The sequence below is a fragment of the Polyodon spathula genome, chromosome 11 (assembly GCF_017654505.1).
Source record: "Polyodon spathula isolate WHYD16114869_AA chromosome 11, ASM1765450v1, whole genome shotgun sequence".
In the NCBI taxonomy this organism is placed as follows: domain Eukaryota; kingdom Metazoa; phylum Chordata; class Actinopteri; order Acipenseriformes; family Polyodontidae; genus Polyodon; species Polyodon spathula.
In genome coordinates this window covers 1,897,357-2,022,566 of record NC_054544.1, presented here as the reverse complement: position 1 = coordinate 2,022,566, position 125,210 = coordinate 1,897,357, and the positions used below count along the sequence as shown (strand labels likewise).

The 125,210-nt window shown below is 42.2% G+C and overlaps 3 protein-coding genes across 8 annotated transcripts in view; 2 read left to right on the top strand and 1 right to left on the bottom strand.

The window, feature by feature from the left end:
* The window catches only part of abca12 (ATP-binding cassette, sub-family A (ABC1), member 12), a 74,258-nt gene extending 45,645 nt beyond the window's left edge, over positions 1 to 28,613 (bottom strand). For 3 of the 4 annotated variants that reach the window (XM_041264839.1, XM_041264841.1, XM_041264840.1), the window contains exons 1-26: positions 28,466 to 28,609; positions 27,930 to 28,000; positions 26,987 to 27,080; positions 25,844 to 26,003; positions 23,201 to 23,337; positions 22,786 to 22,859; positions 22,381 to 22,560; positions 21,904 to 22,097; positions 21,250 to 21,368; positions 20,513 to 20,613; positions 19,638 to 19,796; positions 18,940 to 19,145; positions 18,094 to 18,224; positions 17,663 to 17,793; positions 16,790 to 16,960; positions 13,433 to 13,647; positions 12,341 to 12,477; positions 10,450 to 10,570; positions 9,381 to 10,127; positions 8,288 to 8,424; positions 6,417 to 6,537; positions 5,338 to 6,084; positions 4,235 to 4,371; positions 2,336 to 2,456; positions 1,267 to 2,013; positions 167 to 303 (exon numbers count right to left, since the gene is read on the bottom strand). In XM_041264839.1, coding sequence (XP_041120773.1) covers positions 167 to 303; positions 1,267 to 2,013; positions 2,336 to 2,456; positions 4,235 to 4,371; positions 5,338 to 6,084; positions 6,417 to 6,537; positions 8,288 to 8,424; positions 9,381 to 10,127; positions 10,450 to 10,570; positions 12,341 to 12,477; positions 13,433 to 13,647; positions 16,790 to 16,960; positions 17,663 to 17,793; positions 18,094 to 18,224; positions 18,940 to 19,145; positions 19,638 to 19,796; positions 20,513 to 20,613; positions 21,250 to 21,368; positions 21,904 to 22,097; positions 22,381 to 22,560; positions 22,786 to 22,859; positions 23,201 to 23,337; positions 25,844 to 26,003; positions 26,987 to 27,080; positions 27,930 to 27,998 — 5,293 coding nt within the window. In that variant the 5' untranslated portion in view covers positions 27,999 to 28,000; positions 28,466 to 28,609. Of the gene's footprint in view, positions 1 to 166; positions 304 to 1,266; positions 2,014 to 2,335; positions 2,457 to 4,234; positions 4,372 to 5,337; positions 6,085 to 6,416; positions 6,538 to 8,287; positions 8,425 to 9,380; positions 10,128 to 10,449; positions 10,571 to 12,340; positions 12,478 to 13,432; positions 13,648 to 16,789; positions 16,961 to 17,662; positions 17,794 to 18,093; positions 18,225 to 18,939; positions 19,146 to 19,637; positions 19,797 to 20,512; positions 20,614 to 21,249; positions 21,369 to 21,903; positions 22,098 to 22,380; positions 22,561 to 22,785; positions 22,860 to 23,200; positions 23,338 to 25,843; positions 26,004 to 26,986; positions 27,081 to 27,929; positions 28,001 to 28,465 lie in introns of all 4 variants that reach the window. The other variant, XM_041264842.1, reaches the window with a different exon arrangement.
* A 25,857-nt stretch (positions 28,614 to 54,470) lies between these two features.
* LOC121323526 (unconventional myosin-Ib-like) lies at positions 54,471 to 118,091 on the top strand. 3 transcript variants are annotated; one of them, XM_041264635.1, is made up of 33 exons: positions 54,471 to 54,714; positions 64,806 to 64,946; positions 68,755 to 68,870; positions 81,105 to 81,199; positions 86,129 to 86,233; positions 87,371 to 87,417; positions 88,321 to 88,384; positions 93,213 to 93,311; positions 93,666 to 93,769; positions 95,172 to 95,319; positions 96,939 to 97,057; positions 97,654 to 97,740; positions 97,845 to 97,910; positions 103,749 to 103,853; positions 105,380 to 105,442; positions 105,692 to 105,892; positions 106,242 to 106,468; positions 106,867 to 107,067; positions 107,847 to 107,940; positions 108,463 to 108,612; positions 109,471 to 109,539; positions 109,763 to 109,849; positions 110,376 to 110,462; positions 111,242 to 111,302; positions 111,473 to 111,497; positions 112,233 to 112,341; positions 113,617 to 113,691; positions 113,925 to 114,059; positions 114,373 to 114,479; positions 115,009 to 115,141; positions 115,607 to 115,762; positions 116,249 to 116,376; positions 116,706 to 118,091. In XM_041264635.1, the coding sequence occupies exons 2-33, from the start codon at positions 64,812 to 64,814 to the stop codon at positions 116,833 to 116,835; spliced, it is 3,528 nt and encodes a 1,175-aa protein (XP_041120569.1). In that variant the 5' UTR covers positions 54,471 to 54,714; positions 64,806 to 64,811; the 3' UTR covers positions 116,836 to 118,091. The 3 variants fall into 3 exon arrangements, with proteins under 3 accessions (XP_041120569.1, XP_041120567.1, XP_041120568.1); XM_041264633.1 differs by lacking the exons at positions 110,376 to 110,462; positions 111,242 to 111,302; positions 111,473 to 111,497 and having other exon boundaries at positions 54,473 to 54,714; positions 112,255 to 112,341; XM_041264634.1 differs by lacking the exons at positions 110,376 to 110,462; positions 111,242 to 111,302; positions 111,473 to 111,497; positions 112,233 to 112,341 and having other exon boundaries at positions 54,474 to 54,714.
* A 3,258-nt stretch (positions 118,092 to 121,349) lies between these two features.
* The window catches only part of pofut2 (protein O-fucosyltransferase 2), a 7,308-nt gene continuing 3,447 nt past the window's right edge, over positions 121,350 to 125,210 (top strand). The window contains 2 exon segments of the mRNA XM_041263659.1: positions 121,350 to 121,389; positions 125,189 to 125,210. The exon segment at positions 125,189 to 125,210 is cut by the window's right edge and continues 30 nt beyond it. Of these exon segments, the coding sequence (XP_041119593.1) occupies positions 121,350 to 121,389; positions 125,189 to 125,210 (62 nt within the window).

Here is a 125,210-nt window from a genome sequence, read left to right as displayed (position 1 = left end):
TCCAGTCTTTAATGAACTCCTATTTTTTAAAAGGTAAAACACATTTTGTAACATTAACAGGTTTGTGTTTCTGCTTTCCTAGAATAGTTAGACTGGATGACACTCATACTAAATATTGCCCGCAATGTAATTTTAATAATTGTTCAAGCAGTTATTGCTGACTTACAGTTGGGTGGTGCGGTGGTGTTCTGCTGACTGGAGTAAGCCATAATCCAGTATGCTGTGTCAAAGTATGGTTTCACTGTGGGCCACAGAACGCTGGCCTGCAGTTCAGAACCCAGCTGCTCAACTTCTTCCAGTGTCCTAGCAGGTGGAAGACAATTAAACCATGAGATAAAAAAAAAAAGAAGAGTACTAGGAGCATTGGGTGCCGCTTCATGCCACCTATTACACCCCTGGTCTATCCCTTATAAAAGTTTACCATGGTATTTTTATGCCTTTTTTTTTTTTTTTTGCTGTTTTCCCCCCATTGTACTTACTAGAATTGCCCTGGGGTGCCATGCTTCGCTATTACATTGCTTCCCGAGGCTTTCACTGTGCTTTATTAAATGCTATGCTTTTTACTATGGGACCCTTTTATAAGAGACACTATAAACCAATGTTTGAATAAATCCCACACTAAATACATCCCTGTAGAATTTTAATGGAACTGTGTTCAATTTTCTTTCTTTATGTAATTTTTTTTTTTTTTTTTTTTTTTTTTTTTTTTTTAACAATTACCTCAGGTGTGTGCTTATGGTACATTTCACCTTTAGAAATCCTACAAAAAAACTATTGCGTATTGTCATCTGCATCTTCCAATACAAACATTTGTCAAAGAATTGTAACAGATTATTTGCCGTTTGGAACCTGTTTAAATGCTCGTACCTGCAGCTAAGTTTATTACTAGTTTTATAATATGGATTTTTTTTAGGTTATTTCATTTGCTGCAACCTCTTTAACTTGAGTAAAAATCCTAAATAGTTAAAGACCTTAAGAACCACACTTAGAATCTGGAACACAAACAGAAGATGTGTAAACATGAGATAAGAGCAGAAAGTGGAAAGGTAGGCCTATGAAATTGTGGAACACTTGGAACATTAACAAAAAAAATCAGATTCTGTCCTAGGCATTAGATTTCATCACACTGGGAAAATAGTGTCCTAGCAAGGGACTAAACTCGATGGGCCAGATTGCCTGTTCCAGTTCGACACATTTCTAGTGTTCTTATGCACTTGTATATGATATCACATTAGCGAGCAGCTCGAGTGGGTTTCAGATACTGACCTCTCCTGCAGGATTGCAGTCCAGTTGGCTTCCATGGTGAGGTTCCTGTCCTTGGGGAAGCCTGACTCAATGGAGGAGAGGGCCAGCTGCATGGAGCCTTGCAGCACAGCAAACAAGTCAGTGACCACAGCTTCAGGCAGCTGCTCTGCAAGGGGAGCCGTGCTGTTCAGAAGGAGCTTTGCTACATCTAAAAGCAAGCTTGGAACGTCTTTGACGTTGCGCTCTCCTGGTTTGGAGGCTACAATCACAGTGTCCCAAAGCATTTCAAAAACACGGACAGCCATGTCAACATATGGGCGTTTTTCAGCAGGTAGGAGAAGCTGTATATAATCAATTAACTTGTCAAATGTCATCATCTGGCTTGACAGATTGAACAGAGTTTGATTGGCAGCCCCTTCTGACTCCAATGTGGAGAGGACTTTTATCCCTTCTTGTAATAATTTAAACACTTTCACTGCTGTTTCAACATCCTTTAACAGTGGATCCATGTAATATTTGGAATTGTTTTTACTCATGATTTCTAGTAGGGTCACAATGTCCTCAATAGAAACTGAGGCAGTGGAGATGTTGACCGGAGTTAAAGGGTCCACCAAGGCTGAAGCAAGGTCTAGCAGTTGTGTATAGTCTTGTCTGAATTGTTTTTTTAGGAATGGGTCTGTGCTGTTTAGAGGCAAAGTACTTAAGAGCCGCTCAACCACATGACTCCGGAAACTGTTCTGAGCAAATAATACTCCTGCCCGAAGCATCCTACAGTTAAAAAAAAAAAAACACAGCTGCATTAAGCAAATAGTCACCCGAAACAAACCGAGTAAAACAATTACATAATTAGTACATAGAAATTACATTTCTTAGAATAATAAATTAAGAGACTTTGGAGCAACCGCGGATCAGGTCAACTTGATTTTCTCTTGTATAATATCTTTAAAGGTTCCCCAGTTTACACAGCCTGTACTTGGATTATGAACTACTCTCCAGAAGCTACAGTGTCACCTCGGTCCAATGAACGGGACCACAGGCTGGACACGTAGCTCACACAAAGGAATGATCTTGATAGATATGATCTGGCTACCTCAGCAGTGATGTCTGATCTTTGGCCACTTCTTCAGAGAGTGCCACAGTCATTAGGACAAACTGCTTCCAGCTGAACACAGAGCTGCAATCCAGGGACATGGTTGAATTGATGAAAGTACCTAAAAAAGACACGAGGGATCTATAGTGAATATCAAAACAAGAACATGCAGCAAAATCTGTGTTTCTCAATAAAGCTATATGACTGTAGAGTAAGTAGTCGGGTTCAGAAAAATATAGCGTTCCACGTCCCCACGTGTTGCTAGAACTGTTTAAATAACACGAACTTACGAACAGAAAAGTAAGAATTGTAGTACCGGAGAAAAATGTGAATATTGAAATTTCAAGACAAAGTTTCGGAAAAGTTTTCCAGACGAGATCACTTCCTTTCATGTTTCCTAATACGGGTGTAACAGGTTTCTCGATTGTGTCCAATTGCTAACACATCACTACGCCCTGCCTGGGTCTTTTCGAAAAGCCAGAGCACTTGTTGGATTGCTTTTTATTTATTTATTTATTTATTTATTTATTTTAAATTGATTTACTTAATCTGTTTATATATAACGTGTTGTTGTGTAAACATTTACAATGTGTTGTCACTGACATTCTGAGTGTGAGATCTACTCTTAGCGGGTGTCGTTGTTGCTAATAGGGTCCCATGGGGATATAACTTATAATATCCAATTATAATGTCTGGGGTAATGCTATCAAATATATACAAAGACAAGTCTAGCAGGTTTATTGGATCATTTTATAAAAACATGTGAAGTGAAGTGTTTTAGGTGGTTGAAAAAATGATTTTAATTATTAATTCAGCGAAAATAATGATGTAAGCAGAAACATCAATTGAGAACGTTACAGAACGTAGAAAACAGGGTAATAAACAGGGGAGGAATCCATGTCATGATGTGATGCCCCTTCACTGATACACAGAACCCTAATGAAGGGATTGGCTTGGCATGGGAGGAATCTGTAATCTTTGCATCTTGCACACATATTTGCATGGCAAATTATCTTGTAAACTATGCAAGATCCAAAGTTATGTTTTGTTTTGGTTTTTTTTCCAGATGCAAGATGAATTACAAAGAGTGATATGAAATGAATATGAAAAGCAATCCTGTAAAAACTCTTGTGAGGAAAAGTCAACAAGTTTTTACAGTACATCACAAAACCATATTGACGTACGTGGCATGATATAATATTCACAGCACTGAGACATGTTGCTTATTGTTTAAAAGCAACACGTTTTAGAAACAGCAGCCATCAGCTTTTGAGAGCGTTACAATGATAAAGCTTTACAAAACCAGATTTTTTGCAGGCCTTTCTCCACTGTATTTTCTATTGCATGTTGTAGTTAAGTTAAATGTAAATGAGTCCTGGGGGTAAACACTGGGAGCGTTCACATAGTTCAACCTCTATTTTGTTTTTGTTTTTTTTTTATTTAAGAACCAGACACCCCTGATAAAAATTACAATCTTTTTACCCTGTAAGTGAAAAAGACACAAGTTCTTTGTAAGCCTTTACTTGATGCATTTGGAAGGGAATTGAATCTTCTTACAGACCAAAATTAAATGTGCAAGTAAGGTATGACATGGAAATAAATTATAGGACGTAACATTCATTCAACATTTTGGTATGGAGAGGAACACAGGAAAACATATATTATATATATATAATATATTATTATTTTTTTTTTTTATTTATTTATTGTTTTATTTTTTTTAAAGCTTTTACTCCAGTCTTTAATGAACTCCTATTTTTTAAAAGGTAAAACACATTTTGTAACATTAACAGGTTTGTGTTTCTGCTTTCCTAGAATAGTTAGACTGGATGACACTCATACTAAATATTGCCCGCAATGTAATTTTAATAATTGTTCAAGCAGTTATTGCTGACTTACAGTTGGGTGGTGCGGTGGTGTTCTGCTGACTGGAGTAAGCCATAATCCAGTATGCTGTGTCAAAGTATGGTTTCACTGTGGGCCACAGAACGCTGGCCTGCAGTTCAGAACCCAGCTGCTCAACTTCTTCCAGTGTCCTAGCAGGTGGAAGACAATTAAACCATGAGATAAAAAAAAAAAGAAGAGTACTAGGAGCATTGGGTGCCGCTTCATGCCACCTATTACACCCCTGGTCTATCCCTTATAAAAGTTTACCATGGTATTTTTATGCCTTTTTTTTTTTTTTTTTTTTGCTGTTTTCCCATTGTACTTACTAGAATTGCCCTGGTTTGCCATGCTTCGCTATTACATTGCTTCCCTATGCTTTCACTGTGCTTTATTAAATGCTGCTATGCTTTTACTATGGGACACTTTTATAAGAGACACTATAAACCAATGTTTGAATAAATCCCACACTAAATACATCCCTGTATATGTTAATGGAAATGTGTTCAATTTTCTTTCTTTATGTAATTTTTTTTTTTTTTTTTTTTTTTTTTTTTTTTTTTAACAATTACCTCAGGTGTGTGCTTATGGTACATTTCACCTTTAGAAATCCTACAAAAAAACTATTGCGTATTGTCATCTGCATCTTCCAATACAAACATTTGTCAAAGAATTGTAACAGATTATTTGCCGTTTGGAACCTGTTTAAATGCTCGTACCTGCAGCTAAGTTTATTACTAGTTTTATAATATGGATTTTTTTTAGGTTATTTCATTTGCTGCAACCTCTTTAACTTGAGTAAAAATCCTAAATAGTTAAAGACCTTAAGAACCACACTTAGAATCTGGAACACAAACAGAAGATGTGTAAACATGAGATAAGAGCAGAAAGTGGAAAGGTAGGCCTATGAAATTGTGGAACACTTGGAACATTAACAAAAAAAATCAGATTCTGTCCTAGGCATTAGATTTCATCACACTGGGAAAATAGTGTCCTAGCAAGGGACTAAACTCGATGGGCCAGATTGCCTGTTCCAGTTCGACACATTTCTAGTGTTCTTATGCACTTGTATATGATATCACATTAGCGAGCAGCTCGAGTGGGTTTCAGATACTGACCTCTCCTGCAGGATTGCAGTCCAGTTGGCTTCCATGGTGAGGTTCCTGTCCTTGGGGAAGCCTGACTCAATGGAGGAGAGGGCCAGCTGCATGGAGCCTTGCAGCACAGCAAACAAGTCAGTGACCACAGCTTCAGGCAGCTGCTCTGCAAGGGGAGCCGTGCTGTTCAGAAGGAGCTTTGCTACATCTAAAAGCAAGCTTGGAACGTCTTTGACGTTGCGCTCTCCTGGTTTGGAGGCTACAATCACAGTGTCCCAAAGCATTTCAAAAACACGGACAGCCATGTCAACGTATGGGCGTTTTTCAGCAGGTAGGAGAAGCTGTATATAATCAATTAACTTGTCAAATGTCATCATCTGGCTTGACAGATTGAACAGAGTTTGATTGGCAGCCCCTTCTGACTCCAATGTGGAGAGGACTTTTATCCCTTCTTGTAATAATTTAAACACTTTCACTGCTGTTTCAACATCCTTTAACAGTGGATCCATGTAATATTTGGAATTGTTTTTACTCATGATTTCTAGTAGGGTCACAATGTCCTCAATAGAAACTGAGGCAGTGGAGATGTTGACCGGAGTTAAAGGGTCCACCAAGGCTGAAGCAAGGTCTAGCAGTTGTGTATAGTCTTGTCTGAATTGTTTTTTTAGGAATGGGTCTGTGCTGTTTAGAGGCAAAGTACTTAAGAGCCGCTCAACCACATGACTCCGGAAACTGTTCTGAGCAAATAATACTCCTGCCCGAAGCATCCTACAGTTAAAAAAAAAAAAAAAAAAAAAAAACCAGCTGCATTAAGCAAATAGTCACCCGAAACAAACCGAGTAAAACAATTACATAATTAGTACATAGAAATTACATTTCTTAGACTAATAAATTAAGAGACTTTGGAGCAACCGCGGATCAGGTCAACTTGATTTTCTCTTGTATAATATCTTTAAAGGTTCCCCAGTTTACACAGCCTGTACTTGGATTATGAACTACTCTCCAGAAGCTACAGTGTCACCTCGGTCCAATGAACGGGACCACAGGCTGGACACGTAGCTCACACAAAGGAATGATCTTGATAGATATGATCTGGCTACCTCAGCAGTGATGTCTGATCTTTGGCCACTTCTTCAGAGAGTGCCACAGTCATTAGGACAAACTGCTTCCAGCTGAACACAGAGCTGCAATCCAGGGACATGGTTGAATTGATGAAAGTACCTAAAAAAGACACGAGGGATCTATAGTGAATATCAAAACAAGAACATGCAGCAAAATCTGTGTTTCTCAATAAAGCTATATGACTGTAGAGTAAGTAGTCGGGTTCAGAAAAATATAGCGTTCCACGTCCCCACGTGTTGCTAGAACTGTTTAAATAACATACTTGTAATGTTTCTTTTCATTGTTAACATCATGGCATCTTTTTACACTTATAACTTTAAAGTCTGTTTCAAAGCTCTTTTCAAAAGGTCTGCTCTAGTGCAAGGAAAGTACAAGGATTATTGCCCACATTGTCAAAGAGCTAACACAGCAGTAACGATCCATGATGCGGGACGGAACAGAAAAGCCAGAGCACTTGTTGGATTGCTTTATTTATTTATTTATTTATTTATTTTAAATTGATTTACTTAATCTGTTTATATATAACGTGTTGTTGTGTAAACATTTACAATGTGTTGTCACTGACATTCTGAGTGTGAGATCTACTCTTAGCGGGTGTCGTTGTTGCTAATAGGGTCCCATGGGGATATAACTTATAATATCCAATTATAATGTCTGGGGTAATGCTATCAAATATATACAAAGACAAGTCTAGCAGGTTTATTGGATCATTTTATAAAAACATGTGAAGTGAAGTGTTTTAGGTGGTTGAAAAAATGATTTTAATTATTAATTCAGCGAAAATAATGATGTAAGCAGAAACATCAATTGAGAACGTTACAGAACGTAGAAAACAGGGTAATAAACAGGGGAGGAATCCATGTCATGATGTGATGCCCCTTCACTGATACACAGAACCCTAATGAAGGGATTGGCTTGGCATGGGAGGAATCTGTAATCTTTGCATCTTGCACACATATTTGCATGGCAAATTATCTTGTAAACTATGCAAGATCCAAAGTTATGTTTTGTTTTGGTTTTTTTTCCAGATGCAAGATGAATTACAAAGAGTGATATGAAATGAATATGAAAAGCAATCCTGTAAAAACTCTTGTGAGGAAAAGTCAACAAGTTTTTACAGTACATCACAAAACCATATTGACGTACGTGGCATGATATAATATTCACAGCACTGAGACATGTTGCTTATTGTTTAAAAGCAACACGTTTTAGAAACAGCAGCCATCAGCTTTTGAGAGCGTTACAATGATAAAGCTTTACAAAACCAGATTTTTTGCAGGCCTTTCTCCACTGTATTTTCTATTGCATGTTGTAGTTAAGTTAAATGTAAATGAGTCCTGGGGGTAAACACTGGGAGCGTTCACATAGTTCAACCTCTATTTTGTTTTTGTTTTTTTTTTATTTAAGAACCAGACACCCCTGATAAAAATTACAATCTTTTTACCCTGTAAGTGAAAAAGACACAAGTTCTTTGTAAGCCTTTACTTGATGCATTTGGAAGGGAATTGAATCTTCTTACTGACCAAAATTAAATGTGCAAGTAAGGTATGACATGGAAATAAATTATAGGACGTAACATTCATTCAACATTTTGGTATGGAGAGGAACACAGGAAAACATATATATATATATATATATTTTTTTTTTATTTATTTATTGTTTTATTTTTTTTAAAGCTTTTACTCCAGTCTTTAATGAACTCCTATTTTTTAAAAGGTAAAACACATTTTGTAACATTAACAGGTTTGTGTTTCTGCTTTCCTAGAATAGTTAGACTGGATGACACTCATACTAAATATTGCCCGCAATGTAATTTTAATAATTGTTCAAGCAGTTATTGCTGACTTACAGTTGGGTGGTGCGGTGGTGTTCTGCTGACTGGAGTAAGCCATAATCCAGTATGCTGTGTCAAAGTATGGTTTCACTGTGGGCCACAGAACGCTGGCCTGCAGTTCAGAACCCAGCTGCTCAACTTCTTCCAGTGTCCTAGCAGGTGGAAGACAATTAAACCATGAGATAAAAAAAAAAAGAAGAGTACTAGGAGCATTGGGTGCCGCTTCATGCCACCTATTACACCCCTGGTCTATCCCTTATAAAAGTTTACCATGGTATTTTTATGCCTTTTTTTTTTTTTTTTTGCTGTTTTCCCATTGTACTTACTAGAATTGCCCTGGTTTGCCATGCTTCGCTATTACATTGCTTCCCTATGCTTTCACTGTGCTTTATTAAATGCTGCTATGCTTTTACTATGGGACACTTTTATAAGAGACACTATAAACCAATGTTTGAATAAATCCCACACTAAATACATCCCTGTATATGTTAATGGAAATGTGTTCAATTTTCTTTCTTTATGTTTATGTTTTTATTTTTTTTTTTTTTTTTTTAACAATTACCTCAGGTGTGTGCTTATGGTACATTTCACCTTTAGAAATCCTACAAAAAAACTATTGCGTATTGTCATCTGCATCTTCCAATACAAACATTTGTCAAAGAATTGTAACAGATTATTTGCCGTTTGGAACCTGTTTAAATGCTCGTACCTGCAGCTAAGTTTATTACTAGTTTTATAATATGGATTTTTTTTAGGTTATTTCATTTGCTGCAACCTCTTTAACTTGAGTAAAAATCCTAAATAGTTAAAGACCTTAAGAACCACACTTAGAATCTGGAACACAAACAGAAGATGTGTAAACATGAGATAAGAGCAGAAAGTGGAAAGGTAGGCCTATGAAATTGTGGAACACTTGGAACATTAACAAAAAAAATCAGATTCTGTCCTAGGCATTAGATTTCATCACACTGGGAAAATAGTGTCCTAGCAAGGGACTAAACTCGATGGGCCAGATTGCCTGTTCCAGTTCGACACATTTCTAGTGTTCTTATGCACTTGTATATGATATCACATTAGCGAGCAGCTCGAGTGGGTTTCAGATACTGACCTCTCCTGCAGGATTGCAGTCCAGTTGGCTTCCATGGTGAGGTTCCTGTCCTTGGGGAAGCCTGACTCAATGGAGGAGAGGGCCAGCTGCATGGAGCCTTGCAGCACAGCAAACAAGTCAGTGACCACAGCTTCAGGCAGCTGCTCTGCAAGGGGAGCCGTGCTGTTCAGAAGGAGCTTTGCTACATCTAAAAGCAAGCTTGGAACGTCTTTGACGTTGCGCTCTCCTGGTTTGGAGGCTACAATCACAGTGTCCCAAAGCATTTCAAAAACACGGACAGCCATGTCAACGTATGGGCGTTTTTCAGCAGGTAGGAGAAGCTGTATATAATCAATTAACTTGTCAAATGTCATCATCTGGCTTGACAGATTGAACAGAGTTTGATTGGCAGCCCCTTCTGACTCCAATGTGGAGAGGACTTTTATCCCTTCTTGTAATAATTTAAACACTTTCACTGCTGTTTCAACATCCTTTAACAGTGGATCCATGTAATATTTGGAATTGTTTTTACTCATGATTTCTAGTAGGGTCACAATGTCCTCAATAGAAACTGAGGCAGTGGAGATGTTGACCGGAGTTAAAGGGTCCACCAAGGCTGAAGCAAGGTCTAGCAGTTGTGTATAGTCTTGTCTGAATTGTTTTTTTAGGAATGGGTCTGTGCTGTTTAGAGGCAAAGTACTTAAGAGCCGCTCAACCACATGACTCCGGAAACTGTTCTGAGCAAATAATACTCCTGCCCGAAGCATCCTACAGTTAAAAAAAAAAAAACACAGCTGCATTAAGCAAATAGTCACCCGAAACAAACTGAGTAAAACAATTACATAATTAGTACATAGAAATTACATTTCTTAGACTAATAAATTAAGAGACTTTGGAGCAACCGCGGATCAGGTCAACTTGATTTTCTCTTGTATAATATCTTTAAAGGTTCCCCAGTTTACACAGCCTGTACTTGGATTATGAACTACTCTCCAGAAGCTACAGTGTCACCTCGGTCCAATGAACGGGACCACAGGCTGGACACGTAGCTCACACAAAGGAATGATCTTGATAGATATGATCTGGCTACCTCAGCAGTGATGTCTGATCTTTGGCCACTTCTTCAGAGAGTGCCACAGTCATTAGGACAAACTGCTTCCAGCTGAACACAGAGCTGCAATCCAGGGACATGGTTGAATTGATGAAAGTACCTAAAAAAGACACGAGGGATCTATAGTGAATATCAAAACAAGAACATGCAGCAAAATCTGTGTTTCTCAATAAAGCTATATGACTGTAGAGTAAGTAGTCGGGTTCAGAAAAATATAGCGTTCCACGTCCCCACGTGTTGCTACAACTGTTTAAATAACATACTTGTAATTTTTCTTTTCATTGTTAACATCCTGACAACTTTTTACACTTATAACTTTAAAGTCTGTTTCAAAGCTCTTTTCAAAAGGTCTGCTCTAGTGCAAGGAAAGTACAAGGATTATTGCCCACATTGTCAAAACAGGTAACACAGCAATAACGATCCATGATGTGGTACGGAACAGAAAAGCCAGAGCACTTGTTGGATTGCTTTATTTATTTATTTTTTTTTATTTATTTATTTATTTTAAATTGATTTACTTAATCTGTTTATATATAACGTGTTGTTGTGTAAACATTTACAATGTGTTGTCACTGACATTCTGAGTGTGAGATCTACTCTTAGCGGGTGTCGTTGTTGCTAATAGGGTCCCATGGGGATATAACTTATAATATCCAATTATAATGTCTGGGGTAATGCTATCAAATATATACAAAGACAAGTCTAGCAGGTTTATTGGATCATTTTATAAAAACATGTGAAGTGAAGTGTTTTAGGTGGTTGAAAAAATGATTTTAATTATTAATTCAGCGAAAATAATGATGTAAGCAGAAACATCAATTGAGAACGTTACAGAACGTAGAAAACAGGGTAATAAACAGGGGAGGAATCCATGTCATGATGTGATGCCCCTTCACTGATACACAGAACACTAATGAAGGGATTGGCTTGGCATGGGAGGAATCTGTAATCTTTGCATCTTGCACACATATTTGCATGGCAAATTATCTTGTAAACTATGCAAGATCCAAAGTTATGTTTTGTTTTGGTTTTTTTTCCAGATGCAAGATGAATTACAAAGAGTGATATGAAATGAATATGAAAAGCAATCCTGTAAAAACTCTTGTGAGGAAAAGTCAACAAGTTTTTACAGTACATCACAAAACCATATTGACGTACGTGGCATGATATAATATTCACAGCACTGAGACATGTTGCTTATTGTTTAAAAGCAACACGTTTTAGAAACAGCAGCCATCAGCTTTTGAGAGCGTTACAATGATAAAGCTTTACAAAACCAGATTTTTTGCAGGCCTTTCTCCACTGTATTTTCTATTGCATGTTGTAGTTAAGTTAAATGTAAATGAGTCCTGGGGGTAAACACTGGGAGCGTTCACATAGTTCAACCTCTATTTTGTTTTTGTTTTTTTTTTATTTAAGAACCAGACACCCCTGATAAAAATTACAATCTTTTTACCCTGTAAGTGAAAAAGACACAAGTTCTTTGTAAGCCTTTACTTGATGCATTTGGAAGGGAATTGAATCTTCTTACAGACCAAAATTAAATGTGCAAGTAAGGTATGACATGGAAATAAATTATAGGACGTAACATTCATTCAACATTTTGGTATGGAGAGGAACACAGGAAAACATATATTATATATATATATATATATATTTTTTTTTTTTATTTATTTATTGTTTTATTTTTTTTAAAGCTTTTACTCCAGTCTTTAATGAACTCCTATTTTTTAAAAGGTAAAACACATTTTGTAACATTAACAGGTTTGTGTTTCTGCTTTCCTAGAATAGTTAGACTGGATGACACTCATACTAAATATTGCCCGCAATGTAATTTTAATAATTGTTCAAGCAGTTATTGCTGACTTACAGTTGGGTGGTGCGGTGGTGTTCTGCTGACTGGAGTAAGCCATAATCCAGTATGCTGTGTCAAAGTATGGTTTCACTGTGGGCCACAGAACGCTGGCCTGCAGTTCAGAACCCAGCTGCTCAACTTCTTCCAGTGTCCTAGCAGGTGGAAGACAATTAAACCATGAGATAAAAAAAAAAAAAAAAAAGAGTACTAGGAGCATTGGGTGCCGCTTCATGCCACCTATTACACCCCTGGTCTATCCCTTATAAAAGTTTACCATGGTATTTTTATGCCTTTTTTTTTTTTTTTTTGCTGTTTTTCCCATTGTACTTACTAGAATTGCCCTGGTTTGCCATGCTTCGCTATTACATTGCTTCCCTATGCTTTCACTGTGCTTTATTACAATGCTGCTATGCTTTTACTATGGGACACTTTTATAAGAGACACTATAAACCAATGTTTGAATAAATCCCACACTAAATACATCCCTGTATATGTTAATGGAAATGTGTTCAATTTTTCTTTCTTTATGTAATTTTTTTTTTTTTTTTTTTTAACAATTACCTCAGGTGTGTGCTTATGGTACATTTCACCTTTAGAAATCCTACAAAAAAACTATTGCGTATTGTCATCTGCATCTTCCAATACAAACATTTGTCAAAGAATTGTAACAGATTATTTGCCGTTTGGAACCTGTTTAAATGCTCGTACCTGCAGCTAAGTTTATTACTAGTTTTATAATATGGATTTTTTTTAGGTTATTTCATTTGCTGCAACCTCTTTAACTTGAGTAAAAATCCTAAATAGTTAAAGACCTTAAGAACCACACTTAGAATCTGGAACACAAACAGAAGATGTGTAAACATGAGATAAGAGCAGAAAGTGGAAAGGTAGGCCTATGAAATTGTGGAACACTTGGAACATTAACAAAAAAAATCAGATTCTGTCCTAGGCATTAGATTTCATCACACTGGGAAAATAGTTTCCTAGCAAGGGACTAAACTCGATGGGCCAGATTGCCTGTTCCAGTTCGACACATTTCTAGTGTTCTTATGCACTTGTATATGATATCACATTAGCGAGCAGCTCGAGTGGGTTTCAGATACTGACCTCTCCTGCAGGATTGCAGTCCAGTTGGCGGTTATGGCTCTGGTGTTTCTAGCCCAGGCTCGCCAGTACTCCGAGCCCAGAATCTCAGTGACCCTGCCGATGACCTCAATGCACTTCAGATAGGATGTTTCCAGAGTTTCCCATGCAGAGAGGATCTGGGGAGCAGTCACCTCACGTGCTTGAGTTCCATTAATCACGTCAATCAGCATGTAGACCTACAGAACATAAAGAAAAGAGTCAGTCTCTGGCAATGTAATGAAGGAGATGCAGTACAGTATTGTAACAAAGGAGATGCAGTACAGTATTGTAACAAAGGAGATGCAGTACAGTATTGTAACAAAGGAGATGCAGTACAGTATTGTAACAAGGGAGATGCAGTACAGTATTGTAACGAATGGAATACAGTACAGTATTGTAACGAAGGAGATGCAGTACATTATTGTAAAGAAGGAGATACAGTACAGTATTGTAAAGAAGGAGATACAGTACAGTGTTGTAAGGAAGGAGATGCAGTACAGTATTGTAACGAATGGAATACAGTACAGTATTGTAACGAAGGAGATGCAGTACAGTATTATAATGAAGGAGATGCAGTACAGTATTATAATGAAGGAGATGCAGTACAGTATTATAATGAAGGAGATGCAGTACAGTATTATAATGAAGGAGATGCAGTAGCGTATTGTAATGGAGATGCAGTAGCGTATTGTAATGAAGGAGATGCAGTACAGTATTGTAATGGAGATGCAGTACAGTATTGTAATGAAGGAGACGCAGTACAGTATTGTAATGAAGAAGACGCAGTACAGTATTGTAATGAAGATGCAGTACAGTATTGTAATGGAGATGCAGTACAGTATTGTAATGAAGAGAGCAGTACAGTATTGTAATGAAGAGACGCAGTACAGTATTGTAATGGAGACGCAGTACAGTATTGTAATGGAGACGCAGTACAGTATTGTAATGGAGACGCAGTACAGTATTGTAATGGAGATGCAGTACAGTATTGTAATGAAGGAGACGCAGTACAGTATTGTAATGAAGGAGACGCAGTACAGTATTGTAATGAAGGAGACGCAGTACAGTATTGTAATGGAGACGCAGTACAGTATTGTAATGAAGAAGACGCAGTACAGTATTGTAATGAAGAAGACGCAGTACAGTATTGTAATGAAGGAGACGCAGTACAGTATTGTAATGAAGAAGACGCAGTACAGTATTGTAATGAAGAAGACGCAGTACAGTATTGTAATGAAGGAGACGCAGTACAGTATTGTAATGGAGAAGACGCAGTACAGTATTGTAATGGAGAAGACGCAGTACAGTATTGTAATGGAGGAGACGCAGTACAGTATTGTAATGGAGACGCAGTACAGTATTGTAATGGAGACGCAGTACAGTATTGTAATGAAGGAGACGCAGTACAGTATTGTAATGGAGATGCAGTACAGTATTGTAATGGAGATGCAGTACAGTATTGTAATGGAGATGCAGTACAGTGTTGTAATGGAGATGCAGTACAGTATTGTAATGGAGATGCAGTACAGTATTGTAATGGAGATGCAGTACAGTGTTGTAATGGAGATGCAGTACAGTGTTGTAATGGAGATGCAGTACAGTGTTGTAATGGAGATGCAGTACAGTATTGTAATGGAGACGCAGTACAGTATTGTAATGGAGACGCAGTACAGTATTGTAATGGAGATGCAGTACAGTGTTGTAATGGAGATGCAGTACAGTGTTGTAATGGAGATGCAGTACAGTGTTGTAATGGAGATGCAGTACAGTGTTGTAATGGAGACGCAGTACAGTATTGTAATGGAGATGCAGTACAGTATTGTAATGGAGATGCAGTACAGTGTTGTAATGGAGATGCAGTACAGTGTTGTAATGGAGATGCAGTACAGTGTTGTAATGGAGATGCAGTACAGTGTTGTAATGGAGATGCAGTACAGTGTTGTAATGGAGATGCAGTACAGTGTTGTAATGGAGATGCAGTACAGTGTTGTAATGGAGATGCAGTACAGTGTTGTAATGGAGATGCAGTACAGTGTTGTAATGGAGATGCAGTACAGTATTGTAATGGAGATGCAGTACAGTATTGTAATGGAGATGCAGTACAGTATTGTAATGGAGATGCAGTACAGTGTTGTAATGGAGATGCAGTACAGTGTTGTAATGGAGATGCAGTACAGTGTTGTAATGAAGGAGATGCAGTACAGTATTGTAATGGAGATGCAGTACAGTGTTGTAATGGAGATGCAGTACAGTGTTGTAATGGAGATGCAGTACAGTGTTGTAATGGAGATGCAGTACAGTGTTGTAATGAAGGAGATGCAGTACAGCAGTGGTCGAGGGCTGTTCATCTATTTATTCAACTCTATCAACTGAAGCTGATATCTAAATCGCTACCACACGACAGGAAATGCACGGGTTCCTGCACAGCTACTGTACAGGGCAGCATAGAGTCCATCTATACAACAGTTTAGATGTAAGATCATGTGAGATCCTCTCTCACATTTTGGGCTATAACATTGCATTCTTATCCTGTTACTTATTGCAGCTTGGATTGAAGAGTGTTTGTTTATTGTTAATACAAGCACAGTACAGTAAAAAGAGAACTATGGTAAAAGCACAACTGAAAGGATCATTTCTGCACACGATGCAAACCTGGAATTGCACCGAGAAGCATGGTATGATCAAATACAGTTTGCTTTGTATTTAACTTTGTTCTTTTTTCAATAATAAATAATAAAGAATAGAAATTTCATCTACTATCTAGTGTTCTGGTGTTGCACCTCTATGTTCATCGGCCATAACCACAGTAAAACAGAACAAGTCATTGCAAAGGTATGTAGCTGAAAATCCTTTTACTAAAGCGCTTTGATTTTGGGCCAAAAAACTGGTTCCATTTTCAATTACATTCTTGGTGTGGGTTGCATTAGAGTATGTTAGGCAGTTGGCACCTCCTGTCTCTGGCAAGGTTGTTACACAAGTTTCTCGCAATAAAGTCTGCACGCTACTGTGAGTCGGCATGTTATAACACTGTAAAAGTCAAGGGGTTTGCAACTTGTTTCTCCTTCTCTAACAAAATAATAACAAATGAACAAACACAGCTATTCAATTCTCATTGTCGCAGGGATAAAAAAATGTAATCTGTTTAATACAGGACTTGTTTATCCATCCATAATTGAAACACATTTTTAAAAAAAAAGATACGGAAAGCACATTCAATCAGATGAATGCATTATTGTCTTAAGCTTTCAGAAGTTTGTTTACTCATAGAGTGAATGGCTTGATTACTTCTTCAGTGCAAATGCCTCCATGGAAACTCTTTTGTTTCCTCTGTTCACTTACTTTAGTGATGAGTGGGTCCATTGTTTTCTGAAGCATCATGACCAGGAGGGACTGATTCTGGTTGCATAACAAGGCAGGCCAGTCTTTCTGCACAAGGGTTACCTGGGTAATGAGGTCAGCCCACAGAGCAGTGACGTTGGAACAGACCACCTGCTGTTCTGACTGCAGCACCTTGAGGAACACATAATGACTCTGAGAAATGAACAGCCCCACTCACATGCATCGCCTGCCCTCCTCCAACAGGATTGCGAGGTGGGATCATTTACAGATAACAGTAGCTTAGCATTGGCAGATTGCATATGGAAAATATACGACTGCACTACTGAGAACACATTAAACCTCTCCTGCATAAGGACCTCAAATGTGGATGTTTAAAAAAAGGCTTTCAGTTACTTCAGGGTTAAAAATGTCTTTCACTCAGCAAGCTAACATCACATGAGCACAGTAGACAATAAGTCTTTTAGCCAGTTTAGACTCACTATGCCCATGCATGCCTATCTTTTTTATGTTATTTGGAGTTCACTGCAATGGCCTGGTTTTGGCATCCTCATATGAGGTCACTATGCAGGAAAGGGAACACAATGATCTCATAGGAGGATGCCAATTTTTTTTTTTGCATGTAACACCAAAAGATTTTTTTTCTTCTGGTGTAAATAGCAATAAAAATAAGTCTTGAAACATGGAAACATGGGGTCCATGGAAATGTGCACATGAAAGGGTTATTGGAGAAATCAAGCTGATAAAAACACAATGTCCAGATTACCAATACACTGTCATTCTACAAGTTATTAGGAGTGTTGTGTATATAACACACATGTAGAGCATGTCTGAATTTTTTGTTACAGAAGGTATACATAAAAATAAAACACTCACCTCCTGTATTGTTTCCAAGGTCGCATTTATGTTCTTTCCAACCCTGGCGTCAAAGAAAGTGTTGTTGCTTAGCAATGACTGAACCATACTCTGTACACTGATGGCAACTTCCTCTGCATGGCCCAGGATATCTGTACAAGAACAATAACAACAACACCACCACCACCACCACATTAATTAAACTGTAACAGAGAATCTGACAAGCAAAACACATATCAGGATATCCAGCTGGTTTACAATAAGTATTCTGTAAACGAAGGTGATGTAAAAACAGATCAAGTTCAATAAACTACCTTCCTGTTGGCATCTGACCCCAGCGTGCAGTGATCTGTATGTCATCTAGCAGCTAAACCGAAACTGCTTAAACTGAAGATATCCAGCAAGGTTCTCTATTCCGTTTCCTTGCAGTGCTAGGAGCCCGTGCCCCTCACCTGTCTGTGTCTTCAGGAGGTCAGTGACGAACTCCATTATCCCCACTCCCACCCCAAGCGCTCTCTGAACATAGGGCCAGCCTGGGATCTCTCTCAGGGTATGCAGCACTGCGGTCGTCAAGTCCACGAATCTGCATCAGACAACCAAGACACAATCCATAACATGTACTGCTTGCTTTGAACAGCCTGATAAAAGCGATGCAACAAATATAATGCGACGTCCCATGTTTTCCTTTGGTAATACTATGCATTTGCAATATTTTATCACGGTTTCAATGTTTTACACTGTGCTTTACCATTTCTCTTTGAGCTTTACAATGATTCTCTATGCATAATGGCTCTTTAACTATGCTTTATTACAGACTGTTCTACACAGGACACTTAAATTCAAACAATTATGATGATTCTTGTGTGAAAATGAATACGAAATAATTACGATGTGTACTATGATGCAAGGGAGCCCAATATTCAATAGATTTGTGCTTGTTTTTCTAGAGATCTGGTTGAATGTTATCATCATAATCATTGTCTATATATGACAAATATATATAAGAATATATACAGCATATAAACAGGGTGCACGGCCCAAACTTTATGACAATGTAAATGAAATCCAGTATGCGATAGGGTTTGTTGTTGTTTTATGTTATTGTAAGCCCTGGGGAAACAAGCTCCACAGAGCTCTCTAGATCAGGGGTGCCAAAAGCTGCCTCTTCCACTCCTGGTCTTTGTTCCAACTTTGTTCTAAATTGTTTAATTGAAGCAATTAACCCTTCGTCCACACCCACAGCAGATCACAGAGAATGTAGTAAAAGCAGATATTGCAGATGTGTGTTTGTTTCTCACGTTATTTCCCTTGTTGTCTGGTTCATGGACAGCAGGACGCTGTCGGTAATGGCCAGGACCCAGTCGTTGAACACCGTGCCGGCAGTGGTGAGGGTGGAGGTGATGTGTTCACTGCCCGGTAGGAAGAGACTCAGCAGGTTGTTCACGCTGAGAACAGCAAAGCGCACATCTGACCTGGAGACTCCTCGGCTCCAGACCAGAAAGATCTGCACAATGAAAGCAAGGGCAGCAGAGTATGTTAGCAGTCCAGAGTGGCAGTTTTCTAATGTGTCTTCCAAGTGTCTTAACCACAATGCAAAAGAGACGGGCTCGTCTGCATTCCTGGTTATACAGCTTTTAACCTCATCTCATCTGACTAACAAGGGACACAATCACACAATACTACCCGTTACAGAGGACGCAATCACACAACACTGCGTGTTACAGACGACGCAATCACACACCACTGCCCTTTACACAGGACACAATCACACAACACTGCCCGTTACAGAGGACGCAATCACATACCACTGCCCTTTACACAATCGCACAACACTGCCTGTTATAGAGGATACAATCGCAAAACACACTGCCCGTTACAGGGGACAAAATCACACACACACATATATATATATGGGATGATGAGAAACACCCTCAAATATAGAAATGTAAAATAAATAAATAAAATTCACACTGTACATGCCTGTACATCCTCATACCTGCTCTGCCACTTTGTTCCTGTCAATCCTCTTGAAAACAGGCAGCAGTCCGTTGTTTGCGCAAAGACTGTTCAGGCTGTCTTCTGTTGGGGCCCCAGATCCATTAAGACCCACGCAGATATAAGAATTGAAGGCACTGAAATCCACCAGAAGAAGTGCCTTAAAAAAAACACACTACCTTTGTTAACCATCAAGACCACTGACCAGGCTAGGAAGCATGGAGCAGCCTATAGAGTGAAATACCAGCATCTTAAACAATCAACAGAGGAGCATTCAACAATTAAAAACAACTAGAGTCCATCCTACTAAATTAGATCCACTGAACAAGCATTTGTGTGTCAAACAGCTTCTTCTCCTTTCCAAACTTTTCTTAAGTTCTTATACCCATCTGAATATCTTTACCGTTGACTTTTGCCTTGCAACATAAAGGGCACTGTTTACTTCTGATAACTAGGGAAGACACAACCCCGTAACTGAGGTTTCTATTAAAATCCAGCAACTTAAGAAGGGAATGACCAAAGCACTTCTCATATTATGCATTTTTCACTGTATTTAATGCATTATGCATTGATTTTTTTTTTTTTACTGTATATCGTGTGTTGTGCATTTCTCTGCATTTAAAGTATTATGGACTTTCTTGTTGTTACTGCATCTTGTAAAGCGCTTTGTGATGGTGCTCCACTATGAAAGGCACTATATAAAATAAAGATTGATTGATATAACATCTAAAAGGATACATCCCTTTCTAGTATAAAAACATCAAGTACCCACTCACAAGAGGGTTATCTTCTTACATATTCAATGCACCCTGTTGTTGTCCCTTAACTATATAGACAATATTAAAAGCAAACCATATCTGACAGAAAAGAACCAACCTTGTCTAATGGAACGACAACAGTGTCCAGCAGAGCTTGTTCTTTGCTGGTTGATATGTCAGGCTGTCCACTCAGAACATTCTGCAGGGAAATATTAACACCTGAAAATAAACATGCACATATATGTGATATAGGATGTATAATATATACATAGGGTGGCTACAAAGAAGACTTCAGAAGATGGTGCTTGTTTTGTTCCAAGCAGTAGGGGTCTGTGCTAGGATTGGTTTATTTAAAAATTGCAGAGCATATATTAAACAAAGGTTTTATACTGGAGTTCACCAAACTTGAAGCAGTATGCCAAGGTCACAGTACAGCAACATAGACTTATGCTATAGCACTTCTAGCTAATACAAACACAAACAGTTATAGTGGAGTTGCATCAGTTAATGCATGAGAATTGTAAGCATGGTACAGCATGGAACAGCACGGTAAAGCATGGGAGAGTGTTGGACAGCATGGTAAAGCGTTGGTCAGCATGATATAGCATGGGACAGAAAGAGACAGCAAGGGACAGTAAAGTAAAGCATGGGAAGCATGGTAAAGCATGGGACAGCATGGGTCAGCATGATATAGACATACAACATGGAACAGGAAGGGACAGGGTGGGAGAGCATGGTAAAGCATGGGGCAGCATGGTAAAGCATGGGACAGCATGAGATAGCGTGGGACAGCACTTATATAAATACTTACAGTAGTACACACAGAGAGTGTAAGTATGTAATAAAATGGTGTACCTCTTCCAGGCCAGTGGAGAATGTACTGTAGGACATGAATGGCTTCATCGATGGTGGGGGTCACATACTTCACCGGGATATTAGCCTGGGGGTATCCACTCTGTACAATCTGCAGTATGCTAAAGCAAGGGGTGGGGAGACATGTTCACGTTGTGGTGCAAATGAAAAGAACACAGCAAAGTGCAAAACTGACAGAGGAGAGAGAGAGACTCATCCGCTTGAACATTGTTTCTCTTACACATTAGATGCTTGTTAAACTTTACGAGACATAAAACTTTGCTATTGATAACAGTACACTTTGTCGGTACCGTTTCACTGAAATTATATAAATAACACACAGAACCGGTTTCTTTTTATTTATTTACTTCCAGGAATGAATGAATGAACTACTGTGGTCTAATTTTAGTATTGTGTTTCATTTCAGTGCATCTGTTAGTAACCTTTGCTGCAGTCTCTAATAAACTCATATGCAGTTTTTTTTTTTTTTTTTTTAATATGCAGAATAACATGAGACCATTAAAAAGACCTTGAATCACATTCCTGAGTGGTTTGTTTCCGGTCCTCTTTCTGAAACGTCCTCACTGAGAATAACATAGCCCTGTAGATCTTACGATTCAGTGTCTAATGCTATGGATGTCAGCCTGCTTCTCTCACCTGTTCATATTCTCCAGCAATTTGATCCCTAGCTGCACTTTCTCATCTAGACTCCCAGGAAGGAACAGATAGGGCAAGTCTAGCAGCATCTCCCAGACAACAGACTTGTTCTGGAAGTCTTTTATCACCCCCAGGACTATCATGCTTGTTTTTAAAACCTCCACTGAATTTTCCATCATAAACCTCGTGAACAACTGAGAATAATAACAAACAACAAGAAGTCAGTAGCAAGTAGCTAATTAACAGTATTTGTATCCTGCTAAATTATATTCAAATGAAACGGGTTGAATCATATCTTTTTAAGAGGCATGTCTTGTTTGGGAAAGTCACTGAAACAATTTCACAGTTGTAATTTGGTTATCCAAACAACCCTTGCTCCTAGTTCCCATATATACAGTAACTTGGAGTGAAAATAACTTATGGTCCTAATATTTCTATTTCTTGGTTAATGTTTAAACCAATAAAACATAACCCCACCTGATTCACTGTATAGAGGCATGCTTCTAGGAAAGGGACATTTGACAAACAGAACGTCATGTAACTGTCCCCCATAAAGTCCACAGTGCTGTTGCCAGTCTTTTTGACATAGGGGAGAGTGTAATTGCACAAAACCTTCTTCAGAAAATCAGCAGAGACCAGCATTTCATTTACCCCATCCTGCATTTCAAAACAAGAGGAGATCATTACAAACTCACTGAAAATAAATGAAAGACACTATTTTTAAACAAGGAAATTATTTTTTTTTTTTTATGTCTCTCGCTTTCAAAACTTAAGGCGGTTTAAATATTTACCATAATCTAAATCACTTTATCTGTTGAATATGACATATGATACATTTTCACTGGTAGACCCTGCATTGAATCTGTTACACATGACCAGTACCTGTTCCACCTGTACTGTCTGGTTGAGTGTGTTAATAATGGAGGTGACGTTTGCCAGGCTTTGGAAGTCAGCATCTGAAAGATGAAAGGAGTCTGTTACCAGAGCTGGCATGACTGCATGCTGTGCAGGGCAGGTTTGCACCCTAGCTTTAACACCACAGGTATTCCGCAGGGCTTCGCATGGCGCACCTGCACCATTGGCCTTCGTCCTGCAGGGGGTGGTACCCCGTCAACATTCACACACGAATGTCCTAATGGAGTGTTATCACAGCCGGATAACTGTTCTCTAAATTGTGACTCACTGTTTTGTACAGACTGCACACATTCATTGTGTTTACATGCAGCCTCAATACAGTTTAAATTCTGAATACTCAATACTTTCATTCAGAACAACGCATGTCAATAATGTAGCATACTTGTCATTGTGGTCCAGATGTGATGCATGCTAGCCAGCTGTGTCAGTAAATCCAAACTGCTCCTCTGCTCAGCCGATCGTCCCCCACCAATGCCCAGTTTGTCAAAAAACTCTCCATTTAAGGGAAAGCTGGCCATCCTGCAAAAATACCAAGAAAGCAAGGCAAGCGGTCACTGAGATGACAGACTGAAGGTCAGACACACCAACAACACCTACAGCTGCCTTGGAGGTAACATTACTAAGATCTGTGCACAACTGAGGCTAAGGAAAGAGCTAATTATTCTTTTTTATTATCAACACAATCTTACATAACTCATGTATTCAGTGCAGAACTCCTCACTAAAAGGGCAGCAGGAACTATAAATAGCCACTGAAACAACTTAATTCTACAAAGACTTTCAAATCATCAGCCAGATATAAGCTCCAGATTGGATGCTGCAGGTGGTATTTGTAAGGGACCTGCTTCAAGGATGTTGATACTGGGATTTTTTTTATTTTTATTTATTTTATTGCAAAACACACAGAACACCACCCACCCACCCCTCCCATCCATTTCACAGGGAACCTTGTTAGAATATCATTGAAGGGTTATGTAAGCAAGACAACTATAGAAAGTAGTAAAATAATAATAATAATAATATATACACACACATATTTGAGAAAAAGGAAGGCTGCTGTGTATCAAAATGATCAATAAGAAACAAGAAAAAAGAAAAGGATATTTTAGGTACTTAAAAAGGTAGAATAATTAATTACAAATCAATTATCAGGACATTTCGGACTGTGCTTCATCAGCCGAATGCAAAAAACCAGTACTTTAAGAAGCTGATAAAAAACAAACAAAGTATATCTATGCCAGCACACCCCAATACACATATACAGGAGGAACGTAACACACGTGTATATCAGCATACAGTATAAAAGAAGTAACAACAGAGAAAATATCCATATAAATAATGGTGATACAGTATATAGCTAAGTAGATGGGTATATTGGTTTATCCCTCCCGAGCCACGCAAGAGACAGAATGGTCCCATATTTCATTAAATTCACTGCGTTTATCCTGTATCCTGGCTGTGAGTCTCTCCATAGATGCATGACTAGACATTGTATTTAACCACTGAGAGACTGATATGTTTGTTCTATTTTTCCAGTTTAATAAAATTACTTTTTTTGCAATAGTGAGGGATATTAATAATAGTTATTTTCCTTTTCGAGGGGTTTTGAATTCTGATAGATCCCCAAATATACACTGAGCAGGGGAGAAAGGAATATCACAGCCCAGGATACAGAACAGAGAGCTCAGTACCTTTTTCCAGTAGTTCTCTATCATTGAGCAGTGCCATAGTGCATGGATATAATTGTCTATTTCATCTCCTTGACAGTATTGACATGATTGGGTAGTTAAGAGCCCCATTAAAAACAGCCTTCTATTGGTAAAATGCGCTCTGTGAAGAATTGTATATTGAATGAGATAGATTTTTGCATTCTTAGATTACGATCCCTGACCCATTTATCAATTGCTGCAACAATCCCCCCTTCACTGGATATCAGGAAGTGGTATATATTAGAGGCAAGTCGATTTACCTCTCTCTGTTTTAGGAGATATTGGGCTGGGCCAGAGGGGGTGGGGCAAGAGTTTTAGTTCAGAGGACAATTTTATTTTTAGGGAATGTCATAATTAAACATACTGAAAGTAGGCCCTTTTATGGAGGTTCAATTTTACTCAATCTCTCAAATGAGAGGAACTTCCCATCTTCAAAGAGATGGTCTAAATGGGTGATACCCTTTTGACTCCAATAGGTAAACTCAATGACTTCCCTGCTATGAGGAAGTCAGGATTGTGCCAAATGGGAGAATATTGAGATGGGTGCAGATTGGTCCCAGATACTGATATTTTGTAAGGAATCTGCTTTAAGGATGTTAATGCTGGTAGTTATCAGTAATGTAATATTGGTAGTTTAAATGGAAGAAACAGGAATATCAATTTCAACCAAGAGGAGATCCTCACCCAGTGTCATCATCCACATATTAAAACGGAAATGCCTTTTCTCTTTTTTACAAAAGGATCCTGACCATTGCTACTGCACACCCCTCATTTAACAGGCTAAAGACATGTAAGGTACTGTTGTGCAAACAGCTGCAAAGTTCTTTTGAAAAAAAAGTACTGCATACAGTAGCTTGCATATTCTTCTTGAGAGGGGAGTGATGATTGTAATGGGCCAAAATTCTCAGAAGATGGCTCTGCTAAAAGGGTGTGCTGATATTCGTACTGATACTCGTGATCGCCTTTAAGAAGTATTAATCAGCAGGTTTTAAATAAATCCATTCACTAAGAGAAGCTGTCCATCCCTCAATATGGAAGTCAATTGCCATTGATTGGTATTCAACTGTAACGGTGATGGAAGGACAGTGTACTATCAGATTGCCAGACATATTATTGGTAATAATAATATTATGCAATTGGTCCTTTTAATATATATATATATATATATATATATATATATATATATATATATATATATATATATATATATATATATATATGTTTTCAGTTTAATAGCCTGGTATTTAATGTGAGGAGAAAGAGTATAACTGCTGTCCTACTGTACTCCCTCCCTCACTCCCTTCTCACTTGTCTTACCAATTGGCATCTTCAGGGCTCCAGTTTAATCTTTCTGAGAACATCATCTTAGTCTGTGGCAGAAGCGATTTGTTCTTGCAAGAGCAGTCAGCGTCACACAAGAGCGTCTGCAGGAAGGGGAAGAAGCCGGCGCTGGGGAGGTTACGAGGGGCCACATAACCTGCAAAAAAACACAAAGGGCAATCCGTCACAGCGCCCTCTCAAACCACAACCCCCTGAACAGCACACAATCCGTCGCAGCGCCCTCTCAAACCACAACCCCCTGAACAGCACACAATCCGTCGCAGCGCCCTCTCAAACCACAACCCCCTGAACAGCACACAATCCGTCGCAGCGCCCTCTCAAACCACAACCCCCTGAACAGCACACAATCCGTCGCAGCGCCCTCTCAAACCACAACCCCCTGAACAGCACACAATCCATTACAGTGACCGATCAACCACAACCCTCTGAACAATATACAATCCATTACAGTGACCGATCAACCACAACCCTGAAAAATAAACAATGCTGAAAAATGTAAATAAGAGGCTTCAACAGAGTATGGCCTCTCGTTTGTAACCTTTCTTATGTTCTTATGTATGATAAACCTATACCAGTAACCATGTTAGAGAGAAGGACCCAAAAGAATCATATCCAGGTCATTTAAGAAGGTAATAAAATACAGTAAACATGTGTTCTAAAGTAAAACATCACCTGGATGTGCCCCACCCCCGTATCCATGTGTTATGAGAGCAAGGGTTGCTACCTGACAAGAAAATCAAATAAACCCACTTGTACTTGTGTATGCACAATACACACATTTATATTGATTTATTTTCATTTTTTAAATGTTTTCTTTCATGGTTTTCTTTTAGTGTTCATTATTATTATTATTATTATTATTATTATTATTATTATTATTATTATTATTATTATTAAGTAAACAGACTTCTGGTATCTTTAAAATATCATTGCTGCAGATTATTTCTACTGCTTAATAACTGTAACAACAACACAGGGTTGCTGTTGAATTTAACCCGTTCATTGCCCCGCAGGAACATTAACCTGCTAACCAGTGACACCCACAGAAAATCCACCCTGTGAAACTACTGCCACTAGTTTGCCACTGAGAATCACCCCTAATAAGAATCAGGTACTCACAGGCAGATTGTTTTTCAGGAGGGAACTTGGACCGGGTGATGGCTAGGATTATAAAGATTATTAGAGGCCAGATGATAAGTGCTAAAGACCAGACCTGCAATAGATAAGAAAAGGACAGATACAAGTCATGAGCACCTTCAGCTGGAACAGCATTGCACAATTCAGAATGCTGACTTAAATTGGAGCAGCATTACACAATTCAGACTCCTGTCTTCACCTGGAACAGCATTACACAATTCACAGACTGCTGTCTTCAACTGGAACAGCATTACACAATTCACAGACTGCTGTCTTCAACTGGAACAGCATTACACAATTCACAGACAGCTGTCCAAGTGGAACAGCATTACACAATTCAGACTCCTGTCTTCACCTGGAACAGCATTACACAATTCACAGACTGCTGTCTTCAACTGGAACAGCATTACACAATTCACAGACTGCTGTCCAAGTGGAACAGCATTACACAATTCACAGACTGCTGTCCAAGTGGAACAGCATTACACAATTCACAGACTGCTGTCCAAGTGGAACAGCATTACACAATTCACAGACTGCTGTCCAAGTGGGACAGCATTACACAATTCACAGACTGCTGTCCAAGTGGGACAGCATTACACAATTCACAGACTGCTGTCCAAGTGGGACAGCATTACACAATTCACAGACTGCTGTCCAAGTGGAACAGTCACAGGCTGTTAATGTAATAGTAATAGTACTTAATTAACAGGAATATCCCTAATAAATAACATCACAGACTGCTGTTGGAACAATAATCACAGACTGCTGTCCAATAATATAATAATAATAATAATAATAATAATAATAATAATAAATAATATAATAATAATAATAATAATAATAATAATAATATATTAATAATAAATATTATATATATATATATATATATATATATATATATATATATAATATATATATATACCGGATGTCTCCAAACACTCAGCCAGTTTTTCCACAGTAGCAGTCGCAACTGCTGTAGAAATGAAGCCATTTCTAAACGAAAATAAAGTAATAAATGCAATAAATAAAGACTGCAGTCCATTAAATTAAAAACAAGCAAATATCCCGTTACACGACAAAACCCCATCAACACAATAATTCACACAGGCTGTGTTTCCATTAACAGGTAAAACAGACAGTGTTAGAAATTAACTTATGCAATAACATATTATACTTTGATTTGGGATCCGCATCAAAAAAAAAACGATTTCGTTAAACAAAATGTCTTTTAAACTACTTCAGAACTGCAGTCGGAGAAACGGAAATTTCCGTGTAAATTATTTAAATTATGAACTAAAACAAACACAGCAATAACAACCACATTATTAAATATTTCGCACAGTATCCACTGAAACGATTACCTACCCGTTTCAGTATGCTATTGCACTGAAGTGATTTGAACATCGGTCTTTGATTACATGGAAATAATAATAATAACAAATACAAATATATCTTTACCTTGTTATTTCCCCAACGTATCCCGCTTATGTGCTTTTACCGTCCATCCTAAACACAGGCCAGGTGAATAGAATTGGAGTTAGCAGTGCACCTGTTTAATACCTGCTCCGCCCACACAGTGTTTGAGATTTAGGAAACAATGCGCTTACTGCAGGCGACGTGTCACGCAATGAGACAATCTGGAAATTTAGCAAGGGCTCGTTTCTGTATACCAGGAAGATACCGTATCAGGTTACTATGGCGTCGGTAACAGAATATAGGATAGAAGTAGCGTTTTATATAACGTTGCTCACACTACTTCACTGTTGTGAATTTACCTGGCGTTTAAAATAAGACCGAAGGACCACAGCAGTTTCCCTCAATCTGTAGCCTACCTCTTGCAGTATCTGTAAGCTGGCTCTGCAGGTGTAATGTTTTCTTTCTGATCCTGTTTCGGTAGATGCCATTACTGATTTTCCTGGTCTGTCATAATATTTAATATTTAGGTTTATTGTATTTTATATATTACATTATTCTTATTAAATAACGCTGTATTAAGCCTATGTGACACCGGGTTTCTATACTCTGAAAGTGTCGGCATTTCAGTGTTGTGGTAATCATTACCGAACACATTTTTTAGCATTTTGTTGGTAAATTGAGGCGATACACAGACAAAATCCGCTAAAATAAAGAAATTCGATGAGCACATATGCATCCATAAATCTGCCGGTAGAATCGATCAATTTAGGATTCAGTCAGTGAAACGAACACGCAGGTAATGTTCCTCCCTGTTAAAAGCAGACAAAAACTGATCGAATATTATCATGAACTACGAGGACACAACAGTTTCGTCAGGCTCTGGGGAAACATTTGTTTAAAAAGCGAAGTTGTATATTCGTCTTCTAACCATTAATCCTACATAAATACGTTTCTAAAATACGCTACAATTTCTGTCATTCCTTATTATTCATTGCGCACCTTTTCCCTCGTCCCCACTAGTGCAGTGATTCACAAAATATCTGACAGTAGGAAGAGTTGTCATTGGATTCCAAATCCTGAGGCACACATCATGCACTGTGTTTTTTTTAAATCTTGATATTGAGTCTACAGAGACACCACATGTGAGCGAACAAGCTACTGAATTTATACACTCGGTGAGTTGTATAACTAGTATGTCTCGTATACTGCATTGTGAATAGAGTGTTATTTAAAGCAACCCTATAGTTTATGTCTTGTATACTGTATTGTGAATAGAGTGTTATTTAAAGTAACCCTATAGTTTATGTTTTGTATACTGTATTGTGAATAGAATGTTATTTAAAGTAACCCTATAGTTTATGTCTTGTATACTGTATTGTGAATAGTCCTTTAGGTTTCATGTATTTTATTTTATTGTATTATTTTAGGCATGGGGGTACTATTTGCTAGCCTTCCTGTCCTGTTGAAACATGACATCAACTCCGATTCGACTGGAATATAGAAACACCTGATCAGAGCCGGAATTAACGCATAGGCAAACTAGTCATGTGCCTAGGGCCCGAACTTCAGGTGGGGGGCCCAGAACGGAAAGTGGAAGCCCATTCTGGTAAAGATTATTATTATATTTTCTTTTCTTCTGCCACCAAAATGGACCAAAGTCAAAAGACTAATTTTGAAGCCACTAAAACCATAAGAACCATTGCAGCTATTGTCCTCAAACTACACACATATATGTTGATGACGGTATGCAATTACACATATCACATTTTGGGGGTGACCGCACATGACGCGTAGCCGGCATTTTGGATTCTATGTTTTCACCTTAGAATGCAAAGATTAAACTGAAACTTTGCAACTCTATTTTTCTGTGGTAGAATGTTATATTCTTATATTTCAAGATGTTAGAGGCTTTTGGAATGCTGCGTCTGTGAAAATGAGGGTGATAGATCATGATTTGATGGCCATAGTGAGTTTTTCAAAAATGCGCCAATGTCTCGTTCTCTGACACAGTTTGACCAATTACTGTGAAACTCTGGAATCATAAAATTAGTAACACCCTTTATCATTGTTACTGTTGGCATGTTACTGCATAAAACAACACGGCTGCCACCAGCCAAACAATTTTCAGCTGTATTCAGTATGGATTTTTTTCAAGTATATAATAATGTGAAACTTGTGCTATATATGTGATTAGATTATAGGGTATTTATGTTTTCTAATTTTATTAAGTTGTCATCAATCCAAGATAGCCAACATTGACCAAACAAAATCTGGCGTCAAAAATGTTGCTCAAAATTTCACGAAACTTCATACATGGGTAAAAGCCTATGAGGTCATGAACCAATACAATATTTGTTGCAAAGTGCAGCAGAACGCAATGGCAGTGCTTTAGAACAGCGGGGCTCGGGCACAGAAATATTGGTTGTGCACGTCCAGCGATCTTTTTAAAAAACTGTGGAGATGCAGAATTCTATGGGGTAATGTTATAGAAATCTGCTTAACACCTGTCAGAACAGCTTTGAAAATTTGATTTTGGGATGCATGTCTCGGTTCGAATGTCAGTCAGTGAAGTTTTTCTAGTCAAATCTGTATATGTAAAAAAAAAAAAAAAAAAAAAAAAAAGGTTTTGGAGGTATCTATATAGAGGTATGTGTGTGTGTGTCAGTGTGTGTGTGTGTGTGTGTGTGTGTGTGTGTGTGTGTGTGTGTCAGTGTGTGTGTGTGTGCGTGTGTGTGTGTGTGTGTGTGTGTGTTCAGGGGTACTGGACATGCACGTTTATGCTTGCCTAGGGCCCAGTGATGGTTTAATCTGGCCCTGCAGTTGATAACTGATCGGAATAGCAGGTGATACCAGATGGAAAGACCTATCGCATTTGAAGATACGCATACAGGCCAACAGTCCCTATATGCTCAGGACAGTCCCGCTTTCCTAGCAAATGTCCCACATCCCGATGCATAGAAAGAAAGTCCCGATATTTACCCATAGGAAAAAAATAATTTATTCTGCACGGTAGAGTTAGTGGAAACCACACACTGTGCTCTTTGTGTAGATAACACGTCTGCTGATCACTCACTTTTACAAAGGGAAGAACGCTTCATTGTGTCTGTTTTTACTGTCATGATGGTCGTGTGGTGTTGAGTTGGAGGATACGTCTATTATATGTCCATCTCAGAAATCTTTCTCTCGCTCTCTCTCTGACCATTTCTTAATCACTGCTAATATTAATCTCCCTGCTCCTTCCTCCACTACTGAGGCTGTTGTTTCCTTCCGTCCAAATAATCTGCTGAATCCTCTGTAAATTTTCACAATCTGTCTCTGCATCCCCTCTAACTTGTACTCTCTGGTCCTCAGTTGATGATGTGGTGACCCTCTACAATGCCACCCTTACTCATATCATTGAAAATTACAGAAAATTAATACCGATCCACAAAAAGGGAAACAAAACTGAACCAGGTAACTACAGACCAGTAAGCCTGACTTCTATTATATGCAAACTTATGGAAACTATAATAAGATCCAAAATGGAAAATTACCTATATGGTAACAGGGTCCTGGGAGACAGTCAACATGGTTTTAGGAAAGGGAGATCGTGTTTAACTAACTTGCTTGATTTTTTTGAGGATGCAACATCGATAATGGATAATTGCAAAGCATATGACATGGTTTATTTAGAATTTCCAGAAAGCTTTTGACAAAGTCCCGCACAAAAGATTAATTCTCAAACTGAACGCAGTTGGGATTCAAGGAAACACATGTACATGGATTAGGGAGTGGTTAACATGTAGAAAACAGAAAGTAATGATTAGAGGGGGGGGGGGGGGGGGGGGGGGGGGGGGGGGGGGGGGGGGGGGGGGGGGGGGGGGGGGGGGGGGGGGGGGGGGGGGGGGGGGGGGGGGGGGGGGGGGGGGGGGGGGGGGGGGGGGGGGGGGGGGGGGGGGGGGGGGGGGGGGGGGGGGGGGGGGGGGGGGGGGGGGGGGGGGGGGGGGGGGGGGGGGGGGGGGGGGGGGGGGGGGGGGGGGGGGGGGGGGGGGGGGGGGGGGGGGGGGGGGGGGGGGGGGGGGGGGGGGGGGGGGGGGGGGGGGGGGGGGGGGGGGGGGGGGGGGGGGGGGGGGGGGGGGGGGGGGGGGGGGGGGGGGGGGGGGGGGGGGGGGGGGGGGGGGGGGGGGGGGGGGGGGGGGGGGGGGGGGGGGGGGGGGGGGGGGGGGGGGGGGGGGGGGGGGGGGGGGGGGGGGGGGGGGGGGGGGGGGGGGGGGGGGGGGGGGGGGGGGGGGGGGGGGGGGGGGGGGGGGGGGGGGGGGGGGGGGGGGGGGGGGGGGGGGGGGGGGGGGGGGGGGGGGGGGGGGGGGGGGGGGGGGGGGGGGGGGGGGGGGGGGGGGGGGGGGGGGGGGGGGGGGGGGGGGGGGGGGGGGGGGGGGGGGGGGGGGGGGGGGGGGGGGGGGGGGGGGGGGGGGGGGGGGGGGGGGGGGGGGGGGGGGGGGGGGGGGGGGGGGGGGGGGGGGGGGGGGGGGGGGGGGGGGGGGGGGGGGGGGGGGGGGGGGGGGGGGGGGGGGGGGGGGGGGGGGGGGGGGGGGGGGGGGGGGGGGGGGGGGGGGGGGGGGGGGGGGGGGGGGGGGGGGGGGGGGGGGGGGGGGGGGGGGGGGGGGGGGGGGGGGGGGGGGGGGGGGGGGGGGGGGGGGGGGGGGGGGGGGGGGGGGGGGGGGGGGGGGGGGGGGGGGGGGGGGGGGGGGGGGGGGGGGGGGGGGGGGGGGGGGGGGGGGGGGGGGGGGGGGGGGGGGGGGGGGGGGGGGGGGGGGGGGGGGGGGGGGGGGGACAGGTCCTGGGAGACAGTCAACATGGTTTTAGGGAAGGGAGATTAATTGTCTAACTGAACCTGCTTGGTTTTTTTGCTTTGTGTACATGTACGTAAGATAATGGGTAACATGCATATGACATGGTTTATTTATATTTACAGAAAGCTTTTGACAAAGTCCCTTACAAAAGATTAATTCTCAAACTGAACGCAGTTGTGATTCAAGGAAACACATGTACATGGGTTAGAGAGTGGTTAACATGTAGAAAACTGGAAGTACTGATTAGAGGAAGGGGGGGGGGGGGGGGGGGGGGGGGGGGGGGGGGGGGGGGGGGGGGGGGGGGGGGGGGGGGGGGGGGGGGGGGGGGGGGGGGGGGGGGGGGGGGGGGGGGGGGGGGGGGGGGGGGGGGGGGGGGGGGGGGGGGGGGGGGGGGGGGGGGGGGGGGGGGGGGGGGGGGGGGGGGGGGGGGGGGGGGGGGGGGGGGGGGGGGGGGGGGGGGGGGGGGGGGGGGGGGGGGGGGGGGGGGGGGGGGGGGGGGGGGGGGGGGGGGGGGGGGGGGGGGGGGGGGGGGGGGGGGGGGGGGGGGGGGGGGGGGGGGGGGGGGGGGGGGGGGGGGGGGGGGGGGGGGGGGGGGGGGGGGGGGGGGGGGGGGGGGGGGGGGGGGGGGGGGGGGGGGGGGGGGGGGGGGGGGGGGGGGGGGGGGGGGGGGGGGGGGGGGGGGGGGGGGGGGGGGGGGGGGGGGGGGGGGGGGGGGGGGGGGGGGGGGGGGGGGGGGGGGGGGGGGGGGGGGGTGAAACATCGATAATGGATAATTGAAAAGCCTATGACATGGTTTATTTAGACTTCCAAAAAGCCTTTGACAAAGTCCAGCATAAAAGATTAAATATCAAACTGAACGAAATAGGGATTCAAGGAAACACATGTACAAGGATTAGGGAGTGGTTAACATGTAGAAAAACAGAAAGTACTGATTAAAGAGGGGGGGGGGGGGGGGGGGGGGGGGGGGGGGGGGGGGGGGGGGGGGGGGGGGGGGGGGGGGGGGGGGGGGGGGGGGGGGGGGGGGGGGGGGGGGGGGGGGGGGGGGGGGGGGGGGGGGGGGGGGGGGGGGGGGGGGGGGGGGGGGGGGGGGGGGGGGGGGGGGGGGGGGGGGGGGGGGGGGGGGGGGGGGGGGGGGGGGGGGGGGGGGGGGGGGGGGGGGGGGGGGGGGGGGGGGGGGGGGGGGGGGGGGGGGGGGGGGGGGGGGGGGGGGGGGGGGGGGGGGGGGGGGGGGGGGGGGGGGGGGGGGGGGGGGGGGGGGGGGGGGGGGGGGGGGGGGGGGGGGGGGGGGGGGGGGGGGGGGGGGGGGGGGGGGGGGGGGGGGGGGGGGGGGGGGGGGGGGGGGGGGGGGGGGGGGGGGGGGGGGGGGGGGGGGGGGGGGGGGGGGGGGGGGGGGGGGGGGGGGGGGGGGGGGGGGGGGGGGGGGGGGGGGGGGGGGGGGGGGGGGGGGGGGGGAAACCTCAGAATGGAGTGTGGTAACCAGTGGTGTACCACAGGGATCAGTATTAGGTCCTCTGCTATTCCTAATCTACATTAATGATTTAGATTCTGGTATAGTAAGCAAACTTGTTAAATTTGCAGACGACACAAAAGTAGGAGGAGTGGCAAACACTGTTGTAGCAGCAAAGGTCATTCAAAATGATCTAGACAAGATTCAGAACTGGGCAGACACATGGCAAATGACATTTAATAGAGAAAAGTGTAAGGTACTGCACGCAGGAAATAAAAATGTACATTATAAATATCATATGGGAGATACTGAAATTGATATGGGAATACTGAAATTGGAGGAGTCTGAAAAAGACCTGGAGTTTTTGTTGACTCAGAAATGTCTTCATCTAGACAATGTGGGGAAGCTATAAAAAAGGCTAACAAGATGCTCGGATACATTGTGAAAAGTGTTGAATTTAAATCAAGGGAAGTAATGTTAAAACTGTACAATGCACTAGTAAGACCTCATCTTGAATATTGTGTGTAGTTCTGGTCACCTCACTATAAAAAAGATATTGCTGCTCTAGAAAGAGTGCAAAGAAGAGTGACCAGAATTATTCCGGGCTTAAAAGGCATATCATATGCAGACAGGCTAAAAGAATTGAATCTGTTCAGTCTTGAACAAAGAAGGCTACGTGGCGACCTAATTCAAGCATTCAAAATTCTAAAAGGTATTGACAGTGTCGACCCAAGGGACTTTTTCAGCCTGAAAAAAGAAACAAGGACCAGGGGTCACAAATGGAGATTAGACAAAGGGGCATTCAGAACAGAAAATAGGAGGCACTTTTTTACAGAGAGAATTGTGAGGGTCTGGAATCAACTCCCCAATAATGTTGTTGAAGCTGACACCCTGGGATCCTTCAAGAAGCTGCTTGATGAGATTCTGGGATCAATAAGCTACTAACAACCAAACAAGCAAGATGGGCCGAATGGCCTCCTCTCGTTTGTAAACTTTCTTATGTTCTTATGTTCTTATGACACTGTTGCCCCGCTTACAACCAGAACCATCAAGAAAGATTGAAACTGCCCATTGTACATCCTTGAACTTCGACTGCTTAAGTCTGCCTGCCGCAAGCTTGAGTGCAAGTGGAGATTGTTTGGACTAACAGTTGACAGAGAGATCTGGACTGACCATCTTGCTCACTACAGGCGTGTGCTTGCTGTGGCCAGGGTGAAATACTTCTCTGAAATCATAGCTATGGGACACGATAAACCCAATGTTCTCTTTAAAACCATTCACCAAATCCTACATGCAGCCACTGACAGATCCAATTCCTGTCTATCCTCTTATCTTACCTGTCATGATTTCTCCACTTTCAGAACAAAATCGACAACATCTATTCTACACTCTCTCACCACAAACCCAGTTTACTACTTGACCACCTTGACGCTCCTCCGGTTGCCCCTCCTGCCCTCTCCTCCTCTCCTCTCTCCATTGCTGATGTTTCCACCTTACTGTTGAATTCAACTACTGCCATGTGCTCCTGGACTCCTGGCCTACTAACCTTGTCTGTCTCTGCTTCTGATCTTGCTCCCTCCATTCTGCTCACTCTCAACCTGTCCCTGTACTCTGGCTCGGTTTCTGCTGCCCTTAAGCTTGCCCGAGTTACAGCAGTACTCAAAAAAACCCTCCCTTGACCCGGTTGACTTATTTAATTTCCGTCCCATCTCCAATCAACCTTTTACATCAGAAACTCTCGAAAGAGCTGTAACAAGTCAGCTAATGAAACAACTCATGGATAACAATCTGCTTCAATCTCTACAGTCTGGCTGCATCATTGTACTGAAACTCCTCTGCTTCGGACTGTGAATGATCTCCTGCTCAATACTGATGCTGGTGCTCCTCCTGTGCTTGTCCTCCTTAACCTAACAGTCGTTTTTTACACCATAGATCATGGCATTATTCTTGATCGCCTTCAAAAGTATGCTGGTATCTCTGGAACCTGTCTCTCCTGGATGTCCTATTACCTATCCAGACGCATGCAGTCTGTCTTCTATGATAGAAGCAGTGTCCCCCAAGGATCTGATCTTGGGTCCCTTCTCTTCAATACCTACATGCTTCCCTTGGGTCACCTCATCCGCCAACACAGCCTCGTGTTTCACTTCTATGCTGACGATATCCAGCTCTACTTAAAACTCGACCCTGGTAGCCCCTCTGCCATGGTCTGGCTCTTGGCTTGCATTCAAGGCATTGAGGCTTGGATGTCTGCCAATTTTCTTCAGCTGAGCACTAGCAAATCTGAACTCCTTCTGCATGGTCAAATTGTCCTTCTACCATCTTTGAAACATCTCCAAAGTCCATCCCTACTTTTCCCTCCCAGATGCGGAGATACTTTGTCATGCATTTGTCTCCTCTCAACTCAACTACTGCAGCTTTCTATATGGTGGTCTCCCGACATGCATCATAAACTGACTGCAGCTAGTTCAGAATGCCGCTGCCAGGATCTTTACCAGATGTAAAAAACGTGATCACATCATGCCTCATCTTGCCCAGCTGCACTGGCTACCTGTAAAGTTCAGGATTATTTTCAAAACTCTCCTGCTCACCTACAATGCCCTTCATCACACAGGTCCAGAGTACCTCCTCAACCTGCTGACCCGCTGTTTCCCTACCCACAAGCTGAGGTCCTCCGACTCTGGCCTGCTTGTTATCCCCAAGCAAAAGTGCAGCACACTTGGAGAACGTTTGTTTAGCTTCATGGCTCTAACTCTTTGGAACTCTCTCCCAATCAATCTTTATTTTATATAGCACCTTTCATAATGGACCACCATCACAAGCCACTTTACAAGATGCAGTAACAACAAGAAAATCCATAATACTTAAAATACAGAGAATCTCATAATACCTGATATACAGTGTATATATTGTGAGATAGCAGGGAGGGGGTTAAAATCCTTCCCTGCTAAAAACCTTGTGAGAATGCACATTTGGGTGTTATGGGGTTTCATTGTGTAATTGTTTTATTGTTTAGTAATCCCCTGCACCTGGTGGTAATTGTAAATTAGAGCCAGGTGCAGGGTATTTAAGAGAGGCAGCCAGTCTGTTTCAGGCTGCTTCTGAGAGAAGAGCCCGACTGTGTGAGTGAGCAGTCGTATTGAGGTATTGAGGTATTGAGGTATTGAGGTATTGAGGTATTGAGGTATTGAGGTATTGAGGTATTGAGGTATTGAGGTATTGAGGTATTGAGGTATTGAGGTATTGAGGTATTGAGTGAGGGTGTGTTTTTCAATGTTTGTGGCAGGTAAACGGTTTAGCCGTCCTGCGTGATAGTTAGGTTCTTGTTTATGTTTAGTGAGTGCTCCAAATAGGAGCTAGGTGTTTGTTTTGTGTTTATTTCATTTTGTGTTTATTAAAAGTGCGCGTGAGCGCTGTTTCAGTACAATCCTGTGTGTTGGGTCGTGCTTCAGAAGGGAGAAGAACCCGTGAGAGCCTCTGTGGCGAGCAAAAAGGTGATATATATATATATATATATATATATAAAAAGCATAATACATTAAATATAGAGGAAAGTGCATAATACATGAAATACTACATTTAATGCAGCGGAAAGTGCATAATACATGATAACATAATATGTGAAATAGTAGCAGCAACACAGCAGTTAATAGCAGATATCAAGCTTAAAAAGCATGGAAAGCAAGGGAGAATATCTGGGTCTTGAGAGTTCATTTAAAGCGAGTGAGGGGAGGAGCATCACGCACCAAAGCTGGGAGAGTTTCAAGGAATCTGAGGCATGAAGCTAAACAAGCAAATAATCCTGAACTTTACAGGTAGCCAGTGCAGCTGGGCAAGACGAGAGGGTGATGTGATCACGTTTATTACATCTGGTAAGGACCCTGGCAGCGACGTTGAGTGTGAGGTGTCTCTTCAAAGAACGATGACAAGTCATAGTTAAAGCGTTTGTTTATCACTGTGCTTAAAACAGCAGGCATCTGCCTCAGGTGTTCTTAGCCTTTACAGCATTAAAAAAAAAAAAAAACCCATTGCGTGTTGCTTTAAGGTGTGTTAGGAGCTAGTTTGTCCTGTTTTGCTATTCAAGAGTATCACCCGTTACGTGCTTTCTTTTCTCTTTTTTTTTTTTTTTTAATTGCTGATTGTTGAAGCATAACATGCGAATATGTTTTGTCCCATTGCCTAGGCCTAAAAGTTGAATAGAAAAGTGTGTTAAGGCTCGAAACTGAATAATCATTTTGCTGAATTTGTCCAAGCTGGTGGTGATTCATCTCACACCCTCAGTAGTTATTACAAGCATGTATCATGTTGGGTGCAGGGATGGGAGTGTTCCATCTATAGACTATATTTTCCGTTTTAAAAGTATTTTGGGAAATGTGTAGCAAGGGCGGGCGTTGGCAAGCGAATCTGATTTCCTAAGCAAAAACGAAGTTATTTTCAGCATTTTGCAACTTAAAGCGAAAAAGATGCATTTTATTTTCCTTACAGTATTTTACAATGTAATGTCATACTTCTATCAGAGCCGTAGATTTGGTTATTATGGCAACGGGGTCAAGCAAATACGGACTTCATGATTGGTGTTCAAGTTACATTGACCTAGCGAGTCAATGGCATTGGTATTGTTACAATTTACTAATGGTTTGAAGGTATCTGCGGTTTCAAAACGTAGTATTAAATATGTAAATAACAATACAAAAACTGTTATTTGAGGTTTGCCTCCCGTGTATACGATTTCTTGATTTAAAGGCAGCAAAATATGGAAATTGCACGTTCAATAGTATGTCAACATAATTTTAAAATGTTTACAAAACTTCAAAAATTCGCTGAATTTGTCACTAAAGGTTGTTTTTAAAAAAAAAAAAAAAAAAAAAAAAAAAAAAAAATCTGTTTTGGTCTGTGTTTTTTTTTTTTTTCCATGTTTGTTTCAATAGCCACTCGAGTTTCAATGTTTGAATGCTGTTTGACCTTTGACAATGCACAAATACTTCCAAGGTTAGCTCAAATATAGAAATAAATAGGAGCCATATTTAGCTAGAAACGAGGTGTTCTCAGCTCTGTAATAAGCTTTTCGTTTTGTTTGAAGGCAGCTGTGTTTTTGTTTTTTAATTATTTGCTTGACAGGCGCCTTATGCACGACGACTTAGAGGTAACAAGTTATTACATTAAGCTAAGAAACAAGCAATTCCGTCTTTTTTTTCTTTTAGTTTTTGTTTGTACTTTGTTTTGTAAAGTGAAACGGTTTGTGCAATTATTGTGCAAAGTGTGATTGTTTCTGTAGGCTGTGTATGCATATTGTACTTGTAGTGTATATATAGGTTTAGTGAAAATACTGCTAAAATATAAACTGAAAAAAAAAAATTCGCCTTGCTTCACTCGGCACCATACATTTTCAGTCTTGGCTCATATACAGTATACAAATATATAACAAAGATACAAATATCTGCTATCAATATCTGGATACTGAATAAAATTACAGTATACCATAATTCAAGAGACAGAATAAGTAAGGTGTCCATATGGCTCCGTGTTCAGCGGGACAGTTTTAGATGGTTCAGGTTTTTCAACTCGCAACATAATGCATTCTGGTAAATGTAGTAGACCTGCTTCTCTTAAACCTTTCATGCACAAATTATCTTTAAATGGTATACTTTTTTTAATCCTCTTGTATTATGCTTCCAATGGGGTTGATATATTTAAAAAAATTAAATGTAAATTCTATAGCGTGGTTAATTATTTATATGTCCTCATTTGAGGACACTGCGCTATTAAGGTTATACAAATACTTACATTCTAAGCGCAAAACACGCACACAATCAGTATTTTAATAACATTTATTTAATTACATAAACTATTTACATAAATGTCAGTGTGGCTGAGTAATTAATAAACTGAGCTACAGCCCACAGGCTCATGGGGTCAGATACCAGGTGCAGATACTACTGCCGCTAAAGCCCTGAGCAAGGAGGTACTTTACCCTAAAAATCGCTCCAGTAAAATATAGCCAACTGTATTAACAGGAACCAGAATCTATGCATAAAAATAACTAATTCCCAGGTGGGACACTGCTGCTGCTGCTGCTGTACTCTTGAAAAAAGGTACTTAACACCAAATTGCTGCGGTTTACTTGTGGAAATGCCCCGACGGGTACTCTGCATTTCCCACATCAGAACCAGGTCTTTTTTTTTGCATGCAGAGTCGTGACATCTGGTCTCTTTATCTTTTCTGACGAGTGAGTGCCAACTTCATGGTATCGCACTTCTCTCGCAACTGTCATGGCTGGTGCTCTTCTCTTTATTCTGGGGGTGGGCGGGTAGGTATGTTTTCAGAGGGGCGACCTCTTGTTCGCTTCTCTACATTGCCCATGTTGATCAGAGAATGCCCAATTGAAGCCTTGAAGTGAAGCACGTCAAGTGGTTTGGTTGAATCATTCCACCTGTGGATGACCCACAGGGGAGGGAATGGCGTGCGACTTTGATTTCACTAAACACAGTATTTCCTAATAAAGTGCCCAGCCAGTGTACAGCATCTCAAGGTGATTTACAAAAACGAGAAATATTTAAAATATATGTCGTTACCACATTTCCCTGACATTTTAACACATATTCACATTTTCGTGTGTAAACTAATTACCACTGAAACAAACGCGCATAGCTTCTAGGCTTCGTGTATTTCCACCCACTATCGCGCAATGTTCGCAAACGAGGTCACGTATGAATACGTTTGTTCCTCGTAATTAAAATGGAAGAAAAGACAAATAAAACTTTGAACACTCTCTATAATATTTACTACGGTTGATCAAAAATAGTAATACTAATAGTAATAGCTGATACACGTCCTGGAAAGCAATGTGGCATGTTAAACACAAGGGAGCGGAGACCTGCTTTCTGAGGTTGTTGAGTAAGCACAAAAAACAAGAACAGCAGAAATGATGCATTTGTGAACGAAGAAAAATACGATTTTGTATCTGTCCTCAAATGAGGACACTGTGCACGAAAGGAAAGAATGGTACCTGAGACAGGTAAAACGTACCAGAACGCATTAGGTTGTGAGTTGAAAAGCCTGAACTATCCCAAACCGTCCCCCTGAACACGTAGCCATATGGTCACCTTAAGAATAAGAACAAGCATTTAGTAAAACCAGGAAAACATAATCATTTTGCTGTAGAAAAAGAATGAAAGGTTAATTTCTGATGATGACAGTTATTGAATTTATAGCAAAATGTTTAGGGGTGACAGATGCTTATTTTTTTGTATATAGTTCTGGCAGTGTCATAATCAGCAGTGTAAGACTTTTCACCCACAACTAGTGGGTGAAAGGGGAGCCCATTTTTCCACTGTATAGAACCCACAAAGGTAAGACTGGCCCTGTGACTTCAGTCCCTGAACTGCTAAAGAGCTGTGCTTGAAAAACACACATGTCCTGAATGAAATCCTGCACAAAAAATAATGAAGGCAAGAAATAAACAAAGAACATACATGTATTCAACTAAAGAGAGGAAGAGCAGCAGTGCTAATGCAGCTCATTACTAAAAATATGGAAGACAAAACCTTGGTTAGCACTATCAAGCATGGTCCCTGAATGCACATGAAACAGGTTCGTCAACCTTTTGGAGTCTCTTTTCACTTGAACTTTTGAGAACTGTGTCCTTTTATTGATGGCAGTGTCTGTTTTCTTTTACATGGGAGTGGTCCAGATCTCATTGTAAACCATCTAAGCACCCTCCCTTACCTGACCATAGAGGCCTGGGCTCAGGGAAACAGTGTGCATGCAAATAAATGACTCAGGTTAGCTGCTTCTAGCTCTTTCCACTGTCCTAAACAAACATACATTTTAAACTGGAGCTAAATTGTGTAATACAATTTTAGGAACAAATAGTTCTTGGTTCATTACTGATCTGAACTTAAAACATAATAGCTGATACCTGCAATTAGGTTGCATGCCACTGTGTTGTAATCTAGTTTCAACAAACCTTATTTATATACCTAAAGAGCTTTCTGTTTGTGACAGTACCATCTAGTTTATGACTTTGCGTTTGATGTGAAGCTTGTGTGATGCTTGTGTCAGCTCAGATTACACAAAGCACTCCGTTTGAAAGTATTCTGATAATCAGTATACTTCATTTGCATCCTCTCCTTCACACACAAATTCATACATTTTAGTTTCCTAACAGCTGTATATTTTATACTCTTACTTTCAGCTGACCCAGAACATGCCACAGCACTGTAAATTACAGGCTACCAGAGCTTAGACAACTGGTGGTAGCGTTTCGTAATTTGGCAACATCAAACCAGAGCCAGATTTAGATTTGACACCGAATGTGATAATTCACAACTCCAGAATGAGTATTTGTGCTGTGTCAATGTAGTGTTATTGTCCCCTTTGTTTTGCTAGGCTGTCTCCTACCAGGGGATCCCTTGATAACATGCTATACCCTGTATGTACAGGTTGAAACACACAGCGTACCAATTCATACCTGGTTTGTGATGTCTTATCTCTTTGAACCCAGCCCGAATAGAAATGCTCTGCAAGTATGAGTCACGTGTCACGGGATTTTGTTTAAGCAACAAACACACCCCCTCCTACACTTCCAGGGTGTTCCATTAGCGATGCGTAAAAAATGATTGTCGTTTCCTTGTGTTTAGGGTACACACCCTTTCTTAAAGGTCATCTGACAGAACAGAGAGCTACAGTATAACATGTTCTGCCAAATTCATATTTTGATAGGTCTGTGTGCTTATACTAACTTAAAAAACAACATCCCGGCATGACTAGCCACTAAAGCTGTGTTACATGCAAACAGGCAAGACTGTACTGTAGCAGTAGGTTACTGTAGTAACATGAATTAAAAGAAGGTGAAAACAGTCCCCCCAACAGTCTTGTTTAACAGCCCTTTCAGAATTGCTGAGGGGGGAGAAGGTAGAAAAGTGTTTCCTAGGGTTGTTAGTGGATGATTGGATAATAGATTGGAAATAAGAACATTTAATAGAGGAGAGGAGAAGGATGAGAGGAGGGAGCGGTAGAGGTCTAGGGCAGCAGGGAGTTTGATTCTCTTCTATTTCTTTTCAGCAGAGCGCAGTTTGGTTCTTGCTGATTGGAGCACAGAGGAGAGCCAGGGTTGGGGAGGGGAGAGGCAGGAGGACAGTTGGGGTAGACGGGAGGGAGGAGAGGAGATAGTCGAGTTCATCGAAAGTGAGTGAGAGGGCCAGGGGGACGATAAAGTGCAATTAACAGGAGTCGACCAGGGAGAGGTTAGTTGGACAGCGTGAAATTCAAAGGTGTTAACAGAGAGTGAGGAGAGGTCAGAGGGGACTGAAAAGAGTAAGAAGGGAGAGTATGGACACGGAGTATTGGACATAACTTAGAGAGAACAGGGCAGCAGGAGTTACAGTGTTATCAGGAGAGAGCCAGGTTTCAGTGAGAGCAAGGAAATCGAGAGACAGGTGGGAGGCAAAAGCAGAGATGAAATCAGCTTTGTTAGCAGAAGAGTGACAGTTCCAGAGGGCGCCAGAGAGAGTGTGGCGGGGGAGAGTGGGGGAGGGGGGGCAGAGAGATGAGGTTAGAGAGGTTAGGGGAGCGGCGGCAGAGAGAGGATAGAGGACGGGAGTGAGAGGACAGAATAACAGGAATGTGAGAGACAGTCATAGAGGGACAGGTGAGACAGATAGGTACAGTAGTAGTGGGGGCAGGAGCGGTGAAGGGAGGGTCCACACCTGTCTAGTAGTTGGCGTCTTCCAGAGCGCTGCTAGGTTCAGATTTTCTCCAACAGCCTCTCCTCGCAGGTCTCTCCTCGCAGGTCTCTCCATGCTGGTCTCTCCTTGCAGGTCTCTCCTCGCAGGTCTCTCCTCGCAGGTTTCAACTGGCTGGACTCCCAGTTCTTTGGTAGAGAGGCTGTTCGGTTGGCTGCCGCTTCATGCTGGCACACAAATAGTCTAGCTGTCTATTATACTAAACTGCGCTAAAGACAATACTTAAGCAATACAATAGTTTCAATGAACTTCAATGGGATATCACAACTACAAAACGCTGCATGGAAATTAATCAAATTGCAAATCAGCCTCTATTCAATTTAACCACACTCACCTGGTACTATTCACAAACAGTAGATCACCTAATTAAAACAACACCACCTTTATAATGTTACTTAAATACAGCTAATGTTGAGAGTTGGAATGTGGTCTGTAGTAGCCACTGGGAGAGATTTGGAAAAGGTCCTCACTCTGACTACTACAGCTCAGACTACTCTTTGACGTGTGGCCCTTCGACAGCTGGTGCTTAGAACAGCTGGCATTCTAAGACACTGTTTGCCAATTTATTCTGTCCTGCATGTCTAGAGCTGGTCCAGTTTACACGCTATCTAATCAACCACACTCATAAATATGTATTTTATATGTGACCTGGGTTGCAAATCCTGTAAATACGACTCTGACCGGGATCATGTCAATTGGAATTGTTCTGTTTGTTATGCTTTTATTTGGTATACCTGTTTGTATGTTTTGAAGTGTTTTTGTCCTGTTTGTATGATTGAAGTGTTTTTGTCCTTGTAGCAGGGGGAGATCTGTACTGACTCTGCTGGCGTGTTCACGGTGCTGCAGGAAGAGGACGGCAGTCGTCCAACAACCGCCTGTGAGTCATGGCAGTGACACGGGGAGGTGGGAAAGTGGGTGTGTGGACTTTCCCCCTCTCTGAATGGCTGAGAGGCAGGTCTTGGGGGAGATTGTTAGCCGTATAAGTTAACGCTCTGTTGTTTCCTCAGGTCTGCCCTTTTAAACGCGCTGAGAGTGCGGAAGCGCTGGTCCACGACCGAGAACCAGTCGGAGAGAAAGAAACGGAGTTTCAGAGTGAGACAGTGAGGGCGGGGAACCCTTGGGCAGACCCCTGAATAGTATAGCTGAGCAGGCTAGTTAGCCGACAGCGTAGGACGGTGATCCGGGTCGCACGGGCAGCGGCTACTGGGATATCGCTGCAAAGTGCAGCACCTTTTCTTTGTAGTTTTGTTACTGTTTTATTTTCCCTTTTTCTTTTCGCCTTCTATTCTTGAATTATTGTTTGAAGCACCTGCGAGTGCGCTTGCACCCTGAACTGTTTTACCATTATTTGGTTTTCCCGTGGTTCTGTTTACCATAGTTGGTAAAAGCAGACCACGGACCAACAGCGCCCTCTGTGGGCCAAAAGAAATCATTGCGTCTTAATAAAACTGGGCACCTGTGCAGTGTTTTCAAGTTCACCTGTCTGTCTCCTGAGTCAGTGAATTACCCACCACCCTTCCACACGTGGTGTTTGAAGTGGGATTCACTGGCATTGCCCCAAGCAGTGCATATTCAGAAGGAGCAGACTAGCATGGATGCTACCCAGTTTGCTGCGATGATGGACCTCCTACGCCAGATGCTTGCCGCGGCAGTGCAGGGGGTGGCTAGACCTGCAGCTCCAGACCACTCCTTGCAGGGACCCACCAAAATGACGGACGAGGATCGACCTGATGCCTACTTGGAGGGACGGGTGCATATTAAATGTATTCATGGGGATGTCCGCTCCTATCCCAAGATCAATGTGTGTATGACTATTGGCCAGCAGGTGACGCAGGTGCAGGTAGGATTATGTCCTCGATTGCCGGTACCAGTAGTTCTGGGACGGGACTGTGAGCAAGAGCAAGAGAAAGAGGAAGTAATTGGAGAGATTTTTCCCTTTCGCGATCCAGAATGGTTTTGCCATAAATTTAAACCCCCGTAAAACTAAACGGGAGCGCCGGATCGCTAAGAATGAGGGCTGGCAATGGAGGGAGTCGGGGTGGTTGGTGAAGAGTCCGGGGGGGAGGTCGTGGAGCTAGTGCAGGGGTCTGGCTTGGCTGCCTCTGCTCAGGATCGACCTGACCCCGAGTTGGAAGCCATGGGAGCTGATTTCTTATCTCGCTCCCGTGACTTCCGACTCGAGCAAGGGCGTGACGACGTGCTGGGCAGGCTCTTTGACCAAGCAGCGGTGGTTAATGGTCAGGTGGTCAAGCCCAGATGCACCGCCACGTACTCCCACTTTGAAATTGATCGAGACCTGCTGTACCGTGTTGATAAATTACCCCAGACCGGTGAAGTGCGTCATCAGTTGCTCATTCCTCAGCCCTTTAAGGAGGATTTGTTGCAGTTGGCTCACGCTATTCCCCTGTCTGGTCATTTGGGAAGGAATAAAACTAAAGCAAGGCTTGTGTCACGGTTCTGCTGGCTGGGGCTGGATGGCAATGTCAAACGGTTTTGTGAGCGGTGTGGGGAATGTCAAAAGGCCAGCCCTAGAGCCGTTCCACGAGCCCCACTGGTGCCTTTGCCCCTAGTGGAAGCTCCGTTTGAGCGTATTGGGATGGACATAGTTGGGCCATTAGAGAGGAGCGTGGCAGGATACACCCACCTACTTGTCATTCTGGATTACGCTATGCGTTATCCAGAGGCTATTCCCCTCCGATCTATGTCTGCTAAGTCTGTTGCCAACGAGCTTGTAAAGGTTTTTTCCCGGGTGGGGATTCCCAAGGAGATACTAAGCGATCAAGGCACCAATTTTATGTCATGGCTAATCCACGGAACATGTAAGCTTTTGGGAATTAAGACCATTAGGACCTCGGTGTTTCATCCTCAGACCTACGGTCTGGTGGAACGCTTTAATAAGACCCTTAAGAGCATGTTGCGCAGGTTTATTCGTAGTGATTACGGGACCAGCTGATTCCTCCCTTTCTCTTTGCAATCAGAGAGGTACCCCAGGCTTCCACTGGGTTTTCACCATTCGAGCTGTTGTATGGGCAGAGACCCCGGGGCGTGCTCGATCTGGTCAGAGAGATGTGGGAGGAGTAGCAGGACAATTTGACCAATACCGTCTGGTATGTGTTGGACCTGCGCAAGCGTCTTGAGTCTGTTGGAAAATGGGCGCATGACAATTTGCAGCAGGCACAGCGCAGACAGGAGACACATTTCAGCCGGGGGATACGGTACTTCTCTTATTACCCAGTTCTGAGTTGAAACTCTTGGCTAAGTGACAAGGACCCTTTGAGGTTACACGCCAGGTTGGGAAGGTGGACTATGAGATCTGCCAGCCGGAGCGACGGAGAGAGAAACACATTTATCATATCAACCTCTTAAAGCCTTGGTTGCAACCAGAGGCATTGTTAGTGGCGCGTGCAGATGACGTCATGGACCTGGGACCTGATCTTTCTGTGTTGGCAAGAAAAGGATCGGTACAGATTGCTGAGAATCTGACACAAACACAGAAATGTCAGGCTGACGGTGTGGTGGCGGAGTTTCCTGACGTGTTCTCTTCTGTCCCGGGGCAGACTCGAGTAGCCCATCATCACATTGATATTGAGCCGGGGGCGCTAGTTCGCCAGAGGCCGTACCGTATACCTGAACGTAAAAGACAGGTAATAAAAGCGGAAATTGACGAAATGCTGAGACTGGGGGTAATAGAAGAGTCCCAAAGTGACTGGAACAGTCCGATCGTTTTAGTCGATAAGCCAGATGGGTCAACTTGATTTTGCATTGATTTTAGACGAATCAATGAGAAATCGAAATTTGACGCTTATCCGATGCCCCGGGTAGATGAGTTGCTGGAGCATCTAGGCACAGCTCATTTTATGACGACACTGGATTTAACGAAGGGGTACTGGCAGGTACCCCTGACTCCGGAATCTAGAGAGAGGACGCCGTTTTCGACTCCCTTCGGGTTGTACCGGCCAGCCCGGATTTTGGTAAGAGGGTCACCCTGCAGACGGATGCGTCAGAGACAGGTCTCGGGGCAGTGTTGTCTCAGGAGGTTCGGGGAAGCGAGCACCCGGTCCTGTACATCAGCAGGAAGCTCCTTCCCCGCGAGAAAAATTAAAGCACCATCGAGAAGGAGTGTCTCGCAGTAAAATGGGCAGTCGAGTCACTCCGGTACTACCTCTTGGGGCGACATTTCACCCTGGTTACAGATCATGCCCCCTTAGCATGGCTTCACCGGATGAAAGATAGCAATGCCAGAATCACACGGTGGTACTTGGCCTTGCAGCCCTATGCCTTCAGGGTAGTCCACCGAGCAGGAAAGCTGCATCAAAACGCAGACTTTTTCTCTCGGGAAGGCATGGGGGTGTAGGATTTTCGAATGAACAGGTGGTGTCATTCTGAGGGGAAGGATATGTAGCAGGAGGAGATCTGTGCTGACTCTGCTGGAGTGTTCACGGTGCTGCTAGAAGAGGGCGACAGTCGTCCAACAACTGCCTATGAGTCATGGCAGTGACACGGGGAGGTGGTAAAGTAGGTGTGTGGACTTTCCCCCTCTGAATGACTGAGAGACGAGTCTTGGAGAGATTGTTAGCCCTATAAGTTAACGCTCTGTTGTTTCCTCAGGTCTGCTCTTTTAAATGCGCCGAGAGTGTGGAAGCGCTGGTCCACGACCGAGAACCAGTCGGAGAGAAAGAAACGGAGTTTCAGAGCGAGACATTGAGGGCAGGGAACCCTTGGGCAGACCCCTGAATAGTATAGCTGAGCAGGCTAGTTAGCCGACAGCGTAGGACGGTGATCCGGGTCGCACGGGCAGGGGCGACCGGGATATCGCTGCAAAGTGCAGCACCTTTTCTTTGTAGTTTTGTTACTGTTTTATTTTCCTTTTTTCTTTTCACCTTCTATTCTTGAATTATTGTTTGAAGCACCTGCGAGTGCGCTTGCACCCTGAACTGTTTTACCATTATTTGGTATTCCCGTGGTTCTGTTTACCATAGTTGGTAAAGCAGACCATGGACCAACAGCGCCCTCTGCGGGCCAAAAGAAATCATTGCATCATAATAAAACTGGGCACCTGTGCGGTGTTTTCAAGTTCACCTGTCTGTCTCCTGAGTCAGTGAATTACCCACCACCCTTCCACAGTCCTGTTTGAATGATTTGTCTACTTATGCCATTGATTTTATAATGTTGTTTCCTGATGCCTTCTCCTGCCAGGGCCCCCTTGAAAATGAGATGAAGGGTTCTATCCTGGTTAAATACATACATGTGAAATTTGAAAAAAAAAAAGAATTTATTTATTCTAATGTGTCTGGAGTGACTTCCAATAGTGAACTATAAACAGCATGTTTTCCTTGGTGAGTATTGTTGATAACAGACTTAATAAACAGATAATAAAGTAGAAGCTACTGTACATAATCAGAATGTAAAAAGCCACCGAGGAATTCTGTGACATCACAAAGGATGAGTCCGCAGCCTGAGTGCTCTGTGATGTCACGGAACTCCAAGGTGGCTGTTTACAGTCTGAATTATGTACAGTGTAGCTTGTATTTTATTGTGCATAATGCCAGCACTAAAAAAAGAAACACACACAAATAAAATTAAACTGAACTTTTATTTACTTAAAATCACAAATCAAACAAAAAACTACTTTTTTATGATAATGAGTCGCTGTCAGAATCAACCATAGGAGCCGCTGTCAGAATCAACCATAGGAGTCGCTGTCAGAATCAACCATAATTCATAATATTTATAGTAGTGATTGCAGGCTAGTACTGACGTCAGTATTATCCTGTAATCAGATAATTGAGCGCAGGATTTTATAGGGAAATATCAGTTGCACTGGCATTATTGCAGTTTAATGCCACAGTCTGGATAAACTAAATCCCAGAAGAGTAGAAGAGCTATCATTATCATGAAGTCATTATGTTGCAGTATATGTGACCAGTGGAGGGCGACAGAGTACAGTATATATACTGACTGAGTCGGGGAGGAAAAGGAACGTAGTCCTTGTTTAAAATAGGATACAGGACTACATCCCCCACAATGCACTGGTTTGGAATTAGAATAGGGAGTGATTACACCTGGCTCTAAGGTAATGAGGGACACCTGCCTGTATTCAAGCAGGTAGGCATTTAAACAGGTCCAAAGCTATGCGTGAGCTATGTGTGTCTGTGTGAGAGGCACATAGGAAACGCATGTTTACAGACCCGGGGAAAAACGCAATGGTATTGGAAACTTTTGTAATGTGTGTAACTTGTCTTGTTGATAAGTGTTGTGTCCAGGACTTGGTAAACGGCTTAGCTGTCCGATTATTAGTTAGATCTTTCTGGAAGCGTATATATATATATATATATATATATATATATATATATATATATATATATATATATATATATATATATATATAAAGTCTACACCCCTTTTCAAATTGTTCATCTTTTGTTGTCTTATGGCCTGGAATTAAAATGCATTGAATTGTTTGTTTGTTTGTTTTTTTCGTTTATCTACACATCCTACCTCACAACTTCCAAGTGAAAAACATATTCTAGAAATTTGTAGAAAATTAATTAAAAATAAAAACTGAAATAGCTTGGCTGGATAAGTGTCCACACCCCTTGTAATAGCAATCCAAAATTAGCTCAGGTGCAACCAATCGCCTTCAAAATCACACACCAAGTGAAGTGGCCTCCACCTGTGTTAAATTGTAGTGATTCACATGATTTCAGGATAAATTCAGCAGTTCCTGTAGGTTCCCTCTGCTGAGTAGTGCATTTCAAAGCAAAGACTCAACCATAAGCACCAAGGCGCTTTCAAAAGAACTCCAGGACAAAGTTGTTAGAAGGCACAGATCAGGGGATGGGTATAAAAAATATCAAAGGGCTTGAATATCCCTTGGAGCACAGTCAAGACGATTATTAAGAAGTGGAAGGTGTATGGCACCACCAAGACCCTGCCTAGATCAGACCGTCCCTCCAAACTGGATGACCGAGCAAGAAGGAGACTGATCAGAGAGGCTACCAAGAGGCCAATGGCAACTTTGCAAGAGCTACAGGCTTTTACTGCTAAGACTGGTCAAAGTGTGCATGTGACAACAACATCCCAAGCACTCCACAAATCTGGTTTATATGATAGGGTGTCAAAAGGAAGCTATTACTCAAGTAAGCCCACCTTGAATCCTGTTTGAAGTATGCAAAAAAACACTGGTCTGATGTGGCAAAAAGTTTTGTGGTCTGATGAAACTAAAAAATGGGGAATTATTTATTTTAGCACACTGAGGCATTGTAATGGGCTCTGTTTATTACACATGCATTTAATTATATAAAGCAATAGATACATTCATTTTTGGGTTCAAATAAAATAGTGAAAACAAAAGTTCCTGAATTGAAATTGATTCATTTCAATGGGGGGGGGGGGGGGGGGGGGGGGGGGGGGGGGGGGGGGGGGAAGTGGGGAGGGGGGGGGGGGGGGGGGGTGGGGGGGGGGGGGGGGGGGGGGGGGCACTGCCAAAGTAATACACTGTATGTTCACAAAAACAAGGTTTGATTTTTGCAGGCGATGTTGTAGTAAAAGCACACAATGGGGTGCATATTTTATTTTATCTCTCAGAACAAACAGTGGTATATTTCACATCAGTGTGAGAAACACTTTACCCCACAGGTTGTTTTTTTTTTCCCCCTGCTTGTTGGAAACGGTGATTACAACATAAAAACAAATTATTCTAAACCCATAGTTTTGTATTTTATATTCTTATGTTCAACTGGTCCCGAATAATCCATAATACGTTATTTATTGTAGCGTGCACAGGGGAAGGCAGCAGCAGGACTGGTAGGTGTGTTAATCTGGTTACATTATAGATTATATATATATATATATATATATATATATATATATATATATATATATATATATATATATATATATATATATATATATATAATATATATATGTCCGTACTAAGCAACCAACATATGTACATGTCTAAGCAACACAACAGAGCGGTTGTACTGTGTACCCCTGTGACCCCAGTATGAGAATAGACTTTCTGGAACTGTTATTCACAAACAAACTAAAACTCAGGAATTCTGGAAAATACCTCAATAGTGTTTGCCTTAAGGAGATGGGAAAGTCAACCCTTATCAATGACAGTAACTCCATATGGTGGCAAGAGAACCGCTGGCAATGTTTGCAAACACAGTAAAACAGAAAAGGACATGGAAAACCAATGGAATTTGTAGCGTTTTAATGTGCAAAATCATGCCTTGGAATTGTCGTGCTGAAGAGTGCGGTGCATTTCACAATTTTTTTTTTTTTAATCAAGGAATCTGATCAAAGCTTTGTTCAAAGTTAGGGCCAAAGTACATATTACAAAAAATCAAAGGTGTTTCGTAGAACTCTTCAAGCTCATTGGCAGATGCACAAATGATATGAAAGCTGTACTCTATACACTCTTCCTGCATAGTCGCCAAAGCATGGCTGGACAATTGAAATCACCGCGTCGCAGACGCTAATGCCGGGTGTTTTGCAACCGTGCTGCACAGCTGAGCCTGGGGTTTGCCTGTTATGGGCTGAGAGAATGCTGCACCTCTTCCCCTTGTGATTCATGCAGTGGGCTACCCCCTGGGGGAGTGCGGGTCATCACTGATTTACGTCTGACATGAAAAGGAAGAACATACCAAATTTAACAGGCAAATGTGTAGCTTTCAGCCAGCGGAATCCAGATAGCATTGCTCATCCTTTTCAGTCAGGGATAGCAGTTCATGAACTCCTGTTTTTTGAAAGAGGTAAATAAACCATCTGTTAATTTGACAAAACTAAAACCAGACAAAGTGGTGGTGCATTTCAAGACCTCTTCATGTGTTGTGTATTCCACTGCGTAACAGTCATTTCATTTTTCTCCTTTCAAAAAAATTGGAGTTATTTTTAACTCTGTAGTTGCGAGGTCAGCACGTCTCTTATGTTGATGTCAGTGTAATTAATACTTCAGCCGCTAGGAGGAGATCCATTACAGCATCCCTGCTTTGGGATTATTGCCTCCTAGTCGATTATGTCATTGACTTTTAAAGATGTAACTGTAGCAAATAAGAACATGTTTTATATGATTATTCATTGTCTGTTACTGTAGTTTTTAGATAGATGACTACATATGAACTAACTGTTAACTCTAAATAAACAATATGTGTTCACTTGTTATTAAACTGTATAGACAAAATAGCTGCACTGTTTTTATTAGAAAGCTTTGCTGGTGTCCTTAACAGCATACACACTAGCTAGGGTGCTGTCTCAAACCTTGCGCCTCCCCTGGCGTGCGATGCAGTGACCTGAGACCTTGTCTCCTGACTACATTTCCGATCCACACAAGTGCCTTCGTGTTCCCTCAGCGCTTCATACTCCCCTGTATATGTGAACCCTTGCGTGTGATGAGACTGCCTGTCATCCATCAGAAATCACTCTCCATACGCATGATTACAATTACAATATTCATTAAGTGGAACCTGCATTTGTTTCAGCTCTTTTGCAATACAAATACAGTTTTATAATATAAAACGTGTTTCTTCTACCCCATGAAAAGAAGAATATTCACGTTAGGAAAAAATTGCTTGAGAGATTATTTGTTTTTCTCCAACTAAAATAAAATTCTTCTTCTTCTTCTTCTTCTTCTTCTTCTTCTTCTTCTTCTTCTTCTTCTTCTTCTTCTTCTTCTTCTTCTTAATAATAATAATAATAATAATAATAATAATAATAATAATAATAATAATAATAATAATACATTACAAATGTCCTGTATTTAATAAAAAGGATAATAATTATAAGAAATGTTTAGAATTACGTGATCAAATGTACAGGACTGTCTGGATTTGAATACCTAGTGATTGTCCCGTTTACGAGGAGTCTATGTTCAGGCGGTAAGTCCTCACGTTGACGCCGAGGGGCGCTGTTGCCTAAATGTTTCCAGAAGGACCAGCTCAGAGGAAGGATTTGGGAGCAGGGAGTGCAGGGTACGGGGGCGTGGATTCTCTGAAGGTGATGAGCACTGAGGGGCAGGCTGGTACTTTACCCAACCACTCCCTGCAAGTCCCGTCTCCCTCTCCAATCCATCACTTTCGAGGCATTGTCTCGGAGACTCGATCTGGATGAAATACACGCACAACGGCTTTAAATCAACGGGGCTGGCGGTCCAGTCCTTAACTCTCTCCCGAGTCCAGTGTTGTTAGCTCAGACATTCACACCGGGATATTACACGTTCTTTTTAACAGGAGGAGACCAAAAGCTGAAACCAAGCGGCAAGACTGAAAGGTAAACGTTCTCCCGGACCGGTTTTTGTGTTGGTTTCGTTTACTTTTGTTTTAGTTGTTGCACCGGTACTGGTCATTTTTGTGTTTCATTTGAAAGAGTAGTTGGGTATGTTTGTAGTGCTGGGCAGATGGTGCGGATTGCCTTTTGTTTAAATAAACCCTGATTTGAACAGTTTAGCTAGTGCGATTTAGCCACAAAGATTAAACTGATCAATTGTTTCGCCACAAGATGGGGAATGATAATGAGATTGAATGGACTGTGTTGCTTGTGTCCACAATGCAGTCAGTCAGTGCTACGCGAGTCTGTCTGTTTTGGGTAACTATTAAGTGTTTTGTAACATACTTTTCACCAACTAGTGTTGTAGTTTAAGTCTTTACATTGCCCTTGCTGGATAGTCCAGTTTTATTGTAGCTGTGCATTATGTTGTTAATTGTGCAATATTCATGGACTTTGGTCTGGAATTGTTACAGAACTACAATTGCGTTCGGCCGGTACTAGTATCGATTGAAGAAGGGAAAGGAAGCGTGCGGGCGGTTCCCTGACACATGGCATGTATAATATTGCTTTTACTGAACTGTTAAGGTTTGTTTATCCTCTTCGTGGATGCTGGTGATGATAATCGATATATACTACGATTGTTTATTTATGTTTTTGGATTTTTTTTTTTTTGTAAGTTATTTGGTTTTGCATGAACAGGCTATTGATTGTCTCATTTGATTTAACGGGACGATGTGATTGAAAACAGATGTAGGAAGGGTACAGTGAAGCGCGCACTAGTCCCATGCATTGGTTTTGGGTTGGTTTTTAACTGTTAACGCCAGTAGGGTTTAAAATGTGGCAGGACCAGTAAATTGTGCATGTGAGTTCGTGGACGCGTGTTGAGAAACTGCTAGGTGACCGCGATCACATGGGTCCCCAATGCGTGTACTAATGTGGGTAAGTTCGCCTCCCTCCCCTGATGTGTGTGTGTGTGTGTGTCTCTTTATTTTATATATATATATATATATATATAGTCGTAGCATCTGTGACCTGAACGGAAATCTGTGTTTTTCCTAACCTCCCCCCCAGCCCCCGTCACTTTTTAAAATAGTAACATGCTATATGTATTTAAGTGACGTAGCCACGTTTGCGAGTAAAGCACTCTAGTACCAATTCCCTGGTGGATTGTGCATCCTGGACGAGACCCCAAACTGAGTGCAGCCGAAACCACTTCAATTTGCTTTGTTCACGTCTATAAGTAATTGTGAGACTTTTGAAGAAAGTTTGCTCATTTGTACTGTTAAGAATATTAAACTTTCCATCGTATAATGACGGTGCTGCAGAGTATTATAAAAACAAAACGATTGTCTCCACAAACGTGCATTGTAATGTGGCTTGGTGTTTAACACAGGAAAGGACAAACATGTTTCTTGTGATTTATTTTAGAAATGTAGTTTGGTGTGTGTGTAGCTAGACAGAGCTTGGATATTCTACACTGTTTCGGTTCTCAAAGCGGCATAGGTCTGCAGGTTCCTGGAGAGCTGCTCCAGGACCCAAGGTTACACCATTCATTTATTCCGTCAGGGATTGATGACGCAAAGCAATGTAGGGTTGTTATACTTTACTTAACACTAATTGTCAGGTGGTCCTTATGAAGTAAGCAAATTCCAAATGCCTGTAACTGCTGTGCAATGGGTTTCTTTAACAAGCTGCCCTTTAACACAAGGGCCTTTGTATAAAACTAACTGGAATCGACTTCTTTGGGAGATGCTGTTAACATTCATTAATTGGATAAATGCTTTTCTTAAAGATTCACTTGCATTTTTATTTGATTTAGTACAGTACCACAGCTAAATGCATTTTTTGTTGGGACTGTGACAGCCCATTAGTTCAGTTTAACCTCGTGCTCCCTTCAGAGAGTAATGCCACTTGGCAGGTTGTCAAGTCAAAGCAAAGGCCTGCAGATTCAAACCAGGGGTTTTATATTTCACCTTTGTGAAAATATTTATTTGACTTCTTTTTTTTTTTTTCATTGCTGAGTGATTTAGTATTCTTGAAAGGCAGTGGAATGATGCTTCTAGCCAAAGCACACTGTCAGTTATTACCTCTCTTTTTGAAGAGCTAGCAGTAGTGTACCTTACCATCTTTTTGGCATCTCTTAGCATTACAGCAGTACCACAGCAACTAACAAAGTAAAGAAATAATTGCCCAAGCTGATATTTCCAACATGAGCGTTTGAGTTCACCAGCAGTACATGCCAGTATGTGTACAGCCCTACAGAGCCCAGCTCCCTTTTAAAGTTTGATCACCTTTCTTACAGAACGGTACTTGATGAGCCGTTCTTGCTGAGCCCATAATTAACAAGCAACCCTTTTCTTGCTGTTCAGGTTAGGCTGTATCTAATTACAAACAAGTACTCTGAATCAGTAATTGCATGTGACGTTGATGGTGTAGAAGGCTGGGTGTGTGTTTGTTTAGAGAAGCTTGCATGTATGCTTGCTCTGGAAATAGATCCACTGCTTCAGTCTGCTAGGCTGTCAGTCTGTGCCTTTACCCTGTACTGGCTCTGATGTGTTTTTAAAGGTTCTTGGTAAAATGTGACTGACGTCTTTTAAAGCTGTCCAGCATTAAATCAGTCTCTGGCTGTGCCCAGGAATATATGTCTGTCTACGTGGGGTCTGAATGCTTCTTTTCAGAATGTGTAGCCTGCAGAAGTTGAGGTATTGTACTACCTTCAAGGTAAAGAAGATTCTCATTCCAGTTTTCATTTCACTTGTATAATATCAATGAAAGGTAAAACTCAAGGTTGTTCAAGTGCGCATTCCTGATAAAAAGCTTTGATCTCTTTATAATAAATAACCTATGCAGTTAAAGCATACATAATTATGAATCACTCCATGTTTTTTCCACAACAGGGGACTTCAAGCAGGGAGCAAAGTGTTCTTATTTTAAGCAAAATTCCACTAATTTTAAATGTAATTATATAGCCAAATGTTATCCTACAATTAATGCTCAGTGTTTAGGGTTGCAGTTGGCGATAAAACGGTGTTTGTCATGCAAAGTGTTATGCAATACATGATCTCGAATAGCTACCACTGACACAAGAATACCGCTTCTTAGAAGATTGATATATTGATCTTTTTACTATTGTCATGTCTGTCACGCTATCAATAAAGGGTTCTCCATTAAGTAGGTATTTTGCATACTGTCTGCAAATGCCCATTAATAAAATTGGTATTGATCTACCATCATTGCCACAACATGGACTGACCTACTGAGACCCAGTCATTCTCTCTGGGTTTGGACCTCAGGTTCTTCAGCCCTGTGACTCCCTGAATTTCATATTGGCAGCCGACTCACTAGAAAGGTATTTGTCTAAAGTTACCCAAGCCATTGTGTTTCAATGGTTTACGCAATCATATGCAGTCTGGAGTAACAAGTGAACACTCCCAATTTCATAGCAGTTTGAGATGTTAACTTTGATCCTAACTGGTCACACCTGAGCTTAATAACCTCTTAGAATAGAGCTCAGCTGTGGAGCCAGCTATGGTTCAGACAGTTTGCAATGGGTGTACTAACTCAGGAGTGGTCAAAGTGGGCTCTTCCACTCCCAGTCTGTTCCAACCCTGTGCTAAATTGCTTAATTGAACCAATTAAACCTCCATCCAGACCCTGAAGTAGATCATGATCTAATCGTACCTGTTAAACCTGGAGAGGAATGGCCCTCCAGGTCCGTGATTGGACACCCTGCTATAACTGTTACTCTGATATATTATTTTTTTCTGGTATTTTGTAGTTGCAGAGTATAGGTGTGTATAGGAGGCTGGGTCTTTATATTGGTATATGGAGAATATCTCCATACATCTTCATGTAGAACAGGTCTTTACATTTAGATCGCAACGATATGTTACCAGATCAGAATAGCAGGTCTAACAAGCGTTTTTCTATGGACGTTTTGTTCCTGGAAGTGTAGAATAGTTTCAAGGCGTGCTTCGGGGGTGAAAGCACTTCATCATCCCACAGCACTGAGTTCACTTTGCATCCGTTAGAAAGACGCCACCTGAGCCGTAAATTGTATGCTGTGGAATGTTGGATCAGTTGGGGTCTGACTGTCTAACACAGAAAGTGAATTGAACTTTGTGTTGTGGATAAAGGTGCTTCACCTGGGTCACAGTGAAAATAAAGATCTATAGCCACAGGGACCTGTGAGAATGCTGTGCAAATGAGAACCCCAACAGACAAGCTTGTTTTCTCCTCTTAAACTGGTCCTGTTCTAAATGTTTTTCAGAAGTTGTGCGCTGGGTCTGCATTGCTGTTAGTTTGTTCCTACAGTGACGCACCGTGGCGTTTGTGAACATGTAGGATTAGTGGCCCTGGTTTTCTAGGTGTAGTGCAGCACTGTCACAGTGTCGGCTTGCTTTGACAGATTCTGTGCACACTGGAAACCCCCGAGGGCCTGCAGTAATGGAAGGTGTCAGGGAGGTAACCATGGCAACAATGGCTGGCCAGCTGTGCACCTAGCGCTGCCTATCTTGCAAGTTGACAGCGGTGCTATTGGGAGTGTCTCTGCTCAGCACCTACTGTATTGGTGTGATTGTATGCTTCTGAGAATTACATGGACTCCCATTATAGAAACTGCTGAATTGTATTTATTAATGAAGGTACAGTAATCATGGTTATGGATCACAGTTGATACTGTTTGTTGTGTTTACGGTAATATACGAGCACCCAAGACCTCAAACAGTCTGCAGGTGTCAGTGGGGAATAGAGTTATTATTTCTTTAAATCTCCACCCACCTGAAGAAGAGACTGTTGAGACCTTGAAAGCTAATGTAAATCTACACATAATCTATTAAACCGCATGAACTCCAAGTAGAGTTTCAACACTTTTGTAGTTTAAACTAAGTGCATACTTTCCTGTAAACCACTACAGAGTGTCAGTCATAAAACGTGCATAGCATGGCATTAAATTGTTTAAATGGTTCCTTGTAAATCAGGACTTTTGTATCTGCGCTGAGTTAGTGTTGAAATCTGTTCTTATAGTGAAAGAGCAAGTTTAATGCAAACTTCCATTCTGCCTGTAGATTGTAAGTTCCTGATGTGGAAAGCTTAGCCGAGCCAGTAGCAGGTCTCTGGATTGTCTGCTGAGTTGGATAGAGTCAGATGTGTAACCATGTTAAATATTAACTTGTTTGTGTAGAGCCAGGAAATTCATCATGAGCGCTTGCCTTCATTGTTTTCTGTTAAGTCCCTCCTAGTACTAACTGTATTTGTGCACACGGTTTCTAGAAATGCAAACTCTGTGCCACTGATCCCTTTCTGGGAACTTCAGTGCCAAATGCCTTGTACTGTACTGTCTTTAAGAAAAAAAGAGCCTGCAAATGGAGACAGAGTAAATTCAGTTAGGAAGCATTAAGTTATAAATAGTTAAGATAGTTTAAAAATGGATGGGCTTTTCCAGTCCATTATATTCCATTGCAAGACTGCGTTCTGAAAAGGTCTTTTGTTCAGTCCATGTTCAGCTGAGAGTGGGTTAAAATAATGTAAGCACTAGTTAAAACAAAGCCCTGCAATGGAAGAGTCAGGTTTACAGCAGCACGTGAGATCATTCAGAAATACTGCCCTCTGGTGAGGGGATGACAAGCATTTCTTCAGTTCCAAATCCTAACATTGTTACTGTCACTCCCTCTCAAATTTAAATCTGTTTTTTTCATCTTGATTTGTTCATGTGGTGTTAGTGTTCAGTTTTGAGTATCTGACAGTAAAAGATCAGTACGTTATTACAGTGAAGCCTCATTGGCTGTACACGTGATCATTGGCTCTGTATCTGCCGTTCACCAGTGATTTGAAAAATGTATGAGCAATCCGGGCAGTTTAGCAAGAGGTGTCCAAATGCTGTCATGCCTGGGGGTGAAATGCTGTCATCCTCGTGGGGGGGTTCGTTTACAGTGAGGAAGACTTTGGAAAATGTATGCTGTAAAAGATTGGGCTTGGCGCCAGAGATGAGGATTACAGAAATAATTTTCTACTCCAGTGCTTTCTAAACCTGTCCGTATCCAGGGGCCAATGTTAACAGCACCGGGCAAGCTGGGCTAGCAGGATGGGGAGGGGGTTAGAACTGACCAGTTGCCCCTGATGGGGAACAATGCAGATTTTGAAAAGACCCAGAGTAAAAATAAAGAGCGTTCCCATTTCTCAGAATGATTGGCAATGCGTTTGATCTCAACTAGAACCTGATGGAATCCTGCTCTCCTCATGTGACAGATTTATGGGGTAAGATTTTCTTTACTGGCTCCCCTTTCGAACTGTGAAAGTAAACTTGGATTTGATTCGCCCTCGAATACAACTGAGTGTTCCAGTTTGGGTTTGTAGATACCTTGCTTTGCGGTGGTCAGGGTACCAGAAGAAAAAAAAAAAAGGTAATGCAGGATATGGAGTAACATTTAATAGAACAGTTATTCACACAGGTTGGTTAGTGGCGGGGCGTGCGAGTTGGTTAGTGGCGGGGCGTGCGAGTTGATTAGTGTTGGGGCGTGCAGGTTGGTTAATGTCGGGGTGTGTATTAAATGGATGACACATTTCCTTGGTTACCTGACGGCATGAGAGCATGGTGTGTCATTAGAATTGAAGAACAGTGCATTGTACTCTGCCTGACTCTTGTGTAGCACTATAGCCAAAAAAGGCTTCATATACATCCTGGTTACATGCAAACTCTGCTCTGCTCTTGACATCTGCTCAGGAATGTGGAAATCAGGTTGTTGTTTTTTTATTTAATTTTTTTTTGGCAAGTCCCCACAATGAGAAATTAGTAAATGTCTCTATGTGCTACAGGATGTGCCTGCTGACCTCAATTGGAATGCAAACCACAATGACGTCATTGAGATGTGAGTGTTGTTTGAAGTGATGTAGCTATGTACACTCGCCCTCTTCACCCTTTTTTTTTGTTTTTTTTTAACATGATAGGAAGGGATATAGTAGGTCCCAGCATTAATGACTACATTTGATTATTTTCAGCTGCATCAGATTGTAATATAGTTAGGGAAAGTGACGTGCCAGTGTTTGGCCAACCTGACTAGATCCGACCTTTCAGTACGTTTTAAACCTTCTTTTGTGCGTCTCATTGCAAACACACACACTTGTACCTTAAATGGTTAAAAAGGTGAAGTTTGAGGTGTAGTGGATTAGGTATACAATTTATTTAAAAATGAGTCTCAAGTCGCCCACCCATATAAAACAAGATTTTATTTAAGAATAAAAAGTAATCTAATATTACAGAAATGAAAGGGGATTGGTTAGAGATAATATACAGTTCACTGATTTCTTAGTCAAATGATTATAACAACCACAATATTATTAGCATACATGGTTAATATACAAATATGGCTGATCACACAAAGTGTCTACTTTGCATTAGTATTTTCAATACTCGTTTCTCATTGCAATCAATCATATTTCATATCAAAATACACAAATTAATTAAACTTCCCATTCAGAACGGAATCCAACATTCCAATAGCTAATTTATTGAATTAGTTTTACTAATCTCAATTGATTATTTAATCAAATTAACCCAGAAATGGGGCAATGATCAAATTCTCTGCATTTGAGGCAACTCATTTGAGTTACACATTAACAAACAAAATACATTTCTTGCACACTCTAAAACAGGAAGTTATATTCTATTCCTAGAACAATTTATCCACTAACTTGACAACATTTGCTACAGTTAATTTCTGGAGTCATGACTTGTTTAATATTTGATTTGTTGAATACTTCTCAGACATACTCACAGTTTAACGAGAAAAAACATTAAATTGCAACTTTCTCAAAGTTTAAACAGTGTATAATACTTCAAGCAATAACCTCATTTGACTGCACTCTGAGCTGCAGAGGTCGAAGTCAAATTCGGTGGTCTTGGCTCTATTCCCGATATTATAATAACTTCTTGTGGTCTCATTATTATTATTATTATTATTATTATTATTATTATTATTATTATTATTATTGTTGCTGTTATGGTAATATAATGTTACTCCACAGTTCTGCAGTGCTCAATTTGAGCTCCTCGGTAGTGCTGAAGCTGACGCAGCGTCTCTTGGGTTTCTAATTTCTGCTGCTAAGTTTTCCAGCCTCTCTCTCCGTGACACTTTCCTAAAGTACAGGTCGGTGGGCTTAATGATTTATTATAGAGGACCATTTTGAGTAAACCTATATAACTATGGGAAATCTGCGAAAGTGGGGATGGGTGGTGGGATACAACTGTGATTGCTTCTCTCGTTATACCCCACGTTCTTTGTGTTAAGGCCCCACTTCATCAATGAAACTGGAGGTCCATACTAGAACTAAGCACTCAATCAGACATCGGTGTATGTATTTAGTCTGGGGTGGCGGAGCAGAGCGGCAATCACAAGCAGTGGAGCGGAATGGAAGAGTGAGCGGAGCGGAGGATATTATGAGCGGTGAGTGGAATTTTATGGCCGCTCCGCTCACGTTCTCTGGTGTGGAGCAGCATTGCAGACTCCTGTGGTTGCTGTGCAAACCCATAGCAGCGGCTGCTGCAGTACAGCAGAGTAGCAGTGTTTGTCGATGTGCATTGATGGAGCTATTCCCTGATTTTCATCTTGCAGTACTCTTTCTTGATCCATGCAGGGCACACATTTATGAAACCCAAAAACCAGTGGTTTTAATTTGATAAACTAAATCCAGGATTACTGTCTTCCGATACAATACAATGGCATGATGTTCCCATAGCAAGCGTCAGGCCAGTTGCAGAACAACCAAAGTACCGCATTGACATGCAAACAATAGGTAGTGATGTATGCAAAACATTTAGCCCACACTAAATCATATTTGGTAACATTAATTGAGGCCATAGAGAGGAGTTTGTAGACTGCTTCATTGAGTGCCTTTTATCTTGGAGGAGTAGCACCATTTTCTAGCAGTGCTGGCTCTAATGGACACATACTTAATCTAGTTTCTTATCATATACTCCCCTTCATCTGAACTCCCACTAGTCCTTGATGCGGTTCAGTTGAAATCTGTGAAATACAGTAAGGTTTTGAAAGATGAATAAGTTACTAATACACTAGGTGCTGTTCATGATATACCCCAAAGGCAAATAAAAACATAATTAAGCCAGTGATTTTTTTTTTTTTGTTGTCGCCGATCTTCATGCCAGCAAACCAGAGTGGATTTGAAACAGTAGTTCACCTCTGTATAACCCAAGTGCTGTTTCCTTCACCCCTTCCCTGCTCACAGAATCAAGTGTCTGAATCCCCAGGGTGTCGGAGCCTGATACTCAAGCAGGAGGTGCACAGTAATAACTGAGGTTTGCACCAATGCCCCTGTCTATCTGTTTCATGTTGTCTCAATGCAAGGGAATGTGGAATTGTATTCCCTTGGGTTTAGCAAATCTTGTTCTATACTCTTAAGTACATAATAAAACACAGCCCCCTTCTCTGTTTGTAGTAAGAAGTTTCTAGAGCAAAAAACTTTGAAAATGTGAGATGTAATTAAAGTAAATGTAATTACCAATGTGTTAGGCATTTCATCGTAAACAAAGCTCTCTTCCGAAAGCATCAGTGACATACTCCTCCACTATGACTGTAAGTTAGAGCTCATGGCAGCATCATGACCAAAGTCAACTGTATGCAATTTCTTCTAAAAAAAAATGTAAATTTGACATTTATGCAGACGGACGAATGTCTCCATATATGTCACTTGCTGTTACTCAGTAGCCCTTGCGTTTCTGAAGTTTCGTCACAATTGGATTTGCGTTATTTAAGCAGTGTGACATGCATACAGACAGATAGATCGCTTGCATACATACACCCTCAGATTCTGATAGCATGCAGCCAAAAATGTCCTTGGCAAATTTCACCACATTTCGCTGCTTTGTTTCATATTTTTGTTTTTCTTGCACAGTGTTAGACAATGGACAGGAGCTAAAGCAAACAGCTTCATTAACATTACGCTAAAGGCATGAGTTCGGTTTAGTCCAGAGTTTGTACATGACAGGAGGATTTATGCTAGTTTCTTAGTTTTGGTTATGATGTAAGTGTTTCTTTTGTGCTTAATGAATTGACCTTGGTTTTCATTGTTGTTTGTTTCAGGGAGATATGTCCAAGATGGAGGTGAAAACGTCACTTCTCGACAATATGATTGGGGTGGGGGACATGGTGTTACTGGAGCCCCTCGCTGAAGAGTCTTTCATAAAGAACCTGAGGAAACGGTTCGACCACAACGAGATATACGTGAGTTACACTTTTGCATTTGAAATGTTCCATGGATCAGGCTATAAATTTGGCACAGTTATTTTTGGTACTTTTTTTGTTTTTGTTTTTGCAAATTCACGTGCATGCCCTCCATGACAAAATTGTAGCCTTAGTCAGGGATCATGTAAATTAAGGGAAAAGTTTTTTTTTTTTTTTTTTTTAACAAAATTATGTAAAGCATTAGTAAGCAATCTGCTGAAAATATGAAATTGTCCAACATTGTGTTATAAAAGCTGTATGAAGTGTGCGCATAGATCTTGCAAGTGTGCTTCGTAGCACTGGTAACTAGAAGTAAAGCTGTCGGTAAACGACATGCAGTTGCTAATATCAGAATTCCTTCTAGCTGAAGGGTTGGGACGGCTAAGCCATTTTTCCAACAAAGTTGCTCTTTTATTTGAACCAGGCTGCGCAAAAGCCTTCACTGGTTTTCTTTTACCAGCTCCCTGGTGACTCCCTAATAGAGATTCCAGCTCCCTTTCAATAGGATGGGGCTTCTCCCACTTATCTTCAATCAGGAGCAGCCACAGTCTCACATGTTTTTGGCAGGTACAGGAATTAACCCGGTCCCTCCAACCACCACGAAAGCACCCCCACTATTTACAGACAGGGCTCTGCCCTGCTACAATATATTACTGTTAGTTCGATTTCCTTCATGGCAGTGATGTTCCGTTGAATGTCCCATTTTATTTACCTTATTTCCTTGAAACTAAAATGGAGGTAGAGGCACCGAGGGGGGGTTATACAAGACGTGCATGCTGCCATACAGCAGTTCAGTGGCTGATATGATAAGCACATAATCTTGCCTGTTGAAAAGAGAGAAAAAGCCTATTGCCGTCCTTCCCTATAGATTGTGCCACCCCTAGGCAACACTTGCAGATGAAGAAGTCAACAACATGCTTACTTTTATCTGCCTGTGAAAGAGGAGGCTTTATGTGAAGAATATCTTGATTTAGTGATACATAATAATGATAATAAATAATAAATAATAATAATAAATAATAAAAATAATAAAAATAATAATAATAAAAATAATAATAATAATAATAGTGTGGGATGCCAAGAGGCAATGTATTCTCTGTTGCACAATTCACATTCTCTCTGACTAGACAGAGGCATCAGAACAATTAGGGAAATGAATACAGATGCTTGATATCTTTTCAAAAGGTAATTGTTTAACATTGGTTACAAAGATGGATTTACATGTTAATTGGCACATACATCTGGGCTATTCCATGTCATGCACAAAATGTGTTGACTCGACATTTATGGCATCCTTGAAAAAGTGGTTTGTAACAAGGAGGTCAGACCAGTCTTGTTTTCTGAGATACCTACAGATAGTTGTTTTTTTTTGGTATCAGATGTTTTTATCAAACGCTTTGATTTGTGACTTTAAGCAATTTAAAGAAAACCGGTTGATTGCAGTCTTATCCTCTTGCTAGGTTGGATGTGCAGTATACTGGACACTGCTTCCCTGGGTTAGATCCAATGGAACCCTTGCTAGCAGTAAATCAACAAGGAACTCTGGGAGTCTTTCCACTAGTGCAGATTGCTAGCAGGTCACATGGGTAACCAAGTTTGAAAAGAAGCTGTTCAGCCAGTAGCTGGGAGCTAATGATGCAAGTCCTGCCGCAGTGTTTGTTTTGATAAAGCTTGGGGCTGGCCATTGAATCCTGGCAAGTTGCAAACATGTGCTGAAAACACAGACTGAAGCAGATAATGGTTCGCTTGAAATGATCAGAATGGGGAGCAGGATGTTGTGACAGGTCTCGTGACAGACAGGGAATTATCAACATGATGGAGCCGCTGTTGCTGGGGGACCACAGGCTGACAGTACAGGAGCTCATCAGAGACACCAGCAGAGCAGAAGACATGTGCGTTTGACTGCCGGCATGTCAACAGGGCTCCCATTTACTCCACGGTTTCCTTGTTTTGGTTTCTTTGACCCCCTCCTCAGTCTTGTTTCATGGCTGAGTGGGGTTTCCAATCCCCTGCTTCCTTGTCTGTATTTTTAACCCTTAAAGCTATTGAAAGATGGTAACACATATAAAAACATAGTAAAATATTATAATTGCAGCAATCTCATAAACATTATTGACACACTGACAGAGGAGGCAAGAACAGAAGTGCCTTGGGAACTCATCTTTGCTGATGATTTGGCACTGATGGCAGATTCAGAAGTAGAACTACAGGAGAAAGTGTTCAAATGGCAGATGAGTCTGGAAAAGGGTGGACTGAAAATGAATGCAGAAAAATCTGAAATAATGGTAATGGAGAGAAGAGGAGATACTATGACCAATGTTGAGGAGACAAATGGAGGAAAACTGAAACAGGTTGATGGCTTTAAATACCTTGGATCAGAACTGGTAAAGGGAGGAGAAACACTGGAGGCAGTAAAACAAAGAGTGAAAGATGGATGGAACAAGTGAAGAGAAATAACTGGAATAATCTGTGACAGGAAAATTCCCAGAAAGTTAAAGTGCAAAATGTACAAGACTGTGATTAGACCTGTACTACTATATGGAGCTGAATGCTGGGCAGTTGGAAAGAGGGAAGAGAACCTGATGAGAAGAACTGAAATGAGGATGTTGAGATGGATTCTGCAGATTTCAATGAAGGATAAGATCAGAAATGAAGAAATCCGTAGACGATGTAGGGTGGTGGATGTGGTTGAGAAGATGCGAGAGGTGAGGTTACGGCGGTATGGACATATCATGAGGAGGGACGTTGAGGAAGTATCAAAGAGGGTAATGGAATATGAAGTGGAAGGTAACAGGGGAAGAGGCAGGCCTAGAAAGAGATGGATAGATTGTGTGAGAAAAGATATGGAGGTATGTGAAGTGAGTGAGGAAGATGTGCTCGACAGAGACAAGTGGAGAAGAGCAACCAAAGCAGCTGACCCCAGGACAGTCTGGGACTAAGGCTGTGAAGAAGAAGAAGAAGAAGAAGAAGAAGAAGAAGAAGAAGAAGAAGCAGCAGCAGCAGCAATCTCATCTCAAACACTTAACGTTACGCAAAGTCTGAAAGCATGTTGTCTCTCTCGCTCTCTCTCTCTCTCTCTCTTTCTGTGAAACTCTTCCAGTAGTTTGAGAATAATGGGAGGCTATAACTGTGCTGCTGAGTGCCTCAACCTGTCCCAAAAACTATCAAATACAGCTTTTTTCTTCCCATTGGGATTCCAATATCTATCGATCCCAAAGCCGAGCTCTGATAACAGGATTCACACCGAAGTGCCCCCTGAATTCTTGACATTGTTGCATTAATTTAATTTCTTACAGGTCTTCACATTTGAGAAGTCCAGCCCTTTCACCAGGGCTCCTTCTTTCAGTGGCGCATTAATGTGAAGAAAATAGCAATTGGAGAGTTTCGCATTGTTCTTTCTCTTATGATGTTTGCTATAGGTAGGACGAGTTAATGAGTTATATTAGCATTTATGTATGTGATGAAAATGAATAACGGGTAGAAAAAGCATAAACTGCAGCGTTAGATCGTGAAGGTTGCTGTAACAGACAATTACTATTGCAAGCAAGGCTTTGAATGGTAGAAGCTATCATCTGTGCGCAGTGAACTGAAATCTTTTAAAATCTTAGTTGACAGTTAACCCAGAATAGAGGGTAGGAGACACTTTACACAGAGAGTTGTTGGTATGGTATGGGTTGATGCAGAATCATTGGTATCCTATGAGATCAACCAGTTCCTCTGCTGGCCTCCTCCTAGTTAGTCATTCTTCTTGTGTTGGAGTGTGTTTAAGGGAACTCTAACTAATCTGTCCTCCTCTCTGTCACCACAGACCTACATTGGCAGTGTGGTGATCTCCATCAACCCCTATAGAGCTCTGCCCATCTACACTCCAGATAAGGTGGAGGAGTACCGCAACAGGAACTTCTATGAGCTCAGCCCTCACATGTAAGTGCAACACACCTTGCATTGCTCGTCGGTTTTGTGTTTCTTGTTATTTTGGAGGGGTTCAGCATTCACAGCTGAATCATTTTGGAAAAGATAATGTGTGTAAAGCATAACGATGGATTACGATAATTGCGTCATGATTTTATTTTTACCAGTAGCTAATGGGCCAGTGCAATCTGAGACAATGGAAACAGTCCGAGCTCCAGGCTTCACTGCCTGTCCTTGGAGCTCGGAGTGCAGTTTCTGAAGAGTGACAATGAGAGCCGTTCTCAGTGACAGATGTGTCCAACTGTTTGTTTTGGCACTCTCTTTATAAAGAGGATGTTGGTGTTTTTCCTCTATTGTGTTCTTTTATTGGGAGCCAGGGAGCCAGCCCTGACGTCACTGTCCAAGCATGTTATTCTCCTGTTAAATTCTGGGATGCTGTCCGTCTCTTTTAAAAAGCAGGGGTCAATTCTCTGAGCTTTGTGGCGAACCGCAGCAGCTGCTGTTCTCGTTATTATAGCAGGGGCTCAGAGGGGTGGGTTTGTACGTGAGAGAGGAGTGGTGAAGGATGGGGGCATCAGCAGTTTGTGATGCAAGTCAATAGGGCATCTGTGCAACCACATTCAGTCAGTGGAATTGAACCTGATTTTACTTCATTGATACGCTGGATATATGATGTGCTTGTATAATAATGTACAGCATGAGCTGTCGCTTGACAAAGACCTATTGCAATGTTTACTGATGTCACACATGCAGATCAACAGTATCTGAACCTGTGTCCTATTACTCAGAAGAACAGTAGTGTTGTTTTTTCCCTGAATATTGATTGTACAATGCTTTGCCAGATTCAAGTGCAGTGTTGCTGGTTAAAGTTTATAACCCTGTTTTTGCTGCAGTTTATTACCCCTGTGTTGCCAAGGAAGCTTGCTGTAATAGCTGCCATTTAGTGGTTCCACCTGCTAGGAATTGGCGTACATCTTACAGGAGTGATGTGTTTAAGGGCCATGGGCTAACAATGAAGCATTTAAGCTGTTCAATTACATGAGTCTCATGTAAGCATTTATTTTACCTGGTATTTGTTTAATTATTCATAAGCGTATACTTGTATCCATACTTTGCATACATTTTAAACTTGACAGATGATATGTCATGGTTGTGTGCGTGTGTTAACCGTGCACCATATATTTTAAATGGCGAGCTAAAAACTTTAATTATAGCTTATCTTTTTGTAATCTGTTAATGTAAACATGGTTCTTAGTTTGTATTATTGGGTTAATGAGGTCATCCTCATTGATATGATTCAGAAAACATGTGCACTGTGTTAACTGGATTACATCGAAGCAGTAAATACACTACGTGCTTTGCTCTAAAGCCATTTTCATATCTGTGAGGTGAACAGATATGAAAGAGGAGAAGTTCAAGCAGATATTTAACTAGGTAAATGTGTACGCAGTGATCAAGGAAGAACATCCAAGCACAGTAATAACTACACGCGTTTCTTCAAAGCCGTTTCATGTATTAGTGATGCAGGTTATTGAGTTGAAGTTCAAATTTATATTTAACTATTGAAATATACAGAGAAAACCCCAGGCTTTAGTGATATTGCTATGGCTGTGTCAGAGCTTTAATACTGTTCTTGTCTAAGATCACAACCATATACCTAACACTGCAGCTGGCAGGGAACTGGCAATAGTAAGATGTTTTAAAATGATCTGTCAGGCATTCATTAGCTTCAGGTGTGTTTTTAGATATTTGAAAGTCATTATCAATGTACAATACAGCGGGCAATCACGAGGGTATCATCAATATGCAGTACAGCTGGCAGGTACGAGGGTGTTATATTATATGTATACATACATACATATATACACACATAACTGTTTGCTGTGCAGTAGTTTATACCTTAACATAATGGCTGATTAACTTTTACACAGAATAATTGTGTCCTCATTAACTGTGTTTTTGTGAATAATCAAGGTCCAGGCCTGTATATTTAAGTCTCTTCACAGCTCATGTCCACATGCACTGGAGGCACACTGGCTGCTTATTGAAACACAGCAGCAGGCTTGTATCTGACATCCCCTCTTGAAAACAAACACCAGGAACTGATTTCTTAACACAAGTCTCCTAAGGTCAAAGGTCAATGGTCATTTCGACGATGAGGGTGCAGTGCAGATAGTGATCTGCTGTTTGAGCTGGCCAGTCAGGATCTGGAAGAGATCTTGGCCCGAGTTTACAAACCTGGGGGCTGAAGGTAAAAAGTGTTGGACTTTGGGCATGTGTTTTTGAAGCCTGAAGGACACTTTTATTCGGTGCATTGTCAGAAAGGTTAGGAATTTAAACACTCTTTCAGGGTTGAGGTCAATTCCTGATTTTCAATTCCAATTCCTTCAACGGTACTGGAATTGATATTTTGGAGACATAATTGTTGGGCTTGTTCAACTGCCTTTAAATGCAATTAAAGCCATTTTAATGGACTAACTATGATTTTAAATTGAAGTAATTTGCCACTGAGAAGCGTGTTTTAACATAATGCAGCCAATTGCAATTTTGATCCATGATGTGTTGGAATTGGTGAAAAGGGAAGTGGAATTGGGAATGTGTTTTTAAAAGGAGTGGGGAGTGGAATTGGGAATGTGTTTTTAAAAGGAGTGGGGAGTGGAATTGACCACAACCCCGCATACATTCTTGTTTCACATCAGGGCGTTTTCAGTGCTTTCAGGCTGTGTTGCTCTATTTATAAAAGGGTTGTTTTGAATCCCTGTAATTTACTGTTTTTGTTTGGCACTTGCCATATAATTACATTTTTGTATCTATTTTTTCTCCTTGTGAAGCATTCGGAAATAACAAGGTTACATTGAAATTGCTGCTTTCGTTCTGGCTGCTTGCAATGGTCTGATGTGCAATGCATTCATTCAACCTAATAAGGAAGCACGAGACTCTCTCTAGTGAAAGTTCCAAGAAATTTTACTAATAAGAAGAAAGGTTCAATGCTGTAAATTACTTTAGCACCAAAAGTGATCACCCAGAGAAGGACACGACTTGTTTGTTATGACGTCATTCTTTCAGCTTGCTTGAGGGCCCTCAAGCTAGCTAGACCTCATGTTGTCGAGCGTGCCCACCCCCAGTCCAGTTCAGTCGATGCCAGCTCCTGATGTCGTGTGCCTGGGGCAATTGGTGGCTGGCTGTTTTAACATTGCCAGGCATGGAAGTAAAATTACTGGTGCAGTGTCAGAACTAGCAGCACTGTGCTGAAAGCCTTCTATTATGAAATCAGACAAGTAAAACAAGGGAGGGATGTGGCAGTTGCCTGAAGGTAGGTTGGACTGTGGAGGGGGGTTAGAGTTATGGTTAGGGTTAGGATTAGGATTAGTCTTTGTTGGTGATCCTGATACAAAAGTTCAGAATTTGTTTTTCCATTTAACAAGACTGGAGCAGCTGATCTCTACCCCCCCTTTGGTAGAAGCCACATGTGTTACACATTTATTGCCTTTCCCGTTTGTATCGTCGCTTAACATTTCAACCAATCGCAGCGTGTTGGTGTTTTTGCTGATGCATTACCGGTTCCAGAGGCAAGTCCAATTTAAACTGTAGCCAGACCAGATGAAAGCTGCCACAGCTATTAGACTGCTCACGCTGATGGTATTTTCAGTCAGCTTTTCTTACTTCTAGGTGGAAGTGCCGTTAGTGACTTCAGCTGCATCTGTAATTGACTTCTCCAGTCGTCCATCCGTCCGTACCCCCCCCACTCCCCCCCACTAAATTGTAAATTGATGTAATAAATTGAACGGGGGGGGGGGGAGGGGTATATACCCTCTTTATTGCAGGGTACATTGAACAGGGCACTTGCTGAAACATGTGTCCATCTGACTTTGTTTCTTATCATTTTTGCTTTTTTTTAGAATTCTGGTTGAGCCTTTTTGATGCTGTGGATGATTTGTTGCACAGCAATTAACTTTGTAGTTAACCTGCATGAAACCTTTTAAACGCCACACATTTTTTTTTTTTTTTTTTTGAACAGTCATCATAAAACACCCCCTATGCAATGACACTTTTTGCATTAGTTGCTATGGTAACCCATATTTTAAACTGAAAAAAATGAGTGCATAAATTGAGCATGATTCACACATTTTATCCTGCAGACCTGACACCTCTGACGTAGGACTAGGGGCGGATCTTTCCCAGGAGGTAGAGGGTGTGGCGCATTTGGTATTGTAAATTAGCAGGAAGCTACTTGCGTGAGAAAGACCAGGTATGCTCTAATCGAGATGGAATGCCTAGCCATCATAAAATAAAAAAAATGAACCTGAAGTTTCTGTGCGCCTCTGTGTGTGTGGGCCCCGCCGCACACATGCATTTTTTGTGAAATGTTCTAAAAACGTAGACCTCGCATGAGCCTCAGTTCTGCTGGGGACTACGCTATAGCATAATATGCGTATAGGCTAATCCTGCCCTGGGGAATTGTAAAAGTTTCCAGCTACATGATGTTGTGTTAGAAGAAAGTGAGAGAGGCATTGTTAACGTAGACATGATCTTTGTGCGTCATCCCAACTAGAGTCATGCCAATCAAAGCGTTACTCAGATAACACAGGTATATGGGAGAGGCTGCTGGAGGTGCCCTTGAGAGAAGATGAGACACAATCGTGAGATCTGGCGTCCAGGCGCTGGTTTACAGAAAATGTGTCTCAATTACTGTAGGTGCTGTGCAGGGAATGTGGGTCAAATAATCCTACCATATTAATAAAGCGTAATCAAAATTCAAATATATTTATCAGCAAACTACATAAAGGCAGCATTGTGGTTCAGATCAACTTGATAGAAGAAAGTTGTGTGAAACCAAAAGAATATGCCATTAGTGCACACAGTATTGCCAAACTGTGGTTGGGTAGTTAAATTCCTCCTCACTGTAATATCCTCTCATTTCTAAATATATGCATTTGATTTTTTTTATTTATTTTTTTTCAGTACTGTTCTGTGCTGTTGTTGATAGCTTGTACAAGTAAGCCACATTATTTACTTTATTTAAATGTTTTTGTCTGGTACAGATGTCGAGGTCAGCCTGTAGATAAAATTATTGTAAATACATGCCAAGTAGTTCAGTGTTTGGGGGTGGATTGGTCGAGACTCCTCGCTGTAGAAGGAACATCCTGAGCTCTGGAAAACTGCAGCACAGCTTCCAGTATCTGGAGGTTTTCGTAAGAGGATGTCTGCATCCTCTGTGATTATAAATTCACTTTGGGTCCATGCAGCTTGCCAGATCCAGAAAAAAAAAAAAAAAAAAAAAAAAAACTGAAATGGGATTTCCTGGAAGCATGATATTTGGCTAGAGTTAAAAGAAACTCCTGCTTTTTTTAAAAAGGTTAATTTCCAACCTGTTACTGTCCCGAGCTGGATGCACCGGTATGCTTGTGCGATCCCCAAATTGTGGAGTGGGTGAAAGAGAGGTCATCTTATAGGGTTAACCTAGCATCTTGATCAGAGTGGTTTTATTGCAAGTACTCAAATAGTGTTTTTGTTCTGAGTTTAGTTCCAGTTGCCAGCCATATATATATATGATATGCAATAACATGTATGAATGTCTCAAAAGATCGAGTGTCTTTATGTAAGCAAGCGCCATCTAGTGAACACCTACTCTACTCTATTGTCAGCAATACAAACTCGATCCACAGTAGTTCTCTAGATGGTGCTGGTGCTTATGAATGCAATGGAGATGGGGTAGATGTAAGGTTAATTAGTGAGGCGGTATGAAAGAATCTTAATGACTGCAATTTCAAAGCGATGTCACACACTGACACTTGGAATTTTTTGTTTTATTGAAATTATTGATTGAAAAGTGGAATAGTCACATGTCAGGATTTTGTAACCCGCTGTTGCCCTCTGTAAAACACAAAGCTTTTGATTCCATCAGAGGCATGACATTGTAAACCGTGAGCTGTGGAGAAATGCTGGCAGCCGGGATTGTCTTCCCAGTGCCCTCCGGCCAAGTTTAAATGAGCCTGAAATGTTCTGCTCCCTGTAGGAACCCCCCTCTCTGCTGGTAGTGGTGGTTCAGTCTGCTGAATAGCATTAAAGTAATAGTCCCCTAGTCAGTACCCTCAACTCTGATTTGCAATAAAACGGCTACGAAAATTGGTTACCCAAAAGTATTTGAAGGGACCTTTCTAAAAACACTTGTTAAGGGAACACTGCTTTTTTAAAAAATTTTTATAAACATTCTTGCATTTCAAATTAAGTCTTCAATCTGATTGGACGTTGCCTATATTTTAATGAGAAATTGTAGAATGAAGACCAGTTCCCTCCTTCCATTTGGAGAGCTGCTCTGGCAGTCGCAGCAGTAGGCTTGCCCTGACCTCTCATTGTGAAATCTCACGTGAACCTGGAACCAGGGAGGGACACTTTGTATTGGGTCAGTGCCTGTAGTGTGGAGAAGGTTAGATTGGAGAGGTCAAGGCTTTTTATTCAGGTCTGTTTACCAGAAGCCATGTGAATCATGTGCATTTACAGTAGAGTGTATGTATAAAAAGAGACCACTTGCTATTCCATTCATTCATTGAATTATTTGATTTCATCATGAATGATATACATTAGTGATAGAAACTCTGTTAAGCCATCTCAAAGAAAGCAAAGTTCTGAAACTTGAGTCCTGAACTCTTTTCTACTTCATACATTGTGAGCCTTTGCTAGCTGAGTCCCGTGGTCTAAAGTGTAACTACAGTAGAGACGGGACCCTGCTTTTAAAGCTCAGCTTCAGCCATGGCTCCACTAAGATTCCATCTCCACCGCAGCTTCAGGAGCTCTTAATAGACAGGCAGATAACTTCTCTTCAGTGCACTTTCCTAATCTGTCAGAGTCCTTGATCGACTGTTTGTTTAAATGTATTATTAATCTTAGCAGACTTCATTCCCTTCTGATAAGCAGTGGAATGTATAGGGTGCAGAAATGGATTGGATGCATTGTATTGAGCTGTAATGAGACACGCCTCAAACATTACCAACTTTGAACTTATCTAAATGGGTTTCTTCGGAGAACGGCAAAGTAGATGAGATTGTCTCCTCTTGGGTTCAGTCATGTACACGTTACGCTTTAATCTAGTCTATGCTTTATTGCATATGAATAGTGCAAAGTGTCACTTTTATTTCAGAAATCATAAATATCCATGTGACCAGGTTTACTTGGAAGGAGTGCCTCTGACTATCAAACCCAGAACACTGCTGAACCTCAGGCTTCTTCACCTTGGATTGCTATTTTCCCGTTTAGAATACTAGCCGCTTTACATGATCCTAAATAATATCCTGCTTCAATCTCTGTTCCCTGAGCAATTGGCATGCCTGAGATGTGCTGCTTATTTTATAGAACAGAAGGTAGGAAGCCCTTTTACACAGAGTTATAAGTGCATGGAATGGCCTACCACGTGACATAGTAGAATCTGAAACACTGGGAACACGGGAGTGCTTTTAAATTAGATGCACCAGTTGGGGAGACTGGTGTGCTAACAGGGGATTGGCCAAACAGCCTTTTCTCGTTCTCAAAACTTTTCTTATGTTCTTATATTAACTTTTGGTTGTTTTGTTGTGAATGACTATATTGATGTTTTAATTGGGGAATATGTAAGCCACTGACTACAAAACTATAAACGAGCTTTTCCCCCATGTCACTTCATGTACTGACATGATTGAATAAATGCATTGAAAACAATGCCGTCCCCCTAGAAGCAGATTTAGAAAAAACCCTGCCATTTAGAGAAGATAAAGCTGCGTTGAATGTTATGCAAGTTTATAACAGCAGTTGCAATTGAGTAGCGTTGCCTAATCTTTTAATAATAAAGTTGTGATGAGTATGAGGTCATGGAGGAGGAGATTGCTGTGGTGCACTGCAGCTGAAAAGATAAAACACTGTAGACTGTGGAGATCACCTTGTATACGAGATAGTCTCCACACCCCGGTGCACGCACCATGGGCAAGGCAGCTCTGCTTTAGGGGCACAGACCAACAGTTCCATCTTATGGGTAGAATGAAAAAGGTTTATAAAATGGTATTCTTTTACCTATGTGTCATTCAGGTTTCCAGTTCCTGTCATGTTTATGTTTGTCAGCACATCATTGAAACTTACTTTTTAAAAAGTTTAGGCACAGCTAAGTTCATAGCCACAAGTTATGCTGAATGACATTTCAACTAGACTTGGTCACTATTGGAAACAAGAATTAGAAACCAAATAACCGGAGTGACACGTGGGTAAGAGAGTCATGTGTTTAATCCATTCCCATTCAACCTTTTAAAGTAAAGTCATACAGATGCTCTGCATGAAACGGGGCTCAGAAAGGAACCCGCTGTAAAATAAATGCCGAGCTCAAGTCCAGTCAGGTGTGTGTTTAATTTGTTTTAATTGTTTCCCTTACTTTTTTAATCTTGATAAAATCTGTTTTTTTTTTTTTTTTTTTTTTAATATGTATTTGTACTGAATTTAATTGAGTGTTAATTTAGTTCACAATAGCTCACTTAGTCAAACGCAACAATATAACAATTGCTAAATTATTTTCCAAGACCATATCCAATTTTAACAAAGAGATTATGATCCTAAACTACAACCCTCCACGATTTGGTAAATGGTAAAACTTGGATTTGGTTCCTGAGGTTCCTAGTGCCGACCTACAGCAGTACTGGGAAATAATCCATTCCTGCACGGTCTAGAACGAGTCCCCCTCATCTGTTTCCTGTCATTTTACAATACAGAGGAAACAATGATTACAAAAAATAAACTGTTTTTGGCACTGTAACTAAACAATCCGTCTGGCCCTCGTGTCCCAGACCTAGCTAAAAGCTTGTTGGCCTTCTTGAGTGCTGCAGTGATTCTGTCTGTAGTCTGAATATGTAATTGCAAAGGGTTCGCAGTCAGACTGCTGAGGTCAAGCTTTCTGTTCTTAAAGTGCAAGACGTGCAGCCCTCCATGGAAGAGGGATTGTACCTCCTTTATTCAAAGCAAGCCCGTTGTTTAAGACATCCTGATCTTATTTTGAGCTCAAAAGAGGAAGCCGGCCCTGGTCAAAAAATAGAAAGTCCTTGGAGGGAATGCAAGCTGCACCAAGCAGAATTATTATAGAATGGAGAATGTCACGCACATATCCGGAGAGCAAGGTTAGCAGCAGCAGCAGGGCCTGGGGGCCTCCATCTGTTTCCTTGGATTGTAGGAACATGGGAGATCTTAGTGGGGACTTTCCTCCAAGTCTGTGTTCACTAGGCAGACGGTTAGCAGACTTCACTCTAGTGCACTCAGTTATGAATGTACAGTAGTGGAGACACTATTCAGGGATACTAAGATATTTAGTGAAGTTATCTGGCAACAAACTCCCTATCCCCAGTTGTGCTGCTTTCCTAGAAAAATTACAGTTATGCCCATGTGTTGCAGCTTTGATGTTCAATAACAGGCTTGCCTGATTTATGTAAAGCCGGCAGTGCTTGTGAGAGAGCGTACAGGGATGTATGCAGAGCGGCTCTTGCTCTCTGTGTACAGTGTATTGTGTTTGCTATTTCAAATGCACGCCCTGGAAGCTTTTTAAAATACAGAGTCCTTGTTTATAAAGTGCCCTTCCCTATGCAGAGTGGGAAGCAGAGCTGTTTAAATGGTCTTTATAAGGCATGTCTTGTAGTTTTAGATGCCTGCTCATTTCTGGAGATCCTGTACATGTACAAATCTGACTTCATGCACAGAAAATAACATTTGCTAATCTATCCTATATCTGTTTTCAAGTCAGGACGTGTGGGTTATAAAAGTGCAGAGCTTTGCTTAGTAGCCGTGCTAAGGGTTTAATTTCTGTAATGTTGTAAAAGCATGACAACACAAACTGCTCCACTACTAAGGGGAGAGCTGTTTTTAGACAGGGTGTGCCCAGACGAGAGGCACTGCCGGCCTTGTTTGAGATTGGACGCTTCTATTTTTGAGCATGCTCATGGTTATAATTGTGGCTTTGGAGCACTTGCCCCTCTAATTGGGTTCACATTGACTTGCACGTGCTCCACAGCCAATCCTGCAGAACGGTCGTTCACCTGCGCTGGCATGGCTGCTGTGCAGAGTTATCAGCCAACAGTCCTTCTCTACTGAGACACTCCCAGAAACAGAAAGAGCAGAGCATCTGCCTGAAGCAAGCCACAGCAAACACGAGCATGGAGACAGACAACTCCATCCTTATAGGCTGCTTTTTAGAGACCTCGAGAGACAATTGGTGGTTTGCACGCAGCACAGATCTGCTTGTTTTCTGATAGGCTGCGGTATAGGCATTTGTTCATGACCAATAAAGTTAAGCCATGATATTGTATAGTCATTTTTAGTTTTGCTTACAACTGGATACACAGGTCTGCTGCCACATACTTTATGAAAGAAACTGCATTGTATTCAAAATGGCATGACGTGTAGTTTTCATTCCGGTTTGTTTAATATTTTAACTCTTATGAAAAAGGGCACCACTGCTAAAACGAATGAATTAGTCAGTGACTGAATGATATAGGGGAAATCAAAGACTGGGGATGGGTGCCTGGTCTGCTGTTTTGAGTGGAGTTAAAGACCTTAAAGATCTCTAAGGGCTACAGTGTAGTTAGGTGTCACTTATTCATCTATGATTTTGTTTTTCTACAAGATTTTCTACTGAAGTAAAATAAATGGCAAAGCAATTGCAATATTAACTATTTCAATGCGTTTAAAAATAAAAGTAGATTTTGCTGGAAATGTTTATATACTGTAGATTATAGGCAATAACTAATTTGCAACAGGGTTATCCTCAATGACTGCTGTGTGTACTGTACATGCCCTCAGTGATCTGAACATAACGTAAAGTGAACCTGTACAATTGGGAATATATAATTTCCATAATGTGTACTAGAATATACTTGTGTGTACATATTCTCTCAATACTGAATCCTGTGTGTGGGGTGACTGCTTCTGTTTGATTTGTGAAGTCTGTTCCGGCCCAGGTAGAGCAGTCACACAGTGCCTTGTTTACACAGAGCTCCACACGCATGGTGAGTCTGGGGTGTAATTAAACCCTGTTTCAATGATCTGGAGCTGCGTATTGCACAGTGTTTATTAGTGGGGTGACAACCTACACTTTTTGTGTTTACCAGGACTGCCTGTTGTGTCTTGTGGTGTTTTTGTGACTTTGTTTTGCTGTAACTCATTTTAATAAATGTATGTTTTTGTTTAAAATGTGGTTAATCAAAGCTTGGCTTAGCAAAGTCAAGGATGATGTAACAAACTCACAGCAGCTCCTTTTCAGTTCAGAAAGAGGGGCTGATTATACACTGTGTGTGGCTAGAAACATTGTCTTTGGTTAGACAGTGCTTAGAATAGGTTTCGGTCCCTCTCTAAACCACTAGAACAAGATTTAATGAACAAAGGTGATTCAGTAAATCAAAACAGGCTTTAAAATGTTTAGTGAATATGGTGGCTGAATTTGCACTGAAATAAGCAATGAGCAAGAACACATGGCTTGCTTCTGATCCTGGAATAAGAAGGCTGTGAGCTGCATAGAAAATAAAGTGTGGGAACGCTCTGAAGGACAGTCCTTTTATACAGAACCAGTTACTGTTTAAGCTTCCTGGCTGCTTCTCACTGTTCTCGCAGTTTAGCCCCGCCAACGTTGGATATCACATCTCTTTTTGACTTATCCCTGTGTAAATATTTATAACCCAGGAAAGATATCCATGATCATTTTTATGAGCTCTTTGTGAAAGCTGCTTTCACTTGTGAAATGCAATCCTGCTGCGTTATCTCCGTGCACAGCTTTTTTTTGACTGTGAGCTGGCTCTTCACACCACTGCTGACTGTAGGTAATGTTGAAGAGCTGACTCCATGTGAGGCTTGCCACAGGACTGGGGTCAAACAGCTCTGTGGTTCACTCTTCTCACGTGGCTAACCCAAAACCACAAACCCAGGGCTCCCCTGCACCGGGCAGTTGAGCTGCTTTAGCTTTTAAAGATACAGCGATAGAAGGTTGTCTCCCCCGGATATCTAGGCGATGTTGTGTTATTGAGATCCATCTCTTCTAGATGAGCCCCAGTTTCTGAAGACGTTGTTCAGTTGGGTTATTTTCTTTTAAAGGAGTGGTTAAAAAAAATAAAACGCATCCAACACCGTACACAGTGCTTTAACCACAAAGAGTGATCCAAAATAAATAAATAATGCTTTTCATGCCAAAGATCAAAGCTGGAAGTGAATCTTTTCACTCTTTCATAACCAGGTCTTGCTTTTGCTGTTTTGCAGTTACGCCTTGGCAGATGAAGCCTACCGATCCTTACGGGACCAGGACAAGGACCAGTGTATCCTCATCACAGGGGAGAGTGGGGCCGGGAAAACAGGTAACACTGACTGACCTGCTTGTGTATCGCACTGCGGCACTCTCACAGGTAACACTGACTGACCTGCTTGTGTATCGCACTGCGGCGCTCTCACAGGTAACACTGACTGACCTGCTTGTGTATCGCACTGCGGCGCTCTCACAGGTAACACTGACTGACCTGCTAGTGTATCGCACTGCGGCGCTCTCACAGGTAACACTGACTGACCTGCTTGTGTATCGCACTGCGGCGCTCTCACAGGTAACACTGACTGACCTGCTTGTGTATCGCACTGCGGCGCTCTCACAGGTAACACTGACTGACCTGCTTGTGTATCGCACTGCGGCGCTCTCACAGGTAACACTGACTGACCTGCTTGTGTATCGCACTGCGGCGCTCTCACAGGTAACACTGACTGACCTGCTTGTGTATCGCACTGCGGCGCTCTCACAGGTAACACTGACTGACCTGCTTGTGTATCGCACTGCGGCGCTCTCACAGGTAACACTGACTGACCTGCTTGTGTATCGCACTGCGGCGCTCTCACAGGTAACACTGACTGACCTGCTTGTGTATCGCACTGCGGCGCTCTCACAGGTAACACTGACTGACCTGCTTGTGTATCGCACTGCGGCGCTCTCACAGGTAACACTGACTGACCTGCTTGTGTATCGCACTGCGGCGCTCTCACAGGTAACACTGACTGACCTGCTTGTGTATCGCACTGCGGCGCTCTCACAGGTAACACTGACTGACCTGCTTGTGTATCGCACTGCGGCGCTCTCACAGGTAACACTGACTGACCTGCTTGTGTATCGCACTGCGGCGCTCTCACAGGTAACACTGACTGACCTGCTAGTGTATCGCACTGCGGCGCTCTCACAGGTAACACTGACTGACCTGCTTGTGTATCGCACTGCGGCGCTCTCACAGGTAACACTGACTGACCTGCTTGTGTATCGCACTGCGGCGCTCTCACAGGTAACACTGACTGACCTGCTTGTGTATCGCACTGCGGCGCTCTCACAGGTAACACTGACTGACCTGCTTGTGTATCGCACTGCGGCGCTCTCACAGGTAACACTGACTGACCTGCTTGTGTATCGCACTGCGGCGCTCTCACAGGTAACACTGACTGACCTGCTTGTGTATCGCACTGCGGCGCTCTCACAGGTAACACTGACTGACCTGCTAGTGTATCGCACTGCAGCAGTCAAAGCAGTCTTTGTTGTATTTTATTGTCAGTTGTGAAGTAAAAAATATTATATTTAACACATGAGGAAAGCTTGAAACTTGTTTGCAGTAATAATTCCCCTTATCAGAGCAACACTGTATCATTGATATGTGATGCATGATGCATTACAATAAATAACAGGGCATTCCTCATCAAGCAGGTGCGCTGATAGGCTTTTTATGGGTTCTACTTTTTAAATGTAATTCTGTTATGATTTTAAACTGCATTGGAACTTGGTTTTAATATCGCTGCAACAAGATACTAAAAGACTATGATGAACAATTATCAGGTTGAAAATGTACGCCACTTATCAGGTTTACCCAGTATAGTGCGGCAGACGGACAGGCATGACCAGGGTATAAGGATCCTCATGTTTTGAATGAAGACCCTGAAAACCATGTTGTCCTGAGTGTAGGAGCTCTACATTAGTGAAATTACACTAACCAAATTATCCCATTGGTTATAACAAACCCAAAAATACTACTGTATTTTAAAACCAACTTACATTTTCTAAATAAATGCAGTATGCCAGCACGTGGAACTTGAATAAATATTTTTACATTACCGCTAAGAAACAATATTTTATTTTGAATTTGATGTGATTTCTATTGTCATACTCCCCATTCATTCATCCAAGCTGCTTGAATGATCTGCAAAGTGCTTCTCTGGGTCTCAGCTGACTTGCAAACTGGTGACATCACCACCAGGAAGTCTCTCTGTCTCTCTCTCTCACTTGCTCTCAATTCAAATGTTCTTTATTGGCATGACTGTATTACAAGTACAATATTGCCAAATAAATTTATAATACAACAAATAAACATTATTAAATATTGCATATCTATGAGCAGAACAGAACTGCCCCCTCCATCCCTCCAGCCCCATTGTCTGTACACAGCTCATGTGTTGCTCCAGGGTGTCTTCATACTGTCTCTTAGGCTGTGGCAGACAGATACATAAGAACATAAGAAAGTTTACAAACGAGAGGAGGCCATTCGGCCCATCTTGCTCGTTTGGTTGTTAGTAGCTTATTGATCCCAGAATCTCATCAAGCAGCTTCTTGAAGGATCCCAGGGTGTCCGCTTCAACAACATTACTGGGGAGTTGATTCCAGACCCTCACGATTCTCTGTGTAAAAAAGTGCCTCCTATTTTCTGTTCTGAATACCGCTCTGTCTAACCTCCATTTGTGACCCGTGGTCCTTGTTTCTTTTTTAAGGTGGAAAAAGTCCCTTTAATTAGTTACATATTTGGCTGCTAGATTTGCAGTCCGCTCCTCCTCACCCATAAGGATGGGTACTTTTAATACTTTTAATGTTGCCCAAGGAGGAGTTTAAAATTTGGTGTTTGGCTGTCAAATTTAGGAATATATTTCCCTGTATTTCTATGTATTTTGAGCATGATAACAGGAAGTGCGTCTCTGTTTCAACTTCCCCTAGTTCACAGTGATGGCACAGCCGTTCCTCTCTGGTAACCCAGGCTGTTTTATATCTGCCCTTTTCAATGGCCAGGCTGTGGTCACCGAGTCTTTGTTAGAATTTGTCTTCCTTTTGTTTTGTATTTTAAATTTTACAATATTCTGCTAATTTAATGTTTCTGTTTAGGGCATGAGAGCATACCAGTTTTTGTTAATTCTATTTCAATTTTCTAATTTTCAGTGTATTTGTTCAAGTTAAGGTCAATTTTTTGAATTATTGTTGATTTTATTTTCTTTTTTTCTGGTTTGAGTGAGGCTCGGTTCTGTGACCATCAGCTCCAGTTGGCCCAGGGGGTCCTTGTCTGGGGAGAACTGGTTGCTCAGTAGGGCCTTGTGTTTATAGGAGTCCTGGTCTGCATGTTTTAAGAGGAATCAGAACTCGGCTGCTCTCTTGTGAATAGGGATTAGAAGGGGGAACCTGCAGGATATTTTTGTAAAATTCCAATTGTAGGATTTATGTTGGGCTTTTGTCCCAGTTTTTGTATTTGGGGTTTACAAGGGGTCCCCACACTTCACTGCAGGATTGGCTGTATGACAGCGTTGAAAACTGAGCCAAATTTTTATTGATATTTTGGATTGTCAAATCTATTTTTTTTTTTTTTTGGTATAGAAAGCCTGACGTGCTTTTTCTTTTAATGCACTTATAGCCAGGTTGAAACTCCCTGAATCACTGATGGTCAGACCCAGGCAGTTGTAGTTGGTGCTGTGATCTAGTACGGTGTTGCCCAGAGTGAAGCGGTACCTGTTTCAATGAGATCTGGCTTTCTTCTGGAATACCATAACTCTGGTCTTGTCCAGGTTTACTGTCAGTGCCCATTCCTGACAGTGCTGCTGTAGCAGTGCCAGGCTCTGCTGCAGCCCCTGCTCTGTGGGTGACAGCAGGACCAGGTCACCTGTGTACGGCAGGAATTTAATCACTGTCATATAGAGTGAGGCCAGGGGCTGCGCACTGCTTAATATTGAACAGTGTTGGACTCAAGCTACAGCCCTGTCTGACTCCACACCCCTGCTGCCCATTTTCATACCACATTGATTCTCTCTCTCTCTCTCTCTCTCTCTCTCTCTCTCTCTCTCTCTCTCTCTCTCTCTCTCTCTCTCTCTCTCAGGCAGTAATTTGCTGCATCAGTAGCTCCTATTGCCAGCCCTATTCTCAAAAACAGTACTTCCTCTCTGACTCTCAATTCCCTTGATCAAAGCCAAACTATAAAAGCAAATATATTGACCGCCACAACCAGTGTTAGTTTCCTTCCTTTACAAGTCAGAGGAATCGTCAAATGGAACAGCCTTGTGCACAAACAAGTGCTTCTGCTTTGGGGTTAGAGGAGATGGACACTTTAAATAGATCAGCAAATGCATATTACAATGAAAAACTCAAGAGGGCCTGTTTGCCATTATTATTATTATTATTATTATTATTATCTATACCATTGTTTTCCTCTGTGAAAACAGTAAGCATACTTAAGGCCCGTTCCATACACACAAACTGAACGTGTGTTTTTTGTTGAATTTGCACCTTTTTAATGGTTTCCTAAATCCCTTGTGTTAAGTGACAACCCAGCATCATTTGCTGTGAAAGCCATTGAAAGTATGACCCATTATCACAAAACAGTATTATTTCTATCCTGGCCAGTCAGCTCTCTTGTCTTGCACTGCCTGCCAGTGCCAATAATTTCTGTTTCCTCCTTCATAAAACACAAGCCAAATAAGACCTACTTTTCTGACAACTTTGTGTTTTGTTCACGATTTAACATTCCAGCTAGTGGTGCCTGGTATGTTTTGCGGATGATGATTTAACAGTGAACAGGGAAAGTGTTTTTTCATGTTCTATATGTCGCTAAGTTCTACCTGATCTGATCCAGCAATGTTTGCTTGGACTCTGAGCAGTAGATGAGCTATGGACTAGGAACCTCAGTGTTTCCACCCTATAGTTAATACATCTAATAAGAATCAACATTTTATTGCATGCTACTTGGGGAGAATAGTCAAGGGCAGCACTGTGTTATATAACTCCATTTATAATCACTTTTGTTTTCCTTTTATTTTTGGAACGGCACCTTAATTTTTTGGCCACAGTTGTATGGGAAGTGACATATGGAATGGAACTCTCTGGAACTTGCTGTCTGCCCTGGTAACTTGTCTCCATAGTCTCCTCAATGAACAGTACATGGCTTCTTGTACACACAGAACAGCTTCTGAATGTATCAGCTGTGTATCATATGCAGTTGTGTGTTCTGTGTTCGCAGAGGCGAGTAAGCTGGTCATGTCCTATGTTGCTGCAGTGTGTGGGAAGGGAGCAGAGGTGAACCAAGTCAAGGAGCAGCTCCTCCAGTCAAACCCGGTGCTTGAGGGTAAGTACAGCCCTGTGTCTCCTTGTCTGATGAGCTGCATATATGTGCTCGGTTCAGTTAGTCTGAATGATCTAAATATCTTTTAATGTTGCATTATACAATTAAAAAGTTCTAGTTCCGTCATCTGACCGAAATTGCATGGAATGCACATTCCTTTTTATTTATTTCTTTGGTGCAGATGCATGGAGTGCCTGCTTCTCCCGTGTTGCTCAGCTTCCATTACTCGGATGATCAGCAAGGAGAGCCACGTTCTTCTCACATCTGTAACAGATTCAATGTGATTGTAATGAGCTGTGGGTTAGACGCTCTCTGAATGCCTGCTCACTTCCTGCAGTTAGCTGGGGACTCTGATGCGCTCCCTCGAGCTCTCATTATCCACATTCTCTGGGTTTATTTGTTGTTTTCAGCTACCCATGACTGGCACTGGCATGGAGTAGACTGTCGAGTGGCATGTGCTGTATAGGCTTTATAGGCTGTATGTTCTATGTAGGCTTTGTTTTCAGTACCTTCACAGAAAAATACTGGGAACACAAAGCTCCACTTGCTTAACACTAAAGAGTGGAGCAACAATGCTAAAGGATTTTGCAGTAACGTTACGTTGTAGTCTTGTATAGAGTGGTTCAGAAGTCATTTAGCAGGCTTGTGTGTGTGTGTGTGCCACAGTGAGGTGAACTCAAACTGGCTGTGCTACACGGTATAATGAAAGCCACATTTCTCTTGATGCATGTCTGTGAAATAGTCAATAGACGTGTGAAGCAGCCTTTATTATTGTTTGATTGTTTTGAGTTTGATTCTGAACTCCACCATACTATGCAACCATTAAGCGTCCAATTGGATGCGAGACCTGTCTGTACCTGCACAGGTAATGCAGACAGAGCTGTGTTGTCCTCTTATCTGGAGCCAAGTGAGCGTAATGCTGAGCCAGCTGACAGCCTTCACTCTGAATGTGCTCCGATTGCAATCGTGAAAGAATTCTCACAAATATCTCCCTTCAGTTCATGATGACCTTTTTTTCACCCCCCCATTATTTTTCTTTGATATACTATAATCTGGTCCCTTTGTTTTCTTTATTGAAAACGTCTGTTCTGTTACAGTGAGTTACTGTACCTAATTCCACGTTCTCTCCCCTGTTTTTAGCTTTTGGAAACGCTAAGACCGTGAGGAACGACAACTCGTCTCGCTTCGTAAGTACCTCACCCTCCTTCTGTTGTTGATTAATACGTCGCAGTTTCATTTTTGTTTAAAAGATATTTATACAGAGTAGGCACTACTTTGTGTAATTTCAACAGTAAAACATTTTTCCCTTTTGCAAACCAGTGATCATTTACTTCAGTGTCCATGGGAATGGTTGCTAGGGAGAAGCATTCATAGCAATAAAATCAGCAGCAATTGCAAAATACCTGTTGGTAGTTTTCCAACCAAAACACCTGTGAGCAACTGCATTGTTAGTAAAGCTGGTCTGTTCCAACTGTTTCTGAAGGAACTAAGAAAACTATCAAGCTAATTAAATGTCAGGAACCAAAAGGTACTGTACCATGATGCGAGACTCACAAGAAGTGACTCACGATCGTGCTGTCGTTATGTATGATAAACTTTATCTCCCTAATAAAAAGGGGTGGGGGGAGAGAAAGACGTGTTGACCTGAATAAACTCAGTTGAGCCCAGCTTTGTTGCTCAAAGCTGAGGGAACACAAAGACACTTTATGGCTTGGTACTTGATTTCAGGGGACTAGATTTCAGGCCACTACACAGCACACCAGGGAGACTTGGGATTTGATACAGCTAAGTTGCCTCAAACTAGGTATCCTGGAACCAGGTTTCAAGCCACTGTTCCTGAAAAAGTGGCATTGTGTTCCCTCGGCTGTAGCGTTTCGGTCTGCATGGTAAAGCTGTGGTTTCAAACGCGGGCAGTCTTGACTGTGTTTACAGGCTGCTGTATACTCTGCACTGTCTAGTTGCCCGTCGGGCAGATTGTATAGATGATGTATAAAATAAATGCACAGCTGAATTGTAATAAATGGCTGGATTGTAATACATAGAATGTATATAGTATTTATTTAAATTTTTGCTTTTTTTTTGTTTTGCAGGGAAAATACATGGATGTTGAATTTGATTTCAAAGGAGACCCACTGGGCGGAGTTATCAGCAACTGTGAGTAGCTGGATTTTCTTTGCTTGGTTTTATTGATGGCATGGATTTGGGGTAGACCTACAAGTGCCGTATAGTTCTAATCATGTGCTGTCCCTGTGCTGTATAGTTCTAATCGTGTGCTGTATAGTTCTAATCGTGTGCTGTCCCTGTGCCGTATAGTTCTAATCATGTGCTGTATAGTTCTAATCATGCGCTGTCCCTGTGCTGTATAGTTCTAATCATGTGCTGTCCCTGTGCCGTATAGTTCTAATCATGTGCTGTATAGTTCTAATCATGCGCTGTCCCTGTGCCGTATAGTTCTAATCATGCGCTGTCCCTGTGCCGTATAGTTCTAATCATGTGCTGTCCCTGTGCTGTATAGTTCTAATCATGTGCTGTCCCTGTGCTGTATAGTTCTAATCATGCGCTGTCCCTGTGCCGTATAGTTCTAATCATGTACTGTATAGTTCTAATCATGCGCTGTCCCTGTGCCGTATAGTTCTAATCATGCGCTGTCCCTGTGCTGTATAGTTCTAATCATGTACTGTATAGTTCTAATCATGTGCTGCCCCTGTGCTGTATAGTTCTAATCATGCGCTGCCCCTGTGCTGTATAGTTCTAATCATGCGCTGTCCCTGTGCTGTATAGTTCTAATCATGTACTGTATAGTTCTAATCATGTGCTGCCCCTGTGCTGTATAGTTCTAATCATGTGCTGCCCCTGTGCCGTATAGTTCTAATCATGTGCTGTCCCTGTGCTGTATAGTTCTAATCATGTGCTGTATAGTTCTAATCATGTGCTGCCCCTGTGCCGTATAGTTCTAATCATGTGCTGTCCCTGTGCTGTATAGTTCTAATCATGTACTGTATAGTTCTAATCATGTGCTGCCCCTGTGCTGTATAGTTCTAATCATGTGCTGCCCCTGTGCCGTATAGTTCTAATCATGTGCTGTCCCTGTGCTGTATAGTTCTAATCATGTGCTGTATAGTTCTAATCATGTGCTGCCCCTGTGCTGTATAGTTCTAATCATGTGCTGTCCCTGTGCTGTATAGTTCTAATCATGTGCTGTATAGTTCTAATCATGTGCTGCCCCTGTGCTGTATAGTTCTAATCATGTGCTGTCCCTGTGCCGTATAGTTCTAATCATGCGCTGTCCCTGTGCCGTATAGTTCTAATCATGTGCTGTATAGTTCTAATCATGCGCTGTCCCTGTGCCGTATAGTTCTAATCATGCGCTGTCCCTGTGCTGTATAGTTCTAATCATGTGCTGTCCCTGTGCCGTATAGTTCTAATCATGTACTGTATAGTTCTAATCATGTGCTGCCCCTGTGCCGTATAGTTCTAATCATGTGCGGTCCCTGTGCTGTATAGTTCTAATCACGTGCTGTCCCTGTGCTGTATAGTTATAATCATGCGCTGTCCCTGTGCTGTATAGTTCTAATCATGCGCTGTCCCTGTGCTCACAGAACTTTAAAGGCTGTGTTTTGGATTGCTGTTTTTACTGTTGGATTAAATAATGCTTTGAAAAATAAACTGCATGTTTTTATTTGAATTCAAATAAAAATCCTTTTAAACATTCCTTAAACTGGTTAGTTTATGCACATTAAAGGTCCCAATATTTCACTGGCATTTTATACATGCAGGTCAGCTAATCTGCAAACTTTGTACCCTTAATTGGGAAAACTTCTATGTCCTTGAACTATGCAACCTCTTAACAGCTGAACTGTTTTTATAGCCTCTTATCTCTGCAAGAACAAAACTTGGCTTTCACAATGGTTTGATCTATGAAACCCTTTGCATAAATAAATGAGTAGGCGAGGAGTGTGAGACTGCAGGCTGTCTCCCCAGTACAGTGTTCATCGTGTTGTCGAGAACACCTGAGACAGTATGGTGGGGTTTGCTGGGACTGTGAAATGTGGGATTTGCAGCAGCGTGCATGCAGTTCAGTACAATGTGACCCAGAGGCATTTGGAGACATACCTGTAGGGATGCTTCAGCATGTATCTTATCTGTTCAATAAGAAATTACTGGAGCACTTTTTTCTTCAGTGCTTTCCACCAGAGGTATTTAAATGCACCATTTGCAGAGAGGAAATATACATAACTTAATTAATGTATAAAGTGTTTGTGTAATCATTACGTGAGTTGATTTCAAGTTGAATTGATCCTCCCAGGCCAGCGGAACAATCCACTATGCTAATGGTCAAACATATTCATTCGGAAACACTGCATACGTACAGTACAGACTCCCTCGAAGGGCGAGGACTTCTCAGAACATTGACTATCTTTTTAAAAAATAAATAAATAAATAAACAAGCAAATCAATAAGTCCTCTTTCCTGGTTTTCTGCTGAAGGTTTTTTACCTTCAGTTTCAACAGCAGCCTTCAAGCGGCGACATGGGATAGAAAATGCTTTCAAGATTTATTGAGGTTTGTCACTTACAGAAGTGGATCACACTTCATTGTAATGCTAGTCCATCCCATTACAGCATGCTGTGGGTTTGGAAACCTTTTTCAAAAAGCAGTACAGAAAGTGTTTTCTCTGCTCCGGATGCCTGTCGCAGCTGCAATCTTTGTGTCTCTCCCTGTATGTACACTTTCCAGGGCTACAACATGACGTATAGCTGCCTGAAGGGCATTCCTGAGATATGAGAAACAGTCAAATGTACGCTAGGGAAATGAATTCAGTGGGTGATTGCAGGTGTAGTCCTGACACTGGGTGGTGTTGATCCAGGTCAAAATCTGAGCCGGAATGGATCTCTGAAGAAGAATGCTTGGTTTCCCTAAGAGAGTTTAACCAAAGCACCACTCGTCCACGTCTGTGTACAGGATTTAGTCCTGCTTTATTGAGCTGGAGCTTATTTTGTTTGTCAAGGGACCTCGTACCTTCAAAGGGTATCAAGCAAAGCAGTCCCTCTCCCCTTAGATCCTCTTAGATCCCCCCCCCCCCCCCCCCCCCGCCTTGGTTTTGTTCCTTCTGTTTTGTCTACAGAGGTTTCTGAGTAAATCTGCTTGCTGTCAAGGTTACAGGAATCTAGGCGTGGCATTGGAGGGCCAGTAGACAGATTCACATTGTTCTTAGTGGCGTAAAATTGACGTTCGGGGCTGCCAGTTTCTCAAAGTAGAAACAGGTTTCGGTTTTAGCCAATTCATTGCAGGCTCTGGGTCTTTTGAAAGCCTTCCATGGCGCCTTTGTTTGTTTATGTGTACATTTGATAGATCTTCACAGTTCTGTCACCAGCAAGAGTCAACCAGTGTCCATACAGAGCAGGATCTCATTCAGTGGTATATTAACAATTCAAAGAGATACTTGCACAGGGGAATCGTGACTTGCTTTGCATTTGGTAAACACAAATCAAGTGCCTCGGTCTTTTGCTGTAAAGTTATTTTGCAGGAGCGGGGCTAGAAGCTTGCTCTCGCGCACAAATTCATTTTTGGGCAGTGATGCACACGTGCAGCAATCGTGCCACTGTCATAGAGCTGCACAGAGAGGCTCATGAGAACCAATGCTGAGTCTAGGAGCCAGGAAATGCCATGGATACTTCTAGTAGTGTAGAACTAACATCTCTGCTGGTTGGAGTGGGCGAGGTCTGGTTAGTACAGTCGCCAGATGCGGCTTCCCTTGTGTTATAGGTGGGAGATGTGGCAGTGAGAGTCCAGGCAGGGAACTTGTTCTAGAAGCAGTTGGTTCAGATTAGGTCGCAAGAAGTTTAACTAACATAGGTATATTTTTTACTGGTTGACCATTTGCCCCTAGTAATACTACTGAAAATACCATGGTGTCAGCCCATTAATTTATAAACATTAGTAGACTGCGGCAACTATGCAAACACCCAGCAAAGGAGGTAAAGCAGCCAAATCACTACTAGTTATGGTAAAGCATGGTTAAAGGAAAACATGGCTTGCTGTTGCATCGTTATAAACATGGGGAAAGCAAATTTTAGGAGGGACAATTTGGAACAGATTCATTCTGTCTGTAGGGTGGTCTCCATGAGGGAAAAAAAAAGCTTGTCAAATAGCAGTTCTCAGAATATGCAATTAAGTGATCTTGTACATACAAAGTCTAATAAATAAAAGCTTCAGCATGCCTGTTTTTGAAGGCTTCTTGTGTTTCTGCAGTCTGAACAGCAAGTGAAAGCCTTGTAAAGGACTTGTTTAACTAACCTTTAGCTGCTAAAGCAGGAGTGCTGCCCACCTGTTGCAGTGCTCTGCAGTATTGATGAGCCCCATTGTGCAGCATTTTGCTCTGACATAGAATTCAAGAGAACAATGGCAGGAGGCGATGAGCCATGGTGAGGCTACAGGCTTTACCCGCAGCCCCTTGGGCTCTCTTCCAGACACTAAATACAAACAGTCTGTAGCCAGGTCCACCCTGAGCACCAGCACACAGCTACAACATGAGAATTCCATCTGGGATCGTGGAAGAATGTCAGATCCAGTCTTCCCCCTGAGCTGAAGCAGGTTTGGGAATGTATACATTTAGCCCATGGTGTCCATATCCCTTCTGTTCTTTGCTCCACCTGTACCCAAAATGAAGTAACTGAACTGAACTGAACTAGGTCTTTAACAGCTCATTATTAAATGATACCTACAAAATCCGGAGGACTGCAGGGCTCATGACTGGATTTGTGCAGCCTTAGTTTCTTCTTTTCAATTCCGCATTGATGTGTTTTTTTTGTTTTTTGTTTTTTTAAATTAGTGTGCTCTTTCAGTCTGTTCTGCTGAAGCGTTTGTCAAGCACTGGCAGAACAGGGATCAACACAATTGCAGTATGCAAGCATAGCCAAGTGCTTCCCTAGCAGCAGTAACTGGTAATGATCATAATACTTCAATGTGTTTCTCTTTCCCAGATCTTCTAGAGAAGTCCCGTGTCGTCAAACAGCCGAGAGGGGAGAGGAACTTCCACATCTTCTATCAGCTTCTGTCTGGGGCATCGGAGGACATGCTGAGTGAGTGCTTCTCTAGTTTTAAAAGACCACTTAATAAATAATACACCACCATTTATCTACAGTGTCGTTATTTTGTAGCTCCACTGCCGGGGTGGACGAGTTCATATTCTGAATAGATTTAAACAATTACTCTAATTAAGACAATCATGCACAATCAGACTCGAGACCAATTCCAGTCCTGCTCCTTATCCACACAATTAGAACCCAAAACTCATAAGAGAACAGGACATGTGATAGAATTCCTAATGGCGACACTTTTAAGAAATGGAATTGGGCCTCACTGCTGTCTATTTGCTGGGTTAGGCTATGCTGTGCTTCTGCATTGACCCTTGCTGGTGTGCTCCCCTCCCCCAGAGAAACTGAAGCTGGAGCGGGACTTCAGCAAGTACAACTACCTGAGCCTGGACTCTGCCACAGTGACCGGGGTGGATGACGCGGTCTGCTTCCGAACAGTGAAGGTGAGAATCTCATTTCCCGAGGCCCTGAGCCGCTCAGGAACGAAGGATGGGCCGAGCAGCGTTCATGACAACCCTTCCCCATGAGTAACTGCTGCACAGCTGCTCGCTCCTGAGGGTTATAAAACACGCTGGGCAGTACAAACCATAGAGGCAGTTCACAGTGCAATAGAGGAAGTCAAACAGACACTCGATACCACACAGATGCAGTACTGTGCATTCGTCTTGTTTCAAGACTTGTAACAAGCAACTTGTGGCGTTACTCGGTCAACGAATGTGAGAATTGTTAAATTATAAAAAAAAAAAGTTTGCTTTTAAATTTTGTGCCAAACTAATTCATAACTCTGTTAGAATGATCATATTTACAGAATTCTGTTCTCGCTGCGTAACATTTACCCATAAATCGTGTAGATCAGGGATGGCAAATCACGGCTCTGGATGGCTATTCCGTGGATGGATAAGTTGTTTAGTTGAACCAATTAACCCTCCGTCGAGACCCTGAAGTAGTTCATTAACTTATCTGTTAAACCTGGAGTGGAATGTCCCTCCAGGACCATGATTGTCCACCCCTGCTGTAGATATATAATTCAATGTTACGTCTCCTGCCTGATGCAGATCTAGGCTGTCTGAGACAAAGGGCAACTTTTATAAGGAGCAATTTGATACAAATAACGAAGTGTTTTTTCAGGGCATCTTATGAATCATATTGGTAGGTTCCCAAGGGACAATGTAGAGTACAATTATACACACATCATTCCAATATCCCAATATTCACTATATACATGCATTAATGAGTTGATAAGTTAGATGTTGTTAGCTTCTTAAAAGAAAATCTGTAAATCTGCCCCAATTTACACTTCACTAGGCCTGAACTGGGACACACTGCTTGAAGTTAACTTGAATAGAACATTTTAATGTTGCTGCCTCTTCACTGCACAAAACCACTTCATACTTGCAAAATCAGCCATGCTTTTGAAGTTTGTATAGAAAGTATTGACAAGGTTGAATAAATCAATGTCTGAGTGGCATTCTTGAAATATTCAGGCTGCGCACTTCTGTTCCCACACAAAGCTTTTATTCTGCACAAACAAGGCACTTTATGAAACGAACACAGAGTGTATATTCCACAGCTCCTGAAGGTTAAGAAGCTGTATTAGCATCCTGGATTGTCAGGGGCTGGAGCTGCAGTGAAGTGGCAGATTATTACACTGATTGGTGTAATTCAGAACCTCTTACGAGGGCAGCAGTTCAATATGGATCTGACAGGTCTGGTGTACAGTGTGCCTGGCATGTAAAGGTATCCCAGCCAGTTAGCAGCTATGGGACAGCAGCTGAGCTCTGATCTCGCGTGCGTGCGTGCGTGCGTCTCTCTTGGTTAACCCCAGCTGTCTCCCCCCGCCTGCAGAACGCCATGCAGATCGTTGGCTTCATGGACAACGAGACGCAGTCTGTGCTGGAGCTGGTGGGAGCTGTGCTCAAACTGGGGAACATCGAGTTCAAACCGGAGTCGCGAGTCAACGAGGTGGATGAGAGCCGCGTCAAGGATAAAAACGGTACCTGGCAAAATGAACCACGAGGAAAATAAACTACAGGGAAAACTCAGAAAGCAAGACTCAAGAGGCCACGCCTGGAGAATTAACACCATCAGTTATTGTTCCTTAGCCTGATAATTTTCCTTTTTTTAAGGCAGCTGAGCTTGCTCAATCATCACATATCTTATGAGAAATGCTGACTCCAACATACGCTGGAAATGCCCTTCTGCCCTTTGATTATGCATTGCTTATCTATACTCACTTCTGTGTATCAAAGTTGTGCCAGAAATTGTGCCTGAAAGTTGGTATATATTGGGGCATGCAATTATGCGTGATAATAACCTAGATTTTTTTTTTTTGTTTGTTTGTTTTGTTTTGTTGTTTTTTGTGTTTGTTTTGTTTGTAGCAGTCCAATGAGAGTGCATTGTGCGCACATAAAGGTGCTGATTTACCATTCTAAACACTGCTGCCATCTTCTGGGTGTTTTAGAACACTGCATCAATCAGAATTCAGAGAGCTTTTTGTTGGTGCTTGATCTATTTATCTTTTTACACTGTCCTGAAAGTTCAATGGTTTTCCGGCATTTCAAAACTTTTGATCTTAAGGAAACTGGAGAACTGCTCGCGGGATGGGGGGAGGAGCAAACGCTTGGTAATACATATTGTGTCCTTGCTGATTTCAGGGGTGCTTTATGGGATAAAACCCAATTTAGAACCACACTTTAACCCTGCCCCCTACTGTGCTGTGTGCAGGTTTTGTGTTTCAGGATGAATTTTATTTATATATATATATATATTTTATTAGTGGAGGAGGCCAGTGCTGCTCCAGCTGCTTCAACATTGCTGGCATTTTTTCTTAGTTTTGTCTTCCCCCCACAATGATGGCACCATACTATCAAAGCACGCAGGCATATTATGCAAGATAGGGGAGAGAGAAATAAATAACACCTCTCGCAGTAGTCCTGCACCCTGCCCTGGGTTTCAAAACTGCCTAGTTTCTGCAATCAGACCCCTGTTATATAACCTATTCCTCCCCCATAGCTTCAAGAACAACCCCCAACAGTAAACATGCAGAGAAGTTTTCACTCTAAGTGCAGAGCACGTTTCACTAATACTTTAAGGGGCGTTCTGAAATCCAGGACTAGAGTTACTAACCCTCTACCACTGGGACTCGCATGTATTTATGTCTGTATTGCACACTGAATAACTAAAAAAAAAACAAAGGTGTCTATTGTAACACCATGTTATATAGCAGGAAGAAGATCTGCTCCTCAGTAAGATGTTCGGTTGATTTCTTAAGGCTGAAGCAGATCTGCTCCTCAGTAAGGTGTTCGGTTGATTTCTTAGGGCTGAAGCAGATCTGCTCCTCAGTAAGATGTACGGTTGATTTCTTAAGGCTGAAGCAGATCTGCTCCTCAGTAAGATGTACGGTTGATTTCTTACAGAGCTGAAGCAGATCTGCTCCTCAGTAAGATGTTCGGTTGATTTCTTAGGGCTGAAGCAGATCTGCTCCTCAGTAAGATGTTCGGTTGATTTCTTAAGGCTGAAGCAGATCTGCTCCTCAGTAAGATGTTCGGTTGATTTCTTAGGGCTGAAGCAGATCTGCTCCTCAGTAAGATGTACGGTTGTGATTTCTTGCAGAGCTGAAGGAGATCTGTGAGCTGCTGGGGATTGAGCAGTCTGTCCTGGAGAGAGCGTTCAGTTTCCGCACTGTGGAGGCCAAGCAGGAGAAGGTGTCCACTACTCTCAATGTGGCCCAGGTAACGAGGAGAAGCACCCACCCCACCTCGATTTAGTTTTATTGCATGCTGGGATTCACATTTTCAAGTTTTACGCCCTGGTTAGTTTGTGCAAGTGACCTCGCACATTCTAGGTGCCATCCATAAAAATAACTCTGGGGAGGGAGCATAATTAACATATTTCTGTCTGCATGCGACCTGGACCCCTCAGCCTTGCCCTGTTTGGTTGTATTTCCAATGCGCATTAGAGATTAAGTGTAGAACTATCATCTTTTATTGTTTCATCTGAGGGACCTGCAACGTTCTTCCTGAAGGGGTTCCAACCCATTGTTTCAGGGATCAGTTCAATTAAAGAGAAACCTTGGAAATGTGCCTAAACTCTGGCTGTGTCGCCTAAGTTTGTAAACTCTAGGTTTGTAAACTCTGGCTTTGTCGCCTGGGTTTGTAAACTCTGGGTTTGTAAACTCTGGCTATGTCGCCTGGGTTTGTAATCTCTGGCTATGTCGCCTGGGTTTGTAATCTCTGGCTATGTCGCCTGGGTTTGTAAACTCTGGCTGTGTCACCTGGGTTTGTAAACTCTGGCTTTCTGGCTTTTTTATTTTTTATTTTTTTAACAGGCATATTATGCCCGAGATGCCTTGGCTAAGAACCTGTACAGCCGTCTCTTCACCTGGCTCGTAAACCGAATCAACGAAAGCATTAAGGTACCAGCTCTGCTGCATGACGTTCTCTCACAAACGTGGAAACCAATTCCGCAATGCTGGAACACTGTAGAATTACTAACACGGAAATTATCACCTTCCGACAGGCACAGACGAAAAAGAGAAAGAAGGTCATGGGGGTTCTGGACATTTATGGTTTTGAAATTTTCGAGGTAAGATAATTCTAACAAATATTACAATATTACAGAGATACCAGTAACAATATGAACAAACACTCTGGGCCTTAGATTAAGATTCTACTGCTATACACTGCATTACAATGAAGTGATGCCAAAAACGCCTCCAGAGAATTGTGTTCGTGTTAGATCCCTTCACTGTTCAGTGTTTCATAACTGCGCTGACAATCCCACAATGCTCTTCATTGCAGCAGTGGTTAAATTCCTAAAAAAACGATACTGTACTAGATGGTCGTTCACTTTCGCAAATTTTGAATACAGACTTGCTAATCCTGTTGATCAAGTATGTGTAGTAAACTGCTGAGAGGTCCCGGCAGGGCAGGGCAGTGTTTGTACTGTACACACTGGGCTCTGTCTGAAGTGTCATCTTGGTCTCTATAATCATAAAGGTAATTAGTTTTAGATTATTGTCTTTTACTAGTCAACAGTCCAAGCTGAAAAAAGACACTTGCAATGTGCACAATGTACAAACACAATGAAAGACACTTGCAATGTGCACAGTGTACAAACACAATAAAAATGTGTGGTTCGAACTTAGTCAGCAGCATAGATCTAAGAAAAGTGTAAGTTGTATTTGTGTGGTAATGTGGACTGAAAAAGAGGCATTGGCAGGAGGTTCTAAGAACGATCTTTGACACCAGAGAGAGACAATTTATCAAATTTCATATTCATACTATGATGGAAATAATTCCTCGTATTCGGAGTTGATATGTAAAAGAATTCTCCTATATATATATATATATATATACACGCACACGCACACACACAGTGCCTTGCAAAAGTATTCACACCCCTGACCAATTCTCTCATATTACCGAATTACAAATGGTACATTGAAATTTCGTTCTGTTTTGCTATTTTATTTTTAAACACTGAAACTCGGAATCAATTATTGTAAGGTGACATTGGTTTTATGTTGGGAAATATTTTTCAGAAAAATAAAAAACTGAAATATCTTGCTTGCATAAGTATTCAACCCCTGTGCTGTGGAAGCTCGCAGTTTGCACCGATGAAAGAAATTGGACTAATGAGGACACAATTACCTTACCATTGGCCTCCACCTGTGAACTATTAAAGTTGCTGTCACATTTTCTGGATAAAAACCCCACTGTTGAAGGATCACTGGTAAGGCTGTGAATCTGAAGAAAGACCAAAGAGCATTCTACATAAGATAGAGATAAAGTAATACAAATGCATAGATTAGGGAAAGGGTACAAAATAATATCCAAGTGTTTGGATATCCCAGTGAGAACAGTTCAGGAAGTGGAAGCTGCATCACACCACCCAGACACTGCCAAGAAAAGGCCGTCCCTCAAAACTCATCACTCAAACAAGAAGGAGACTTGTGAGAGAAGCCACAGAGAGGCCAACAATCGCATTGAAGGAGCTACAGAGTTCAGTGGCTGGGAGTGGAGTAATGGTGCACCACTCAACCATATCAAGAGTTCTGCATAACACTGGCCTGTATGGGAGGGTGGCAGGAAAGAAGCCGTTACTCAAAAACTACCATCTGAAAGCATGTCTGGAGTTTGCCAGAAAGCATGAGATTGACCCAGCTGCGATGTGGGAAAAGGTTTTGTGGTCAGATGAGACCAAGATAGAGCTTTTGGCCAAAACTCAAAGCGCTATGTGTGGCGCAAACCTAACACTGCCCATGCCTCAAGACACACCATCCCTACAGTGAAGTATGGTGGTGGCAGCATCATGCTGTGGGGATGCTTCTCATCAGCAGGGACTGGGCATCTTGTTACAATTGAAGGAAGAATGGATGGAGCAAAATACAGGAAAATACTGCAGGAGAATCTGCTTCAGTCTGCTAAAAAACTGAAGCTTGGGAGGAAATTCACCTTTCAGCAGGTCAATGATCCCAAGCACAAGGCCAAAGCAACATTGGAGTGGCTCAAGAACAAAAAGGTGAATGGCCTACAGTGGCCCAGTCAAAGTCCTGATCTCAATCCCATTGAGAATCTGTGGCACTATTTGAAAATTGCGGTCCACAAGCGTCGTCCAACCAACCTGAACAACCTGGAGCAAATCTGCCAAGAAGAATGGGCCAAAATCACTCTGACACTGTGCAAAGCTGGTACATACTTACCCCAAAAGACTTAAAGCTGTTATTGCAGCGATAGGTGGCTCTACCAGATATTAATGTGTGGGGGTTGAATACTTATGCAAGCAAGATATTTCAGTTTTATTTTTCTTAAATATTTCCCCAACATTGACAACAATGTCATCTTACAATAATTGATTTTCAGTTTAAGTGTTTTCAAAAAAATATATTGAACAGAACAAAATTTCAATGTACCATTTGTAATTCAGTAATATGAGAGAATTGGTCAGGGGTCTGAATACTTTTGCAAGGCACTGTGTGTGTGTGTGTGTGTTTGTGTTTTGTGTTTGTGTATATATATATATATATATATATATATATATATATATATATATATATATATATATATATATATATATATATATATTATAATTATACACATACATATTAGTGTTTGGTGTCTTTTCTTTCCCTGTCTGCCTGTGTGCTCTTGTTTGTGATAGATTGTGTATGTCTATAGATGGATAGACTGCTTTTACTGTGAAGCACATTATTTTATCTGCAGTAGGGAAACAGAGATGACAGGCAGACAGACGGCCCACTCCTGTACTCCTCCTCAACATTTCAATCCCCTCCTGATCCAAAGCTTTGAGTCTGAAATTAGCCCTGGCTCAGTGTCTCATATTTTCTTGAATGGACCCAGGATCTAACAAAACAAAGGGACGAATGTCATCACTGTTTAACCAGTGTGCAGTCACACGGCCTCGCTGCAAACAAGCTGGGGAAACTGATTTCATGTATCACTTTGTTTTGCTGTTTAAAACCCTTTTGTATGGATTGTATCGCTATAGATATCCCTCCTTGGCATTGCTTTCCAGGGACCTTTTTAATCTTTTTTGTTTATCATGTAACTTTGAAATCTCCATATGAATGTTTCTTGGTTTCCTTTGCATGATGAAACAGAGCAGCACAGAAAGTCTCTCATTGCTGGGAGTGGTGTGGCTGGGAGCAGCAGAATGCACCTGTAGGGCGAGTCCTCTGATAACCACTGATGCAATCCAGGGGATTCCTCTGTGCTGTAAAATAAAATAAAATCCATCTCTGACTTATTCCAATCAAGCATCTTCCAGGAAACCGCTAACAAGCCAATAGCATTTTCTAAATTTCATTGTGTTTGCAGAAAAGGCATCTTGCTGATTCTATGAAAGTTGCTTCATTTCAGAGCATTTGTTTCTGCATTGCTGTCTTCAGCGCTCAGCAGTTTCCACTCCAGGTTTAGCCCTGTATAGTCTTGTGAGTGCTTGTATTGTGAACAGAAAAAACAAGCTTGAGAATGCCAGTCAGCAGCAGACTGATGGGTAGGAGTGTGACCTGGAAGCCTTAATAATTCTCACATTGTACTGCAGTCAGCAGTCCACCCTCGTACCAGCTCCAGACTTTTTCAATCTGGCATTTCACAGGATAAAGGGCTGTGCATTTAAAAGGAAAGGGGTTCTAATAGATTACAATGTAATGATGATTTCATTAATTTAGTTTTGCATCTTGCATATTAATGGTGCAGAGTGGCCTAGATATTGGAGCTGACGACTAGCAGATCAAATGTTATTGTACATTGTACTTAGATATGCCTTCACCTCTGTCAAAGAGTCTTCCCAAGGGCTAAAGGGCGATGAAACGCATTTCAATGTTGCTAATTTTAATTAAGAAAAAATATTTAGATCCCAAAAACAGCGTTCCTCAGCAGAATGGTGTGATTGCAGAAGTCAGGAGCACATGTAAAACCCTTTTATTATTATTATTATTATTATTATTATTATTATTATTATTATTATTATTATAGAGGTGGTATGTTGGGTTGTGTTATATGGGATGGTTCGTCCCATGTGGAATACTGTTATAGAAGAGGTGATATGTTGGGGTGTGTTATGTGGGTTGGTTCACAATCCAAATCCTTTCATTAACAGTTGATTTCGCACTGTACAGTAGTGGTTGCAATGTGGTGCCTGTGTGCAGGTGGTACAGTAATTGATATGAGATTTGCAGAGTGCAATCCTTAACATCTTTTTATAACAGCCCCTTGCAGGGCAGCTTAATCAGCAATGCATCACAGAGGACAAGTTCAAGTAACTGCTGTCTCACCCCTTCTAAGGTGAGCTGCACCCTCTTCAAAGATCTTTTTGTAAACAGGTTGAAACATTTGATGGTTCCCTTCCTGCCCCACTCTGTGTGTTTAGTCTCCTGGGCAGTCAGTCTGAGATCTTTCACAATCGCAACACAAAAACAAGCCCTGTGTGCAAATTAACCAGTTTACATGCAGGCACATGGATTGGGCATCTATCTTCCTGATCTATGGGCCTGTGCCAGTAAAGAGTTACAGTTTGCTTGAAATTGCTTTCCTATGAACTGCGTGTGATCTGTGCTCATATCAGCCTATACTGGCGAATCACCAGGTCCTACAGTTTCAAAAAGAAAATATTAACAGGGCACCCTGCTCTTACAGTGAATGAGAACCTTTCTCCCACAGAGATACCTGCATCCAGATATGTAGGGCAGCGTAGGCCATGGGGAGGAAGGTACATATGAGCGTAATATACAGTGAACCAACAGCACAAGCTGCATTTCTGTTTGTGGCATGGTGGATTTAGAGAGCTTGCATCACCTGTAGTAAATGAACATGAATGTGGGTGCAGCTGCTTGTATACATGTGCATTTAGCAGTGTGCATGTGCTGCATGTTGCAATTCTAGTCCTAATTCTTTGACCTCATCTATCTGTGTAAGAAACCTAGCCAAAGGGGCAGTATTCTAGCTGCAAGCCTGGCTGGTCCCTCGCTGATGCCCTCCTGTGAGGATCCATCCAGTAATGAAGCCCTCCTGGCGTGGTGAGGTGCAGAGTGAGGGGAAGCCTGCTTTGCACAGTTGCCTGGATACTTCCTCTTGAAGAGCAGCTTTGCGCTTCCCTCGTGTGCAGAACCATTAGAAAGCAGACATTGCAGTGGCTTCTGTTTGTGTGTGAAGGTGCAGTGTGTCCCACGTAGGTGTCAAATGTTGCTTCCGGAGACCCAACCCCCACACTCCCACCCCTTTTATAAGAAACAAACATGTTCTATAGAGTAAATCCTACACAAATACATTGCATGTGTGTCACAGTATTCCCCCGAGGTACCAGGCACACACACTGTGAAAAAGAGCCAGGCTCTGCTGGTGCAGTAGAATTGTACAATTTACAGAGCAGCACTGTAGCCTTCAGACTTCAGACACTAGTACATCAGAATAGCATGCCTCCTGTTAATTCTAGCAGAAGGGCAGGGGCGGCTGTAGAGTAATTCCTGGGTGTTGAATGCAGACTCTGATACAGTAGAATGAAGTGGCTGAAGTGGCTATATCACTGTTCAGTGGTTTGGTTTTTAATTCTTTGGGGGAGTGGGGGGGGGGGGGGGGGGGGGGGTATGAATTATTTATTGAATCTAAAATGACTATTCTTTGTAATTACTTTTCATCTCCATTCTCAGAGCAGGTGTTTGGAATGGCCATGGTTGTGATTTGCTTGACAGTAATTGAATGGTCTGGTTCACTGCAGTGGTTCTGTTGTGAGACTCTTTTGAATGGCACTGTCCTGTATGTATCTGAAGACCAGGCAGAGGTCCATTAGCTAGCTGAAAAGGCTCTCTATGGGGGATAGGGTTTATAGACAAGGGAAAACCTTTGCTCTGAGTGTAGGACCAGTCCTGGACAAGAGCCACTAACGCCGAATATTCTTCTACAGGAAAACAGTTTCGAGCAGTTCATCATTAACTACTGCAACGAGAAACTCCAGCAGATCTTCATAGAACTTACGCTGAAGGAGGAACAGGAGGAATACATCCGAGAGGTAACTTCCATCTGTGCCTCTTTTCTTCTGGAGTGTTCCCTACACATCCCCTTAAGCAGCAATGAAATAACACCTTGACCTCCCCCTGCTAGTGCAAGGCCATATAACCAAAGGGTTGTAAAGCAAAACATTCCTGCTTGGCGTTCTGTTTTACCACCATAAATAGAATCCAACGTAATGACCAAGAACAGCCTGACGACAATAAAAAGATAATACAATGGGTTATATAAAAGTGTTATGTAACTTTTTCGTTCTATAAAATATCAAATGAGAAGTGTTTAATCCAATAATCCAAGGGCACCTTACTTGGGTAAGTACTACGCATCTAGTTTGATTGCATTGTGCCATTAGCACAGTGCCCGCTCTGCAAGCTTAGCCCACACAGTTATCATAATGGCTTGCTAAGCGATTTGGTTTCAGAACTTAACAATGTAGTGCATTCATTTTGCTGAAAAATACTCAAAGCCTTTCTCTCACGTAAATCACACCCCTGGAATGCAAACCTATTCCCCAGATCTGTTTCTGTGAGCTTGATTATCTGGTGTGTATAAGTAACAAGCTTGAACTAATTGATTCTGTCTCAATGTTATGGGTGTAAGGGTACATCTTGTCATGGGCAGTGTTGTGTGATACACTGCCGTTACGGGTTTTGTCCTGACCCCTGTTGATGAGATGAAGTTAAATGCTGACAAGCCCGGCTCTCTTGCATTGTGGTTAAGAGGCTTGTTTGCGGTGCAAGGAGTCGCTGGTTCATGCCTAGCCTCCGCCCTGTTACAGTACTAATGCCAGTACTTGGTGGATTTCATGCCTATTGACTTCTCTAAGCCATGTGAACAAAGGGCAGTCCTTAGCACATGGGCTGCTCCTAGTACCGAAGGTCTGCTGATGCCCCTGATCCTTCATGCAGGCTCATCCCTGAGCTGTGAAGGGTTAACACACATTCACTTCCAGCATGCTGTGAAGGGGAATGGTTTTGTTTTCATTCATCTTGGCGAGCTGCCAGCAGAGTGCATGGGAAATTGACATGAATCTGAGAGAAGGAATGAGGAGGAAGCAAGCTTGCCTCCGTGTTTGCAGTGCGGGCCCATGCTTTGTGAATCGGGTATACTGTGCGCTGTATGAAGAGCGCAGGCTGATTTCAGATCTAGGCTTTTGAAGTATGACTTTGCATTACATTCCAGGTTTCACACCTTGTTTTGCACATTTCTATCTGTGGTTTAATACCCTATTGATTACAGGGATGGAAATAACTGCTATTGCCTACCACTTTTGCCAGTTCTTTTTTTTTTTTTTTTTTTTTTTTTTTTTTTGTATGAGCTTGATTAGCCACAGTGTACAGGTAAAAAGCTCAGGTTTGTCCTCTTAATCTCAGAGTGAAACCAGGAATGGGTGAACTGCTGTGCACTGCTGGTCTCATCCCTACTTTATTCTGCACATAATCGAGTTGTATTTCCATCCATGTGTGTTCAAGATCAGAGTGGTGCACATTGGGGCTTGAGTTTCAAACTGTATGTTCTGTGTTACAGGATATTGAATGGACGCACATTGAGTATTTCAACAATTCTGTCATCTGTGACCTGATTGAAAATGTAAGTTGTTATTATTGTTGGTGTTTGTCATTAAAACAGTTTACTAACACATGAACACAAGCTGCTTGAACAGTGTATCATGTACCTGAGCAATAAAGTTTAATCCAGCGATATATCTATTTTCCTTTTTTTAAATATGAATATTTGCATGAGCTGAAAAAAGCGTGGTTTGGCTGAACTCTTGTATTTCTTGGTAAGTCTTGGAGATGTGATGCCCTTTCCTCACCTCACTCCTCCGTCTCTCCCCAGAACACCAACGGGATCATGGCCATGCTGGACGAGGAGTGTCTGCGCCCTGGGACCGTCACGGACTCCACCTTCCTGGAGAAGCTCAATCAGATCTGCGCGGACCACCAGCACTTCGAGAGCCGCATGAGCAAGAGCTCAAAGTTCCTCAACGACCACAGCCTGCCCCACAACTGCTTCCGCATCCAGCACTACGCCGGCAAGGTACAGGACAGCAGTCCTGCTGAAACACCCACACGGGGGCTTTCCACTACCTCGCTGGCATGCTTCAGGCAACCTGCTAGAGGAATCAGTTCTCAAATCCTCCGTGCATTCTGCATGCAAACCACTTTCCGGTGGAATCAAGAAACAAAAACAAAGGAGAAAAGGAACTGTATATACAGCAAGTCCACACCATGATTTCTTTTTATTGTATGTAGTAATATTAACAAGTAGAGACCCAGGCTGGTTAAGTTTAAAGCAGTATTTAGATCTGCAAGTGTTTTTATTATTAAAATAGTCCAAGGAAAGTTAGATTGTAAAGCAGAGAGCTATGTGTTCCCCTGGTCCGCAGGTGCTGTACCATGTGGACGGCTTCGTGGATAAGAATAACGACCTGCTTTACCGGGACCTGTCCCAGGCCATGTGGAAAGCCAATCACAGCCTCATTAAGAGCCTCTTCCCGGACGGAAACCCCGCCAAGATCAACCTCAAGAGGCCCCCCACCGCCGGCTCCCAGTTCAAGGCCTCGGTGGCAACGCTGATGAAGAACCTGCAGACCAAAAACCCAAACTACATCAGGTGGGCAAAGTCAATGCGCTGGAATCTAATCATCCAGGTTCTAAAGTACATGGATTTGATTCCAGTTCTTAGTGCATTTTTATATATTTTTTTATTTTTTTACTTTTTTTTTCTGAGCTACATGTCCAATAAATCAATTTTATTTTTTAATATGCTTTCTGGATAACAGTCCACTACTCCTGGTGAGGTGTCCTTTTTGCAGAATTGACAGCTAGCAGATAATCAGTTTATAAAAATGCTATCCTTGCAGGTTTGCCCTGGGCTCTTTGTATCTGTCTGTTCATGAGCTGCATCTCTTGATGTACGCTTATGTCAAGTGAACACTTCAGTTCCCAGCACTCTGTCAGTCTAGCTGCCTTGGCATCCGCCCCCATGTGATAACTTTATATCCGTTCCAGGTGCATCAAGCCCAACGACCAGAAGGCATCCCACATCTTCACAGATTCGCTGGTGTGCCACCAGGTGCGTTACCTGGGCCTGATGGAGAACGTGAGGGTGAGGAGGGCGGGCTATGCTTTCCGCCAGCCCTATGATGCCTGCCTGGAGCGCTACAAGATGCTGTGCAAACAGACCTGGCCACACTGGAGGGGGCAAGCCAGGTGAGGGGTCAGTGAAGCCTGCCTGTACAGCCACTCCAGGGAGCTGCGAATGGGGGAGTGGCTGCATGGGCTTCATTCATAACCACAGTATGACAATTCTACTTCTCTTTGTACAGTACATGTAGGGGTTACTTTCATTGGATGTGGGATGAATTGGGTTTTAATGCTGTACTTCCATACAGAGTAGGGGCAAAATCAGGTCGTCTTCTATCATGCTGTTAGCAAATAAAACGGCAGGTATTATACTATACATTTCTATTTGCCAAGTAAGTCCACTCATTGAAAATGCACCCTCTGTGGGGTTTTTCTGCATTTGGAGTCGCTCTGCTGCCACTAGGGCAGGTAATAACTTGTCTCATCGCAAAGGAAGGTTACTGATACCGTTCTACAGTTATGCAAACAGACTTGCTAGATTACACAACTGAGAGATAGCAGTCTTACTTCCAGGGAGCTGCATACCCACTGGAGAATCCTAACGGCTCCTGCTAACTCATTCTCCTCCAGGGCAGAGCTGTGCTTTATATGGGAGGGCGGGCTGCCCCCTCAGTCCACCTCTCTGCCAGAGCATGCAGGCTGCTTCTTGTCTATCAAACAGCCTCATCTTTTATATGCGCAACATCCTGCAAGCATGCTTAAGCTGAATAGCATAGAGCTTCATTTAAACTAATGTTCCTAGCGTCTAGAATGCTATTGTTATTATAGTGTACCTCGGCAGTATGAAGCATAGGGCCCTGGAAGAGAAGCAATCCTGTTTCATGCAGCTCTCTTGTGCTCTGCAGGGATGGTGTGGAGGTGCTACTTAAAGACCTTCAGATCCCAGAAGACGAGTACTCCTATGGCAGATCAAAGATCTTTATAAGAAATCCCAGAACGGTATGGAGTCACATTTGTATGTCTGTCTGCACTTTGTTAAAGTTAAAGCACCAGGATCAGCATGGTTACAATACAGTGCAGCTGAGAATGTGGCAAACATGTCGGTGGTATTCTCTGCCCTTCATGAAGATTGCAGCTCGCACACTGACTTCCTGCCTTCAAGGCTTACTCTTCCCCTGGGGCAGCTCAGAAGCAGTACAGCCAGGAAGCTGGAGGGTGGACAACACAGTTTATTACACACCTACATCACTGTAGAGCTCATCATGGGGTCAGTGAGGTGGGAGGGAAGAGATGGGCCACAATTAAAGGGGTGGGGTGGGTAAAGAGATAGATAAGTAATAAGGAAAGTCCATACTACAAGTGCCTCCCATTATCAGAGGCTGGATTGCTCTTGCATTTTTATTTAGAAGTTGAATGGAAGTGTAAATGGGGTTGAAATGAGTTCAGTAATAATAAACATGACTGCAGATCCAGCAGTGCTGGATGTCATGCCCCCTGACCTCTGACCCTGCCGCCCCACAGCTCTTTTCCCTGGAGGAACAGAGGAAGCGGCGCCTGCACGGGCTCGCCACTCTCATCCAGAAGATCTACCGCGGCTGGAAGACCCGCACCCACTTCCTGCTGATGAAGAGCAGCCAGGTCACTGTCGCTGCCTGGTACCGCAGATATGCTGTAAGGAGCCTCCTGGTATTGTTTTAAGTCTGATGAAGCCTATGGTCAACCCCAGTAGATCTAAATGCATCAAACCATGTGAAGCATATACCTCCACGGTCTTAAGAAAACTGAATCCTTTGTCCCGTTCTGTATTGAGGGTTATAGCCAAACTAGGTTATTCTCTTCATCATTGTGATTTATATAGATTGGCTGCTCTGACTTCTTTATCTTTGCGATGATTGAAACGCTGCTGCATAACTGTTGATAAAGCAATCCTTGGCAAAAACCCAGATTATTTAAAATTCCTAATTACTTCTAGTAGTTCTTCTAATCTTAGATCTCAGACTATTCAAATTCCATACAGAAATTTAGAACAAAGGCATTTGGTTTTCTTGCTCTACAGTCTTGGAATAAACTTCAGGAAGAACTGAAACTGTGTCCTGACTCCTTTTTAAAGGTGTTAAAACAAAAAGAATCTATGTAGCTCAGACATTTTTGTTTGGCAAGCGCTCCTAAATTGTTTGTAGTTTTGATTAACTTGTTTCTATCGGTCGTCCTCGTTTTTAATCTTTTTTTTTGTGTGTTCTTAAATGCCACCTTCTTGACCAGATCTCCCATGAAAAAAGAGATTTTAATCTCCAATGGGACTTTCCTGGTTAAATGATAAAAAGTATTCTTGGTGTCATCCAGCTGCGGGTCTGCAGTAATCCCAGCTCGTAACCCTCCTGCTAGGCCTGGCAGCTTTGCTATGTCTGTCATGTTGATCTGGAAGCTTGGGCTCGTGTTAAATCCCATGAAATACTAAATGTGGCACAAATTTTTTTTTTCTGGGTCTGTTTGTAAATTATGGTTAAGTCTTTTTTTCCAATTTAACAGCAACAAACGAAGTACAAGAAAACAAAGAGCTCTGCGATCATGGTCCAGTCTTTCATTCGAGGCTGGAAGGTAAGTGGCCTTCAGGTTACTCAAAGGTTTCTCTCTGCATTACCATTCTGCCTGTCTTTGCAGCTACTGCATAACCCACCATAGCTATACATGACTCAACAGGGACACCTTCTGGGCTTCTGGATATAAACAAATCTATTTCGTGGCAGTGATATACTGCCACCTCATTATTCTGTCACCCTGGTGACCCTAACCTTGGCGCTTTTCATTTCCTTCCCTCCAGGCTCGCAAGATCCTTCGGGACCTGAAGTACCAGAAGCGGTGCAAGGAGGCTGTGACGACTATCGGAGCGTACTGGCACGGAACTCAGGTAAGAGGGCTTTATTTCCAACAGCGTGTCAAGTGTTACTAGCACGTGTTTCGCAGCACACAGCTCTGCTTCATTAAATACTGTTCTTTTAACTATGGAAATTGGGCTCTTTTATAAGAGCTAAATACTCTGAGGTCTGTTCCAGTTTAAAGGTGGCAGTACTAAAATACCTACAACAATAGCCCACCCCCCTCTCTCTCTCTCTCTCTCTCTCTCTCTCTCTCTCTCTCTCTCTCCACTTGCTCACATGTGTGGCTGTGAGAAGAGTGTTCTTATCTTTAATCTCCCCTGGCTCCATGGTCCCACCATGCTCTAAGAGCCTCCGTCACTCCTCCCCTCACTCTGCTTCCTCTCCCCTCTGCCGCCCCTCTCTCTCTCGCCTCTCTGGTAACTTCTTCACAGTTAACGAGTCACTTGCTCACATGTGTGGCTGTGAGAAGAGTGTTCTTACTGCTTCTCTCTCTCTGTCTCCGCCCCCACATGCTCTAACCCCACCCACTGCTCTGTAACCACGCCCCCCCCGCAGGCACGGAGGGAACTGAGGCGTCTGAAGGAGGAAGCCAGGAATAGACGCGCAGTCACTGTTATTTGGGCTTCCTGGCAGGGGACGAAGGTATTTAGGAACCTGCCATCCTCCATCCATCCTGCATCCCCATCTACCCCAACAACCCCCAGCACACAGTAACCCTGTCCCATCCCATACTCACTCCTGCATCCCCAACAACCCCCAGCACACAGTAACCCTGTCCCATCCCATACTCACTCCTGCATCCCCAACAACCCCCAGCACACAGTAACACTGTCCCATCCAATACTCACTCCTGCATCCCCAACAACCCCCAGCACACAGTAACCCTGTCCCATCCAATACTCACTCCTGCATCCCCAACAACCCCCAGCACACAGTAACCCTGTCCCATCCCATACTCACTCCTGCATCCCCAACAACCCCCAGCACACAGTAACCCTCTCCCATCCCATACTCACTCCTGCATCCCCAACAACCCCCAGCACACAGTAACCCTGTCCCATCCCATACTCACTCCTGTATCCCCAACAACCCCCAGCACACAGTAACCCTCTCCCATCCCATACTCACTCCTGCATTCCCAACAACCCCCAGCACACAGTAACCCTCTCCCATCCCATACTCACTCCTGCATCCCCATCCCATACTCACAGCTCTGTGCTTGGTTACATTCTTACACCAAAGATTTGTTTGTTGTTGTTGACTAGGACTCAGGATAATGGTCGAAGGTCATTGAGGTCTCTCTCTCCTATCTATAACTCTCTCTATGTGCTCTTGCCAATGTTTTCTCACTGCTTCTCTCTCCTTCTCTGCCCCCACACACTCTAACCCCACCCACTGCTCTAACCACGCCCATCCCGCAGGCACACACGGAACTGGGGCGTCTGAAGGAGGAAGCCAGGAATAAAACTCTTGTCTATATAAGTGACATTAGAGTAATTTTAAAAAACTCAATTTACAGTCATAAAGTCATTACATTACAGCTGGTGTATTGTCTTATGACTGTCTTGTCTTTTACTGTGTCATTAAAACAAACAATTCAGTTGCAATGTGGATGTCACAGAAAAGGATACCAGCCTCTGCTGGCAGTCTAGCATGGGGGTGGTACGGGGGAGAGAGAAGCAGCTGCAATAATACATAGAATGCATCATCACCAGACAATGACTTCTGAATCGAATACAAGGAATGGAAGAATATATTCACTGGAGAAACGGCTCACCTCCATAGGCAAATACAATATGATGCTCCTTTTTATCTAGCTACAAGTGGTTTGTGCCAAAAAAAAAATTGAGCAGAGTCGTCTATAGGATTATATAATAAACCAAAGTTAATACTTGTAATTATACAAAGTGGAGCCGATTTCTGAGCTGGGATTAATGTCACAAGGTTTCTTTCCTAACCAGTATTTTCATATTTAAGTTTGTGAAAATCCATGATCCTAACAGCTGATGCAAAAATATCTGAAAGAAATCCACTTCATAAAACATACCTGTAGGCCTGCTAGAAATAGCAAATACTTCTGGGAGTTGTAGTCCAGTTTGGTGAGAGATTCCCTGTGAGCAGACCTACTAGAATCTAGATATTGACGAGGTTGTGTATTTTCAGACTTATTTAATAATAATTCTAATTATTTACCAGTTTTCCCTCCCAGTTCAGATCCAGGAGTTCTTTTTGGAGCATAGTGTTACATTTTCTTGATGCAGCCAACTTCCAGGGCCCTGCTAGTGGATGATGGACTCCCCTGCTCCACCTTTCAGGTTTAATGGAGCGCTTGGAGTTTCTTTGCTGGTGAAGGAGACTGCCCCCCTCCCCCTTCTCTATTCTGTTTTTCAATCTCTCCCTCTCTCTCTTCCCCGGTTCTTTGCCTTCTTTCCAGGCCCGCAGGGAGCTGAAACGCCTAAAGGAAGAAGCCAGGTGTAAACACGCAGTCGCTGTCATTTGGGCGTATTGGCTTGGACTGAAGGTACCTTTATCTAACCCGCCCCCGCGCTCCCCAGACACGCTGTTGGGGCCGGGGTAGGGGCAGATCTAGGGTCCAGGCAGGCAGGCAGGGGATATAAGAGATTTGCTGTGTGCTGTGGAGGAATCAAACGATAAATACACTTGAAACTTGTATGTATGTAACTTACCGGGGCTGTTAAATACACCGATTTTTATGTTAAAAAATAAAAAGATCTGATACCGTGCTGAATGTCAGATTTTATTTAATCCATCAAAATAGGTTCGACTTTGAAATGTATGGATTTTTGAGAGGGGAAAAAAGTTAAATTGCAATATGAAAAAAAGAATCATCCTGTCCATAATCAGGGATGATCTGTAGTGCAATATGTATTTCCTGCACAACATTGAATCTCAATAACATACTGGCCTGCCTGTCTGAGACGTGCTGTATCTGGGACCCATTACACTCTGCTGGAAGAGTCTGTCTCACCTACTAACCCTGTAATTCCACATCTAGCCATGGGAGAAGCGGTCACTGTGAAACACCGCCTGTGTGCCAGCGCTGTGTGTCAGGCTTGGGTTGTGTCCTCGTATTAATCACTCCTCCTTTTTTTTTTAATCTAACGGTGATGTGAATCTAAAACTGAATGGCTCAGGTTGTTAATGATCTTGGCTATTGCAGAAATGAATTACATTTACTGGGTTTGAGGCACTAAAGGGTGTCCCTAGAAGAGTGAACCAGTTAAACAAGAGGAGGTAGAGCAGTCGAAGGGCAGGAATTGGGTTGTTTTGAGCAGGAGGGAGATGGGTGGGTTTGGCCGAGTGGGGAGCAGGTATGCCTGTAGCATGCATAGCTGAGTTAGAGCTGAGCACTGTAGGCTGGATGGATGTTGCCGCAATCAGCCAGGTGGGTATTGTAGGAATAGGTTGTTATTACATGGCTGTAGTGAATGGCAGTGCAGATATTGACCATGTTACTAATTAACATTGCCAGGTAAGTGGGAGGACATAGTTCAAACAAGCTGCCCACAACCTCATTTGAATGTAGTAATTTATGCCATGTTTTTGAATGTTTGTTTGCTTCAGTCCTTTGTTTGTCAAGAATGAATTTGTCACTAACCACCTGTCTGATGCTTGAAGCCTCTCCCCAGTGCTCCATCCCGTCTTGTCCGTTATTGCAGTGCCACACTGTCTTGTACCGCCACCTGTGTCCACAGTCTGTGTTCTCAGCTTCCAAATCACTCTTAGTTATCCTGGTGGTCCAAGCTGACAAAATGTCCCATGTTTTACTTCCCAGGTGCGGCGGGAGTACAGGAAGTTCTTCCGGGCCCATGCTGGAAAGAGGATCTACGCATTTACTATCCAGAGAATCGTAAGTGACCCAGCTTACTGCTGCCCTGTCACTGAGAGCAGCATTGACATTGTACATGTGCAGGTGTGGGAAGATTGTACAGAATGAGCCGTGGTGCTGCCCTCTGGCTATGCCATGTATTATAAATATAAAATGTGGTGACCATGATATAGATGGAACTTGATCTGGTCTCAAGGACACGTTTCAATGAGTGAGCAGCTGTGTAAACTAGGGTGTGTGTTTATGTCTTCCAGATGCAGAAGTACTTCCTGGAGCTAAAGAATAAGATGCCTTCGATGTCCCCCTGCGACAAGACCTGGCCAGCTAGACCCTACCTCTTCCTGGACTCCACCCATAGGGAGCTGAGGAGAATCTTCCACCTCTGGACGGTACACTGGCTTTCAGATTCCAAACCCTCCCCCGCGCGGCCCCAGACCACACAGCTTTTACTATAGTAGCTTGCTCACGAGCTTGGAGCTTTAGAAACGTGACTTCTCAATTTACACTCCCCTTTTCAAATCATGAAAGTACATTGTAAGTTGAAACCCTATGATTCCTGCATGCTGGAAATCAGAAGTGGGGTCAGACAAGCCCAGTTCAGTATACCACAATTGTTAATTGGTTTATATATCATGACAGACAAAGCTTGCGTCAAATTGACAATGTTTTTTTTAATTTTATGAAATATGTTTATTTCCATAGTGCAAGAAATACAGGGGCCAGTTCACAGATCAGAAGAAGGCAATTTACGAGGAGAAGCTGGAGGCTAGCGAGATCTTTAAGGACAAGAAGGCCTTGTACCCCAGCAGGTAGGGAGTGTCTGGAGTCGCTGCTTGTCCCCCGGCAGGTAGGGAGTGTCTGGAGTCGCTGCTTGGACCCCAGCAGGTAGGGAGTGTCTGGAGTCGCTGCTTGTCCCCCGGCAGGTAGGGAGTGTCTAGAGTCGCTGCTTGTCCCCCGGCAGGTAGGGAGTGTCTGGAGTCGCTGCTTGGACCCCGGCAGGTAGGGAGTGTCTGGAGTCCCTGCTTGGACCCCGGCAGGTAGGGAGTGTCTGGAGTCGCTGCTTGGACCCCGGCAGGTAGGGAGTGTCTGGAGTCGCTGCTTGGACCCCGGCAGGTAGGGAGTGTCTGGAGTCGCTGCTTGGACCCCGGCAGGTAGGGAGTGTCTGGAGTCGCTGCTTGGACCCTGGCAGGTAGGGAGTGTCTGGAGTCGCTGCTTGGACCCCGGCAGGTAGGGAGTGTCTAGAGTCGCTGCTTGGACCCCGGAAGGTAGGGAGTGTCTTTTCCCCTGTTTGCTGTAGCCTAACAAGTGAGGTTTTCTTCATTCTCTGTGTCACTGAAGCGTCAGTCAGCCGTTCCAAGGGGACTACCTGGAAATCAACAAGAACCCCAGATACCAGAAACTCAACAGCCTGGTGGAGGAGAAGATCATCTTCGCAGACATTGTGAACAAAATCAACAGGGCCAATGGCAAGGCAAGTGTTTTCATATGGGCGCACTGAGGAATGGGACCTGTCTGTCTGTGGCATGCTGGTGGCATTCAGTGTGCTGCAGCAGGGCTCTGAAGAGAACCAAAAACCAGGCACTCCACAAGACATCACCTACTAGGGACATGCTGGCACGAGTAAAATAATTGTCTGTTTACGACCCAAGTACGACATTAATGAATGGATTTATTTAATACCTGCTGATTTTTAAATACTTAAAGGAAATTGCGAGTATTCGCACATCACTACCTGCGAACCTACCCTACTAGGGTCCACTATACTGTACTGGTGCACACCAGATTGCACTGTCCTGCCACGATGCAGCTTGCTGAACCTTTGATTCGATTGTATGTGTGTAGTCTGTACATGGCATCTTTTGTACATGTATATCTGTATAACAGGTGTGACCTGCCTTTTCTTATTCTATAATGTACTGTTATCTCTCTCCTTCAGGGAGCTCAACGAATCTTCCTGCTGACCAAGAGCAAATTCATGCTGGCCGACCAGAAGTCGGGTCAACAGATCAAGTCCAGTGTACCCCTGGCTGAGCTTACCAGTGTCTCCATGAGCACGCAGAGTGATGGTTTTTTTGCTCTGCGGGTCAAAGAGGTGAGACCAACCGACTCATGCATTAAGGGTGTGAGCAGCTTTCAGGGCATTCACTTATCCAGGCAGCTTAGCTGTAAGTGTGCTATTGCTGCGCACTGCTGTGCATGACTATGCAGTCCTGCACCTGCTTTGAAAATTTTTCCTGCATTTTGTGTCCCACAAATACAATGATGCTAACTTTCTTAATTTTTTCAATGAGGCTCACAAAACGGGGTTTAAAATTGGATTCCTTTTGTTATTGTTCTGGATGCTAGCTGGTAAGAGCTGCAGAATGCTGGCTGCGTTTATAGGAGGGAATGATGTTTGCAGTAGCCCGAGAGGTCGGCCTGGAAGAGAAAAGTGGCACATTAACTGTAGAGATCAATTGGAGGCTGGGGCATTGTATGTTAGAGCTTTACAGATGCAAGAGAAGCATTAAAAAACGGTTTGGTAATCCTGAACAAGGTAATCCTGCAATAAAACAAGTCGATTGTTTTGTTGCCACAGGGGACGACAGCCGCTGCCAAGGGGGATTTCTTACTGAACAGCGAGCGGATAATTGAGATCATCACCAAACTGCACCGGGCAGGACTCGACCTGACCAAGGAGAAGATTCAAATCGAGATCACGGATGAGTAAGATCACTCTTATTGTCGTATTCAGCAGTGGAAAAAACACTCCCATTGCATAGCAGTTTGATCCTTTCCTGGTTTTGCTATGAGTTTAATAAGGCACACCTGACCTTGTTACCTCTACACACTGTAGCTAAGCGCGTAGTAACACCTGTTCTGTAATAGCAGTCTTATTTCCATTCCTGGTATTATTTCATATTCTTTGGGTATATGCTGGCGACGCCCCAGTTCTTGTAGCGGCCCCAGCTGTGTACAGTGGAAATGTAGGGGTATGGAATGGATATGTCAAGCACTGTGCACCCAGCCTCTTACTGCTGGATCTCTTCCTGCAGGTTCCTGGTCCAGTTCAAGCAGGACAAAGTGTGCGTGAAGTTCATCCAGAACGGCCCCAAGAACGGCACCATGGCCTCCTGCAAACGGAAGAACAATCGGCTGCTGGAGGTGACCGTGCCATCGCCATAGCCTTCGGGGCGACGCCACTCGGGGGCTGTTTTTCCTAATTTACTGTGCAATTTGTTTTAGTTTTTTTAATTTCTTATTTTTATGTGGGCTGACGTTCGAAGAAGAAACACAATTACACCAAGGCTTGAAGATGAGGAATGACTATTTTAACAAAAAAATAAAAGAAAAAAAGTTGTTCTTGAATGACTGCTGTCCGGTTTCATTTTCCAGGTGTTTGCTCAGTTTGTTTCAAGCTTCCTTCAAATGTAAAAAAGAGGTGTGGAGGAGGGGACTGTTTTCTAAACCTCTGCTACTTTTGAAAGAGATGATGTACACAGAGTTAGGCTTAAAGCTCCTAATTCAGTATCCAGTCTACCTCTTCCTGGGGTGGAAGTAAGACTCCCAATGCATAACAATAATCTATTCCTGGTTTTAGTGTAAGCTTAAGACACACCTGAGCTTGTTCGCTATAAACTGGCTAATCGTGCTTGTACTAAAACCTGGAATGGGTGAAACTCTCGTGCAATGGGAGTCTTGTTTTCATCTCTGTCTTCACTGATCATGCTTGCTAAAATATTTGGCTCTGCATTCTGTAAAATATTACCTTGAATGTCAGGCTTTTGCCTGAGCAGGACTGGGAGATGCACGATCGCTTTGCGTGTGTGGGTGTGTGTATAGTCAGATTGTTATCTGCAGGTAACCTGATGAGGTTCAATGTAAGAGATGCCATGTGGACAAGAACCACCTTTTTCTCAGTGCAGTGAAAACTAAGGCACAGTTTAATGGGCCATTAGAAAGGACTGGTCGTCTGCCAGCCAAAGAGCGACGAGAACAAAAAAGATAAAGTAGTGATTAGTGGGTTCCACAATGAAAACTGGTCCTGAATGCCACGAATACTTTAGAGAAATGTGTGTGTTTGTGTGTGTGTATATGTATGTATGTATGTATGTAAGTATGTATGTATGTATGTATGTATGTATATACATACATACATAATGCACAAGGAAGCTGATAATAATCTGTGCCAAACATCCTGAGACGTAAAGCCATCTACCAAGTGTCTTATACTGCATCTGTATTGAAATACTCATATGATGTAATAACTCGAATTAAAAATAATAGTAGTAATTTTGCAACAATGAAAGAATGTGTAATACAATGTTAATATTTTTTTTTCTTTGGGTGTGGTATAATTAAGAATGTTAAGTGTGTATCTTTAGTTTATGAAGATGCATATTGAATAATAAAGGCTCTGCAGTGCCTGCTCGTGGAGTGATCGGGGGTCTCTTTGACTCTTTGAATCTGTGTTGAACCCGTCTCTGCAGCGTGAGTACCGACGCTCAACTGCAAAACCAAAGAACACCCAGAAACACACAGTGGAATCAATATGTAATGGGATCTGATTTAAGTGCGCTTCTGAGAGTAATGCACTACATAGTTGAGATTACTGGATGCACGAAGAGGGACTCGGCTTACACACATGCCTGATTTACAGGGCTTTTTAGCGATTTACAAAAATCAGTGATTTTAATTTATTTGATTTTATATTAAAAAAAAATAAAAAAAATTTGGCTACTCCACTATTGACCCTCTAGTCTAATTTAAAGAATTGTTCTTTTAATTATAGTTTATACCACACAAACGTGATAACAGCATGCACCCTGTATCTTCCATTAATAACCCAGTACAACCGTGCTCAATCTGCATTGTCTTTCAATGAAGACCTCCTGGGTTTGAACCCTGCTGTTGGGCTGATTGAGTTTGCTGAAGGGATTTGTACACAGTCGCAGTCAGTGGGCAACAGAACAACCTTCGAAATGACTTGCAGACATTCAGAAGCCACCAAGTACTGACTTCAGTGTGCTTTCAGCACATACTGGCTGTGCTGTTCACACTCTCAGTAAAGCGATACAAACCGCAGGTACAAGCATGAGGACAGTTCCGTGCACTGAACGCTGCCTTCAGTGAGGCAGCGTTCAGTGCACGCGAGCACGCTAGTGTGGCGTTTCGAGTGGCTGTACCGGCTTGAGAGACTGCACTGAAAGCACTTGTGTGGATTTTATGCACATAAAAAAATAAATAAATAATAGATCTTAGCCCCATAGTATCTCTCCTGGTCAAGGAATAGGCAGCATCCATCCCATACCTACACTGTTCTATTGTCATGGGAACAGATTCTGCAGTAAAGCTTGTTTCCCAAGCAACACACCATGCCATCTGTAGTGTAAGTGCAAACAAGACTAGAAACACAAACACAAGCCACAAGGGGAATTCCATTACGGAATATGTGCCAAATATTAACTAGAACTAGATTTGGAATAAATTGAAAGTCTTGATGAAAGCTGCCCCCTTGTGTCTCGGGCAAAGAGTTAAGTTGAGGATGGTATTTTTGGAATGTCTGATACAGTAGATAGATACTAAGGTCATTGGAGAGCTCGTAAAGATTAGTACATCTTAATCTTTGTAGTTTATTTTACAGATAGCTCTTGAGTCTTGCACACTTTTTTTTTTTACTTCTCTGCTGGTCTGGGTGAACTCAACTCATTGCAGATATTTACATTACAACAATCTTCTACTACAACAATCTACTACTACAACAATCTATTACAACAATCTATTACAACAATCTTCTACTCCAACAATCTACTATTACAACAATCTATTACAACAATCTTCTACTCCAACAATCTACTATTACAACAATATATTACAACAATCTACTACTACAACAATCTTCTACTACAACAATCTACTACAACATTCTATTACAACAATCTTCTACTCCAACAATCTACTATTACAACAATCTATTACAACAATCTTCTACTCCAACAATCTACTATTACAACAATCTATTACAACAATCTACTACTACAACAATCTTCTACTACAACAATCTATTACAACAATCTTCTACTCCAACAATCTACTATTACAACAATCTATTACAACAATCTACTACTACAACAATCTTCTACTACAACAATCTACTACAACAATCTACTACAACAATATATTACAACAATCTACTACAACAATCTACTACTACAACAATCTTCTACTACAACAATCTATTACAACAATCTTCTACTCCAACAATCTACTATTACAACAATCTACTACTACAACAATCTACTACTACAACAATCTTCTACTACAACAATCCACTACAACAATCTATTACAACAATATATTACAACAATCTCTACTACAACAATCTACTACTACAACAATGTTCTACTACAACAATCTATTACAACAATCTTCTACTCCAACAATCTACTACTACAACAATCTACTATTACAACAATCTTCTACTACAACAATCTATTACAACAATCTTCTACTCCAACAATCTACTATTACAACAATCTATTACAACAATCTACTACAACAATCTTCTACTACAACAATCTACTACAACAATCTACTACAACAATCTATTACAACAATATATTACAACAATCTACTACAACAATCTACTACTACAACAATGTTCTACTACAACAATCTATTACAACAATCTTCTACTCCAACAATCTACTACTCCAACAATCTACTACAACAATCTTCTACTACAACAATCTTCTACTCCAACAATCTTCTACTACAACAATCTACTACTCCAACAATCTTCTACTCCAACAATCTACTACTACAACAATCTACTACTACAACAATCTATTACAACAATCTACTACAACAATCTACTACAACAATCTTCTACTACAACAATCTACTACTACAACAATCTATTACAACAATCTACTCCAACAATCTTCTACTACAACAATCTACTACTACAACAATCTACTACAACAACAATCTTCTCCACAGCATTGCAATAAGCCAGCTATTCCAGCACTGTCCAAAGTTAGATTCGGTTATTAGAGATTCAATTAACATTCTTAGCCAGCGCAAATGTTTTTCCTTGAAATAAAGGCATTAATTATCTCTAAATCTGGAAACGGTCCTGTTTTTGAAAATAGCAGTTAAATGTTATGAACAAAGGAATGTGTTTTCAGTTCATGCCACGTTTATTCAACATGCAAAACTAAAGTAACTCCCTAAAATGACATTTTAATGATGTTTTCCTTACAGTGGCTTTTAAAAACTACCTACCTTGAGTGACTGTAGGTGTGTAATGCTTATGCTGCATAAAATGTCAAAAAACAATCTGCTATCTGTCAACTTTTTATATAATTGTTACTTCTTATTATTTGGTACTTTTAAAAGCTGCTGTAAACACAGTGGTGCCACAATTAACATTTAATACAAGGGACAGACCAACAAGCAAATATTGTCTATATTTTCAAACTGGTGTCCAGCTATAAGAAACTAGCAGATCAGGAAGACCGGCTCTTTGGCTGATGCTGCTGAATCAAGCATTTGCCAAGCTGTTTATCAACATGGCTTTCCAGAAATTGCAATAGTTGTCATAATAATATTAATGGCGGTGCCATAGTTTTGATTGAATCCAGGCACTAATCGCAAGCATCCATCGTCCTCAAAGAACACGACACCAAAGGTTACAGATGGCTGAAGTATTTGAGTACTGGCCCATGCGTTCCCAAAGTATGTTCCCAAATAATTCTATGTATTTATACCTTGGAATATGTCAAATGAAATATTCAGATATACAGATCTCCAGTAAAACCCCTTTCTGTAATTTCAGCTGAACCCTGTTCTGGGAGTGGGGTTCTCTTCAGCCTATATACTGATAATTTACAGGCGCCATGCATCCCAACAGTTTCTGTAGAAATGTGCTCAATGTATGCAGGTGCTCTTTAATCTAGACTGTTTAAAGAAAAGGGAAAATATATATATATATATATAATGACCGCTGTGTATTTTTAAAGGAGATGCCGCTCCTACATTATGTAGCATTTCATTTCCAATCTTGTACAAAGGGACAGTACAACATAAAGTAAACATGTATGCCATTGCCAGCTATGCTAGTTTTGCATTTTGAATAGTGCTGTATTTGAGACCAGCTACTTTTTCTTTGTTTGATGTACAGCACATAGGTAAAGTTCTGTTTAACTGAAGTGTTTTTTTGTTTGATATGCTATATTAATACCTAGCTCACTGTGTGTGCACGCATTTAAGAATTCCAGTTTTGCATTCCTGTTTTATGTCTGATAGAACCTGCACTGCAGAACAGACAACAAAAAAGTGCTTTGATAGAATTTACTGTATAATTGCACTTGATCTTCTTTACAAATTAAAAAAAAAAAGTTTTGGTTACTGTTTTAAATCTGTATTTTGTTTTGTCTAAATGGAATATGCAATAGTTTTGTTTTGTTTGTTTTGTTTGTTTTTTTTTTGGGGGGGGGGGGGGGGGGGGTTGTGTACCCATTTATTTTACTACCACCACCACTCACTCACTCACTCAAAAACACCTGAAACATAAGAATGTCTTTCCCGCAATATGCGTGACGTACCGCACTGTTCCACTTACAATAATCTGCAATGCTGACTCGCTGAGAGCTCCATTGAAATGTGAGCCCAGCCTGCAGCCACTCCTGGATTAGCATGATGCAGAGCTGCCCAGTTGCAGAGGATTGTGTGCTTTGTCTGCTGTTTGCAGATCCTGCTGCTCACAGAATCCAGCCCACTGGAACCCCAGTGATGCAGAGCTGTATTATCTGTAGCATCTGCAGCTGCACAGCTGTTTTCTATCACATCTGGAGAGCCGTTCGGGGTTAAATTCCTTCTTTTTTGGAGCTGCTGTTGGGCTGTCTCCCGAGACACAGCCTATGACAGATTGTACGCTGGAATTTAAACAGTTCCCATTCGTCCCTGGGTCTGACTGGAGTTCCCACCATCCGACTGGCTGGGAAAGGGAAGAAACGGTGATCCTGGGGCAGACCCCAGGCACCGACTCTGTGTTGCTAAAGTCCCTGCAGGGGCGAGGCGTGGTAAAGTTACATTTTCTTTAGATTTTTTTCTATTGTTTTATGATTATTGATTACTATTTTCTCTGGATTTCCAGAAGTCCAGAATACAGTGTTTGTAATCTAAACTTCAGATCTGGATATTACATATTCCAATTATACTACACTAAATTTAATTTTCATTGCAGACTATAACCTCTCAGACTTCAAAACTGCAGCAAATTGTGACAAAACCAAAAAAAAAAAAAAGTCAGATCAGATAAAAGTAACATCCGTCACTGCAAACACATTTAATCTAGGGGCGATACAAAGGGTGATACAAATTGAATTTATGACACAATTTATTAAAAATATAAATAAAAACAGCTGCATGAACCCAAGGCTATTTTCCGGGGCAGATGTAGGAATGAAAAAAAAATGGTTCTGTACATTGTTTACTTGTTCTATTTTTAGAACAATGACACATGTGCCACATATACAATAAGTAAGACACTTCCGCCACTGAGCGTGCTGTTCTCCTGCCTGACAACATGTATATGCATCCCTGATCAAATCACCAGCGAGAGGAACAGCTGCTCTCCATATAGCAGACAGGCAGCTGTGTTAGCGCCAGAGGCTAAGAGCTGGGCGTTTAAACGCATGGGAAAGCTACGCCTCCATTCCGCTCTCCTGTAGAGAATGTTCCCAGACTGTTTTCCCCCCTTAAACTCCAGGGAATCGTGAGTGAGTGTGTGTGTATCATGGGCTTGCCATTTTCGAGTCTGACACGCCCTCCTTTAGTCACCTGTGTCACTATAGGGCCTCCGAAACAAAGGATGTTGAGATTTGTAGTTCCTTTGTTTGAAAGCTGGATTCCAGTGTCCATTGCAACAGTAGTTTCTGTTTTGATGATGTGTGCTTGCAGGTTAAGAGACAGAAACAGTGACATTCCTGGGAGTGTATTAAAACGATACCTAGTTTGAACAAACTCACGGTTTGCAAAATCTTTAGAAGCGATATGGCGCCCTCTTTTGGACTGAGAATAACAGTAACAGTCTAATCAGAACATTTTGTATGTGTATGCCAATGAATGGCCTTTAATAGAACCTACTTCATCACACTGGGAATACATGATCACACCACCCATTACTACAGTCATTAAGAGAACCAGGTGCAGCCCAGTGGGGATACAGCATGCCCTTTACTTACAGAGCTGCAACTGTGAGCCTACCACGTATCCTCCAAAGTGTAATTAGAGCCAGCCTGAGGTACATGATTCAGACAGGGTGTTGATTACCCGTTCTTTGTGTTCACAGCTGCTTGGTGTTATTTGTGTTTGTGTTACCTTACAAAGCCTAAGTACTACAGATCATACTACAAAATACCACTATAACACATCAGTGCTATAGAATACTGTAGTACACTAAACAAGGTCCCATATTATTCTATGTGTACTACATTAGTGCTGTAGAGTTCTACAGTCTTCTGCAGAAGGCATTGTAGGATTCTGTAGAATTCTATAGAAGCCATTAATATGGGGTATTCCATATATTTTGTATATACCTAGACACTGTTCCTTGTGCCAAAAAGAAAACAGTAGAGATGGTCAGCAACACATAACATATTTCTACTACTTTGAAAAGGATGGCTTTTGAGAGCGGGCTGTAAACACAATATTCTGCACACCCGTTGATTAGGTTCAGAATATAAAAATTGAACGCTGAATTATTTCATACCCAGTGCGACTGTGCAATGGAGGAAACAAAGTATGTTCTAGGGGCAATGAGGTGACACATAAAATGCAATCATGCACTGCCACCTTCTGGTGACGTTGAGTAAATGCATCTGAGGTTCACATTATTAGGGTTTTTGTGTACTGTACTTGATTATGATTTTTAATTGTAATATTTGTATGATTTCTCAGACTGTTGTATATTTGACACGACTAGTTGCGAATGAACTGTTGATACTGGCATATTATTATTATTATTATTATTGTTGATAATAATAAGTAATGAAAGTGGTCTGGTGTAATTATATGCTATGAACTGTAACTACATTCGTAAATCTTTGTAGTGGAGCCGAGAAAATAAAAATCAGTTGCTTGGAAACCAAAGAGAACTCAGAGAACTGCTATGGTGGCGGACAGCAGAAAGGTGCATTTGGTTATGTTGTGGCTTTCTCCGAAAACACTTTTAATGCAGTTTATTTTGCTTGTTGTCTTTGTAACGGTAGGAGCTACAGAGATCTCCTCCTCAGACAAGGCGTTCGGCGCCGGGCAGACCTGTGTCTGCCTCAGTTGCTAGAAATATAAGGTAAGTAAAGCAAACGAATAACTTTGTATTTCCACTTGATACATTCACATTAGATAGAGGTATTGGTTTTAAAAAAATACTAACGAGATGTTCGTACAGTGCGAATTTCAGCAAAACTGGAAACCGCAAACACGTTGTTAGAGAAGGGGTTTACAATTACAGTCTTGGCCATCTGAGTTCTAGTAGGATATACTCCTAACTGGTA

Excerpts from the sequence above, each read along its gene's own strand:
- LOC121323526 (XM_041264635.1), top strand. The coding sequence starts at position 64,812 with ATGTCCAAGATGGAGGTGAAAACGTCACTTCTCGACAATATGATTGGG. Across the intron at positions 93,312-93,665 it reads GGCATCGGAGGACATGCTGA|AGAAACTGAAGCTGGAGCGG; the intron begins GTGAGTGCTTCT and ends CCCCTCCCCCAG. Across the intron at positions 110,463-111,241 it reads CTTCCTGGCAGGGGACGAAG|GCACACACGGAACTGGGGCG; the intron begins GTATTTAGGAAC and ends CCCATCCCGCAG.